The 135,080-nt window shown below is 40.3% G+C and overlaps 2 protein-coding genes across 4 annotated transcripts; both read left to right on the top strand.

Annotated features, from left to right (window-relative positions):
- Positions 1-10,621: 10,621 nt before the first annotated feature.
- Positions 10,622-14,584, top strand: abrab (actin binding Rho activating protein b). The gene is made up of 2 exons (XM_039819390.1): positions 10,622-11,566; positions 12,501-14,584. The coding sequence occupies exons 1-2, from the start codon at positions 10,776-10,778 to the stop codon at positions 12,982-12,984; spliced, it is 1,275 nt and encodes a 424-aa protein (XP_039675324.1). The 5' UTR covers positions 10,622-10,775; the 3' UTR covers positions 12,985-14,584.
- Positions 14,585-17,686: 3,102 nt separating this feature from the next.
- Positions 17,687-125,279, top strand: samd12 (sterile alpha motif domain containing 12). Of its 3 annotated transcripts, none has more exons than XR_005641320.1 (6): positions 17,687-17,868; positions 39,097-39,302; positions 50,598-50,727; positions 62,995-63,135; positions 96,192-96,329; positions 123,706-125,279. XR_005641320.1 is itself a non-coding variant. In XM_039821094.1 (5 exons), exons 1-5 carry the CDS (start codon positions 18,610-18,612, stop codon positions 123,735-123,737), a joined length of 570 nt encoding a protein of 189 aa, XP_039677028.1. In that variant the 5' UTR covers positions 18,285-18,609; the 3' UTR covers positions 123,738-125,279. The 3 variants fall into 3 exon arrangements, 1 of the variants encoding a protein (XP_039677028.1); XR_005641321.1 differs by lacking the exon at positions 17,687-17,868 and adding an exon at positions 17,971-18,037; XM_039821094.1 differs by lacking the exons at positions 17,687-17,868; positions 96,192-96,329 and adding an exon at positions 18,285-18,670.
- Positions 125,280-135,080: the final 9,801 nt, after the last annotated feature.

The following is a 135,080-nucleotide window of genomic DNA, read 5'->3' as shown; positions in this document are numbered from 1 at the left end:
TGGGGGAGGTTTTGTCTCCAGTGGACATTCAGGGTGTCAAAGCAAAGTGCCGTTTCACTTGTCATCTCCACATCTGCACGTACGCACACACACACACACACACACACACACACGACCAGCTCCTCACGTCCACAGCCAGGCTGCTCTGCTGAAAGTGGATCCTTTCCGGTTAACTGAGGAAGAGCAGGGGGCTGGCGAGGCGATGGGACTCCCTGTGGGTCTGAGCTGCAGTCAGGCAAACAGCGTTGGACCTCAACCAAATCAGATATGACAGAAGACAGTACCTGCAGTATGAACACTCAGGGCCATTGGATCCCCCTAGAGAGACCACCTGCTCACATGGAAATGAATAAAAACATTGAGGATACATAGAGAGAGAGGAAGTGATAGTAAAAATGGAACATTTGTCTTTAGATTTAATCATAAAATGCCTTATACGAATGTGCTCGTTATTTCAGTAGTATTAATCCAGTACAAATAGATTTGCACTAGCACAGATTCTTATTATATTACAACTAAGATTGTTGGACTTAAGCAAAGAAGTCACAGAAAGTTTAACCACTAATGATATAATCCTCTTTCATTTGGTAGGCCTTGTGTAGAAATATGGGGTTAAAACATTAAAAGTAAAAGTGATTTAGTTTTAAAACAAGTGAGATTTAAATAGTTAAGCAATGAACTCAAATATAAATAATATTAGAGGCAAATATTTAAGATGAGTGAAAATAAACTGAGAATACAACCTTTAGTGTCAACTTGCTTTCGTTTTTATTGGTCATCTTTAGCGGTGGGAGTAGTTTTCTGGCGTGCTTGCCAGTTAAACCTGACATCTACAGTAAATTATTCAGTATGTCTGCATAGAGACCTGTTCAGTCACACACAGAGGCAGTTGCAACTTTATAGCTAAATCCATTTGCGTACACTCACTGAATTAGTGTAATTAACTTAACCAAAATGCCCGTTGGTGTCTAAGTGAAAATAGATTATCATCAACACTACAGACTAAATAGGTCTGTCAGGCTTTGTCAAAACCAGAATTTTACCATCAGGCTTTAAAAGCAAGAAGTCTGAACGTAACTAAGGCCACAATTCTTAACCCTGTATGGTGCATATGGAATGCTGTGAATGCTCTATTAACCCTTAATGAAAAAATGTCATGACACCCGATCTGCAGCTTTAATTAAAGAAAAGTAGGCTACAGTACAGTAGTACTGCTCCTAAAACAATGTGAATATTTGATACTTTTAAATATTTGCACTCCCTTGCTGCCCAGTCCCTCCCCTCCCAGCGGACCGCCATGGGACCTTAATTTGGAAAAAATATGAACGGTAGTGAACAGGGAAAGACTAATTATTTTTTGATCCCGTTTGAATTGAGCCATGGATTGCACATATGACGTTCGTCAGTTTATTGTTAAACTGTTGAAGTATAAGACTGTGAAAATACGTAATTAGAAAGACTACACGCTTCAAAGTGGCATGGAGGACGTCTCGCTGAAGCTACGATGTCTGTGTGTTTGGTACCGAGATGTAACGTTACTCACATGAGCAGAGGATTTCGCTCATTTTTTCCTTTTCTTTGCTGATAAAACTTCACTGGATAAAACACATCAGGTGCGATAACGTTACATGGGTTGTTTAACAGAGCTAAGCTAGCTAGCTAGCGAGCAGGCCGAGCATTAAGCAAGGTGATGTAAATTGTGGGAGACGAGAGATGTAGTTCACCGAGCGGTTTTACACAAAACTAAGTGGTCATACAATAAACTAAGACTTTCTTCAGTTGAAAAAATATCTTTTAAATTGACGAACATATTTGTAATCCATGGCTCAATTCAAACGGGATAAAAAAATTATTTGTCTCTCCCCGTTCACAACAGTTCATATTTTTTCCAAATTAAGGTCCCATGAGGTCTACCAGAAGGGGAGGGACTTTGCCTCTCTATTTGAAAGTGAAAAAGCTATTCTGCCACCATATTCTGGTTTCATTATGTTGCTTGTAGAAGCCACTACTGACAGGGTTCTATAGACAATGTTACATCCATAGATATAAATATATCTGTTATATGGCTATGGTTACATCCACTATTATGTCAGATCTGTTAGCAAGCAACTATTCACAGGCAACTTTTTATCTTCCCTTGTTGTAGTAGTGTCTGTACAGTAGGTTCTGTTTTTATTTTAGCTGTTCTGTGATGGTTGATTTGTGATTTGTTAATTTAGTTTTTCTGCGAGCAGTGTAACGCTAAGCAAGCTAGCTATTACATGTGTTTCTAATGCATTCTAAGTGACTGTGAATGGGCTAACTGTTATGTATTTTACTCTTGTGGACTCTGGTTTGTTTACTAGATTTAGATTCAATATTTCAATGACCATACTTTGTTCCTTCCTAGCATAATTTAAGATGTTCAGTGTTTGTATGTGGTTCACTGGCTAATGAACCAGATAATCCGAACATTTAAAGCAGCTAAAGTAGCTATTTAAATGGTCTTGGAATAATGTGTGAACAGAATAATAATGTTTTTCTTCCCTTTGAACTAACATTGAGCAAATTAAGCATTATATGCTGGTTTTGTGAATCCAGTTTTCTTGTTATTTGGTTTCATGTTCATTGTATCTCATTTTCTTCTGATTTGTAATCACTTTCATTGAATTTGTTGTGTTTTTCTGATGCTGTTACAGTTTCACAATTGCCTCCAGTAAAGACTTAAAATGCCAACTGCTTCAAACTTTATTGGAAGTGCGTTTGGCTCGCTGCATAGCGTTGTGAGGGAAGAAGAAAGTCCCATATTTTGGCTCTCTGTGACAGTGACATCATTTTGCATGTCTTTAAATCAACGACTGGCTCTTAAATGTTTTCATGTTGTGGGGCAATCACCAACACAAGCAACTAAAGAAATCATCTGTGCAACCACATAACTGGCACAGAATCGACCACCGATAAAGCAAACATTTTAAAAAGCTAACAGGGCACTGGGGAATGAACTCATAAATTCATCAGATGCAAGTCACCTTGAAATCATTATATTGGGTGCAACTCCAAGTCATCCCGCTTTCACCGCAGCAGACTCTATAATTCCAAACCAACTGTGTGGTCTCTGCAGAACTGTTAAGATTTGGCATTAAGTTATACACTGAAAGAATCTTTTTTTTTATATGTGCAGAGCGTTGTATCAATATCCATGTCAACTTAATGCATTTTAGAGATTTCCAAATCTTCAAGAACAAGTTTTCTGATCTCGGATTTCTCGAGACTACCAAAGGTCAACTTTTATCAGCAAGTTTCTTGACTTTTATAACAAGTATAGTTGCCATTTGCACATATTGCTTATCTAAGAAAGAGGTATTCTGTCCAACTGTAGGGAAAGAAGCCATTTTGGATTGTACAATGCTGGTGTGAGTACAAACTCATGTGGTTTTGCAAAATAAATAGAGTAGAATAAAATGTAAACGTGAGTTAAGGTTAGGGACTCCCTCATCTAGAAAAACTCAAAAGGAGCTGGATATGATTGATGATCTGTGGGAGTGAGAATGACACTTGGTGTACACAAAGGGTGTGAAGCAGAGAAAGGCTGCAGGTCCCGGCAGGAGCCATTCAGACTGATAATAGCATGAAGGCTTCTTAGTTGGATGAAAAGAGCTGAAAAGTATATTTCTCTTTCAGATGTGAGTAAAGGCCGAATCGGCTAATATGGATCCCAGAGAGACTTTAAATCATGTTAAGACATCCTGGGAAGTTGAAGTTAAAGAGCATTTACTTGTTTGTGTAACTCATAAAGTGAAGTGTTATTTTATGTGTCCTTTCCTGTGTCATGTTGGGAAAAAACACAAAAATAAATGGGAAACCAGTATGGACGTCAGAAAGTATGATACTTTGAATAAAAGAACAGTGGAAACATAAATGTGCAGGTCCTATTTTGGGCTTTTGATTTCAGAGCTCAGTGTTGGTAACATTATAGAAGTTGATGTAACGAGTGAGAAGTGTGTGGCCAATTATTGCTCCAGAGGCTGCTGCGGTCTAAAGTAATGAAGTGTGATGGCTGACTGATGTGATGAAAGCCAATAGCAACATGTTTTTATAAGATCTCTGGTAACAAGACTATGTCTCCAAACAAATAGGCCAGATATTTTACTAACACATTCAATATCTCTAAAATACAGTAGATGAAGCATGCAAATCATGAGGAATCCTCTAATAATCAGGCTAATTTTCTAATAACCATTTTACCAGGTTCATATCCATATTCATTGGCTCACACTAGAGGCACACTTACCTTTACAGAAGACCCATTTCATTTCAGAAAAGAAAAACTGACTTAAGTAGGCTTTTACCATTTCACACTAAAATATTTGGTAGCTTATAGTTCGTTCCATTTACCTTGGAACTCGGAAGCCAGTCGTGCAACAGAAAACTCAGATTGGACAGATAGTCTAGCTAGCTGTCTGGATTTACCCTGCAGAGATCTGTGGAGCAGTTAACCATAGTCCTCATAAATGCACCGGAGTTTAAAATTCCAACAGAAAGAAAGCGGAAGGTACCAGACATCCGGCCGAAAAGACGGACGTTGGGCGGAATTTCCTGCAGCACCGGAGCAATCCCAGAAGTGGAACGTTGTGGATAAAGACTAGGCTACTAATTAGGATATATTAGCATGCTAACACGCTGAACTAAAATGGTGAGCATGGTAAACATTATAACTGCTAAATGGCCACAGTGGTACTTTGAGCTAAATGCTAACGTCTGCATGCTTACATGCTGACGTTAGCATTTAGCTCAAAGCACCACTGTGGCCATACAGCCTCAAAGAGCTGCTCTTAATGTTATTTAAAGCCAATAGCAGTTATCAGTGACACAGAAAAACATCTTTAACATAAAACAGTGCCATTTTAAAGCCTCTACAACTGTAAACACTCCAAACAACTCCTGTTTTATCTCTTATCGTACTTCATCCACTTCTGCTTCCATCCTCTTCATCATGTAAAACATTGTCATGAAACCTGTCACATAAATCCAAACCAGGGACCTTTAGTTCTCCCTCAGCCTCTAATGACTTCGTCTGGCTCCAGCTGTGCTCTCTGTCATCCTGTCGGCCGCTCTGCAGGGGACCAGGTTTCCTCTTAGCCTCCTGGCTGGCCCTCGCTGTATTGAGCTTGCTTTAATTTACCGTCTTTCCCATCTTTATTTTTCAGGGCTTACGTGGCACGGCCCAACAATAACACGCAGCCTCTTCGGAAGGAAGTATTAGTGGATTACATAGTGGTTTACTGCTGGGCCAGGACAGATTTGTGCGGCTGGCCTCTTTGTTAAGGTCAGCATTGTGGAAAAGCAACAACCCTCTGCAGTTGGATCAAAACTGTACTCCAGTGTAGTATTTCAGATGATTTGTCAAGATCCATGTGTTTGACTGTTTCAGATGTTATTGTTGACTAGCCTGGAAATGAAGAGACATTAAACCATCAAACTCTGCAGACGAGAAGAGATAAAAAACATCCTTTGAATCCTGGTTACAGCTGCTTCATTTAATCATTTTACAAATAAACCAAGTCACTGCTGCAATCAAGATGATCGTTATGAATATCTCCTATACACTAGGATGTTGATTGGATCGTTGCAACAACAACAACAGGATTCCAATTATGTGCAAGATCACCCCAAGCATAACACAAATCAGCATCACATACAGAGGTCAGAGCAACAGCTGAGACCCTCACAGATGCATTCCTGCGCAATTAATGCGCAATAAGACCCGCGGCCAAATAAAACAGCCTCAGAACGAGCAGTGAAAGGTAAACAAAGCAGCAGCAACAGTGCAGATGTTGATAAGCACCAGGAAACACAGGTGCATTCGCTCCACATCAGGACGTCCTGCCTTCAGTGGGGTCGACCACCCGGCATATTAGGCCCAAATCACCCGAGTAGGGAAATGCACTGGCTTCCCACCTGCAGCATACGCCACTTTATAGAGACCGAGACAGAATGAATCATTCTTTAGGGATTAAATACGTTTATACTTCTTCCCACTCTTTTTCGGATATGTTAACAGATCGTCAGGTGTTCACAAGTTGTTATTATTTTATTATCTTGTTGTTTGTTGTTATTGATTTGTTTTGATTTAATTTCTTGTCTGCTGTTCTGTTCTTTACATATTCAAAATAAAATCAATCAATCAATCAATCAATCAATCAATCAATTCCACTGCTGCCATGACTGCTTTGCAAAGTCTAAATTAAAAAATCAGCAGATGCTTGACGGCACTGTAATGGACATGAACTTTACTTTTAGAACCCATGGATCCAGTGTTGTTCGTTTAGTTTTGAGTGTTTGGTACTTTGTGCTGATTTTGTATTCAGCATGTCAGAAAATGCTTCTCAGATCCCATGATTTCTTACTCTAAAAGAGGAATTTTAATTCCAGGCAAATAAATCAAACAGGGAGATAGTGGGATACAATTCATTTCTTTCTCATTTCTTTAATATGATGAACTGTGGTGGTAAAGTGCACATCACTGTGCTCTTAATTCAATATACAGTGTGATTCATTTGTAGAACGGATTACTTGTTTATACTGGGGTTATTGAGTAAAACAGTAAATAGCGAGCTGAGGAGACCTACAGTATGTGTCCTTGTGGAAAAGTACAGTGCTTCAACAATAAAATAATAGCAACCTCTACTGGTGGACTGCAACCCTCACATTATTTAGGATCCCTCAAAAATGAAATCTGACTTTTTGTCTTTTATTTAACAATGTAAATGACTGAAAAGGAAAATATTATTATTATTATTATTATTACTGATTAACAACACCTCTTTAGCTGTGACATAATTGTGCGGGAGGAAAGAAGAACAATCCTCCTTTTGCCACAGTCTGAAGAAGTGATGGTACACTTTGTGCTACAACTGTCATCTAAAGTGTTCCAGGTCCCTGCCCTCTGCTGTCACATAAACATACAAGCAGCCTCCGAGGTAATATCCAGCGCTGCTTGGAAATGGTAAATTTAGGAAAAGCCCCAGGTGGTGCTTTACAAAAAGAAACAGGGTTTGAGGGCTGTCTTGGATGTGACAGATGGACTGTGTGTTTCTAATGTGGCCATTGTTATTATTATAGTATCCAAAACTCTGAATATAAAACATTGTATTTGTCTTCCTTCACTGACACCAAGTCCCAACATGTTAGAAAGACTCATATAGGGGTGGCAGTAGCTCAGTCTGTAGGGAGTTGGGTTGGGAACTGGAGGGGTCGCTCGACCAAAGTATGGTGGTGGACTGGTAGCTGGAGAGGTGTTAGTTCACCTCCTGGGCACTGCCTATGTGCTCTTGAGCAAGGCACCAAACCCCCAACTGCTCAGGGCGCCTGTCCATCAACAGCTGCAGCCCCCTCTCTCTGACATCTCTCCATTAGTGCATGTGTGTGTAATTCAGGCCTGTGTGTAATGTGTATAATAATAACAGAGTGAAAACCATTGTGTATACAGTATATTATACACTCATCTTAAAGATTATTAGGAACACCTGTAAGATTTCTCGTTAATGTGATTATCTAATCAACCAATCACATTGCAGCTGCTTCAATGCATTTAGGATTGTGGTCCAGGTCTAGACAATCTCCTGAACTCCAAACTGAATGTCAGAATGGGAACGAAAGGTGATCTAAGCAACTTTGAGTGTGGCGTGGTTGTTGGTGCCAGACAGGCTGGTCTGAGTATTTCACAATCTGCTCAGTTACTGGGATTTTCACGAACAACCATTTCTAGGGTTTACAAAGAATGGTCTGAAGAAGGAAAAACATCCAGGATGCTGCAGTCCTGGGGGGCCAAAATGCATTGTTGATGTTAGAGGTCAGAGGAGAACGGGCTGACTGATTCCAGCTGATAGAAGATCAACTTTGACTCAAATAACCACTCGTTACAACCGAGGTATGCAGTAAAGCATTTGTGAACCCACAACACGCACAACCTTGAGGCGGATGGGCTACACCAGCAGAAGACCCCACCGGGTACCACTCATCTCCACTAAAAATTGGAAAATGAGGCTACAATTTGCACGAGCTCACCAAAATTGGACACTTGAAGACTGTAAAAATGTTGTCTGGTCTGATGAGTCTCGATTTCTGTTGAGACATTCAGATGGTAGACTCAGAATTTGGCGTAAACAGAATGAGAACATGGATCCGTCATGCTTTGTTACCACTGGGCAGGCTGCTGGTGGTGCATCGTTTAAATGCCACAGCCTACCTGAGCATTGTTTCTGACCATATCCATCCCTTTATGACCACCATGTACCCATCCTCTGATGGCTACTTCCAGCAGGATAATGCACCATGTCACAAAGCTTGAATCATTTCAAATTGGTTTCTTGAACATGACAATGAGTTCACTGTACTAAAATGGCCCCCACAGTCACCAGATCTCAACCCAATAGAACATATTTGGGATGTGGTGGAACGGGAGCTTTGTGCCCTGGATGTGCATCCCACAAATCTCCATCAACTGCAAGATGTTATCCTTTCAATATGGGCCAACATTTCTAAAGAATGCTTCCAGCCCCGTGTTGAATTAATGCCATGAAGAATTAAGGCAGTTCTGAAGGCAAAAGGGGGTCAAACACGGCATTAGTAGGGTGTTCCTAATAATCCTTTATCCTAGGTGAGTGTATACTGTATACACTGTTTTCATTGTAACTAAAAATAACAAAAGGAAGCTTATGAGTTCTTGTGATTTCTATAGTTGTTTGGTGTATGTGTATTATATAAGAGTGTCTTTTGAATAAAATGCTTTGATTTGACTTAAAGACATTAGACCACATCACGTGCAAAAAGAAGTTTAATCCATGTGTATTTTAGTCCCCAACCTGAGAGCGTAATGAGCCTGTTTGTCCTTGTGGTGGAGCACTAACCCTCCTCTCTGAGCAGAATGAGAAATCGCTCTGACTTCTTGTGCTGATGCTCCAAGAGTCACTTCCTTTCTCCATGACAGACTGCCAACAGCTGCAACTTCATGTCTGTGTGCCGAGTTCTATTTATAAATTAGCCTCCTCTGCACACACATAAAATCAATAACTTTTAATTATACATATAAAACAGCATTCAACACCTCTATCAAGGCTCAGTGTAGCAAAGCATAAAGTATTGATGTTGATGGTGCTAATGTCAGGATGCATGCTGTTTGAATTGTGATCTCACTCCCAGCTGCATTGCAAGTTTCAACCCCTTCATGCATAAGCAGGAGATCCACGTCTCCTTAAGGTGTCACATTCTTTCCTGGTCAGAAGCTCCTTCTTTCTTTTCTCCCCTCAGATTAAAAGTGTCTCTTTGTATCTGTGATACTCTCTGTTTAATTCCTGGCCATATCTAGTAGATTCTGATAGTGTTATATGAACTCTGAAATAGCTACAACAGTGTTCTTGTTTTCTCATTTAAGCATACATTGTGAATTATTTCAGTAGTTAAAGTTTCTGAAAATAATAATCAGGGAATATTTTACTGTAAAGCCTTATCCTACTGGTGCTCGGGATGTCCGAAAAATAATATCTGGGATTTTCTTATTTTGTTGTTTTTTCTGCATTGTTGCGGCTCTTGGTAAAAGTTGTGGGCAAATGGTCATCATATAATTTACTCAAATAATTGAAACTTTACTTTCAAACCTGTCAACAGGAAGGACCACTGGTGGAATGTTTAAAGATAATTTCCTCAAGTATTGTACTTAAGTACAGCTGAGGTACTTGTACTCTACCTGAGTATTTCCATTTGAGGCCACTTTATACTTTTTCTCTACTACATTTATCTGACAGCCATATGTACTTGCCAAATTATGATTTTTATTTGAAACACATGACAACAAGCATATGTAATGTGATGCATTGTTTTAGATTAAAGTACCCAAAAAGGATATAAAATAATAAAAAAATGTAAAATGCTAATCACACAAAAAATGCATCTACATCTGCAACACATGCAACATTCGCCACCATAAGCTGGTGGTCATACCAGACCAAGTAAAGCTGTAACAGCAAAGTCCATAACAGTGATGAATTCAAGGGTGTGTTTATTGCTTTTGAGTTCAACCTGTCGCGTGTAAGAGGAGGAATGTGTTATTTCTTTTTTCAGGAGTTACATAGTCTCAATTTAAGATGAGGATCTGAGTACCTCCCCCATCACTGGGAATGACAGCGCTACAGTACACAGAGAGTATGTGGACACAAGATCAGTTCATTATCTCCCAGTATACGTCAACTAAATTTGTGGGGGTGTCCAGAAAAACCACTGAGGTGAATAACTGTCAACAGTAAGATGTTATATGACTTTCTAACAGATATATTTGCATTATGCTTGAAGTTGTATCAGCTGTATCTTAAAAGTGAATAAGGGATTATCCCGGATAATACATATTAAGTGGTGTGTCTTTTATGGTCTTTGTATCTGTGCACTTGCTAATTAAGCTGAGCACGTTGTGGTCTACTGCCCTGTTTACCTCTAGTTAAAAGCTCTGCAATGTGTGATGAAACATGAGTCCGCAGGGGTGACCTGTGTCAGGGAAAGATGATCAGGAGAGTAGCATGGGATGACTCGAATACCTTCCACCTTCATGTCAGAGTTTGCTCTCCCCATTTTAGAGCTGTAGCTGCGAGCGTGAGGGTAGGAAGCAGTAGAGGGAGAAAACGTCACAGAAAACAAAGATTTAAGCAGAGAGGATATGGATCTGTTCAGGCCAACCAGGCAGCTGTTAAGGAAGATCACTTAGCAGGATTAAATGTGCCTAAATTGACACATTAATACTCATAATTATGTCTGACATACAGGCCAACCAAAGGAAACCATCCACCAACAAGAACATCAGGAAGCTGCGCACTATTAGCAAGGTGTGCAGCCTGACGGGCAGCTGGCAGCAGTGGGTGACTGAGAACGAGAGGAAGCAGGCCAGTGAACCCAGCGGCTGGGCTCCATCTTCGCTGGGAGGACCAGTGGGAGAACCCAAAAACACATGGGAACCTAAGAAGCATCCTCCCATTCAGATCCAACCAACAGACGCTTCTCAAAATCACATAATCAGATCTGGAGAGGCTCAAAAGACAGTAGCGCCTCACAAGGAGACCAAAGATGCCACCAAGACTGAGGAGGTCAAGACCCCAGCTGAGCCACCATCTCGCGTCAAGGTAAAGCAAGGGGTAAAGCCGGTGACCGGCGGGGTTCAGGAGAAAAGTGCTGGCATCGGCCTTGTGACTGAGAGGATCAAGAAGAAGTCTCTGCCATCGGATGAGGAGATTGACCGGCTTCTGAAAAAGAAAAGCTCGCCTACACGCCGCAGAAAATGCTCCAACATGGTATCATCTCTGACCAAAAGCTGGAAGCAGGTGGACAAAGAACAGAAGCTTGAAAAAGAGGCAGGAGGACAAGGAGAGGGACGCACCTGTGGTTGTGAGGAAGACGACAGTGGACGCCATGAGGCAGAGAAGGAGAGGCTGGACATAGAGGATGCTGAAACACACAGGACAAGCTTTTTGAAAGAATCCGAGCAAAACGACTCTGAAGGAGAGTCTGAGTCAGCATTGAGGATTAAAAGACCCCCGGTCCCAACGTGAGTATGATCAGTTTGCTTCATTTTGTCGCCGGATGCCGGCCTTTTAAAGTTTTAAAAAAAATAGATGAAATGTAAAGTTAAAGTTTAACCATGTATCCAGCTTATTTAAATAGCTCACTTTACTGTACTGTGTAAACAGTTGACTCCATTTATTATTTTATGTGGAGTTTTCTTTTGCAGGGTCTAAATGTTGCACCAAAACAAGTTCCTTCCCGAGATTATTTTGCAGAGCCACCGTCGCTGGTCCGGAATTTAGCATCGCCCAAGACGATTGTGATTGGTTTAAAGAAATGCAGACAACCCAGAGCGTTTTTTTTCTCCTATCCTAGAATGTATGTGTGGTGTAGACAGACTTTACTCCACAGACCTGTGGAGAGCTGGCAATGTAAGACTAGTTGTGGAGAGAAGGGCAGATTGATTTGACAGGATGGGCAGAAAGCCAGGACTGTTGAAATATTTGAGATGACTTCGTTGAACGTAATTACACTCCCTTAGTGCACCATGAAGTCACATAAGAAAATGGGAATTCTTCCAGGAAGTAGCATTTTCACACAAAGATCGAGTTCCTCTTCCATGACAACCTGAAAAAACACAGTCAAATAAAGATATCAAAGGTTATCTTACAGTATTTGGTTTCCAACCTTAGCATATTTGGAAAGGCAGGCGACATGGTCGCATGAGCGAACAGGGAGGTTTCCTTCTTGTGATAATGAATACTGGTATTACTTTTGTAATTCATGCAGTTTAAAGCACAAAGACAACTTTGATGCAAGATCCATGTGAGTTTTTTTTACCTCATTCTGAAACCCATCAATTAGGTCTGCATTGACCCTCAAAACCAAAAATAAAAGGTTCCAACTTCTCATTTGGTTCAAAACAGATGTGTTGTATATTTTTATTTATTTGTAATGCAATCTGACTTCCCTTCCAGGTACAAAAAGGAAGCTTCAGATGCCAACAAGATCAACGCCCTCTCCAAGAAATACAGCACTGTGGGAAACCTCAAGAGCCGCTGGCAGAACTGGGCCTCAGAGCACAACGTTAACCAGAAACTGAACCCCTTCAGTGAATATTTTGACTATGATTACTCCATGTCCCTACGCCTCCAAAAGGGCGAAGAGGGTTACGGTCGCCCCAAGGAGGGAACCAAAACAGCAGAGAGAGCCAAACGTGCCGAGCAACACATCCACCGTGAGATAGCCGACATGTGTTACGTGATCAGGACTATGGCTGATCCGGATCCAGACGGAGAGATCCGCGTCACGTTTGGACAGCTGTTTGACAGATATGTTCGGATCTCTGATAAGGTGGTGGGCATTCTGATGAGAGCCAGGAAACACGGGAAGGTGGCGTTTGAAGGGGAGATGCTGTGGCAAGGCCAGGATGATGAAGTGATCATTACTCTGCTGGTGTGATGTTAACACCTAGGTCAAAGTTGTAATAGAAATCCTCTTACAACTACTTGTGAATTAACCTCAGTCATTGTCAAGCAGGGCTAAGAGCAGGATTTAAAATACAATTTGACCTAGGTCTACTTAGTGGACACTTGTAGAACAATATCAAAGGAATATGGAGATGGTGTGGAGTGGGATTATCCAAAGACTATTTTGCTGCTATTATTGTACTCTTTATGTGTGGTGGATATTTGAGTTGTAGCTGTCCTGCACATGTTTTGAGAAATCTGCTATCTTTAAAGTTCTAGATATTGGCTGCTTAAGTTTCCATTCAGTGTTGGTTCTCATGCATGTCTGCTTTGCAATTTCTTTATGGTTTATAGTATGTTAATGAGATACTTAATTTGCCTATGTGTTAATGTACCAAATAACCAGCAGCTTTGCAGTACAGTGCAGCACAGTAATTCAAACACAGATTGGGTTTCATTGCCTGAATACCTGCAGCTCAGCAGTCATTATACTGCACCGGGCACAATGCAGAGAAACAGTGCAGACCACAGCACTTTTAAATTACATGGCCTGTTAGACTAATCTGTAATGATTAATGTAAAGGGGGACTATGACTGTCTGGGAAAAAGAAAAACGTTTCTTTTCACATCCAGCTTTTTAGTCTTAAGGGGAGTTTGTTGAATCATACAGAAACAATGTTAGCAGATCATTTTAGTGTTTGACAAATAAGGCAAACTGAAGATGCTATTTGTTTTCATTTTTGAAACAATTTCAGATTTTTCATGTAGGCATTTGCTTGCGCTCCCATTAAAGTGCAGTAAAGCTCTCATAAATCTACAGTATATAGTATAAACTATATCAACATAAGTTAGTAAACTGCAATAACAGATTTTGTTGCCACTTGGGGGCAGCAGAAACGAGTTGTGAGCACAACATTGACATATCACCTTTTAAGTTGACATGGTGAACGTGTTTGTAAACAGTTCCTTATTTGCACATTCAGCAGATATGGTGCAACATTATAATTCTTTGGGTGTTGTGCTTGTGTCCATCTGATTGTCTCTTTTAGCTCTGTTTTTGGTTTCTACCAAATCTTGAACAAAATAGGTGTATGTTTAGCTGCTAAATGCTCCACCATAAGCTAGTCTCTAACTGTGTTGTCTGCTATTCGGTGCTGAGCAGGTAGTGTTGCAGTGGGTTTTTAGAGCTTTTCCTCTGAAAACAGCTCCCTGACGCTATGAGAGAGTTGAGAGTGACAATGAGCTGAAACATACTATAAAGCTCTGTAAAGCTAAGGGGAGCTGCAGATTCAGGTGACAATTGTCTGATTCACTCTGCTCACTGTGATATCATTGTTTTCACATTGCCCTTTGGTATTTGGTCATAAGAATGCTTAAAAAGCATCAATATAGTCACATGTATCTCTACATGTGCAGGGGTGTAAATGTTTTTCTCATGCTTGTGCAGGCACTCCTGTTTCAGGATGTGATTAAAAAAAGTGTGGTGCTTCCTATCTAACCCACATCGATCATGATATTCTGATTTGATCTGATATGAACTGTCTGACATGGCGTTGTGAGTGACCTGTAAGTATAAGTATATACATTTTAAATAAAACAAATGAAACAATATAAAAATGAGCATATGAAATAGAAATGTATCTGAATATTTGTCTGCATACACATCATTTTGTAAAGTGTTCTCAGATTCCATGATCCATAAAATACTTCATTCACATATTAACACATTTACAGTGTTCTGCTGTAACACACAATGAATAACGTTGGATCATCCATCAATGGATCACAATGGATCATAGATTAAAGGGGAATCACCAATCATCTGTGATTAAACAGCTGGTTAAAAATATATTTGATGAATTTCCATCTGAGGAACTGGTTTCCAGGAGTCCTTACAAACACATGCACAAGAGAAGTAAATGCAGAAGAGGTATGCACAGCCCATCGAAAAAATCACACGAACTGGTATTGCCAGTCACACATGTCATGTCAAGATAAAAGCAAAAAGGCAAAACTCATGTCCAGTAGCGATTAGACTGAGCTTTGTCATTTCTCTGTAAGAATACTGAGCACATGAATCGGTCACACAAGAATTAATGATGCATTTGCTTTCTTTAATGGACAGATCGGATCTCATTTTCTGCAGTTGAATCTGATGAATGGGACACCTGTGGGGACGCAGTATGACCTTCCAATTGACCGAACACCCAGACCAAACTGAATAGACAGAGACTACATATTTGGAATTTCTTAAAGAGGAAAGTTAGCACTACTAATTTCCCATAAAGACTCAATAGTTAACTGCATCCAGGAGACAAAGTATGCTTAGTGTAGCAAAACTCATGAAACAGCTTTTTATTTGTCAGTTTCACATGTTAGTTGTCTACACTGGTTTATTGTAACTAGAGTCACACAATTTGATCAACAATGACATAAGCAATCCTTTCTAATATTATGTTTTGGGCTTTTATGGCCTTTAATTTACAGGATAGCTTGATGTCAGGAATGGGGAGAGAGAGAGAGAGTGGCCACGGGTCGGGTTCGGACACGGGCCGCTGCCAAGGACTCAGCCTACATGGGGCGCACACTCTACTGGGTGAACAAATCCTTTTTAATTTAGCTATAATTGTGCAGCTGTAAATATGATGGTTGTTAAGCATCAGAAAATGGCTGTAAGAATTTCTTTAAACAATTACAGCAATTTTGATGGAGAAGAACAGATAAGGCCACAGGTAAATGCAGTTTTCAAAACATTTTAAAAGGGTTTTCAAATGGTTTATGTGGTAGGCAATGCATTTCCATTCATTCTCTGTTATGCTTCAAGGATACACACTATTCACATCCCGTCTGTGGATTATGTTTCTACTTATCAATCATTACTTCCTGTTTTATTTTGAATTCTGACCTATTTCGTTTCAGATGCTTCACTTCCTGCCTTGTGTGTTTTCCCGCTTTTTGTGATCGTCTGTCCTGCCCTGATGTGTTTCATCTGTTGATCAGCCCTCATGTGACCTGCTCCTTGTTACCATCCTTGTTGCCTTATGTATTTAGTCTGTGTGCTCCCTTTGTCTGTTGTCAGTTTGTCAACTCTCCTGTGTAAAACGGAATATGAACACACACACACACACACACACACACACACACACACACACACACACACACACACACACACACACACACACACACACACACACACACACACACACACACACACACACACAAGCAAGCACACATACTTACGTACTGTATGTGATGTTTATCAATCAAAGTCAGAGAAACTCCTCAGACAGGCTGAGCAGATCTTATAACAAAAGAAGACACCAGAACACAGACGTGTATACCGACAGACACGCCTGTTCTGCACAACACAGAAGAATTATGCTGAAAACAACAGACTTCCTCATAGTGTCACTTACAGAAAATTATCTGTTTATCACTCCAGGATATCAGTTATGAAAATGTCACACTCAAATACCATGACACAGGCAGGCATGTAAGTAGGCTTGGCCCTGTGGGACAATTGGTTTTGTGTATCTGTTTACTACCTGCAATACCTGTGCTGCATGTCTCCCATTGGAGATATTTTATCCTTGACTAACTTGCAGATGCTGCACATACTTCCTCCTTGTGCTCTCTTCCACTTTAACTTTAATGTAATGGCCTTATGACAAGGTTACATTGATTTTGTTCTTTGATACACCTCATATGCACGCTCACGTGTCATTATCAGCAATATCACACATAAACATATAACAATAATGTCACACAATAAAGAAGAAATTGACACACAGAGTAGGTGTGTCATATTGAAAGTGCTCAGTTCAATTAGCATACCAACAAGGATTTACAGGTCTTTTCTGTGGCTGTCAAGACCTGATCGGTAAGAACATTTTGACACAGTCATTGACACAGTCATTGTAAAAAAAAAAATAAGCTGTTTTATTGCTTGCACCATGGAGTGCAAAAAGCATAGAGCATCCACAAAGCTGAATCTGTGGATGAGGGGAACCTCCAGTTGATGGCAGACTGGTTGCATGGCTTTACGTTCTGCCCTGTGGACACACAAACCTATGCATTCTTTTTATGTTAGATTATTTTTGGGGGCTTTTCCAGCTTTAATGTCACAGGACAGCTAGGTGAGAAAGGGGAGAGTGAGGAGGAAGACATGCAGGAAATCATCACAGATCGGATTCGAAACCCGTGACCTCTGCATCAAGGTATAAACCTCTCAGTATATGTGCTCCTGCTCTAACCACTGATCCAACCCAGCCACACACCAATGCATTTTTTTCTCTTTGATTTCAACTTTTGTCTTAATTTCAATCCGAACCAAGTGAGGAGTGATTTGAAAGGAGATAAACGTTTTTAATTAGTGAACTTAAGAGGTGCTGGTATGTAGGTATGTAGGCCTACTTGTTGTTGCATGTATTTTATCTTTATTTTGAATGTAAGTGTAATGAAATGAAATGTGCTGTATAAATAAAATGATCATTCCTTAGAATCCTAGGAATATTTGTGTGCTTTATAACAGGGATTTTAGGGCACGCACAAATGCGCGCGCACACACACACACACACACACACACAGAGAGAGAGAGAGAGAGAGAGAGAGAGAGAGAGAGAGAGAGAGAGATGCTGTCAAACTGCCTTCTCTGCAAAACTGATTAAACTTGCTTTTCACTCGTATCCCAGAAAGCGCTGCGCCTACACTTCCCAGAATCCATTGAGGCGCAGCAGCTGTGCGCTCCGGCTTGCCCGCAGCAAAGTGATGATAACACGCCAAACAAGGTACAATGAGAGAGCGCTGACTTTTACATTTCGCCTGCTCCCTTGCGAGTGATGCCCAAATCTGTGGAGTAGCACTATGGCTGTCGAAGGTAAGGCGCTTCACCCTCCTGTGCTGTCCACGATGGCACTTCCGTTTTTGTGTTCGTTTCAAAGATAACCGACAATTGTTGTAGTTCAGTTGCCGTGATAATGGGAGCTGTATGGTGTGCCTGGCTCAACCCAGACACAGTCGAGTCACCTGTGAAAGCCTGTGATTGGGTAATGTTGCAACCTCTGCTTTCTCCGCATTACGCTGTCATCTTGTCTTATTATTACACTGTACAGTTGAAACGATATAGGCTGCCGCTGTGATTCAATGTGATGGTACATGATCTCACACCATAAAGACGCGTGTTAACGCGCAGCCTCTTTCTGCATTTAAATATTGCTACTGTGTGTGCGCGCGCCTGGTCGTAAACTCTGCGATTGGAGACGATCACTGGTTAACAGGTCTGTGACCCAGGAGCGTCCAGTTCTTTTGCATAATCATCTCCGTTGTGCACTCTGTCTTCTCTGGAGGACACTGGAGCCATGCAGTGCTGAGATTAACACCAGGGACTATTTATTGATAATTTGTCTTGTAGATAATATTTACCGGGCTTTTCTGTGTTGTGCGCTAAGCTTGTTCCACAAGACCAGCCCGGGTTCAGGCTGCTCATCTGGCAGCAGGTGGTGCGACATTGTGGACCGGGGAAGTCACGCACATCTCTCCGTGGTTGTCAGTAAATAATTTATATATGGTATAAGGTGCTCGCTCTGGACATTGGAGGTGGTAAAAGTGACTGTCAGGGATGCTCGGCCAATCTCCTCACCTTATCGGGGGCATCTTGTGGATCCAGAATCCAATGAGAGGTATGTTGGAGGAGGGGGTGTCACATGCATGCAGTGGGACTAGCGCTCTCCCCTCAAAGGCTTTTTCAGTCCAGTGTGTTTGTCCATGCAGTTATGATTGGAATGAGGCTGTGGCACTCCTGCATACCTGTCCTAGATCAGGTTATTCATCATTACAGGAAATTTTATACACATTACCCACACATTGTGCTGTTTGACCTGAACCCGTCTCTCCTGTTCCTCTTCTGAGATTTATAAAAGTGGGCTGTAGACTGTCATGTTGTGTTTGCCAGTCAATATACTAGTGCTGGCATAGATAGCACAGATTAAGGCTGTATGCAGGGCATTATTGTTGTTCTGCTCTATGACTTCTCATGTTTTCCCATGTTAAGGACCCACAAGTATGCATGTAAAACAGCTCAAACTCTTGTTTTTGCACATTTTATTCAGGGTCTCTGTCTCCTGATATGTATCACATTTTAGTGCAACATTTCTACTGTGGAAAGGTGCAAATCAGCTGATGTGCACCCTTAGATCAATGTTATACTTGAGGACCACCTGAAAGCCTCACCAGCTCCCCTGGAGGATCCCTAACAGCCTCTCTGTTTGTGCCTGTATGTATGAATGTAATGTACAAGTTGTGCCCTTCGTGCTCTAATGTTGTAGCTTCTTGATTGTGCTGACCTACAGATGTAAAAGTTATTGTCACCTGTTTCAAAACTTAAAATACATCTTTAATGATATACAATGAGCGCAGCAGCTATAATAATGCCATCCTTACAGAAGCATATCCATATAGTTTCATTCATGCATCTCTTGAGATTCGTCCTTTAAAGCAGTGAAGAGGAAGGGAGGGGGTGCTGAAGCTGCCTGCAGATGAACACTTTGTAGCAGAGCTGAATGCTTTATCCGTTATCCAGTTTCATCCATTTCTTCATCTCTTTCTCATCTTTTTTTTTTTGTTCAGGCTAACTCATGAATAAAATCGGTGGGTATGTATTTTAACAGTAGTTATGTAGTAATAGTAATAGTTATGGAGAAACATACTTCATCCTCTCCACAACCATGAAATTCAAAAAATATGATACAACTTAAGCATTTTCATTACAACTTAACTATTTTACATACAGAATAATCTCAAAACTATTACTGTAAGATACCAGCGATAGTGTAATGCACAAATGCCATTTTAGCAGTACAATACAATTATTGAAAGCTTTTTCTTTTTTCTTTTGTCATTTTTGCAGAAATGCACACACTAAGCGTGAAATAAATCAATACAATTTGTGACTTCAGCAGTTTGAGGAGCTACAATATAGGACAACTCCGTGCATTCAATCATGATTCACTGACTTGTGTCATTGAGAGAGATGAGTGATGTCCCTATCCCCTGAAGCCGCTATAACTAATTTGCCTGCCAGAATTGGGGAGAAAAACTGCACTTCTAAACACACAAGGTGATCATATTTGGCTAGAGCAGCCAAAACCTCCTATACAGCCCACTACCGTGGCTGAAATACAATACTTTAAAATGCTTTCTCTTTGAAGACAGTGATGATAGTGCTCATGCCTCTCAGAGAAAAGTAACTCCGATAGGATTCAGTGGTGGAATTTACATTAACGTAATGTCAATCTAGGCTACAAATTGGCAAAAAACTACTTGATAATACACAGCAATCAAATCATTAATCTCTCAATTTACATAATATGAATGTACTTACCAAGTTAGTGGATGTAAATAGTTGAAAATAGATTCCTTCTGAGGGGTCCCAAAACACCAAAGTTTTGAGGCGACTTTATGTGAGCCTCCTTGAGACTGCACTGATGTAGGCTGGCATATCTCAACATTGACAAATGTGAATGGTTCTCAACAAAAACTGATGTGTAATTAAGAACTTGTTAGATTGGATAAAATAATGAGTAGCATAAGACAGCCCCCTCTTTTTTTTAAATTTACTTCAAAGTTGCAAGTGGGCTTAAATGGTGACTGGGCTTAATGGGTACGTTTACCCTAATAATGGACTGTACGTAGAGGTACTTGTACTTGATCGTTTTCATTTTCTGCTACTTTAAACTTCTAGGCCACTACATTTCACATTACTTTCCAGATTTAGATTTTACATGAAAAGCCAACACTACATTAGCATGTTGGCTTGTGATTTTTTTTTTTCCCCCTCGTCATGTATTAGATGTCTGTAAGTTGGTAGCAGCTTCACCAAAGAAACATTTACCGACTAAAATAAAAAAAAACTAAGATTAATCATCTCACGAACAACAGTATTGATTGCCTAATAATGTCATATTTACTAATATTTCAATTACAGGGGCCATTTTTCAGCAAAACCAGCTTTTTTTTACTTTTGACATTTTAAGTATATTTACTGCTAATAGTTATTACTTTACGGAGGATTTTGAATGAAAGACCTTTATGCACCGATCCAATACTGATATTGGATATCGGGCCAATACTGACTCAAATAGCTGAATCAGGTATCGCTAACAATGGGGCCGATCTATTCGGTCAATTCTAATACATTCTATGTTCATATACTATAAACATTATATACTGGAAAGCCCAGGTATCTGTGTCGAGAAAAAGTCATATTGGTGCATTCCTACTTTAAGTTGAATATTTTTACTTTGTTGTATTTGTTGTACTTACTGGAGTAAAGGATTTGAATATTGTTCAAAACTTCTTTATCATCATTTAAATTTATGATTTAGATTTTGTTCTGAAATCGAGTAGTTCATTGAAAGGAAATTAATGACAATTAAATTGGCCTGTATGAGCATGTGAAATATCCTATTTTTGTTGTGTTCCTATCCCCTTCCCCCTATGATGACACTTACTGATTGGTTTCCATTGTGCAAACTAATCTCCATTTCTAAATTTGCTACAATTAGCAAGAAAATCTTGTTTTTTTTTTGTAGTTTGGCTCTAATTAAAACTGGTTGTGTTTATTTCTCTGCGGTGCAAGCAAAGCTCTCCCAGTGGATTGGACCAAGTTCCCTGCAGCACCATCACTTTCATTGGGGAGAGAAATCACAACAACTCTGCAGTGTCACTGTTTTCTGTTCCAGTGCTCTACCAACCCCTCTAAGACAAGAGAATATAGGTCATGAATTTAATAATTTGTAACACATGAGAAGACAATAAGCTCTTAGAGAGTTACTTTGGAAGGCACTTTCACACGCTGTTTGGCAAATTCAGTCTGTTCAAGACATCACAAAACTACGCAAATGTACTGTTAGTCCTTAAATGCTGACAAGTGGTTCGATTGACAATCTAGAGAAAGGCTTAATCAGCTTTTATATAGTGTGAATGTTCATAATAGCTGCTATTAGTTCAGACTCAACTTCATGATCTGTTTATTGCTTCTTTGTTCGAGCATCTTTTAGTTGTTTGCAAAAAATAATAACCCCATTGCATGTTCTTTTAATGTCTAGCCTGGAAATGAAGTGCTTGAAGAATATGTTGTGCTGGAGTGTCAGAAAATGTGTGACTCTCCCTGACACATTTCTTTTACCCGCAAGAGGTGTGAGACAAGAGTCTTGGAGATTGTTACATCATGTCGGGCAGTTATTCTGATGCTTTAATCAGACCTCCTTACGCATTCATGTACCATCACATGTACTTGTGCTTGGAAATCCCAACTCATCACAGATACAAATACAGCTTCATAATTGTGCTAATAAGGCACAGCAGTTGCACTCCATATTGGACAAAAGGCCCCTGGTGACGAAGCTGTAGATCATCCTGCCTCAAGTCCTCAGCACAGTTGGAGACATTATAGTCTCACGTACTGTTGCCTCATAACAGCTGATATGAATGACTTAATGACTGGTGTTATATATATATATATATATATATATATATATATATATATATATATATATATAAAAAATATATATATATATATTATATATATATATATATATATATATATATATATAGACTGAGGGCCAGGTTATACTAGAAAATAACTGGTTACAAAGTCAAAAGTGTTTACAGCTGTTCTGGACGGCCGCACTCGACAGCGGAGTGAAAAGCCGGACATCATACAGTCTCTCCTTAAAAGCATACAGTGTTGTACTCAGTTCTAAACATAAAAAGTGACAGAAATTGTTGTGTAAAAAAGTTGCAGAGAGAAGTTAAAACCCTGGCTCTTTTCTCACCTCCACGCAGCGGCCGTGAAGTGGTTTTGAATGTTGGATTTTCCGTTTTGGAAAGTTACAGAAGTTATTGGACAGTTGGCAGCCTAGAGACAAACAGGACAGAGAAGGGGCTATAACATGCAACAAAGGTCCCTGGTAGAATACGACCAGTAATGTTGTGGTGGCTGTATTTTATTTATTAAATGTTTACTTTTTTGGGACAAGTATGTTGCATAAACCTGTATGTATGGAATGCGTCTTAAACCACCCGGTCACCAGCACACTGTTATTTTCAGTCTGAATGCATGCTTATGTAATTTGTATGTCATATTTGGCTGGTTATAAAACGGCTACATGACCTGAGGGCAATAATGAAGAGCTAGGTTTCTTATAGGCACACATAAGCATGTGACAGAAGCATGTGTATATGGATGTAGATATGCAAACACATAGAAAGAAAGCTAAGAACTGGACCCCATGTTAAACCACAGCAGTGTTTACCCCCGTGGCAGAGGTAGTTCATTTCACTCTGTCCCTCTCTCTCTAGCCTCCTTGATATGTCCTGCCCTGCTCTGCCTGCATGTGCAACCATTCAGAAAACTCATTTCAAATCCATCTCCGGGATCTGGCCCACGAATAGAATTAGTAGAATAAACATGTTTATTTGAGTTGGTGGAATAGGATTACGTCTTAGTCAGGCTGATCAGGAGTTGCTACGGTGAGGTAGCATCTCACCTCCTTACTCAGCAGGATTGGGATTAAGATGACAGAAGATGTAGCAAATGTCATTGGAGAGTGGTGTTGTGTAATCGTCCCTTGGGTGGACCTAAAGCCATCTTTGATGCACCATACTAAAGTGCTGCTGCCTGGAATTTAGACCAAAGGCTAAGCAGATAATAAAAATAGAAAATAAAAAAAGAAAAGTTGTCATGTAGCAATGCCAGCATTCACATATTAGACTTTGACTCTCATCAACATACTTACGGTATTTGCATCTCCTACCTTGTACCTGAAGAGAATCTGTCAGGGGTTTACTCATTACAATTCTATTCGGATCTGTCTCAGGCCTGAGTGCTTCAGCTGGCTCAGCTTGCATCACTGTGTCTGTGAATGTCAGCTGGAGAGAAAAGAAGGGAAGGTTAAGCCAATAGAGTCTGGTACTCTGGTGCATAAACCTGACAGACTATTTGATTTCAAACAACTCAACATAGTTTATTTTCATTATGTGAAAGGCAACATCTATCAACCATTGAACACAAGGCGCCATAAATCTAATGTTGACAGTATAACTTGAGTAGTTTTTGTCACTTCTATTGTCTGAGTTTCTATAAAAGTATCAAAGTAGACGCCTTTTTAAATGTAATTCAATAATTTAAACTGTGCTTTTCATACTGTGACGTGATGTGAAATAAACATATTAGGTAATTGGCAACAATTTTGATTAACAATTGAAATTTATTTTCAAAAATGCAAACAAATTCTCTTGGTTTTAGCTTTTCATATATGAATATTTGCTGATTTTTCCAGGTGTTCTATCACTGGAAATGGAATAACTTTTGGTTTTAGACTTTTGGTGGGACAAAGCAAGACACTTGAAGACTTCACATTGGGCTCTGGGAAATTGTAATATTTATTTTTCGCTATCTAACTACCAGATGATGACTTGCTTAATTGAGTAAAATAATCAGTAGATTAATTATAAATTGAAAATAGTCCGTTGCAGCTCTACAAAGAAGTATTGTTTTAGGCATAAACAAAATTCTGATGTCCTGACAACCCTTGACCTATGGTGTTGCAAGGCAGTGTGACATTTTGTGAACTATGCCTATTCAGGGTCTTTCTGAGAGTTAGATGAGATACCAGTCTCATACAGTATCTGTCTGTTAAACATAAAGCTACAGCTAGCAGCCAGTTAGCTTAGCTTAGCACACAGACTGGAAACAGCTAGCCCCCTTAAAACGTCTTTTTGCCCGTACATTTTTGTGTTTTTCTGCATTTGGGGCCTGAAAAAAATCTTCCGATGACGTAAAATGACGATTTTTGCGTCATCGGAAGATTTTTGGGCCAGAGGCAAGGACTACAGCCAGTAGTAGGATCTACTTCCTTATGTTTTTCCACACACCCAGGGGGTGGACTGCCGAGTCTGGCGAGGTATTCCAATGAAAACGACTGTCAGCCATCTTGAATCTTCGGCTAAACAGGCTCTCGGTTTTCAGCAGAAAACATTTACAACAATTATCTGCATTCAAACTACCGGACGTGTGTACCACCGGGATACATGGGTACAGATCGGAGAATATGGAGGAAACGTTATTACAGACGCAATACTCGGCACACTACGTGAGCTTCGCGCCGACGGAGACCAGCGGTGTCGCTCCAATGCCGTGTAACGCGCTAGGGGACATCCTCATCGGCTAGGTGGAAAGCTAACGCTAGCTGTCCACCTGTCCCATCCATCCTGCTTGCAAGTGTCTGCTCATTAAACAACAAGCTGGACTACATCCTCCTTCAACGAAACTCCCAAGCGTGAGTTCAGTGACTGCTGTGTTTTGTTGTTGTGGAAACATGCCTGAACAACAGTGTCCCGGAACCGGGACTATCCAGCTACCAGGCTGCTCGCCCGCCCATGGAGGTGGGCTGTGTTAAACGGACTGGTGTAGAAATAAAATCCAACTAGCTACTGCTAACTGCTGGTGGAGCTTGAGACTGTTAAATGCCGACCATTCGACATTCCACGCTAATTCACGCCTGTGTTTATACTCCGTGTTTAGCTACACCAATGCTAGTATGCGTTAGCTGAACTTTACGGATCCTGCTTGCAAGTGTCCGCTTATTTAGACCACAAACTGGACTACATCCAACTTTAACGACACTCCCAACGTGAGTTCAGAGACTGCTGTGTTTTTGTTGTTGTGGAAACATGCCTGAATAGTGTACTGGACTGTCCAGCTACCAGGCCTGCTAGCCCTCCGAGCTAGAGATGCTCTGTCGCCAGGTAAAATAGGTGGGCTGTGTTAACACCGAGTGGGCGCAGAAATGTGGTGATTTGTATCCATTTAACTGCTAACTGCTGGTGGAGTTTGTGACTGTTAAATGCCGACCATTCTACATTTAGCACCGCTAATTCACGGCTGTGTTTATGCTCGGTGTTTACGCCGCCAACACGCTAATGCTAGTATGTGTTAGCTGAACTTTACGGAGCCTATAAAGTGTGTGTACTAAATGTAGCCTGTTTCGTATGTCGTTTTTATATAATGTCGTTGAGTCACGATGAAACGTTGTTTCATGTATATGGTTGAAATAAAACACGCTTGAGTTGAGTTGAATGCCTCGGTCTGTGTCAGTACCCGATCCGTTCCACCTGCACAATCCGTTCTGCGCATGTGCAAGATGACACGTATGCCATGACGTAGGCGCAGATGATAATGCTGCGTTCATTCCACCACCACCTTGGAATAACGGGACCGCTTCCACCTGCACGATCCGTTCTGCGCATGCGCAAGATGTTCACACGCTAGCCTCCAGCTAACGTTAGTTAGCTAATAGCTAATTCCGGTGGACCGCTAGGTGATTATAGCGGTCTGCCGTTAGCTCCCCGGGAAGCTAACGTTAGTATAGCTAACGGTTAATTCGGCGGACCGCTAGGTGATTATAGCGGTCTGCCGTTAGCCTCCACCGGGGAAGCTAACGTTAGTTTAGCTAACGGTTAATTTGGCTAACCGCTAGCTGGTTGCGCGGTCTGCCGTTCGCCTCCACAGTTAAGCTAACGTTAGTTTAGCTAACAGCTATTCGGCTAACCGCTAGCTGAGACAGCATGTAAACTTTAAAAGACCCTCAAAATAAAACTTGAAAATAAACGTTAACATATATAACAGCAGTTACGTCAGTTCTACTTTACTTGTGCTCATTTAAAATACAATCACTCAATACTTGTCTTTATTGTTATTACTGTAATGTCTTAATTTAGCTGTAGCCTGCTTTTCCCATTAAGTTTGACTTAACGTTATTTTAGACTGAATCTAGCTGCAGAAACAACGTAACCAGTGGGGCGGTGCCTGTTATTTCGAGGTGGCATGAACGCAGCATTATCATCTGCGCCTACGTCATGGCATACGTGTCATCTTGCACATGCGCAGAACGGATTGTGCAGGTGGAACGGATCGGGTACTGACAGTCTGTCTGTGAAGCGGTAGGCGTGGCTTGGGAGTGGACTCAAAGCAACGAAGCAGGTGCATTCTGGGATTTGGTGTTTTTCATCCATATAAGACCAAAACACATTTTCTGGCTTTTCTCGGCCTAGAAGGCACCAATTTAAAAAAATTTCACATTTCTACTACATAAGTGACCCAATTTAAAGATATATTCAGCTTTCCAGCGGTGAAATATTCCTTTTAAGATATGCTTGTAGGTGGATTTTGTTGCCTTTGGACAAGCAAGGCTAACAGTTTCTAGTCTTTATGCTAAGCTAACTGTGCTGCTAGCTTTAACTTCATTTTAGCCTACAGACACGAGAGAGGTATCAAACTTCTAATCTAACTCTCAACAAGAAAGCAAATAAACTTATTTTCCCAAAATGCCTATTTCAAAACTATTCTATATTCCTCGTTCTTCAATGGAGAACCGTAGTCGTGCTGATACCAGAACTTATTGAAGGGGCCGGTCCAAGTAAGTTTGATGTTATTGGTTTTGGAGGAAAAAAAATTTTGTAGTTTGAGATTGTTAAGATTAAAAAAAATAAAAATAAATAAAATTCACTTCCATAACCACAGCCCAGAATACTGACTACAGCCCAGTGGAGAAGAATAATTCAATTTAAAAGCGCCGGTGTTGCGAATCGTAGTTATTTTCATATTCATGTCACACCTGAACTAAGACTTCTCACTGTATTCAAATGTCACCTGTAGCCTCAGGATGCTTTGTGCTACAGCTCAATCAACTTGAAATATAAGCCACTTGCCATTTTTGCAGTTGGCACATTTGCACATACTGAGGCAGATTCACAGTGATCAAAGAGGGAAAAGGTGCAGATTTTCCACATTTAGATCTGATAAATAAGCAGATGAGTGAAGGCAAAATGATAAGAGGAGTTTAGATTTGTGTTGTCTTTGTTTTATAAAAATCCTCTACAGCGTCCGACCTCTATTTAGGACTATGTTTTAATGCTCTGGAACATTAACCTGGCTGACACTGCGGGTCCTTGTCTGTGTTACCAAACAGGACAGAACAAAATCTTCAGTACACAGTACCGCGACCTTCATGACGTATGAGCAAGATGCAAATGAAACTCTGGGGGAAAGAGATTAATATTGCTGAATACCCCAGGCGTTCATCGATCACATCACCATTGTAAAACCCTTCTAACCTTCCATGCGCATCTCTTCTCCCTCACAAATGTCGACCTTTGTGGTTTTTGTGAAATACTCTGCATCATTTGGCACCCCGTTGTGCCGTGTGCAGAAACTTGGCAGCTTATCAGATCCGGTCCCTGATGACCATGAGGTTCTATGGGCTCTGTTCTCGCTGACTGATTGAAGCTGCAGATCTAAGGCTGTTTATGTGTCACTGATTTGGCACAGATGGAGGGAGTCAATGTCAGGTGAAGACAGTCATTATGTGGCATGGTGTAGCAGGACTGCAGTGTTTATTCTTTTGACATCTTTTAAAGTGCTCATATTATTCTCATTTTCAGGTTCATAATTATATTTAAAGGATGTACCAGAATAGATTTACATGGTTTAACTTTCAAAAAACATATTTTTGTCATACTGCACATTGCTGCAGCTCCTCTTTTCACCCTGTGTGTTGAGCTCTCTGTTTTAGCTACAGAGTGAGGCATCTCACTTCTGTTCCATCTTTGTTGGGAGTCGCGCATGCGCAGTAGCTAGGTAAGGACTACTAGCCAGTCAGAAGCAGAGTATGAGGGCGTTCCACGCTAGCAGCTAGGCGAGCATTATAACGTGTGTTACAAAGTGACGCACATTCGTCACGGAAGTAAAGGCTGGACTACAATAGAGGAGTTTGGAGCAGTTTGTGAACAGTGTTTTCTGTTTGAGATGGTAAGTCCCTTTGGGGTGGACTTTGGTCTTTTTCACTTTGTAAACCTATAACGTGCACAAAAAAGATATATAACACTATAAAGGAAAGGGGGAAAAAGGCAAAAAGCATAAGATTAGCACTTTAAAGGTGGAACACATACAGTATCTGATTCCTGACGCTAATAATGCTTTTTGTTCTGTGAGGAAATGTATGCATATGCTGTAATAGGTGTACAGCTGTGAAGAAAGAACATTTTTAAGTTGTGTTACTCTAAAACGTGCTATGCCAAGATTTTGAAACAATCTGATATGAAGTGTCTTCCACCACTAACAGCAGTAGACAGGTAGCCAGAACAAAAAGGGCAAAGACAGGCAAAAGGTCATATCAAGTGAGACAGAAACAAGACGGCTGGACTGTTGAAGGTCCAGTGTGTAACGTGTTTAGTTGTTCATTATCAAAATCTGTGTTGCCCGTTCACAAACCTGTCCGTTTTCATGAATATTTACCACCATCATCAATTCCAAGTATTCCTTTTGGCTTGAAATTTCACATTTGCATTTGCATGAACTGGGGTAGACGCTCCATATTCATGCGCCATCTTGAAATACATTAGCCGGTAAGGGACATTCAGGACATACTGCTCCGCCTTTTGCGTTTTCGCAGATAGTGCGGGACAGGAAGTCGAGCACAGAAGCAAAATAAGACATCTGGTTAATTTTCAAAATAAAATACACCTTGCTCACGGCGGATCATATTTCCCTGCACTACACCTTTAAAACACAGCACAGAGTTGTTTCCCCTCTAGTCCTCTGGATGGAAACAAACTGTTTTTGGTTTTGTGGTTCTATTCTATACTAATATACTTTATTGATGTAGTGAGGTTTAATAGCGCACATACAGAACATTAATTTGCTGGGTAATCTGGATTTTAGGGTTATAATCTGCAAAGTTAGACGCGGGAAAAATATATGTGGGGACAAACATAGACTTTTATTTTGAACTAAGTTTGTGCTGTGCCTTTGTGCTAAAACTGCAAATCCTTTTCGTCATGCAGTGTTGACACTGAGATACACTGATCATATTTATTCACCCTGCACTGGAAAAAAACAACAGCAATAAACACTGAGATCTAAGAGAGTTTAAAAACATACATTTGTGAAAATAAGTCTGGTTGTTGCGGTTAAAGTTGGTAGTGCAATCTTTGCAGCAGGTTTAAAAGACGAGATAACTGTCCAGAGAACCTGAACTTTCTACTTCATCTGCAATAGCCAAATAGAGGAAGTTTGTGTCTCTTATCAAATATTTATAGATGTTACTCAGCTCTAAATTAAGACAATCTATTTTTGTTGTCCTTTTACTGTCTGCCTTTGAAGCAGAGCATGTTAAAAGCTTTTTGCCTGGAATACATGCTTCACAGTGAACAGTTATATTTAGCTCATACTGTATGTATTTGCGCTGTAAAGTGGGTCATTTCGCTCTGTCCTCTTCTTTTTTTGGATCCGTCTGACAAATTTTTGTCTCTCGTTCTCACTTTCTATCCATCCCTACGACTTTTTCTTTTCATCCTGTCTCACTTCACTTCTCTCCCTCTCTTTTTTTAATCCTCCCTCGCGCTCTGCAGCTGAGAAATGTTCAAAGCTGAGCACATCTGCGCCTGCTTGACACAGGACCAACCAATCCTAGCTGATCAAGCCCCGGGGTTGGAGAGGGCAGTCTGTGGAGTTGGAGCACGGTTAACTTTTGATAGGATGTCAGGGTGAATTAAGAGCCCCACATAGAGTCTATCTGGCCGGATAACTTGTTACATGACTTCACTTTGACAGTTAGCCATGCAGTCAATCCTCTTTGTCTCAACAGCAGGCATATGAACAGATAAGCTAACCTAATGAGCACAAACGAGGAATAATTGAGTATACAACAATTTCAAAATGTGTCTTTTAAGGGTTGTAAGTGAAAACTGGTGCTTGTATGTTTTATTGTTAGTCGTCCAGTAATCGTGCAGGTTTTTCCTGAATTCTCAGTCAGTTCAGACTAGTGAAATTCATCTGTAGGCTTTGTATATGCATTCATGAATGCACTTAAGCCAGTAAGCCTAAAAGGACCTTGACAAGAATTCCTCCCTTGATGTCATGTCTCGTCATTAATGGCTCATTACATGTATATAACCAGGCTACCCTTATGCAACAGTATTGATTTTAACCCTTATTGCACCAACCTGCTGTTAAAATTAAAATGCTCATATTATGATTTTTGGCTATTTCCCCTTTCTTTTATTGTGATATATATCTTTTTTGTGCACGTTATAGGTTTACAAAGTGAAAAAGCCCAAAGTCCACCCCAAAGGCACTTACCATCTCCAACAGAAAACACTGTTCACAAACTGCTCCAAACTCCTCTATTGTAGTCCAGCCTTTACTTCCATGACGAATGTGCGTCACTTTGTAACACACGTTATAATGCTTGCCTAGCTGCTAGCGTGGCACGCCCTTATACTCTGCTTCTGACTGGCTAGTAGTCCTTACCTAGCTACTGCGCATGTATGACTCCCAACAAAGATGGTACAGACGTGTTTTGTCTCACTCTGTAGCTAAAACAGAGAGCTCAACACACAGGGTGAAAAGAGGAGCTGCAGCAATGTGCAGTACAACAAAAATATGGTGTTTTTTTTAAATTAAACCATGTAAACCTATTCTGATATAACCTCTAAATACAATTATGGACCTGAAAATGAGCATAATATGAGCACTTTAAATAATGGTTAAATAAAAACACATGAGCAATGAGCAATTGGCATTTCACTTGCACATAGTTTGAACTTTTTTATTTTTTTCAAATTCATTCACATTCCTGCTTTTAAATCCAGTGACAACAGTGTTAACCCTCTGATTCACTGCTGTGGTCAGCGAATGTTACCTGAAATCACCTGCGCCTCTTGAATCAGACTGAAGAGCCGGCTCATGAATTTTTAAAGCCATAAACGGCAGGTCTATTAATGACTCATGGGTCCACCAGGGTGATAGAATGAAGCCCTACTTATTTCACGGTTTGAAACCGAGACACCCATACCTTGTGAGTCTTTAAGTGGAATACCTTAGTTGGCTTACATAGCCATAGATGCTTGCTTTCCTCCAAAAGCAGCAACACCCATTCTGTCTGACACAAAAAATCCGCTCTAAGTACAGTAAACTGCAGATTGCTGCACATGTTGTTGAAAAGAATCACACAGCATGGAAGCTGATGTGCTCAGAGAGAAAGGCTAAACATAGCCTTTCTCTCTGAGCATAACATTAACTTATTTAATTGTGCAAATTTAAATTTTTGAATTTTATCATTTAGGAATATTTAAACAAGATTTGACCGTAAAGCTTTTGGCACACATTTTTTGATAGTCATTGTTATGTACATATTGAGAAACACATGTATTGAGATTTGATACCCAGCCCTAATGATGCGAGCGTTCTGCCGTTAATTGTCATCTCCAAAGAGTTTAGTAAATAATCCTTAGACTCAAACTAAGACCCCATGAGAGACTTTTGTTGTAAAGAGCTTTGAAAAGCGTATAAACAAAGAAGAGATCATCTATAAGCATCTTTCTCCTGAATTTAATCTTAAACTCTTCCTACAGTCCAAAACTAGTATATTGCAGTTGATGCACTTCTCTTCCCGCCTCTTTTCTACCCTTCAAAGATATTATAATTGGTACTTTTAGTAAGCATGTAACAAGGATCTGACTCTGTCTTCTGTCCCCCACTGATGGAGAAACTCTGCCCAAGGTCCTCAGGGTAGACAGCTGAGCAGACGCACTCTCCTCGCACATTCACACACTCTTTGCACATTTTTTCTAATTTGGAGAGCAGGGAACAGATTCGGTTGACACCCCATGTCGATTTGCTCACTTTCTCAAAGCAGACTGGGTGAGAATCAGCAATGCATGCAGTGTTAGGAAGGCCTTTTCACAGCAGTCTGTACATGCAGGGTTGGGCACAAGTGCATGTAAATCATTGTGGAGGCATGCGCTAGTGTGTGTGAGCTGATTGGAGAGACACGCATTCATTCCCTGAATACTTGTTTATTTCCAGTGTCGGGACTGATTTCTGATTCAGCTCCAAGTTACTGTTAACATATAAAAAAGAGTAACAGCTGCGCGGATGACTGAAATGTCATTTTGCTGAGAGCCTGCCAGTTTTGGTGCCAGACCACCTCTTCAAATCTGTTGGCACGGTTTGGTTTTGGGAATGCATGTGCTCAGGTCCTTCCTGTACTGTATACATGCCTATTAGCAGATTTTGATTAGCTTCACCTTTTTGCCAAATGTCCTGGAAGCAGGCAAAAGAAGAAAGGTCTCATGGCATGCAGTGCAGAGTCATCTGGCCTGGTTTTCCCCTGGCTGCTTTCTCCAGGCTTTGTTTCTGGGTCATACAGTTGATTCTATTCACAAACAATTCATTCTGCTCCATTTTGAGAGTCAGCCAAAGAGAAAGCGATCACTATGAGCCTGAGCGCCCACACAGAGCAAACTTCACTTTTGATTATGGACCCACTACTGGTTTCACTTTGAACCAGCTCGGGCTGTGAAACACAGGCTCTGGCGTAGCACAGAAAAACAGAGCGTTTGGCTTCTCCCATTGCCCCGGTTTTGAAACATTTTGTTTTAGCTGGGTTCCTGCAATTTTACAGGGACATATAGGGAGACATATCAGCCCAGATATATACAGTATAATGCATATAAATACCCCCCCTTTATTACCTCTATTAAGTGTGCAGTTAAAAGATCTGACCTAATGACCTAAATGCAAACCTGAACATCTCAGCAAAGCTAAATAAAGGTTTAAAAAAAACCTCGATATTCAGTATTCTTTGGATGGTAGCTGGCATAGCACAGAAAGTCCTGATGCAGCACTCATCTAGTCCATCACCAAACGGTAACAATACAAGATAAAAATGATAGTAGCACATAGCAGTATATCCTGATTACGTGCTCCTCTCACACGGACATACAGTGTTTGTCGGAAGGTATTTTTCAAATTTGACTTGTTGTAATGGCTTCCTTGTTCGAAACCATGTCCAGTAATTAAGAGAGAAAGAGTTATGTAAGACTAATCCAATTCTTTATTAATCTTCCTCTCAGTAATAGGAATGCATTTGGTTGTGCATGGATGGCGCTACTATTTAACACCTCCATTCATTTTCTCTCCTGTTAGTATTACTGAATGTCACTGAGACAGAAAAGAGCAGGCAGACATCGTCCCTCATCTGTCTCTCTTCCCTTGCAATTCTTGCGCGGCGCATGTCAGGGAGGAGAGAGCGAAGAATGTAATGGTGCTATTTATAGAGACTGTTGCTGTTAAAAAAAAAAAGAAGAAAAAAATAATTTCTGTATCTCATAGCCCCCTATCCACCCACCCTTCTTCCCTTTTTAAAGGATCGAGCGAAATGCAACTCTCCTTTCTCCTCTGTGTGCCTCCACTTTCCTTACCCCTATCATCATCTTGTCGTCCATCTATCCATTTAGTTTGCTGGTTCCATTGTTTAGATGCTTTTAGCAGAGGATATATAATTTATTTCTCTTCCCGAGTTGTTGCACACCAGTCAAGAATTGAGACAGGGCGAGGAGGAGAGGGGAAAGAGTGAGCTGGGAGGAGAAGAGGAAGGAATAAAGAGGCAGTGAGAGGGAGCAATGTTTCGTGCTATGCATCTCAAGTTGGCTTTGTTTAAAACATGGCCCACTCATGTATATTCTCTCTGTGTTTTCTATGGGGACATCTCAAGGCAACTGTTTCTTATCAGGGATCAGACCAGAACAGGTCTGCAGCTCTGCCATGTTTGTGATATTACTATATAATATTGCACTGTGATCCACAATTTGACCTGTTAGTGTTATTCTTCTTAACCCTCTGAGGTCTAAGGGCATTTTCACATACATGTATCTTCTTAAATTTACCTTTTTAGGGTATTTGTATATAACTGATCCCCATGTGTTTCATATCAAAATGTTCAGAACAAACTCATCTTTCCATAAGTGACGCCCCAATTTTTTTCTAGAGCATTGTGTAAAGAGATAATTTCATGCTAAAGCTGAAACATTGATGTTGGCTTTTTGAAATTGAATAAAATCATGTCTTTAAGGTAAAATCTGAAAAGTAACGTATATATCTGTCAAATAAATATAGTGGAGTTTCCTTTTGAAATATATTTGAATAGTAGTATAAAGTACCTCAAATTTTACTTAAAGGTGGAGTCTGTCAAACTCGGCAAATATCTCTTCCCAGTCCGCTAGTTGTCCATTGTGTGTGCTGGAAAAAAAGAAATCTGGTGTTCATACACAGCCCTGGCTCTGTAAATTGGGAAACGAACAAAGTGGCTCGGACCGAGCCACACGACTCTATTCCGTTTGTGCTCCTTCATACGACCGGGCAGGGGAGGCCATGGAGGTATAAGAGAAAAGCAGTGGGAGCGAGAGGGATGGTACATCTGGCACATGCTAACGTTCGGAAGGAGCACTGATGGGAGGGATATATTTGTTTTGATTAGTTAGTTCAAATATCAACAATATTTCTCCAGAATCACAGACTCCAACTTTTTAAGTATTGAATAAATATATGCATTTCTATTTTTTTGGAATTCGGACAGTGCGTGACTTCAGAGGCATAAATTATTCCATCATCTCCAATTTGAGTCATCCAGAGTTCAGTGCTCTATAACAGCAGCAGAGATGGCAAAAGTATTCACTTCCCATACTCAAGTAGAAGTACAGATACTTGTATTAAAAAATACTCTGGTAAAAGTAGAAGTACTGATTTAACTTCTTTACTCAAGTAAAAGTAACAAAGTACAGGCTTGGAAATTTACTTAAAGTATAAAAGTAAAAGTAGCCATGCGAATGACAACCATTTTTTTTTTCTTATGCAAAGCTACCTGGACCACACACTTGTTACTAGAGTGCAAGCTGAGAAACTTCAGTGGACATGGAAAAAAGGCTCTTTATATGCCATTGCCTACATTTTAAATGGATGTCTGCCAATAGGCCTAAAACATCACATATATGAGACTGGGACTTAAGATTCTGAGTAGCAAGATATGAATTCAATTGTGATTCTGTGAGAATTCAAACATGAGTCCTCTAACTTACGTCTGAGAGGTTTGAGACATTAACGTTAACATTAGACCAAAATAAAGTCGATTTTGAGACAAGACCAAGTAACGTTAATGTAAACTTAAATGGTCTCGAAAACAAGAATGGCCTTGAGGAATGTTAACGTTACTACAGATATTGTGTCAGCTAGTATTAGATTATTAACGCTCGCTAACCTTAACGTAACTTGGGTTACTTAACTAAATGCTAGCGAACCAAGGCATCGTCATTGATGGCAGGAGAACAAATGTAACTGACCATTAACGTATATTTAACAAAGTTACTGAAACAAACAACAAATAGCGTTTGATAACAACAAAAAGATGCATTTACCTCTATGCACTTTTTTAAATTCGATGGTAAATTCTTGAAAGCCAGCAGTTTGTGGTGTTTCGGGTGGCACAATTTGCAGCACATTAGAACAACATATATTCCCATCCAATTAGATTGAATTCGGTATTGATTACGCGAAAATTGATAACGGTAACTCCACTGAAATTATTTGAAACTAAAGTAACGAGTCAATTTTGTAAAATGTAAGGAGTAGAAAGTACTGATATTTGTGTTAAAAATGTAAGGAGTAAAAGTAAAAAGTCGGCACAAAATAAATAGTAAAGTAAAAATATCTGAAAAATCTACTCGAGTACAGTAACGAAGTATTTGTACTTTGTTACTTCCCATCTCTGGACAGCAGTAGATAACAAACACTCCCTTGTCCCCAGAATAATCAGTGAAAGTGTAGAATGTACAATCTGACGTGAGAGGACAGCGTGATTTAAGATCCTGGGGAGGACGTATCTCTGAGAGGTTTTGCTTTGAGTAAATGCGGCTTGCAGCGCCTTCGTTCACTAAATCATGTTGAGTTGTTACTTCATTTTCGAAGTGTATGGTGTCGGGCATGTCATCGGAGGGGGACGGGACTACCTACGGTAGTTTTCACCCTCCTGCTGTTGTTATATGAAATGACAGCGCAGATGTTGTTGCTGTTGTTATTGTCTTGTTCCAATCATACTGAACTGTGTCAGAGTTGTTGTAATTGCTCAGTGGCCTGACGGAAGTCCCTAATTGGCTGTTTTCCTGGGCCTGCCAGCAGTTAGACTGAAATTATTTGTTTGGCCGATATTTGGCTGTCATCTTTTTAATCCCAGCCAACACCAATTTGTCCATCAGGGACATTGAATTCATTGCCTGTAATAGCATGTGCCCCTAACTCTTAAGTGTTTCGTTACGGACCATTAATGTCTGTCATTGTGTTTTGATCCGTGTTTGCGTTGATGCTTTTCTTGCAAATCTTCTGTTATGTTTTGAAGTTTATTCTCCCTCTCTTTAGACCATTCAAAAAAGCAGAATGTGCGTCCTTTGAAACCCGTTGCTCCGACCTTTAATCTGCAGCTGCAGCAGCAGCTTTCAGGTGTGATGAAAAGGGTCTTTGGCTCCCATTCCACATAAATGAGTCGTCTGTGTTTTTAGAACAAGTGGGCAGATTGCATGATGACAAACGGCCTATTTCAGTCAGTGACACCTCACAACTCACTGCTAGCTGTCGCTTCTGCGCCTGCACCAGTGGCTGATGAGACTAAAATAATGCCTGAGGCTGACGCCTTCTATCAAAAACTAAACTAAAAATAATCATTTCATGGAGAAAAAGGGCAAAGTAGTGCAATACAAGTTTAATATATAACAAGGAGTCTAAGCCCTCTGCTAATATATGACTTTGGTTCTTCATCTCCTGAAAACTCCAGTCTATAATATACATCGTCCACTGAAACAGTCACCCTACTTGGATAGGAATTAATTTTTGTTTTTGTTTTTAAGTTTTCTGCCTGAGATTTGAAATCGACTGCCAAGTAAAAGTTTTCTATGGATTTAGAGCTGTAAAACCAAGGCCCAGCTTTGTTTTCTTTTTCCTGCAACTCTGCAACTTTTTCTGCAATTTGTTTTATTCTGACAAAACACGAAGGCGATCAATTTTACTGAATAGATGCTTCTTTCTGGCTGAAAGTTAAACCTGCTGTTTCATTGCTCAGTTATCAATTATGGGTTACGATGGCTGAGAAGGTTCTACCTTTTGGGCTTTGAATGGTTAAAATTGCAAACTTCACTTTAGATTAAACATCCACAAAATCTATACAAACAGTGTACTATATTTATGTTTGTGAATTTGATGCATTTGCTATGTATAGTGTGTCTGCGATAAAGTCAAGCTGTTTCCCAATTCCATACTGCATACATGGTAGCATACGTGCTGTTTTTATATAAATACTGTATGTGTTGACACTGAAAAAGTACTCAAAGATGATAGCATGCAAACTAAATTCACTTGATTTTGTGATGTTGGTGGTCACTATTGTCTCATATTGCAATGAAATAGAGGAACTCACGACTTAAAAAACAAACCGTAGACAGTGATGAGACAGCTCCATAAATATCCCTGAAAGTGCATTGCAACTTGTAACACTAAAATGAGGCTTTACAGTAGCACAAGTGTCATAAAGCCAGCAAACTCATTACGTCAATCTTAAGTTTGCTAACATTAGCCTAAGTGTAGGGAAGTGAGCAGGTTTTTTATTGCTCATGAATTCAACTTTTTATTTGCAACAGGAAAAATACACACATTTGCTTTGCTGACAATGAAATACATTGAGTTCTTGTAGCCTATATTATCTGCAAAGACAGTATATTATATTGCAGGCTGTATGGTATTAGTATGTGGTTGAATTGAGACTCTCAATGGCGACTCATCCACCAATGTCTCATTATCTGCTGCCATCTAGTGGAATTGTAGCAGAATAGCATTCAGTGTGAGAGGACCTGATGTGATTCAACATGCTCACAGATGGAAATATCAGTAGACATAGTAACATGAAATCAAAACGCACTTAGAAATCACCTTGAATAAAAAATCCTTCAAAACATATTTGGGATACTATTAAACATGTTATATAGTGCTATTTTGAAAGCCAAATGTACTGAAAAGCATTTATATTTAGGCATTTATGCAGTAAAGTATAAGTAATTTGAGTTTAATGCAATTTTAGTACAATACTTCTGGATACATAAAAGGTTATTCTGCCCTTCATCCATAGCTCATTCAGTCATTTATTCTGCCTTTTTGCCGACACAGCTGTTTACTGCAACCTGAGCCAGAATGGCAGCGACCACCAGATGTGCCCGGATGATATGACGTCACAGCTGGAGGAAGAGGAGGAGTCTGTAGATGGTCCTGTGCTGCTGGACGATGACAGTCCGAGCTACCAGGACGTCAGCCCCCCTATATACCAGCGCCGCCCGCCGCCACACCGCTCTGTCTCGGAGTCTGAGCTGTCACGGGTAAGAGTTGGTCCGAGAGCACCATGCACAGGAACAGTGTTTGCATCAGTGTTAGTTCACTTCAGAGAGCATGGACGTCAGCTTCATGCCAGTGCAGTCCACCCTCATCACAAATAATATGACACCTTTTTGGATTTCCAGTGGAAACCGCTTGACTCTAAATAATTGTCAAAAAAATCTGTCGAAGGCCATGATATGTAAACATTTTAATTTAATATAGCAGCTTCCAGATTAATCTAATTTCAGTATTGTAAAAAAACAATAAATGATAATCAATTTTTTTCTTCAGATTATATAACATAATTATGTAGTCTGATTAAATCAGTATACGATGTGTTTTAGTAACCACTCCAAAGCAAGAATTAGACACCTGCGGTAATAAACCAAGGAATTTGAAATGGGATGTATGAACTATTTATTTTGGCCACTTGGGGGCAGCAGAACAAGCTGTAAAGCAACTGGGAAATATCTGTCTCTTTAGCTGCTAAATGCTCTGCTCTGTTTACCAGCACGTCTCTAACTTTGTCTGGATGTTGTTTGGTGCTATGTAGCATACAATTTGTTTATCAGTATTTTAATGGTAAGAAGGAACCAAAACGGTGAAATTGCTGGCTGTAAAACCAAAACAATTAGCTGAAAGATTTTAAATATCATCAAAATTCTAATTCGTTCAATACTTTGGTTTATGACCAAATACCTGCAAAACTAATCCTACCAATTTTGTACTTTGGTTTAGTGCTAACTAGCACCTGTTAGCATGCTAACGTGAAATTATGATAGTTAACATGGTAAACTGTTTACCTGCTAAATGTTGACATGTTGACGCTAGCATTTAGTTAAAAAAAACGCCATGCCTAACTTAAATACACTTAGATTAATCACACTCATAAAATGAAACCACTACAATGCAACCATGCCCTCAATATGAATTTCTCATCTAACACTATACACTTTACACCTGTACTAAATTGATTGTATTTGTGGTCAGATTACAGTCAAAAATGTCCTGCCACACACAAAACAAATCCACCACATAGAGAATAATATTCCTCTTATGTTCCTTCCTTCCTTATGTATCTACCTCTTCAGTACAAACAAATAATTTAACAGGGAATAAATGAGAAAAGATGAGCTGTGTTTCTGATAAAAACACATAAAACACACACACACACACACACACACACACACACACACACACACACACACACACACACACACACACACACACACACACACATTCTCTTTTATTTTGATAATCACCTGTCAGTCAAAGCAAGTGGAAGAACTTTGAGTCAAAGTCCTCTGTGAAAATCAATATAGCCAGGTCTCAGTTCAATTAGTGCAAACAAACGCATACCACACACACACACACACACACACACACACACACACACACACACACACACACACACATGAGTTGAAATGCTCTGTATTGTGCTTTAAGTTAATAGGTGGTGATTCTGCGGTGACAAAACAAACCCAACATCTGTTACATATTATCTGTGCTGTGTGTTTGTTTTTTCAGGTATCCACAAGTAATGTTATATCACTGCATATTTCTGTTTGTAGCACAATTGCAGTAGCCTCGTGAGACCGTCCTGATCTGGCGAGCTCCAGTTTTCCACTACCAGATCAGTCTGGCATCTTGAGATAGAGAAAATTTGGAGCCGTTCGTCAAACGACCGGGCCAATCAGTGTTGGTTTTGAGGCGGGTTTAGGTGGTGATAGACAGATGGTTTATCCGATCAGCTAACCAGTATTTTCCGGGACCGGGAACCTGAAAGGGTGCCTTTTATTTGTAAATTCTCGTTACACAAACGGCAAATATCCTTTACCGACATGTTGCTGGCTTGCTGAGCTAACGAGCTATGCTTTGCCTGCAGCAGCAGGGGCTTGTGGTTGTATTTTCATACGCTTCGTTGATCTGATTGGTTGATTTGGCCCGTCTATCACCAACACAGGTGATAGACAGATGGTTTATCCAATCAGCTAACCAGTATTTTCGCCCCTTCCCCAAAGTTCTCCAACGAAAAGTTCCCAGATGGATATGCCGAGCAAATGCGTAGCAATCCATCTGGTGGAGTCAGGTTAGAAGTAGAGATCTGGAGGAAGTACTTATAATAACTGAAATAACTTAACTGTGACTAAGCTTTACTTCTCAGCGTTGTTTGTATCTGGATTGAAGTTAAGAATATGTTTTTCTCTTTGGGGGGGAAATGCAATAGATCAAGTGTATAAAGACTATAATAACATAGAATGGCAATCTATTCTATCATGCAACACAGGCATGGGCCCGATATTATTTATTAATATCATATGATATTAATAAGGAGCTAGATGGGAAGTTTGCACCACTGGATTTCACTCTTAACAAAAAGTCACCGTGTAATAGTAGTTAGAGCATCTACAGCTTCAGAATCAGATTCATTGCCAAGCAAGTTTGCACTTGCAGGGAATCTTTCTTGGTGTATTAGGTGCATATGGTAAACAATAAACCTTTTAAAAGGGAATAAACAGTAAAGCAATAAAGTGATGTGATGTATTTCCAAGTGAAAAGGAATATGTGGGCTGGGTATAATTTTGAATTGACACCTGAAATCCTAATGCAAACCACCTCCTGTGATATTGCTTTACTAGCTACCTTATGTAAGGCTAAGGCTTCATGACCTGAAGATGTCAGAACTCTAGCAACGATTGGAATATATAAAATGTTCTTTGTGATGCATTGTATGATGACTCTGAATGAAGGCCACAAGCCAAAACTTGTTGGTTTCACAATAAAACACCTGCACCTTGCCAGTAACGTTGTACCAGAAAGCCCCACTTTCAATCAGGAACTATCTCATCAAACAAACAAAGATATTGAACAAATTTGATGGCAGCTTTCAGAACTTTCCTTGACCTTCTGGTTCTTGTAAGTACTGTTGACTAAGATGAAGGTACTCTTGTTACTATGTCAAGAATATGCTGAGGATTGTTTTGTTATTGGAAAATGAAAAACATGAAAGCTCATTTGTTTGGTTTTCATGTAGAGCAAGATGCCTCAATTAGCTCTGAATAAATCTGTAGACATTATTAATTCAGACCTTAGTACATACCTGTAGAAAAGCAAACTATAGGTAATTTCAGTTCATCACATCAGCAGTGTGCATTTTTAAATGTTAGATTAAAGCTGAATCTTGCACCCGGCTGGATTTAGAATTGAGCAAGGCTTAGCCACATATTACACATAACGCATTAAACAGCCATTTAGACTCGGTGGATGGCTGTAACAGCCATAGCGAATCATCTCATCTCAGTCGTAATCACTATCAAGCCCAAGGTGATTATATCTTGTTTGGTGTTAACACACCCTGCAATGCTTTATGGACCCTGCCGAATCCCAAGGTCGGGCACAGTGAAGGGGTCTTGTGCACTTTCTTTGATGTGCCTGAGTAAAGTTGCCAAACAGAGGCTCCTTATGAAGGCTTATTAATCTATCTATCGTAGCGTGTTATTCTCTGTCCGCCATCCACACCTCTCTGGACACACACATCCACACGCACACATAGACACATCTCATTTTCATTTTCATCCCCATTCCTGTATGTAACAGATTAATTAATGCAGGGGATTTTCATCTCCTGCCAGCTCTGGCCGAGAGAAATAGAGCGAGGCACGGAGAAAGGAAAGTGAGAGAGAGCATGCCAGAGCTGTTAATTAGCTGTGCAGTGGAGATCGGGCAGACGACACTGGGCTCCGTGTCTCAAACAGCCATTCACTCAGTCAACATGACACTAATGGCAGTGGCCCTCCTCCTCCTCTCGGCACTTTTCTGTCCAGTCAAACTCAAAAAGTGGTTGCAGTTTTTAGTTTAGACACTAGAGGGTAGTATGTAACAGTGAATGTTACTGGTGTAATGTCAGTAAGTTCAATAAATAAGGAAAGGTTCACATATTCTCTGGTATTCTCAAAAATTTATCAAATAAATCAGAATAATCACAATAAAATTTCTTCTATTAAATTCTAAATTCTATGCTTTATGAATTTTGCTCTGACCATACTGACAAGTCAGAGAAAAATTCATAATGCAGACAGTGCACGGTGATAATACCATATTCTAGCATTCATAAGCAGTATATAAACATTTAATATACCGGCATATAACACACCGTAATGTAATAATAAACTGATGTAAGGTCTTTTAGATGTAGTTGTCAACGAGTTTAACTGGATTCTGGTATACAAACAGCTGCTGAATATAACAATAAAATAAGATTGTCGTCATAGGAGAAGTAATAATTGTTGGAAAATACTGTACATAATGTCCTTATCAGATGATTTATACATTCTAATTTGATATGAACAATGTATTACATGCTTCTATACTGCTTATAAATGGGATTAAAGTTAAGGTTTACAGTGATACGCTTTATGGTTAAAGCTGAATAGTTAACATTTTGTGTTTTATGTTTATATTTTATCCCTTTATTACAAGTAGAAGTTCCCATTATCCTTCATTTCATTTTTTGATGCAGTCTTTTACGGCAATTTACTAGTCTGGAAACCTCCCCTCCCATCTTGTAATTTAGAATAAAACATGTTATTTGTATATAGTAATATTGCTTTAAAAAGTACATCAGGGAAGTTATGATAGTACATTAGGAGCCTCTAAATAAAAGTTCACTTTCTCACTTGAATAGGCAGCTCTAGAATCACTAAAGTGACTTTTTTTTATTTATTTTTTTAAGATTTAAGTACTAGACCTTATCATGCTCACCTCTCTGTCTCTAGAAATAAATCTGAAAAGTGATGTTTAAAATACTAGAATACTGCCTCATTACAGCTGTAGAAACGGAGCTAATTTTATGTCATATTATGTAGAAACTAAACTTGTCCCCTTTGCCTGATATACTTTCTGAGGTATATACTTTCTGACATCTCATGTTGTTGTTTTGTTCAAAACATGACGTGATTGGACAATGAATTGGGATTGCGTTGTTTTGAACTCATTCGTTTCATCCAACAAACAATATTTCTCCTAATGAAGTCTGCCAGACAGCTGTACTGGTTCTGAACATCATCAGCAGCTCTTGTGCTGTCAAAGAGCTATTTAATATTAGTTTTGCCCTTGTACGCATTTGTTCAATAAATGAACACTGCCCTCGTCTTTTGTCCGGGGAATTATCCAGGGTTGAGGTTCAGTTGTAGTTATCCCTGGGAAGTAAACAAAACTATAAAGTCTATTTGGGTCTTTGTTGCCACTTTAAAGCAACACTAGCCCTACAGGTTGTCTCATTGGAACTACAACTGGCGCTACCTGACGCAAGTTGTAGTTCCAATGAGACAACCTGTAAGGGGACCGTCCCCCTCCAGGTTGTCTCATTGGAACTACAGCTGCAGCTAAAAGTTACATAGTGTTGCTTTAATACAGAATACAGTAAATTGACAAAAAATGTCATGTGCTAATTGCTGCTGTAGTTAACATTTTAATTGAGTGTAAAGCCATTTGACCCTGGAATCAGCCTAAAAATCTTGGAGCCAAAATGAAGAAGGGTTGCAGTTCTCCTTAGAAACAACGACCACTGTATTCTTCACAACTGCCAAATTCACTCTCTCACTCGAATGGGGTTTGTTGCTGGAATGCTTTTCAGTGCTTTTAATTCCCAGCTCCTTTTTGTATTCCAATACTGTCTCCACAAAGGGGCCATGTGATTGCCTCTTGATTAATTTAGCCGAGTACATTCAGATTGGATCTTTAAATGCTTATCAGTGTTAACGCGATTACATGCTTCATTATGTAAGTAATAGTTTTCCACTGTGGTCATTAATGTGTGGATGTTTATTCCGGTCTCTGGTTCATGTTTGGGTTGTGCGTTTTTCCCCAACGGCTTTATTCCTCATCTTTAATTTCTGAGGTTGTCCTTGCTCTGTTGCTAAGATAACGTGAAGAATACTTGGCGCTCTACTGGGCTTTCAGTTATCAATTAAAGCAAGGACAGCAACACTACACACATGGCAATTGGATGGTTCGGTACGTGTGTATATATTGCATTCATGTACAGTATTTTTTTTATTTTTTCAGTTTCTGTGTGTGTGTGTGTGTGTGTGTGTGTGTGTGTGTGTGTGTGTGTGTGTGTGTGTGTGTGTGTGTGTGTGTGTGTGTGTGTGTGTGTGTGTGTGTGTGTGTGTGTGTGTGTGTGTGTGCCCGTTCCCAGATGTATCCCACTTAGAAATAAAACAGGCTTCTCCTCTCACCCCTGTGCTGTCACTCAAATCTCTAATTGGCCCGGAGTCTCTTGAACACAGCTCTTTGAGCATGATTGTACTCCTGTTTTCTTCTCCCTGCTGTTTTCTCTCCGCCCTTTGGCTCTGTTGGCTGGCTGGCAGGCAGAAAGGCACCGGCTTACCTATTGTACCCGGCCCCGGGACCACAGCTATGGGCTAAATCAGTGCAGAATGTAAAACACAGATGGCCATTGACTCACAAATGGGTTCATGGAAAATGAGCGAGTCTCCTATGTCAAATTCTGCCGTGCCCATTCTGGAGCACAATCTTTTTTTCTGCTCTCCCTCTTTATTCCTCTGCCTCATCTGTTAGTCCAGCCATCCTCCACACTCAGCATCCTCTCCTTACCATCCTGCTACTTCTACTCTCCCAAACATCCATTTTCTCGCATGCTTTCAACACACACACTCATCTCCCTCACTCATTCTCCATCTGGGCCTCCCTCTCTCTGTCCTGTCGCCTCAGGCCACTAGTCAGGGTTAATTAAGTTGAGATGTGTTTAATGGTTAATGTGCTTTTTTCCTGTGATACCATTCCCTCCCCTCCCTGCAGATTCATCTATCCACGCAGGTTGCCAAGCAATTGCATTAAGAGCGGTGGCCTCGCCTATCTGCCTACCTGCTTGCTTTGACTGTCTGTCACTTTGCCTATCTGCAGGGGGGTATATACCACATGCCAAAACCAGCATGTACATCTTCCCCAATTTCTCTTTCTGTCTGGGATGCTAGATATAGAGTGAGTGGGAAGGAGCTATGGAGAAACGTAGAGAAGGAGAGAGTGAGGTATTGCCATATAATAAGAAACAGGTGAGAGAGATGGAGATGGGAAAGATGAGAGCTACAGTATGTGGGGAGAGGAAGTAAGAAGAACAATGTGATAGATCTGACAGGGACTGAGCGAGATCGAATACAGGGAAGAGATGAGAGATGGTGGTGGTGGGTGGTGGGTGAGGAGCGGGAAGGCAAAGCAGAGGAAATGCTGGCAGTACCTGTTATTCTGCTCTTTTCTGGGCGGAGACGAGAAGGGCTTCCATTGCTATGCCACACCACACAGCAGCCAGAGAGCAGGCTGAAGTGAAGGGGTGTGGATGTGAAATTTTAATCGCCTCTTTCTGTTTGTAATTTTAGTAGCCCCTCAATCAAAATCAAAAGCATTGCCAGCACTTTCAAGAGTGATCTTTTGGCAGGCTACTGCGCTGCCTGCTGTTGAAGTATTTAAACTAGAATCTTGAAGCCAGAGTACAGTGCAATACAAATATGCATGCACATTACGTATGTGTATGTACTAATACATTTATTCTAATATGACATACAGTATATGAAATTGTGCAGTTGGATTAAAGCTTCACCCTCACAATGGTTACAATTGCATTATTAGAGTTTCACTACTAGGGGTGCAATACTTTCATTAGCTTGCCTGTGTATTGTTTGTATCTAAAGCTCTATTGGCATCTGCATAAGGACACAGTGTAGAAGGACACAATACACTTTTCTGTCAACGGCAAAAGGCAGCGATATATAGCGGCAGAAATCTGGTTTTGTTTATTATTTTTCTATTTCTCCCAAGTCTTTATTTACATAATTGTCGAAGTCAAAAACATTCTCTGGTTCTAGCTTCTTAAATGTGAGGTCTTGCTGATGTTCTCTGATGTCGTATCATTATGAACTGAACTTGGTTTTTGGACTGTTGGTCGGACAAAACAAGACACTTACAGTTGTCACTTCAGGCTCTGCGAAACTGTGATGCTTTTTTCACTATTTTCAGATTTTTATATAAATGACTAATCGAGAAAATAACGACAACAAAACAGAAATAAATCCCACCGAATAAGAGCAATCTACTAGATTTGGCAACCTCTGTATTAAGCATAGCTCTAGTCTTCTCTGATTTTCATGATGTTTTTATGTTGTATGTTTGTAGTTCTTTTGAATTAGTTTAAAAAAAAAAAAAAGATATGTGTTGGTGGTAAAGAGCAGTTAAAGTTAGCAATCTGTCAATAAAATCTGCTATAAATAATGCAGGTTTCAAAACATTCAGACTTTTTTTGAGAAGGAAAAAATAATTCAACATGCTTGTCAGGGTACAACACGGTTTGGGTAGAAAGACTGAAAGTAAACAAAAACAAGTATTTATAATTAAAGCTTCCCGTGGTACCTTAATGCTAGGCAAACACAACTGTTTGGATTACACCACTTTAGGGGTGCATGATATATTGACTAAATATTGTTATCGCGATATCACGTTGCGCAATATTATATTGAAAGTGTCGCAATAAGTGTGCAATGTATTTGTTCATTTTGTGGAGCGCTGCATCCCGTCCATTGGCTGTGTGGCTTAGTTGTGTTTGATTTAGAGCCTGCTTGAAACGCTGTAATGATCCTATTTTATTGGTCAGTTACCGTGCCACTTGCACATGTCAGCGCACGGGTCCACTACGTGACAAACCCTATGTAGTGTACCACGTGTGTGCATATTGGTGACAGTGTAAGTGAAGAAATAGATAGAGACAACAAAACGGAACGAATCAGAGCAGCGAAAGAAAAGCTGTGTCCTGTTGTCTTTATTTATTCATTTTATACTGTACAACCAGTAAAACATGGCCTGTTCTGTAGACATGGTCCTGATTTATTTATTCATGTTGTACCAGTCCAATATGACTGTCAGTTGAAATAAACATTGTGTTGTAAGAAAACGTGTTTTATTTGTTATGAATCTATTTTGTTGCGTTTTCCCGTAACTTTTGTAATTTTACATATGTTTAAAAATATCTAAATTAGTATCGATATCACAATATTCATAATTGATATTGCAATATCACATTTTGTTAATGTCGTGCAACCCTATAGCCCTTATTAACCTACCTAACCTTCTAGCAAAACAGATAATCCATATATACATCTTCCCTGACATTTGCGGGTCCATATCCTTTTTTTGTCCTTCTGAGTTGCCTTTCTTTTATTGTCAACATTTTGAGGACACTGCCTTCTTGTCATTGTTTTAACATAAAAGGTGAATAAATTGTGTAGTGTGATATCACACAACATACAAGATTGAGTTGTGTATCTTCTTTTTACTTTAAAAGTTATTGATCCTTGAGGGAAAATGTCACACAGCAGCCAGTAAATATTATATGACAAAATCAGTCAGGTGGAAGGTGTCACATGACTGCGCTATGAACCATCAGTGAACAGAATTGTATTAATCAGTTTCTGCAGTCCTGGCATCTCCTGCTCTGACTCAAATGTGAAGGTGGTAATCCACTACCAGTAGGGCTGGCTATCAATAAAAAATGACTATACCCGTACCAATACCAGCACTCTCAAAGTGAGAACGAGTACTTCATTTGTTACCTTTTTTTTCTACTTTATTCGATACCCATCGTGTGAATGAAAGCAAATCAACATGCTGAACTGCCAACACCACCAAATACACCGCTCTCGACCTTACCACACCACAGACTGTATGGGTTGTAACTGCTGCAGTAGTGGGCCAATCGCATGTCGCATAAAATCTAAGAACGCTTGTGGTGATTAGCTGCGAGCTAGTCTCGCATTGCCAGACCTTCCTCAACAGCGCTGCGGAAGAGGTTTGGCTTGCCCACACTACATTCTGGGATAGAAGAAAAATATGCTCTGGTATATTGGCATTTCTTTAAACCGATCACATTTGCCTAAGCGCCAGGACAGAGCCACTGTGCCGCTGCAAAATAGCATCGGGGAGGAACTTGTTCAGATTGTTCAGATTGGACACATAGTCTAGCTAGCTGTCTGGATTTAGCCTGCAGAGATCTGAGGAGCAGTTAACCGTAGTCCTCATAAATCTACCAGAGTTTAAAATTCTAACACAAAGAAAGCAGAAGGTAACGGACATCCGGCTGAAAAGAGGGACATCTGGCGGAATTTCCAATCGACACTCTAGCAACCCGGAAGTGGAAAGTCATGGATATAGACTAGCTGTGAGCACAACCATACAAATAATTTTTTTTCTAGATCTGGGTACACAAAGGAATGCAGGTATCATTTGACTGGAGAAGTTTCAGTATTTGTTACTGGGTTATTTCGGTCTATACCTTAAAGGTATCGAGTACCAATACCCAGTCCTAACCAACAGTGCCCCCAGGCTTTAAAGCAACACCAAAGCACTTTTCCTCTTTGGTCCCCCTACAGGTTGGAAGCGGGATTGTCGCATTTGCTCGGCATAGCCATCTGGGAACTTTACGTTGGAGAACTTTTGGGAAGGGGCGAAAATACTGGTTAGCTGATTGGATAAACTATCTGTCTATCACCACCTATGTTGGTGATAGATGGGCCAAATCAACCAATCAGATCAAACTCTTGCCGAAACCAGTCGGGAGAAGATCAAAAACATCTTTTCCTCTGAGAAAAGCCTCCAGTGCCGTTTTTTGCTCTTCTTTCAATGAAGGAATACTTTCTATTCGGAAAATACATTCGGAAAACTTGCGCGATAGCTACGCTCATCTCATCCGCGGAAGCTGCCATATTGTTTAGACTAAGAGTCGCTTCTCGTTGCGTCACACCTAAACCCACCTCAAAACCAACGCTGATTGGTCGGTCATTTGGCGAACAGCTCCAAATTTTCTCTATCTCAAGATGCCAGACTGATTTGCAAGTAGAAAACTGGGGCTCACGAGATCAGGACGGTCTCACGAGGCTACAGATCCCCTACCCAATCTGGCAAACTTGCATTGTGCGGATTTAGCCGATAAAGGGCCGCAAAGTGAATGCAGAAGTGCCGTTCATACTGTTTTACGAGTTGATGAACCACTGAAACGATTTGGGAAACATTATTTTAAGGTACAAAATAATTTTTATGTTGCTTTAATAATACATATTCATACATAAGGGATCTCTTAACAAGAACAATGGAGCCACAGTTCAGCAAGCTTGTAAAAAGATGGAACTTATACAACTGTTTCAGTACTTGTCAAAGTGTGTTGTTACTTAAATAGAAATATAAGCAGTATAACCGATTATGAAATGCATAACATTTTTTTTTTTTTGTCTCAGCCAGGATATGTGAAGCTGTCCAAGCCAGTGGCCTTGTGGACCCAACAGGACGTGTGCAAATGGCTGAAAAAACACTGTCCCAATCAGCACCAGATCTACAGCGACTCCTTCAAACAGCACGACATCACAGGTACCATTTCGCACTTGCACTGACCTGTACAGTTTTTGTCATGGATCATGGTTGCCAGTTATTGGCATTTGTTTTGTAGCTGTTGCTAGGTATTTAGTGATTGATGCTTGCATTTACAGTGTTGGAAATTACCTGACAATCCAAACCACATTCACGACATTGCTATAGAATTATCGGCAATTTGGAACAGTCAAAACCAAAGCGAAACAATGCTTTACAAATCAAGTTTGCAATGAGAACTTGGAGCAGCACCGCTCATCTCTGTCTTAGAACTCTGCTGTATTTGTCATTTCTCATCTTGATGAAGCCAGATCTCATCCATAACATCCCAGGTGCGCTCTGCACCCACTGTCTGCCACCTGCAGCACTGCCACCCGGCCTACCCGTCTGTCCATCCCTTCCTTCCCACTGTCAGCTTTACCACTGACAACAGTTGCCACGTCAATCATTTCCCTAATGAGGCTCCTCAAGGTCACCCCGGCGCAAACGACACTCTGCTCCGCATAGTAACAGACGACCGTTAATTGCCATGCACTCTTCCTCTCAGAGCACGACTGATCACATTAATATGTTTATTTGTTGCTTTCGAGCACCTCCTTGACTCAGTGAATGCTCGATGGGATAAAGCGCTCGGCAGTCATGATGACTCACGGTCCCATTTTACCCTTTGAAGCAATTTGACTTTTATATGCATGGAGGGGTTTGAGATTTAGCATCCTCTGTTTAATGGTCTGAAAATATGAATCTTGCTGCTTCTCAGTTCAAGTTGCACATATACATCAGCAGCACGGAGGTCCAGGAGATAACCCACAGTTCATTGCATGCTGCTACATTTTCAATCCATCTTCAAGCGGAAGCATTTTGGAAGATTTCTTTTTCTTTTTATTAAAGGTACAGTAGAAGCACTGCTGCAATGACTTATGATTTGTGACACACGTGTTGTAGTTTATTAATTTGGGTCCCGAACGAGCCTAATGCATTTAGTTATAGAATGTAAATAAATGATATTTTCTTGTATTAGTCTTACAGTGATTAAAACATTAGAACTTAGCCTCCTAATGGTGTATTAACCTAATGACGTGTGTTATTAAGATGTAATGATTTTTACAGGAGAAGAAAGAGTTAACCAAATATGCATGTGCATGCAGTAAACACACACACACACACACACACACACACACACACACACACACACACACACACACACACACACACACACACACACACACACACACTTTCCTACTAGCACAATTAGGAAATAATGACATGCGCACAACCTGCTAGTAATTCAGTTTGTCTTCACATCGAGCATTAATTAACAGAACCCAATTAAAACAGGCCAAGCCACACCAATTGGGCTCACAAGGCAATTTGCATCCCAATCAATCTTTGAAATATTATGCAGATATTTTTTTTTCTGTTCCTACACCCTATTAGAATAAACAAGAGGGGAACAAATGATGAATGGAATATTGTTGTGGAAAACAATCATGCGTAGACAAACAAACAGTGAGTATGAATACATTTATAAGGGCATGCAGTAGTGCATCTGAGAATATCTATTTGTTCAGTGTGCTTGTCATACACTAGCTATAACCCTTGAAAATTAGGAATGTGTTTGTTTGTGTATCTGCATGGATTGACTTGTAGAACATTGGATTCTCCAGACCATAGCGTCTCTTTACTGTATTTTCTGTCCAATCCATCGACAGAATACTCAACCCTCTTTTCAGCTGCCAGCGGTACTCAAATCTCACTTGTCTTGGCAAAGTAGTCATCCCTTCATAAAGTACCAAATCAACAAACGGTCTCAATACCAGATCAAAATTTAAACAGGCATTTGAGTCCTCCTTCCTTTGACATAAAACAGGGGCGAGGGAAATGCATTTTACTGCGTATTGGGGCTGGTTCAAAATTGTAACGTTGAATGACTTCAGTATGCAGCAGCTGCCTCCCTGCTAGGATCCTGTAACCTCAGCCAAGGAAATCAATGTTTCCCATCCTCCCTCCAGCCTATACTGCCAAGAAACCCTTTCCCTCCCTCAATCTTCACCTCCCACCCCCAACAGAGATGGCGGTGAATTTGACTTTAACACCCAGCTGTCATTAAAAATGCATTGAAGCATATTAAGGCATAATTGGATATTAGTCCCTAATCCGTTGTAATTGCAGGGACGAAGCTCTTTTGGTGGGAGAGTAGCATGGCATAAAAAATGTGTTAAACACACAATTTACGATACCTTAGATGTAATCAGCGCATAAGGTGGGATGACATAGGTAATCAAAAGCAAGAGAGTGGAAGAGGGGAAAAAGGGTGAGTCACTATTAAGTTATATGTTTTGTCAGAGAAGACCATTACATCATATTGTGGAAATTCAGAGTCTCTCTCTAACACAACTTTAAATATTCTAATATGAAATAATTAGTAAATAAATAGCTGCTCTTTGCAACTCGAAATAGCCCACAAACCTGGATAGATTAGATTATTATTTTTACACAGATGTATAAAAAGCCCCCCACTCCTTCTACATAGAAGCAGGACACCCAGACTAAAGAGACACAAAACACAATTTTGGATTCTGTAGCTTCGTTAAAAACAGAGTGCAGTGTGAATTAGGAATACTACTACTTATCCATCGGCTAGAATGTTTTTCCTCACAGAGGAACACTCTGTAATGAATAAATAAATAAATAAATAACCAGCCTCATAATACCCCTGATGTATGGTGTTATAAGGCCCGACTCTGAATAATTAATAGCCTGTAATATTAGTGCTTTAATGAAGGGCGGCCTGTATCCAGCAGCTGACACTATACCACTTCAGTTCTTCTAAAGGATTGTGTTCAAGCCCCTCTGGTTGGCGGATCCATCTTCCCTCCACTTTGAAAATAACAGCAGCCTGTTTAGCTCTGGCCGTGATCTACTCGTCCACTGGAAGTTCTCTCACTGGGTACAAAATGTATATTGATGAGCTGCAGAAAAGGATGAAAGGTGGCAAACGCTATTTTAAAAAACCAGGACGAGGGCACCCAGCAACACAGGCCTAAACAGCACTTGAGTAATGAGACAATGAATTCTGCAGGCGCCACAGACTGCTGTCATAAAAGTGCTGCTGTGTAATAGAGGAACAGATAAATAGTGAACGAGTCCAAGGGACTAGCATGGCTGCATATCTACTCAAGAGACACAAAACAGCTCGACTGGTGGCCATTGTTTTGTGTAATTTCTGAAAGGGAAATTTGAACAGCTCGCTGCTGAGCTGTTTGGGGGACAATTTGATCAGCAGACGGAAGGAATCGTGGTTAATGATGCCATAGGCACGGTGATTATATAGCAATGTGTATTATAAAATGAATTACTGCTATGCCAATTGCATGTTTTGAAAATGTCGTCCTTGCATTTCCATATGGAGAGTTTGGAAATTATTCTTCAGAGACTGTGAATGACGTGCAATAGAGCCGTTTTCTAAACCAAGTGTAGTTAGACTCATTATACTGTACACACTCTTAGTTTCGCTGCTATACTGATCATGTTGATGATGAACAAAGATTCTACAGTCTGCAGAGTAAAAAAGAATTGCTGGTGCAACACAGATGTCTTCTTACTTTTATAGTTTATTTTTTATTTTTTAAGGTGCATAACCGTGACTAACGTTTCGATGTAAGGTTACATCTTCATCAGAGTCCTTGAAGTCCTTAAAAAAAACTACCTATAAAGTAAGAAGACCTCTGTGTTGCACACACTGTTTTGTCCTGCCCTGGTTGCACTGGATTGTTGTGGATTGCAGAAGTGCAGAGAACCCTCTCTTTTTCACTTTATTCTACAGTCTGCCTTTGTAATCGTAAAAAGAAAGAAAGAAAACTGAAAAAGAGAAAAATTGCCTCCTGATATTCAAGTCATTACAGCCAATGCCCCCAGTGAGCCTGCTGTAATGACCATAGCAACAAAAAAGAGATTCACTGTAATCTTCTTCTCACACTGGTCTGGGTACGTCCCACTAGCTTTTCACTAGTATCAGTGGTGGGCTGTGCATATCACACCTGGGCCTTTAGTACTATCCTACAGCAATTAAACCACCTTTGAATAACCTCACCATGACAGTAGGGCATTATCTTGTGGAATAAAGTGATTTAACACAAGGCTCAACACCTAGAGGGTTTCAATACACTATTGTAGAGACATGAAGACTGAGCCCATCACTTTTACGCAGTATGGCAGGGTGCTGCATCACATACAGTATAGTCCAAATTAACGTAATTACCAAAGAAACAAAAACAAACCCACAACAACCAGTCACATTTACTCATATTACGACCAAAAACACACACAAAAAAACACAAATAACACAATAATAATTAGGAATCAACAGGCTTCCCTACTAATTCCAGCCAAGCTGCTGGAGCTCAACACATACCACCACACACATGCATGGGGCTTCTGACACTGCTCAAACCTTTAACACGCCTGTCAAAGAATACGCCCAACAGGGCAAACTTGAAATGTGATTGGCTAAAGAATATCACAATCGACAACGTCATCCGTATTTGCTTGTACAGCAGAGGGATTAACTCGAGAAAGACCTCCGAGTCGATTAACTCGAGAAAGACCTCCGAGTCGATTTTTCTCCCGGAGACAGCACAAGGGGGAAATTTGATTGGATAAAAGCTCAAATTTATGAGATGCACTGGAAGCAGCACCGAGGGGAGAGAGTAGCAATGAAATTACGGTCATAGACGCGTGGGAACGGACTTTGTGAAATACATCTGACAATCTTTTGGCCAGCAGAGAAGGCCTTGCTGGCCCTGACGGCCCAGCTCTGACCAGTGTGATTCAGCAGTTTGCTCCCCAGCTAATAAGGCTAAGACCAGGCAGTGCCTCACTGTAGACCTGCCATGTGGGAGGTTTTGGTGCCATTGCTGCTTGTTACCCAACAGGAAGTGTAAATTAGGCTTGGTGTATCTTTCAAAGCATACAGTATGGCTACCTGCCCGACAATTATCTGTATCCAAATCTCTAGCTGTATGTGTTTTATTATAAGCTTATAGATAGGCTGAGATATGGCGACACTGGTACTGTTTTCACCTTGTGAGTCTGTGTGTGTCTCATCATGGCAAAATGTGGTCCTAATATAGCGGGAACTACCACAGAGGCGGTTTTGAGTACTTTGGCCAGGTGTTTATATGTACTCCGTGCAAGATGCAGTCACATAACTTTACAGGTGTGTAGTTGAGATCAAAAGGAAGGCTGAGTTCGAAGATGGGTGTGGTTACAAACTGCAGATGTGGAGTTTTAATGATTGGCATTTTGCAGGCAGGGAGGGTCTAACAAAATATACTGGCTTTTTGGAGCTTGACCCATTCTCTTTTGATTTTAATCATTGTCTTTTGATCTGTCTTTTTCAAGTCCTTCAATTAAAGTGCAATACTTCATTGCTGGAGGGTCCCTTTCACAAGGATATGTTAACAGGCATCATGATATGGCTAATGTATGCAACATCATAAATAGTCTGACTGAAATGAATTGTGTTCCACTGTTGTATATTACATAAGACTAACATCTTCATATGTGTACAAAGAATAACTTTAATACCATTTGTTTTAGTTTTTCTTACAACTTGCTTAGAAATATATAAGACAAGGCAACTGTATTTGTATAGCAGCTTTCCAATTCTGAGGCAAGTGCCTTACGTAAGGCCAAGAAAGGCATTTCAAAAGCATTTAAAAACACAATAAAAAGGAATAAAACAATAAAATTGGATATAGATTTTTTTTTTTTTTTAATTCAAAATATTACCCCCAATTTCATTAAAGGAAATATAAGCGCAGTAGAGAAATCCATCAATCAAAGGATTTTATATTGATATTGAATGCTCTCCCAGCCATACTTACTTCACTAGTGAGGGCCATGTTATGTTAAGTTATTGAGTCACCAGCAAGTCTGTGGCACACAACAAGTGTGCGTACAGGATGTTAAGCCTCTGAAATCACAGCTTGCAGTCCTAACATAATGACCACAGAAATTCAGGGTGGTCAGTTTAACTCAGGGCAGCTAGTTAGCTCCACAGTCAACCTTACAGTAAATTCACTAATCTACACAGACTCCACAGTCCCAGTGAGTTGTCTGCAGGTTGTTAGCTGTCGCTAACCAACTGAGGTGCAGTATAATGCTCCACCAATTGAAATAGATCAGTAGCGGTGATATCCTCATGAGGCTTCTGCTGCTGTGACAACTGGAGGACTGAGGTGCCTTATTATCTGTGTGTGTGTGTGTGTGTGTGTGTGTTTGTGTGTCTCTGTCTTCCTCTCTGACTGGCTGGACTATAGTTTCATTACTAATGCTGAACCCTGCTGTCTGTAGGATCATAACTGGCCTCCTCTACAGCCAGGAATAGCATTAGGATTGGATCACAGGTGCTCAGTGGCTCAGTAGCCTTTTAGCTGCAGGGCTACAAGCAACTCTGTTACTGAGGCAATCAGTCACCATTTACATAAAGGACTACAAGCTGCTCCATAGTGAATACCAGTGAAGAGTCTGCCAATGACTGCCACAGTCTGTTTTGCTGTCATCAGCTTGTTGAATCCAAAGCTGTTAAATCCAAAGTTGTTATCCCACTTTTATTCTTGAGGGGGATCCTATGGCATGAGGCAGCAGGAAGTATAAGTATATACTTACTAGCCAGCGCTCAACACTCACGCCACTTGTTATTCTGTTCTTGATGGAGTGTAGTGCAGGTTTGGAGTGCAGTTCGCCAGATGCAGCTCAGTGACATTCATCCCCAGAGGACACACATATGGGCACACAGCTGCGTGGGAGATTTGAGAAATAAGTGTGACTCGTTTGGAAGATTTACCTGAGGAGAAGTGGTCGTAGAATTCATTCTTGAAACGTATCAACGGCTTCAAGCACAGCTGCTAAAACATGTTGAAAGAGGGGGTTTAAAAAAGAGGGTTAGGCTGAAGAGTGTGATTTTTTAAAGGAAAAAAAAAGGGGGGTTCTCTTGTATTAGTGTGATTTTTGGAAAAAAAAGGGGGGTTTTTTCCCATTACTTGTGGCCGGCCCACACACAGCCATAATTAGTGTAGAATTTCAAAATCAAGTGCAGGGTTAGTATCTGTTTCTGTATATGTGACCCAGTATATATTTCCCAGTTTGCGCATACTTTTATATCTGATGGGTCTGTATGTGCGTTTTGTGTGTGTGTTTGTTTCTACAGATGTACTTTAAGCTCCCATTCATCAAAGCCCGGGTTGACTGTGCCAGGCTATAGTTGTAGATTAATCTGCTTCAGCACTGCTGCTCAGACACCACTCATTAATCTAACTCCCAGGGACAATGTGTTTGTGAGTTTCTGTAAAGTATGTGTGTATACATGTGTGCACATATTTGGCTTGGTTGTAAAAAGACATTCAGTAGCCAACAATACAGCTGATAGTATTTTTAAGCAGTGTTACAATATAGTTTGTGTCTAATAAAATACAGATTTCTTAGATGTGAATCATTGAGCAATGTGCTATAGGTAACCACCAGAATCAAGGAAATAGGTTGAGGAGAGACATAATTATTATTTATACTTTATTAATCCCACAAGGGGAAATTACAATGTTTTTCACTCTGTTGTTATTACACACAGGCCTGAATTACACACACATGCTCAGTACCTATACATGCACTAATAGAGAAATGTCAGAGTGAGGGGGCTGCCCATGGAAAGGCGCACCGAGCGGTTGGGGGTTCGGTGCCTTGAGGTGAACTGGCACCTCTTCAGCCACCAGTCCACCACCATACTTTGGTCCGTATGGGGACTTGAACCTCGACCCTCCGGTTCCTAACCCAACTCCCTACTGACTCAGCTACTGCCACCCCCAACAAGAGGTTCAGTAATAGCAGCAAGTTAGCTCCCTGTGAGTTTGGCTCCACTCACCCTCTTATGTGTATGTAGATTAGTTTGTTTTTATGCACATTTTCAATTTAAGAGAAGATGTGATAAAAACTGATGGAAACAAGCTAATACAAGCTGACATTGCATGCATCTAATTCTGCCACTTAGAGTTACAGGCTGCCACTCCACCAGAAAGCCAGCAAAATAAATAATAAAAAGAGCCCTTTTTATCACCACAGCCTCATCAAAAACACAACATATACATTAATCAGAAGCGATAATTAATTAATTTAAAAAACACAAATGTAATCATAGCAACAATGAAATGCCATAATATATTAGAGCTACTAGTGTTCAGTTAAGTACTGTAGAGTACAATAGATTAGAATAAAGGTTTGATGTGCCCACAGGGCCAATGTAAGTACAGATGGCAGTCAATAATAAATACTAAAGGGGGGGGGGGGGGCACACCTTGATGCAAACACAGCTGGTAAAAGGCCAAATACCACTTATTCAACATGCCACATCTGGTAAACCTCTGCCCTGATGGAAGAAAATTTAACAAGGGAATTTAAGAGGGTACTCTGAGTCCAGTAAGATGAACTGAGTTTTAGAGGCAAAGCTCATTTAAATTGACACCAGTGACTTTGTGACACACATTCATAATTATCCCCAGAAGGTTTTTGCTTTTCAGACTAAAATCACTAAACCAACGGATCATGTTAGAACTGACCCAATAAGATAATTGTCAATCCTTAAACTTATAAGCTTCCTTAAACATTGTTGTTTTGCCTTTTTTTTTTTAATAAATAAAATCAGTTGGGTCCCTTTTAATGATGGTAGGAGCAAGGGAATTATGTAATCTTGTCACATACAGTACAGTATTTGAACATGGGTTGCACATTTTATTTTGCCCAAATCTAAAAGATTTGCTCAAAACTTGCACAGCATTGGAAAAAGTGGGAGAGAAGACAAGAGACGAGATTCTGTCAGGTGTCGGAGAGGAGAGAGAAATTTGAATCCAATCAATTCTGTCGTAAATAAAAGAAAAAAGGAAAGAAGCTGCAATGACAAGACCAGAGAGTAAGTGGATGGAGTTAAAAAAAAAAAAAATAAAAAAAAAAGTCAAGTGCACATTGCAGTGATTTAACACATGTTTATAGAGGCCTGCCTTAACTTCCCTGCTGTTAAGCGAGGAGTGTGCAACAGTGTCACAGTGTGAGTGTGTGGAATATATGTTTTCGGTCAAGAGTTAGTGATTTTCTGCCATGTCTTGTTTTTGCCATCATCTACTTGTGTTGACCCGCAAAATGACCTGAGGCCCGCGCTCTATCATCGCGCTGTAATCTTGCACAACTAACCATGCGGCAAGCTGACATATTTTGTTTCTAAAGCCCAGTTGTGGTCTTTTAGTCATTTGTGATGCTTTTTATAGCTGATTCGCTAATTGTCTGTCACTTCCAGACATTTAACTTTTCTTCAAGTATCTCTCCCTCTCTTACCTCATTAATTTCCTCTTGACCAATTTCCTCTTCCTCCTCCTTCTCCTCCTCCTCATTGCCATGCTACACTGCTCAGTGTATTAATTGTGGTTTGAAAAATTCCCAGCTGATGCTTGGTGGGATTGTCGAAGCCAATGGCTCAGAGCTGCAGGGCAAGAAAGTGAAAGCTTGGACTCCTTTCAGAAGCTGTTCCACCCTGCTGATACTGCCTTGCCGACTGGAAGGAGCGTTGTGTTGGCACCCACCGCCCGGAACTGGCAGTTTGTTTGCTGTCTTTGGCGAGCTTCTTATATTCCAGTCATCCGCTGTACTCTACCAGCCCACATTAATACACTTCTTGTTTTAAGCTTTTAGTGAAATCAGGTCTGACGTATTAAAATGTCCACAGGAAAAGACATTTGGTGAATAAAATATTCATGCTAAATTCTTTTAATGACCAATTCTAAGTCTTAACTGGAACTAGGTTTCATTAACCCTATAGTATATATCCTTTACGTTCCACTTCCAGGATTGCTCCTTCTCATCTGGCTCCCGGATGTACATTGCTAAAGCATGACATTTGGCGTGTCTCTAACGCCGGTTGTCCCTCCCCTTCTGCTATCTCTGCTATTTATTTTGCAAGTGCCCCGTGGCTGCAACCAGGGCTTAGCGCCACCCAGGATGGTTGCTATTGGTGTAAAGAAATGCAAACGAGCCAGAGCATTTTTTCCCCTATACCAGAATAGATAAGCATTATTAGCCAGACCATACTCCAGAGTGGACACAGCGCTGTGGAGATCTGGCAATGTGAGACTAGTGAACTTTAGAGATGCTGGTAGGTGGATTTTGTCAGCCTTGGACAGAACCAAGCTGTTTCCTTCTGTTTACAGTCTTTATGCTAAGCTAGGCTAACTAGCTGCTAGATTTATTTATATTTAATTTGCTTCATATTAAACAGAGTGGTATTTCTCTTCAAAAATTAACTATTGGAAAGAAAGCAAATAAGTGCAATTTCTCCTTTTAAATACAGTGATTTTTAAGAGGTGCACGGTAGTGTGACTTTTTGTCAAACAAAAGGTATAAAGTGTATATCATAGCCCATATAAGATATAAAACAGGAAATATTTCCTTAATTGGTGTAATAACAATCTGTTATGGTTATATTTGTACTTTGTATTTTGTCAACTTAATGTGCAAGCTCAGGTTATTTCAAAGTGAAGGGTTATTATCACTTCAGTGCTCTTACATATGTGGTTTTATTGAGGTCCGAAGTAAAAAGAAAGGTTGATTTTGCCAATTTCAGCGAAACAGAAGTTTTAAAGGAAACACTGTTTCAATATCAACATGTAAATGCTTCAATAAATAATCCCAAAACCGTTTTTGTTTTCTGTAATACCAAAGATTAGCAAAGATGCAGTGTACTGTGAACCATCTGTGTATGTCCTCGCCAGAAAGCTGTGTTCTATCTCTTGTATCTGCCGTTATTTAAGATAGACATTACTGAAGCAGAGAAAAAGTGAACCTCTGTTGCCATGCCAATCTATCTTTGGTTACAGGATGAGGTGCCAAGTGATGGTTGGTCAATATTTATAGACTCATAACAGATTGTGCACGTCGGTTTTTCTTTGTCAATTTGTACGTCCCCCTCTTCACCCCAACTTTTCAACCTTTGATTTATCAGTCTTTCAACCTCACTAATCTTTTTATTTTCTATCTCCGCATTTAGTATGCTCCTATCACTTCTGAGTCTTTATGACTCTACTTTGCTCCCCAGTGTTCATGTAATGGGTATTATCAGCGCCATTTTACATTGAAGCATCTTAACTGTGTTTGACATTTTACCCCCTTCTGGCTGTAGCACTGAGCAAAGTGCTGCTTTTGTAAAGGCGGGAGAAAATTGGCCTAACACAGTCAAAGTTATACTGCTAACACTTAAGGGTACTTAGTTTCCCCAACTCCCTATTGTGATGTGGTAGCAAAGTGGTAGCGTGGGGCTCGGCATGCTCTAACCATCTACAGTAGATCGTCCAAACAACTTAAGAGACATGAAATTATAGTCTCTTCTCTCTGCCTTTTTTATTTTTTTTTTAAAAGGGTCACTGAATAATAGCAAGAACACCAATTTAAAATGGTAAATGTTGCATCAGAAATGAATGAAGCTTTATATTTGATCTCACCATAAATATAAATAGAGCTGCTGAAAAGAGGAGAGATAAAATGAGGGAGAAAAAGAATGTGTGGCTATCAGGAGTAGCCTTTCCCTTCAGCTGTCAACCAATCGGAGCCAGTTTCTAGCCCAGGGAGTCATCAGGGCAAAGGAACAAAGGGAGCTGTCAGGGGGTCCAACCTAACGCCTATACTTACCCTGAATTATCATCCTATCTGCTTACCATCCCACATGTTACAAAGGCACTCGTAACAAGCGTTAATAATTACGCCATACTCGACTCGGTTTTACTAGCAGCCCAAATCCCCCTCTTCGACACTGATTGGGTGATTAAATTATGGATTTTATACAAGGATTTGCAATTAAGAAAGGATATGTGAGGGATTCTTGCCAAGTATTGATATATATGTAAAGCGTGCTGCGTTTATAAGAATGGGCTTCACATTGAGTTGTGCTGGGCTTAAGACTAATTGACATTCTCATAATAGGAAATGATTCTTAAAAACAATTAGTTTCTATGCAAGTAACATGTTGCAAGCCCTCTTATCAACATGCAATGCACAATTAGTGCGGCTGTAATCGCTGACCACAATTGTTTGTGTGTTTCCTCACTCTGTTCTTCTAATGACATAAATGCTTTATCTGTAACCTTTTACAGTGTCTCCAGCTGTGCATATTGAATTACCACTGGCTTCCTGCTCCTTCTGTCTGTTAACTTTTATTTATTTTGTTGTGCTTAGGGCGGGCTCTGATGAGACTGACAGACAGAAAGCTGGAAAGAATGGGTATCATGCAGGAAGCCCAGAGGCAGCACATCCTTCAGCAGGTCCTGCAGCTTCGCGTTCGGGAGGAAGTCAGGACCCTTCAACTTCTCACACAAGGTAGACTTTTCAAGCACTCATTTTCACCCTTTTGAAACTCAGTCCATAAAATCTATAAAAACACACTGTACAAGTTTCACGATAATGCTATTTGTTTCATTCAGCATAATAACTTGCACACACAAGCTCCAAAATACTACAGGGTTTTAGAGCACATACTGTATCCATTCCTCCTGGGAAATTACTCACAAGGACACAGACTTCTCACATTCTGATAATATTCAAATCATTAACTGTGCAGCATTTATGTGCATGCCATCTGTAGTCATGGCAATCACTGCATGTTTTAAAGCTCTCAGGAAGTGATAAATCAGAATTGATTATGCAACTACAAGAGTCATGCACAGATTTTGTCTTTGGTATCTTTTGGTGTAAAGTGATCACAGAGCGGTCAATACATGCTGATTTCTCTATGTTAAAGTCCACAGTTATGTCTCGCTGTAATTTAGAGATATCCTGCTACATAATTACCTGGTGCCGCTTTAAGGCCTGGACACAACAGGATTTTAAACGCTAAAATTTTGCAGTGAAATCAATTCATCTCATTGGAATCGCTTCAGAAAATGAATCTGTGTATGTATGTGTGTGTGTGTGTGTGTATATATATATATATATATATGCTGAATACATTTTTTTGCTCATAAAATATTTGCAGGGCTGGCATTTAAAGAAATACATTTAAAACCTACATTGTTTAAATCCGTGTCTTTTTCATGCTTGCCTTTGTTGACTCATGACTCATTGCAGCAATTCTTCGCACATCAATGGAATAATGTGAAACCAGCCTTGTGTATCATGTCACACGCATGTAAACAGGTGTGTACAGTATTAGCACCTTCATTAAAAAACATTTTACCATTACGCAACTAGTGGTTGAAAACGTCACAGGGAACCTCTATGATCAACAACTTTACTTACCTGCACAGGTTGGGAAGTGATAACTCAGGCAGTAAAGTTATTTGACATCACATTGAGTCTACCTACTGTATGCAAGACGCTCATCTTAACAATATGTGTAGGGTGTAGGTGCTGTTTCACTCCAACGCTAGCACAAGGATAATCAGTGCTGGCGCGCTGACAGAAGAACAAATACCCTCGCAGTTTTGCAAGCAATGTATAATACTCGAAAAAAGAAAACGCAGACAGTCAGTTTAATCGTAAGCAGAGATTAACCGTTTATCAAACTTGTGAGAAAGATTTGTACTGAAGTTGTGTAGAGTTCTCTGAATTCAGAATACATTCTTAAGAAATGAAGTATTACAGTTTTACGGTTGAAACCACTTCTCTTACACTTACCAAGTTTGTCCAGTAACAGATGAGATTTCCCAGACAGCCTTGCGAAAATATTCAACAGTGTAAAAGACAGGGAGGAAGATATTGCTATATTTGATTAAAAACCTATTAAGAACTATAATATGACAAATAAAATAACAATATAACATTTCTAGAATATGAAGAATGTGTTGAATACTTCTTACCCATTATAGTGATGCGATTAAGTGCCGAGCATAACGCGTACATTTTTTTAATCACATTAATGGAATGCCTTCATTTATTCATTTATTTTACACTTCACTCGGCTTCGAATTGTGCCCAACAACGCCACTTAGCTGTTCTAAAATCACTAGAATCTAGCTAGGCTACTATTTTGACCCTTTGCCACACCTTTACTTATCATCAAGCTGCCATATTTCCTCGTAACACATCATGCTGATGCAGGCTACAGGCATGATGGAGAAATGCAGCAGCAACACAATTCTGAATGGCACTTTTTATTTTCCAAAACACCTGGGCAGCTCAGTAGACAAGTCGAAAGCCATATGCACATTGTGTAAAGCCAAATTAAAATATCACCGAAGCATGTCAAGCTTCAGCTACCACCTATGAGCTAAGCATAGTAGTACAGTTAACGTGACTCAGGTTGATGCTAGCGGGCTCAGGCAAAGCACTATTTTGGAGAGTACTACTTCCAACTATTACCTGTGGATGAAACCAAATCCAAATCCCAAAAAAGTTACTGCACACTATATTGACTCTGGTTGGACTTTGCACTTGTTTGCCTTAACAGTTTGACATACAGAAGAACGACCCTATGCTGAAACATGTGCCGAGCACTTCAGCGAAGTTGCAGAGACATGGGGCATTGCAAATAAAGTGAAGTTAAAAAAATACAAATCTTAAAAGTCAAGTTCATAAAGTAACTTTGCATTCATTTGATTTCCAATCAAGATACATTGGTAATAATTGCTTTCCATTGTTAATATGTACTTAAAAACAGTTCTCGAAATAGAATTTTAATCATGTGATAAAACATGCGATTAATCCCGATTTAACTATAGAAATTCAGCAATTAATCACGATTAAGAAAAAATTAATCGTTTGACAGCCCTAGTAGATTTGTAACGATGCATCGTATTTAAAAAAACTGATCATATTTATTTGTATGTGATATCTTAATTTGAAAGGTAACTAGTGACTTTACCTGTTTAATGAATGTATTGAAGTAGAAAATACAATATTTCCCACTAAAAGTCGAAGTATAAAGTAGCATAAAATGAAAATACTCAAGTACCTTGAGTAAATGTAGTTACTTAGGTTACTTTGTTACTTTCCACCACTGTCAACAAGTATAAATCCAAACCATAATTATTACAAATTATACATTTTTCTTTATATTCACGCAAGATAAAATATAATCATCAAACTGATTTACATTATTAGCTCTATTGAATTTGACCTTTTACCAAAGACATATAATGGGCTCGAACAACATTCATCTTTCCTCATTAACTTTGCTGTATATCATTTACAGAATTAGCATTTCATTATTACACATGTTGTCCGTTACACAAGGGACTACCATCACCCTTCCTTTATCCTATATACAGTGTGGCACCCTGCAATTTCTCACTTTAACCCTGATTTCTTCACTGTCTACACAACACACTTCACACTTTGCACAATGCATCCTCTGTAGCATGTTTCAAAACAACAGCCAGGCGCTCTCCTCACTTTCTCCTCTCACCTCAGGATTCTCAGCTTCCCTTGTCTCTTCCTCAGCAATTCTAGCAGCCCGCGCACCACCACCACCACTACTTTAATCAGCACCCGTCTGCCCACAGACTCTCAAGCAGGGCTTTACTGCAGGGGCTGAAAAACAGATTCTAGGGATCTTTGTCACTCTGCGATATTCTTGGAAAACATTTGGAGTGTAATAAAGCAGCTTCTATCCCTCGCCACTGTTTTGGTCCCCTAGCAAGTGGAAAATAGAAAGAGAAAGGGAATGCAAGGGAGAGTTTAGCTGAGTGATGACACTTTGCTAAGGGCTACGCTCAGCCTCCCATCCCTTTCCTCCTTGTGCTCTCTGTCTCATCTTCGCCACTCTTTTTCTCCTCTGTATTGATGATATGGGAAGCGACAGCCCACCTTGCCTCAGCAGCGATAGGCCGCTGGCCTTAGCAGGAAGCAGCCTGTTAGTAGAGCCCACCTGGGCCTCAGGGAGTAAGGACAGAGGGACAGAAACTGCTGAAATAGTGGTGAAAGTAGGAAATGTGGAAATGTAAACGAGAAGATGTGGAAGAGAAGGAATGAAGTGCATCTATTTTTAATGTTTGAGAAAATTTGGTGTACATGCTGTTTTGCATGACATGAACTATGTAAAAACTCCTAGGAATCATCACAGGAAGTAATAAGAAATTGGTATAGAGCTGAGGATAAGGTCTTGCAAGGAATTACACAAACATAAAAAAATATAATACAATTGTATTTGGTATTGGTGGTTTTTTTTTTTTTTATTATATCTGTGGTGGTCACGGCCACGCAAGTGAAGGTTTAAGTTCTCTTCTTGGAGAAAAAAAAGATAGGGTGGAGCCTGATTTTAAGCAGAGGCCCCAGTCTTGGACCTTTCCAAAAGATCTGACAGCATGGTGGGATCAGGGTTTCTGTCTGCAAGTTTGAGTTAATATCCATGTTGTCCTCCCCTCTGTGTGTTTATTGGTTCGGTCAGTTTGTATATGATGATGCTTTTCCATTACATGGTACCTGCTCAACTTGCCTCGACTCTACTCGCCTTTTTTGGTTTTCCATTACGAAAAAAAGTACCTGGTACCACCTTGGTCGAGGTTCCAAGCGAGCTGAGGTGAGACCAAAAGGTGACGTGAAAGCGAAAGAGAGGGGTGACCTCCATTTTTAAATAGTTTAGCCAGCGGTGTTTGTTTTTTTTTGCTACCTCAAGCTTCATTGGAAACAAAATGTGTCTTCTGGCTGTGGCAACAACAACACACCTTTGTCGTTCTGTGTGTGTGTGTCGCGTTATATGACGATGCTGTGACGATGCTATATGACGACCAGCCGCGCTGAGGCCGTACTAAAATCTGCAATGGAAAACGGACGCACAGTGCGTCGAGTAGAGTCGATGTGAGTTTAGCAGGTACCATGTAATGGAAAAACGCCGTAACTGTCCCTCACATCTCATTTGGAAGGTCTGTTAATTAAGTTAACATCTTGATTTTGTTAGCTTTGCTTTTAGAGTTATGTTTTTTTGACCTTTTTAAGGGCCCTGTAACTCTTTGCCTTATTTACTTGTGAATCTTTGTTTGGGGGGAAATAAACCCAACCTTTTGAACTTTAAACCTGCGTTCCTTGACTCCTTGGTCAACAACAAAATCCATTGTTTGGAGTTTCTTGTCTTTACCAACTGTATCACTGAATGTCATGCATGTGATAGTGAGATTGTGGTACAGTGAGAAAAGGAGGAGAAGGAAACAGAAGTATTTTAAGATTCCTAAGCCGTCGCTTCTGGAGATGCTTTTGGCAGGGAGCGAGAAATTGGAAGAAGAAGAGATGGTGGAGTATTTCCAGGCCCAAGACGCACTTCCTCGAGGTGTTGCTAGAAGGAAATGCCGCTGTAACCAGCAGGAAACCAAGCCAGAGAGAGCGAAGAGCGAGACATAAAGTAAGAAGGTGGCAGGTAGTGGTGATGAGATGATGAAGAGAAAGAAAGAAGCAGGAGAAATGGTGAGAAGAGTGGGGAGAGAGGGAGACAGTGGGTGTCAAGAAGGTAGGATGAGAAAGAAAAGGAGAGAGAGGCGGTGAGAAGATGGACAAAATGGAAAGTGAGGAGTGTGAGAAAGAGAGGAGGTGAGAAAAGGTAACCCTCCTCCCTCTGCGAAATGATGGAAGTGCAACTTTGTGTCTACGAAATATCTATATATAAGTTATATGTGTAAATATCTATATATCCTGCAAATCCTCAAATAGCGGCTGAATTAATAAAGACCAAATGAAAAGCATTACTTTGCTGCTTTTTTCAATTGATGTTGTCAGTTAAACCAAACACTTTAATGCCATTTGAGCCACTGGAAGGCTTTAAGTGGGAAACATCTGGGCAGGACGTGTTCAGTTTTATTGACCGTACCTTAACAGCCATCGAAAAGAAACGAAAAGTATTAGCGACTGAAATTAATTGGTGAGTTAAAACAGTATTTATGTTGAAAAGAAAAACTCCTCAGCAAAGTGTTGAACAGATAGGACTATGCTGTTGTAATGATGCAATTAGTGTTGTGGAAAAGTACAAATATGTCTGTAAAAAGAAAAATTATACCCTTTAAACATGTGCATGAATACAGTGTGCACATTGGCTGTGCATTAGGTGTGCAAAATGGTCCTTACAATGAATGTAATTGTCCAGTTACAGTAAGTCCAGAAGATTGAGATAAATCAATTACGATTTTGGACAATAATTGCACATGACATCAATAGTGCTGTTAACATTGATTGCACGTAGTATCTTGACATAATAACAACACATCAGTCAAAACTGAAGTCATCATGACAAAGCTTAACTTGCCTGCTTGTGTTTAAAAACTGAAGCAAATTTTAGCTTATTTGCACAACAGCAACTCATGTAACGGTGAAAGGAAAAAACATTTGTTCTTGATAATGTGTTTATAAAATAACATTCAACTTAAAGCTATAGCGCGTAGTTTCTGTCTCCCCCATGAGGAATTCTAAGTGTCCACATGATACAAGCCTTCCATGACCGAAGCATCGCCCCCCAGAAGGACCTCAGCAGCCTCTCAGTCCTCTGCGACACAGAGTGGAGATGAGTTAAATAGTTTGATGGTAGGAATGACCTCCTGTGCCGCTCAGTGAAACACCTTGGGGGTATCTGAGTCTTTGGCTAAAGACGCTTCTCTTCTCAACCAGCATGTTGCGGAGGGGGTGGGTGCTGGTGGTGTCTATATTGAGAGACAAACACGATAGAGTTTGGAAGACAGAGAGACATTCACTAACTATAATGAGAGAATGCACAGAGGAGAGCGCTGGAGCAAGCAAGGTACACAATAGAGGAAGAGGTGAGAGAGCGGGCAAGAGGGAGCGAGGTGTTGTAATTACTGCAGTGTACCCAGACAGAATTAGCTAGACGGACACTGATTAACCTTTAAGGCTTGCTGGGCCATGGGAGGGAAATAATTAGATTTTTTTTTTCTCTCTCTCTCTCTCTCTCTCTCTCTCTCTCTCTCTCTCTCTCTCTCTCTCTCTCTCTTTTTCTTTCTTTCTTTGCCACGGGGACGGCAGAGAGTGGAGGCTCATCGCTTATTGCTTACAGTCAACAGAGAAGGGCCGAGGCACTTCAAATAGGAAGTGATACCCAAACAACAGCCTTGAATTGTTGAGTGGATGACCTGATAGTGGCACTTTGGAGTCAGTGCTGGGTGCAACGCAAGGGCACTTAGCTCCACCATTCCCTTCACCACTACACCCTTGCTTAGTCGTGACAGAAGTACTGTATCTGTGTGGAGAGTGTTGTTTAATTGGTATCGATGATGCGTTGCTGTGTAGAGAGGAATCTGCCGACACTGTTTCTTGATTATAAAGGTTTATTCACATTCAAGAAATCAGCATCAAATTACAAGCCCTGCAGAGCTCGGAGAGGACAGCTTCCCAGATTCTCAAAAGTCACTCTGAAGTTCTTTGTGTGTGTGCCACATGTGTATATTCCATGAATTGGGGTGGAATCGATAACTGACCAATGGCTTCATGCCAACTGTCTCTGTCCTGGAGGGCCCCATTGATAATGCTTTTTCCAGATGTGTTTTCTGAAAGTAGCCCAAAGTTCATCTGGGTTTCTTTGTTACTCAAAGCTTAAGTACAAATCATATAGAATATACAGATACAATAAGATGGCCATATACCTCAAGAGTGACATAATAGAGCTTTATAAAGAAGGTCAAACCTTGCTTCCTTTCTCAGATCTGCACAATTAGCCCAATCACTGCTTAAAATGTGCATGCTTGTCGAATTGTCATTTTCGGGAAGTTACAAAAAATATTTGAAGTGGCTACATATAACTTTCAGTTTGTGTTGATTCTAGCGGCCGCTTTGGAAAAAAGCGGTAGTGTTTTTATCACATCTGCTGTCGCAAAGGTCTTTTCTTTACAGCGCTGTATTACTGAGTTAGCTTTACTGGGAGGTCACATAGTTGCAGAGTTCACAGAAAATCATTCATTTACAATAAGAGAATACGTTACAGATGCATCATTGAATTTCAAGTTTGGATGTATCGTGAGCTAAACCAGGTATCACTGTCACTGTGCCACGAGCCAAAGCATTAAGAGTTTGTTGTAGCAACCAACGTAATAATAACTTAGATTGATATAGCGATATTTTATGAAACCCATGGACGCTTTACACGACTACAGAGGGACAAGGGATAGAAAATAGAAGGCCAACACAAACACTGACTGAAACGAAACAAAAAAGCTGGCGCTTAATGGAAGGGGGACGTTATTTAATGTAGGCTAACTGACTTACAGCCACATTACATTACACACCTGAGAGCCAATTCGGGTCGTTTTTGAATCATTTACAATCCGGTAATTGTCTCCATCTGTTGAAAGCCAGACCGTCGTCTGTCACTTTCCCTTTTAGCATTAGTTCTTCTTTTAATTTCCTTTTTTTCTGTGATGGCCCTGCCCCAGTAGCACCTATAACTATATAATTAAAATAGAATTAGGCCTATATAAAGAAATGCTACCTTTTTACCTGGCTGGATACACTAACACAGGCTTTTCCGATGTTAGGATGAAATCTGTGACACGTCAGAATGTGTGCTCTGTAGTGCCGTCTACCTGCCGTAAATTATTTTGTGACTTTGCGGGGAAAAATTGGACCCGGGCAAAAACTACATAAAACAGCGTTCTTTTCACTGTTAGTCTCGTTTGTTGGTTATTTATGATCATCAGATGAGAAATTACACACTTTTAGAAACATTTTAAAGTTCCATATAGCTACTGCAAGGCACCCTCCATAATTCTGAAATCGCAAAGGTGTGGGGGTGGAGGAGGTTTCAGACGCTGTCCGACAATCCAACAATCCTTTTGTTTTAAGGCATACGGACCAGTTAAGGATGACATTATATATGATTATATAGTACGAATTTGGACTTTAATTGCACAGGACATTAATAGTGCTGTTAACATTGATTGCACGTAGTATCGTGACATAATAAATGCACATAGTGAATAAGTTTCATAAATGTACCAAGCAAACACATCAGTCAAAACTGAAGTCATCATGACAAATCCTAACTTGCCTGCTTGTGTTTAAAAACTGAAGCAAATTTTAGCTTGCTTATTCTTATTTGCACAACAGCAACTCATGTAACTGTGAAAGGAAACATTTGTTTTTTGTATTTGTTCTTGATAATGCATATTTATAAAATAACATTCAACTTAAAGCTATAGCGCGTAGTTTCTGTCTCCCCCATGAGGAATTCTAAGTGTCCACATGATACAAGCCTTCCGCGACTGAAGCATCACCCCCCAGAAGGACCTCAGCAGCCTCTCGGTCCACTGATGTCCATTCTGCGACACACAGAGTGGGGATGAGTTAAAAAGTTTGATGTCCACCGGTAGTAATGACCTCCTGTGCCGCTCGGTGAAACACCTTGGGGGTATCCGAGTCTCTAGCAAGTTATTTGGCAATGGCTTGAATGTAACGGACGTTCATTAATATTAAAATGTTACCCCACTAAAGCTTTAACTCTGCTGGGTTCACACATACATATAGAAATGTCCTAGTGCTGGAAGGTGAAAACATTTTTTCTCCTAAATGAAATGACATCAATTGAAAATATATTCAAATGTTAAATTGTTTTCAACAGTGGTGAAATGTGTTTTTCCAACCTTAACTTTCCAATTTCCGAGGAAATCCAAGAAGAATAGCCTTGTATTCTCGGCTGACTACAATTCCTACATCAAAGTGACATCTTAAAAGTTGGCAAATTTCCTAAAGTCATCAGGGAAAGAGCACGTCCTGCTGACGTTATTGTGACAGTCAACAAAACTGGAGTTATACGGTTTTCATTCCAGAACAGTATTGAAAACCTTAAAGTGTCTTATGATGTAAAATAAAGCCTTGTTTTTGACAGTCAATGGGAAGATTTTCTTTTATTGAAAAGCTCTTGCCAAGTACAGTTGTGTTTCAAAAGGGAGGAAATGAAAAGAAAAGATACAGTCAACAGAAAAAAATCTTTTATAAAACATGTTAAAAAAAACAAGTAAAATATGAAAAGGAAGGACATCTAACAAAAGGTCACATAGAAGAAAATGTATTATTTAAAACACAATACAGTTAGGTGTTTTTTCATGTAAATGTCTGTGACTGAGACAGACATTCATTGTTTCATTTATATTTAGCTTTTATGTTATATGTTAGCCAATATGTGTATCCATAGAAACAAATGGAAATCTTTCTGCATGTGAGACAAAAAATGTAGAGGGCAGGGTGTTAAGCAATAGCATCTGTCTCTCTTCTTGCGAATGAAAGTGAGTTATGACTTCATATTAACCCCTCTGACAGCTTAAAAAGTCAGACTTGGAGACAATGGAGAAGGCAAAATGAGAATGTTGTGATTAATTAGGTTGTTTTCCTGATAATGGCATTTAACTGTTCAGATAACTTGAGTGTAAAGGCCTCTAGTGACTGCGCTGAATCTCTCTGAATTAACTCTAATACAAAGATTGGAAGCCGTTAAGCCGTTGCATTTCTCCACTTCTCAGAAAAAAGAAAAATCTAATTTTACTCTTCTTCTGTATTCAATTTCATGCTTATAACCATTTCAGAGTTTTCAATAACACTCCTATGCCAGTAAATATGCTATTACTGGCTTGTGAAATCATCAGTCTTAAAAGAAACTTGAATTACACAGCCGACAGAGTTCTATGAAAGTGGTTTTCTGAGTACATAGCGCTAATCTGTGAATGTAGACACAGGCCCCGCTGTTTATGCTTCATTTACTGTAACAGAGTCTCATTGAGGGGACGAAGACAACTTTGAAAGAAATTAGACATCGATGCTTCACAGTTTCACTTTCCTTCACTTTTGTGAATTTGTGCCTGTTATTGTCCACCAGAAGTTGGTGAGAAGTTTGTTTGCTCTGAGCCATGATTTACCTTTTATGGTACTTTCTAAATGTTAACAAGCAGCTAATATACTACCTTTCTGGTCCTAGTTTTTGATTTAGGACTCCTATAGCGCGGCCCGACGTGATTTACCGCACAAAAAAACTATGTAGATCATCGGGAAACTCTTACCCACTTTCTGCAGCTCCTCCGAAAGCTTGGTTTAGGTTCCTCCTCCCCCTCGCTCCCCCTCCAGCTAAGCCCACTCCGTTGGGATTGGTCATCTTCCAGGTCTTAGCTGGAGCAGCACGACCAAGACAAATACAGGAAATTCAATGAGACCCAATGAGATCCGAGCGTTCAGAGCTGGGCAGAGCTAACCCAAGCTGCCTGCACGGCTCACGTCTAAATGCATTTACCTCATTATTTGACACTTTGGTATCGTTAAACATGACTATACAACATTATAACAAAATGTATAGGTCAGAAAAGACGAAAAAGCATAATGTGTGCTCTTTAAAGAGGTACCATTAATGTCAAATATTGCAGTGCTGCCGCCAATCAATCACAGAATATTTAGAAGCAAACATTAACATTTTTATAAATAATGAAATGTCTTCTTTCAGCACTTGTTTTTTTAGATTTTTTTTTATTATTTTTTATTTACATAGTGTAGGTGTCATTTGTGATTTAAAATGTGCTTCAAGATAACAAGAGCTGCAGTTATTTTTTTAAGCATGAATCTCAGTCACAATAGTCACAATTTTGTAGTCGAGATTTCAAATCCCAGGGTGAAAAAGTTCAAAACAGCTTTTGTAGATAACTGTGGCTCCGGGGCAGTAAATGAAGGAAGCTTTCCTGTTGTGCTTTAGTAGGCCCTGGTTCCCTTGCTCCAGGCACCTTAATGAATTATCTCTGCGCTTCATGGCTTCATAAAGGAAATCTCTACATTCGGAGAGGTTCTCTGAACAGGATGTCCTCCTCTGTCTATTTTTCATGGTTTTTAACTAGTTTACCATGTAGCATTTGCTGGCATGAAGATCTTGAGTGACTAGGGAAACTTGACTGAGCTTAGCACAAATAAAGGAAAGAATTGCACACTCTGGGTTCTACATTTTCCCCAGCTACATGTAGATTAACACTTCATTTTAAAGTCTGATTGTGGGATAACGAGAAGCCAAATCAATAACTGTTTAATACTAACTGGTCTAAAGAGAGAACATCGTTAGCTTCCCTCGGTAGCGCTGTGTGAGCATGTGAGAATTTTTGTGGAACTATCTCACCATGTCTGCCAAAATATCATTTACTCAAATGATACTTAATTAGTACATATAGAAAACATAATTTACTTCCAACATATCCAATAACACATTTACTTTGTAATTCTTGGCTATATACTGTAGTTATGGCTTTTCTGGCAAAAGATTTTTAGTTGTTCCTAGTTAAAGTTGCTCTTCAAAGATTATTTATATGCAATTATTGGCTTTACACTCAAGAAATCACATGCTTAAACTTTAGACTTATGCCTAACCCATGAACACAGCCATATCAGAATTTAAAAGTTAGATTTTTATGGTGGAATAAGGGATTGGAGGTCAAATATTAGGGCATAACGGTTGACAGGGGCAGTGGCAGATACCTGGGCTGAGTTCCAAATTGCATACTTTCTCTTTTTACATACTGCGGCTGCACTTAAAAAGTATGTACAGTACGGTTGCATGCAGTATGCATACAATTGGGACATACTACTTTGTCTTCATAACATTGCGCCCTGAACTATGACTCTGTTGCCATGTATGCTGTGCAGAATAGCCAGAAAATCATGCTGGCTTGCATACTGCAAAATGCAACCAGATGCAGTAGGACATCCTGGTACTTTTGGCATACTGCATTTGACATACTATGTGTTAGGACATACTAAATCTTTTTCTGGCATACTAAATAGTATGGTAGTATGGATATGGCTTGTTCCTATGCAACTGTCCAATTAATTGGAACTTCTGAAACTTCCTTTATTTCTATTAGTCCAAGGCCAAAAACTGCATTTTTGTGCTTTTATCTGACTCCCAAATACTTGTATTTGCTTCAAATATTAATGTAGTGCACTTCTTCTTTTTGAGGGCTATGTGAAAATGAAGAAATACTTAAAGAAAATAATAAAGGTTCATGATAAATTATAGGTAGACTTAAGGTATGCCTAGAAACTGTCTCATACAAAATGCAATTAGTTAAAATTTGGAGAAATTGGCTTTCAACAGCATCAAATGTATTAAATAACATAGGTGAAAATGTATAAGTACAACAACCTTTACTCAGAGTAGTTCATAAAGGTCAAGGTTCAAGATCTGTAATATGAATAATACCAATAAATAACAGGAAATGATATGCAATCCGTGAACTCATTACAGTGTTTTCCCTTATTAAGAAGATTGAAATCAAACTTTGATACACACACTCACATTGCTTGTACCTCTATAAAAACATGTAACGAGGTGTTACAATCAGGACTGATAACCTAGAGTTATTGATATGTTGACTGATGGCGAGAGGCACCACTCACTTCAGGAACAAGCCTTGCATGAACAGTGGGTCTGAAACTGTTTAAACTTTTATAGTTCATGCTGTATCAGATTTGTTGCTCAATAATTGAATAAAAAATTCACAATTCAGTCACTTTGAGCCATGTGGGAGGCCAATGGCAGTGTTTCCTGTCAGCCATCATGGGTGAATAGAGTATCTTTACTCCAAAGTCTTTATTGAAACCATTCACTCTGATGACCAAAGGAGCTGAGGGTGACTACTGTCCTTCCTTTTGGCTTTCCAGTGAATCAGATGTCTTGCCCCAGTGTGTGGGGAACTGAGAGCTCTCATTATCCGAGCTCTCTCCCCACGATCCTGCCCTCTGCAGAGGCACTTCCTCCTTAAACCTCCCTCGACTCCGTCCATCCACCCTCCCCTCAATCCCTGTTCTCTCTTTCTCTCTCCCTCTCTTTTTCTTGCTGCAAGCGAAGGTCAAATTAATTCTTTTTCATAATTTCCTGTCAGCGAGATTCCTCCCTCAGAGACTCCATCTATGGCTCAGTGCCTGAAAGATGTGATTAAGGTGAAGATGAAGTGAATACCTGTGTCTGAAAAAGTAAAATATATATTTTTTTTCTTATCCATATAGATAGATAAGGTGTATGGTAATATCACAGTTAATAAAGTCTCCCACAGTTTGACTTTTACATTTTTAAAATGAATACAATATTGGGCCTTGAGTGACATGCCACATTAGGAGCTAATGTGGGCTCATACCCACAAAGGAAATGTCATTTAGGAGCAAATGGCTTCACTGCTCTGACAACAGTGTGCCCTAACCTTGCTCATTAACACTGTGGGTCTCTGAGGGTTCACAAAGCCTAAACGCAGACATCCACAACATAACTACACACCTCAGATGGTAATAATGTTATGAAATATAGACCATAATAGCATCCCCTGTTGTGAAAGCAAAGGTTCCTTTCATTAAGGTATGAATTGAGACTGGTCGTGGTAATGAAGGTGGAGGAGACACCCCATAGCTGATGTGGCACTCATTCAATCAGTGAATGGGAGTCCGGTTAAGAAGTGAGGGAGAGAGGAAGAAAGGAGAAAGAAAATGAGCATAGCTAATGCGGCATATTGAAAAGCCCCCCTTACCTAAAAATACTTTTTTCATAACCTCAAGCTATAATTCTCCTTGACATGCAGTGAAGACTCCCTGCTCAGGGCCCCCAATTACAGACTTTTTACTCCAAGCGCTTCACACTGGACTGCCAGTCGGCCATTTTCTTTTTTTCTGCCAGAAAAAAAAAGCAGAGAGGGAGTTGAGCAACGTCAAGGTTAGGCGAAGCACATTTCATCTAGTTTTACCCAGGGAGAAGCCAAGGGATGCATGAATACAACAAAACCGCTCTTACCTCCAACTCTGGCTCTCAAGGACACCAGAGCAGGATGCAGCAGAGTATGAACAACATGTGCAGATCTCTTAATGAAGCTGAAGGAAAAAGAGCAAAAAACAAAACGATGTGAGGGAACGGAATAAGGGAGAAAATGTAAAGGAATAAAGAGAGATAATGAGGAAAGATGAGCAGAGAGGCAGAGGGAAAAAAGGAGCACAGGTGGAGTAGCTGGAGGCACAGCACCGGCACTCTAGTCATATGTGATATGTAGTGTGTGTACGCTCAGTGTTCTGGCCTCTGACCCATGGCAGAGGAAAACAGATTGCTTTGACAGGTCCACTGACATCACATGAGCTGTTCTGCTCTTTTGAGTCTCAGGAGAGTCCTTGGCTGCCAGATGCCCAGTAGGGTTTGAGGCATTAACTGAAGCTCGTGCCCTATAATGTGAAATAATAAAGGAAAATTTGCAGAGAGCTTAGCCATCAATACACTGTTTGTATAGATGTGATCTTGTGCCACTAAGGGCAGGTCTCGGCAGAGCCGGCATCCCGTCAGTCATGTAAACTTAATGAAGTTAATGCATCTTGCAGAACTGAACTGTAAAATGGTATGTTGGTGTGAAATCCCATCCTGAATTTTATATAAGAAAATTGACCCCGCTGGTCGATGAAACCCCAGCGCTCAATAGTTTGCTCTTTTGTGCCTTTTTAAAACAGAAGCGGCGGGTCAGGTTTCATTGCGCAGAGCCACATTCATTAGTTTATAGTGATATGAGAAGCCATTAAAAAGTCATTGTATGAGTCGCTGCTGGTTCCACTCAGTCTGCTGCTGTCTCCAGCCTCCCTGACCACCTCCGGACACGCAGGAGCCCAGACAGCATGGACAGACCAGACTCCTGAGCACACCCCTTCCGCTTCCCAGCATTTGCTCACAATCTTACCAACCTGGATCAATAGCCATAGGACACTTACAGTACTCTGAGACTAGCCATTCCCCCATAAACATGCCTGAGCACTGGCTCCAGACTTACTATACGTATGTGTAATGGAGAAGAGAAAAAATGGCACTCAAAGAGTTTTGCTCACTGTTTGTTGCCAGGGGGACCATTATGCAGTTTTGAGGTAATGTGGTGGTGGGCTTATTAGTTAAATGCATTAGAGCAGACACCATAATGTGTTAATATTATACAATACTGTTCCCAGATACTTCACCTGAGATGACTTAAAATGATGCCACAGTTTTGAATGTCCCCAGCCTACTTTATACTTCGAACACAATTACTTGCACACTTACAATTATATTAGTTTTAGTCAATTAGGGATTTGGCACATACAAAGTAAGAGTGTAAGTCATTTACTTTTAAAAAATGTGTTCATACCATTTCTATTTTTCAATTTGGTAAATAAGGACTTTAATTGTGAATATTAATGTTTGTGAAGTTAATTGACTTAAAAAAGGCTTTTATGGAGAAGCAGAATCACAGAGGTTTAATGTATTAATTAGCCTGTATTTAGTTTGCTCAAAAATATCAGGAATAACATTAATGCACCTGGGGCACCAGCAAGACACAGTAGCTGTCCCGTTTTCTGTTGACATTTCAACATAGCATGTGCACTTTACAGTAGCCTATATGCAACCCGGTCTCACGGCAGTTCGTGTAAATGTCCACGTTATTCTTAATCTATTGATACGTGTTCACGGAGACGTTTTTCTCGTTTTTTACGTGTAACTGTCACGTTATTTTTGACCTGTAAATGTCACATTATTTTCTCGGGGAAAGGAAAAGGCCGAAAAGGACGCTCCATAAGCCGGGAGGCGCCCGCGAGACGGCCCGCGAGACGGCCCGCTGGGGACGCCCCACAATAACGGGATGGCGGAGGTTGGGTTTAGGAAAAAACTTACGGGGAAAGGGCGCCTTAAACGACGGGGAAAGGGCGCCTTAAACACCGGAGAAAGGGCGCCTTAAACGACGGGGAAAGGGCGCCTTAAACGCCGGGAGACGCGCCACAGTAACACGCGGGACAAAACGCCACACGCAGGGACGCCATCCCTGGGAAACAAAGCGCCGCAAACGGGATGCGATCCCCGCTCGCCCAGGTGAAAGTCCTGTGTTGTTTGACCCATCCACCACCCCGACCAATCTCCCTACGCGGATTTTCGGCTTTTTATATTACTCCCTACAATTTCGTTCTGTGGCCACGAAATATGCTTCCCATTGAAATACATTACTTCACATTTTCGTGTTGTCCACCACGTAAAAAACGACAAAAACGTCTCCGTGAACACGTATCAATAGATTCAAATAACGTCACATTTACACGAACTTCCATGAGACCGGGCTGCTATATATAGAAAACAATTGATTTTGAGGTTTTCTGTTCTGGGTACTAGTTGTTAAAACATTTAGTCTGAAACCCTCTGTGTTTCATGCACTGGTTTTAGTTTGTCTCTAGTGTGAATGCTTACAATATTTCAACTTCAATGTATTACTCTTTCAAAAGAATCTTTCTTTATACAGTTCAGGCAGACAGTGGGTTTAAAGGTGAGCACTTGTCTACATCTGAAATATTGAAGTTACACTGAAAATCTTTCTACAGGTAAATTTACAATGCAGATGCTCTAATTAAAATTCAATATTTTAGTGCATAACTATTAAAAGACTCATATCCCTTGCGAGTTATTGCTGTATGTTTATGTGAGACAAAGCCAGCTGCCAGGAGCAAGAGTGACCGATATAAAAAGAATATTTATTCACTGCCTCACCTCAGAACGCACGGTACCATAGATGCATTAAGACAGACATAAAAGAGAGTGAGAGAAAGGCGTTAAGTAAAAAGAAAGAGGGATACCAAGGACATTTTCAGAGAAATGGGGTGCAACGATTAGGTACATAAAAGGAAATGATGTATATTATACCAGTCCGGGATCATGGTTTGTGTATCGAGGATTTATGGCAGTGTACTTAGCAACTGCGCAGCACCACACCTGATCATCCATTATTATTGTAACATCTCTCACTTTGGGGTCAGACATGATTGATGGGGAACTGTTAATGACTTTGGGTTGAAATTGTTATCACCACAAAAGTGACGCACAGTATTCGAAAAGGTGGTGTTTGCAATTGGGCATTGTCTGAAAAGAACACAGTCATTCATCAACTGATTACCAATGAAAATGGATCAAGGGAGCATGGAAGATTATTATTTCATAATGGGAATAGAAACATGTAAGCAAATAAAAAACATTCCCTTACATATCTTCTTAAATGTACATTTTCTACCCAAATATTCATGTTAAATTTTACTTGGGAATGTATACAGTGAAAAATACTTTCTTACATTTGTTTTAGGACAAAATGTACTCTGTGTTGTACTCCTATGTTCTATGTGCCCTAATTAGTTTCTACAGGGTCAAAGTATAAGCAAAACTGCCCATTGTTGGGTTGCACCCATGGAGTACTTCTACTCTAATTAATGTCATTGTACTCTTGAACACTCTAATAGCCCTCCCCTCTCACAATCACTGACAAGGCATACATGTCAGCGATCCACTGTAAAACACAATTTAAAAAAAGTTATTTGAAAATCAAAAGCAAACCTTGTATAAGAAACACTGATTAACCCACCCCACATCACTTGTAATTGGTGCCATTAGTCTTTTTATGCTTGATTGCCTGCCAAAATGTCAGCCTATCTATTTCCCTCTTGTCGCATTTCTCTTTTCTTTTTTCCCCCTGAACTGTCAGTAATTAAAAGGGATTGTCTCAGTGCCAAGTGGGAGACCTTAGACATATACAAACTTTGTATTGTTTGTTTTTAACTAGTGGTGAAAGTTTTGGGAAGCGGTGCTTGTTATTGTGAAGCACACCCTTAGCGCAGGTACTTATTCCTGCACATTGCACAGCACAGTGCCCGCTGTGTGTCGGGTCATGATGGAAGCAATTAAACACGACAGAGAAATGACACTATGTCCTGAATGACTCATGCTCAACAGTTTATTGACTGACCTGGTGGAAAATTTGCCTCTCCGTAAAGCAGACAGAGTGGTCTTAAACTAGATATACAGCTATATACACGGCAAATTTGAATTAACTAATGGACAGAGCATGTATAAGTTAAAGAAGATGTTGTTGACCAACAGATGTTTGGTTTATAAATGTGGTCGGTTTGATGGTTATTTGTCATCTCAACAGGTTGGCTGCCATCAAATACACCTTCTATTCCTTTGGCCACTGCTGACCCTGAACTTGACCCGCATTTTAGTAATACGAGCAGTGTAGTTCCAGGGATGTCGGTGATGTAAAAACATTACATCACCAACAGTCCGTGGATATATTATAGGTAAATTGATGCTGCATTTATGGTGCCCCATTCATTCCTATGCAGGTTGCTCACCGGGCGCATAAGCAAAAAAGAGCCTCCACTTGCTTCCTCACGCTTGTGCGTTGCACTACCAAGTATGACAACTACATCAAAATCACCTCCCAGCGGTGCGTGTCAGACGATTGGTCGGTTCAAACTGAAATCTCTCAACAGCTCTTCCATGGATTGCCATGCCATTTTATGCAGACATTCATGTTCACAAGAGGAATAATAATAATTGCTTTAGTGATCCCTCAGCATCTATCCTCATCATCAGGTCACACTTTTGGTTTGTCCTATACTTTGGTTTATGACCACTATACTTGCTAATCTAATGACATTCTCATCAGTCTCAGCTCTATTTTGTGTTTAGTGTTAATTAAAAAGTATTAGCATGCTAACATGCTAAATTAAGATGGTAACCATTATACCTGCAACATAGCCATTTATCGTACCACTGTGCCTGATTATATTCTTACAGAGCAGCAAGCATGGCTCTTAGTTAGTAGTTCTTTGATATACACTATGGTTTAGCTTCAATAGTTCTCTGTCAGGCAAGTGCTTGGCATCTATAAATAAATACATGGGAGCAACACTTGTTTTTGTGGCTAAGTGGTAGAGAGGTTGCCTGCCAATTGGAAGGTTGGTGGTTCGATCCCTGGCCCTGCAGTTCCATGCCGAAGTGTCCTTGGGCAAGACACTGAAACCCGAGTTGCCCCCGATGCTGCGCCATCGGAGTGTAAATGTGTGTGAGTGTTTATCTGATGAGCAGGTGGCACGTTGTACGGCAGCCTCGGCCACGGTGTATGAATGTGTGTGAATGTGAATGGTTCCTGTACTATGTCAAAGCGCTTTGAGTAGTCGTTAAGACTAGAAAAGCGCTATATAAAAACAGTCCATTTACTTTACAGGTTATGATTGTACAGGTAATTTCTGAGGGTAAAGTGCCCTCTAGTAGCAACATTATCAGCTAGTAAAGCATTTGTGTTTCCCATGATAGGTGGCTCATTTTTTGGAGAACTTTACTCCCAAAATGTGTTTGAGACGGCATTGGTTTAAGCTTTGGCTTTTAAACAGAATTAATTGTAATTGAGATGTGCTTTTTATCCACAACACCACCACAGGATCTCAAGCTTCAGAGGCTTTTTAACTTTTATTTTAATTACTTAATAAATATTTAGAGGCAAGGATTGTCATAGGGATGGAATATGAATGAGTTTTTTTTGTAAACAGCTCATGATATAATTCTTGGCACATAGCCATTTTATCTCTGTGTTTTTGATAATTGAGTGAATGTCTGAACGTAAATAGCTGCTGTATATGTGCTGTACATGCACTTGCACACAGCGTCTTCCCGCTAAGCTCTTTTCAGAACGGGTGCTGTTTTCTTTTAACTTTCCCATGCCTCTTACCCATGCGTGCTTTGTGCATGCTACAGGAGAGGGGTTTTTGGCTGAACTTGCCCTCCATTAAAGATTTAGCTTGTTCACAGAGGGGAGTTATTAGAGGCAGGGGCCCCTGCTCCTCAGGAAAAAGTTTCACATCAGGACCAGTTTGTTGCATTGTCAGAAGATGAAAGCCAGTTTGTTGAAAGGTCTTTTTGCTATTCCACATGATTGATCTTCCTCCACCACCCCACCCCCAACCCTCTTTCATACACCAGCTATGAATGCCAAGCTGGTCTCCTCGTCTTGAGTTTTTTTTCACAACTAGTTTGTGCCTGTGTTATCTATTTACATGTCAATGTCTGATGTATTCCATTGTCTCTATCCACGATTGTCACTCTAATCCTCCCACATTGCTGTGTCATTATAGAGCGGTGCTTCTCTCCAGCAGCAGCTCGTCTTTCTTCTGTTTCTCATTGTCTCTATCTATACTGTAAGTCTTCCATGTTCTGTGTCTGATACTGGTCAGAGATCCTTTGCCTTTGCCTGTCACTGTGCTTGAGGGACATTCCTGATATAATTATACCTTTGATTATCCTCCAGACTGACCCCAGGATGCCCTGGGCCTGATGCAGCACCAGTCTGCCAGCCGCTACAACTGCTGCAGCTAATGAGGGAACCCTAGTGTTTCCTACTGCTGGCTGGCTCCTTGATTTATTGTTTTACTCAGGTCATACCTGCGGCTGAATTCCTGTATATTAGGAAACGTTAAATAATGAAGTTTACTCTACAACTGATGTACCTATCATGTGGTCTTTTGCGGAAAGCATGCTGATGCTAAATAGCAGCTTGTGTCCAGCAGTAATGTAGTGGTATGTGTGCAATTCCTCATGTGGAAATTGGTTTTACCGCAGCCCTACATCGCATAAAGGCTGACATGTAGCACATTCTGAAAACAAAAATGAAGACATGGTTACAGTACTCAGAGTTACGCTTAATGATGAGATGCACAGATGGCAACATACACTCCAGAGCACTGTTGTAGGTTGGGAGGGGACGGGGCAGAAGTAACCTACATTTACTGCCTTCTTACTATAGCTTCAAGGACTGTCACTAAGAGTTTTTTTTTTTTGTAGAATCTTTTTTGCAAGGATCTTCTACATCATACTTCTTCAGGTTTCTATCCCATAACTGTGGAACTTAGTTATTTATTTGTCACTTTGGGCTATTTTAAGTAATGCTGCAATTTTCATTATCCTTTTTTTTTTTTTTATAATTTGTTTAATCTACAAAATGTCAGAAAATGGTTTGGTCTGACCAACAGTAGTGAAAAGTAACTAAGTACATTTGCCGTACTTAGGTACAATTTTGTGGTACTTCTACTTCCTTTGAGTATTTGTGTTTTCTGCTACTTTATACTGCTAATGCACTGTTTCAAAGGAAAATGCATTTCACATTTCGCTGTCTTTGTACTTGTACACTGCACAATGACAATAAAGTTGAATTTAATCTAATCTAAAAATATACTTTTTACTCCACTACATGAGTTTTAATTACTAATCGCTAATCTAAATATTCATACAAAATATAATCAACAAATAAATGATGATGTATTGGTATAAAATCACTTTGGTGTCCAATAATATAATAAAATGGGTCATTTTGTATAATGGATACTTTTGATACCCCAAGTATGTTTTGATACGAATACTGATGCTGTATTTTTACTCAAGTAAAATTGTTAATGCAAGTATTACTAATTCTACTGACTACTTCTTCCACCACTGCCAACTAACCATCCAAAATCTTAAGATATTCAATTTACTATGATATAAAGTAGAGAAATGGAACAAAACCTCAACTTTGTTTAATATGATTTTTGATGCTTGGTTTAAAAAGCTAAATTATGACCAACCCAAAAACATATTCATGCCTCAGTCAGCAGAGCCAACAGCCGCTCAATACACCATCCTTTGCTGTCAATCAAAACATTTCTCATTGGAATGATTGACTTTAAGTGTCTAACCAGTGGGCCGTAAAGTTGTCAGTGCAGCGGATGCAAGGAAAAATATGCTCCTACCAATGTAGAGTAGTATTGATATACAGTATACTCCTCTTTTCCCTCCTGTCTTGAGTTATTTACACCTCTATGGACTCTCACTGCTTTGACTGAATCATGTATGTGTGCATGGGTTTGTTTTCTTGAATATATACTGTATGGGTGGTAAACTCTATATTTTTGAATATGTTTGAACCTTTATTCAATCAGAAAAGGTTGATTGCACCCTGCCTCAACATGATTCACCGTCTCAGAGTTGGAGAACGGGTGTATATGCATTATTCTTCACATTCCCCACAGACAATGGATGCATAAATCTTCAAGGCTATAGCTGCCATTCCTTAAAGCATGTGGGTTTTTGCATTGTATTCAGCTTCACAATATCACACATTAACTGATGAGGCAGTAACAGTAAAGCATGTAGTTTCTCAGTATAGCGTAACTGCCTTTTAGAAATATAGGTAACAGCCAGAACAAGAAAGAAACATTTAAGTTTTGTAACAGAGGGGTAAAGACCTTCCACAATTTAGCTAATTGAGGCAGAAGATATAGACTTGACTTCAGTCACAGAATCAGGCTCCAGAGAAGAGTATATCTTGTTCACAGAGCTGATTTTCAGTTGCTACAGAAAATGTTTAAGTTGGTGTTTGTGGTCTATAAGAAATAAGAAAATAAGTAAGAGAATACATTGAAGAATAATAATATAAGCTACATTATAATGATGACAATGATAATACAGCTATAATAATAATAATAACGAATATGGTGTTAATCAACAGTGGCTAATCTAGTCACTAACTTAACAACCACGACGGCCATAACCTTACAATGCACAATATTAGCTTTAACAGACTCAACTGACTGAATGATGAGGCATTCAATTGCAATGAAGTCCACACAGAGAGCACAGAAACGGAGATTCATTACACAATAACCTCCTAGAATATACCATAACATTGAACTTTAACATAGTAACACTCAGAGCAAATCTCAGGCAGTGACATTAACTGAGGTGATAACGTATTAGCGGAGTAATCGATGATTAAGTCAAATTAGATGGTTAACAAGCGAGCCTTGAAAAAACTACACAAAGGGAAAAAAGCCTTGCATGATAGCTCTTGTAACAAGTCTACGATCTGAATCATTAAAACAATAAAGTTAAACTATAAAGTTAAACTAACAGATATATTCGTTCTGCAACCACACATAACAGGCTATACATGTACTGTACTCACAATATCCTCACAAACAGGATAATTATTAAGGAAAAAATCTGTTTTGTCTCTGAACAGTCATTAAAGCGCAGTGTCCCAGTCTACCTGCTGGGGGCGTGGACAGGCTTTCCAACAACTTTGATTATAATCACCACACTCACACAAACACACTGCAGACATGTGCACACACAACAGACACATATTCACCCAGTGACTCTTTAATGAGCCGCCATCTAATGATACAGCCACCTGTGGAGTATTCCCATTTTATGCTACTTTATACTTCCACTCCACTACATTTCAGAGAGATTTTAGTCAACCATACAATGTGTGCGCACACACACACACACACACACACACACACACACACACCTGTGTGTAAGTGAGATTTTAGTCAACCATACAACGCACACACACATTCATAAAATACTGTGTTCAAGGAGTGTGTGTGTGTGTGTGTGTGTGTGTGTGTGTGTGTGTGTGTGTGTGTGTGTGTGTGTGTGTGTGTGTGTGTGTGTGTGTGTGTGTGTGTGTGTGTGTGTGTGTGTGTGTGTGTGTGTGTGTGTGTTGAACGAGGCACCAAATGGTATGGACTGGCTTGTGTAGACATACTGTACAGTACCCGCTCCCCTCCTTTGCTCATCTGTCATGTACACAAGCTCTTTGTAATTAAAACAGCTCATTATTTTTCTGCTGATTATGGTGGGAAACACGGTTGGTGTTTATAACCTTAGCAAATGAAGAGAACCTCTGTGACCTCTGATATTCGGTTGAATGTACACACACACAACTGCTTGGTGTCCTAACTGTAATTATGCAGATGGACAGAAAGTAAGTGGCTAGCAAGCAACACTATAATTTGAATTCCTACTTTCACCCTCCGTGTTTCGCTAATAGTTCCATTTACAGGAATTTGTTCTGCCTCAAGCAATGACTCATAACAAAAGCATTTGGATGTAAAACAAATGTACAACACACATGAATGTATGCACACACCCTTTTTGTCCCCTCCTTGATTCTTTCCACGTTTTACCTCCCGTCCTTCCACTTTTCTCAGTTCCATCTCCACCTCCAGCTTTTCTAGACTATCAATGTTCAGCTTCTGGCAACAGAAAGTGTAGACTTATGGCATGTCAGTGTTTTAAGTGCTGCCACTATAAAATGGGCACAGAGAGACCATAAGAAGTAGAATGAGGCAGACAGGCCATGCTCTGCTATGCCAGCCATTTACTACCCTGACACAGCAATATCATAATACAGTGCACACTTGGGGCACATGGCACCAAATCCACCCAGAAGATATTTATGAGGGATATATTATTTTTCATTATGCACACATTAAATCATCAGTTGAAATATTAGGCGAGTGCTCGCTCTTTGTTTTTTCCATCTGTATGATTCCACCCTAGAGCCTGAAAACATTCGCAAGAACTCCTGTTTTTGCTTCAGAATTTTATTTGCCCATTACCACAGTGGCTTGGAAGTAGTTCACTTTTGAGTGCCTTTAACTCTAACACTGTCTGTTTGACTCTGACAGACACAGTACAGATTGCTACTTAACCGGTTCCCAGTGGAGAACAGACCACTCTTTTGAGGATATAGCCGCTATGCGATCTTTTATGGGGCATTCTGGTTCTTGTGTTTGACAACAGCAGTAATACCTGAGAGGGCACTAGGAACAGGAACAACGTCAGCGTCAACAAAGTACCCGTAATCACAGTAAAGAACATCCAGAAGGATATCATGGCTTTTATCCAACAGTTTCCACATTGCACACTAGCTTTTTGGTTCCCACAATAGATGCCATGTGTTATGGGAATTAACAGCACATTTTGTTTCTCTGCTGGTCTGCTTGTATAAATATCTCCAAACAGTTTGACCTGTGCAAGTTTCATATTGATTGGGATTTGAGATGTACTTTTTGCTAAATGACAAACCTCACTGCTGCATCTCATCTATTTTACGCCCACATCACATTGCTAACCCTTCTGGGGTTAAAGGTTGTTCTGCAGCAGCAGAAGTACCTTGCTTGCTTCCCTGTCACACATGAACGTCTCACAACGAAGGTAACTGAGAAGTAGGTGTGAGTTAGTCACGGTTTGCTCTGTTGAGCACATTGTTGATCCGTGCATACTCATTTGGGCTGTGGACCCACAGGACCTTGCATTCAGTTTCCCAGAATAAGAAATGTTAATCTTGGATCATTGGCCTGGTTTTCTTCAGCAATATAATTCATGCAGTGATATCAAGCCTCTCAGAGGGGGAATAACGATTTACATTATGCCTAAATTTAGCTTTAATTTAAAGGCCCCTTCAGTATTTTTGACTAAATAAATTACAGCTATATTCACCCATTATGTGTGCTTCTCAAACATAATTTAGCACATTGGCCTGTTATACTCAATTGTTTACAAACTATACTATTGCAGAAAACAGTAACTCAGTGGTCTTTGTTATTTGATGGCAGCCCTTCAATTAGAAGACCGGTCGGTCAGTGTTTTGAATTTGCCTTATTGTTTGAACCTTCATTAACAAATGTTTGGCCACATAGGAGCATTTGAAACAAGCAAACACAACACTGATATCATTAGAGTTATGATTATCTCCTTACAAGCTTGATATGGCTAACATGTTAGCAATAGTGACCGGGGCATTTATTTACCTCAACTGCAGAAGGTAGCAGGCCTTTATTTGAAGCAGTCTTGTGTTAGAGGCTGGCCTTTATTTCAAATTTCCTCTGTTTGATAAGTATATTGGTTCATATTTTAGCACGTTTTGATCCGCTCCTATTTGCCCTGTTACAACTGCTGCATTATGCTGTTAATACAAACGGTTTGTGCCAACCATGCCCCTGGCCATTATTTGAGAGCCGGCTTTTATCTGAGGAATTACGGTAATTAAACATTGAGCAGACATGAAGCAACATTAGCATTCTAATGGATTCATGTTTCTGGCTATCTGGCGAATGTAAGTCCAATATTTAATCTCTTTTAGCTCTGTTTTGGTCTCCACCAATTCCTGAGTGAAATATTTGGCTCTTTAGCTGCTAAATGCTCCACTTTGTTGTTTGGTGCTAGGCAGGAAGTGTACAGTCGGATTTAGAGCTTTAAGCTTTGTAGAGCTGAGGGGAGCTGCAGACTCGGTTGATTATTCTCTGTTTGTTTGTTAGTACAAGTGAGCCCTTTCACAATACACATACAGATCATTTGATACATTGTCGGTATGAAAAAAAAAAGGGCAGCTTTAAATTTGGAATGCAGATTGTGCTTTTGAAAGAATAAACCACCATAAAGCTATGTTTTGACGCTTAAAAGATGGCTCTGAAACGTTTCTGCATTAAAAGTGGTTAGTATTGATTCCAAGTAGAAACTCCTTAAACCTCTTTTCCTGAATAACCCACTGTCAATATGATTGCTCAGTGTGTAAACATCTTCTGTTTATCACAAGCATGGTTAGCTGTTAGCAGCGGAGTGCTACCTTTTTCACATCTTTGAAAACACAAGTTTCAAAAGATCCAGAAAATATTACAGAGCCCACGGTATTCTTAAATGACTACATTTTTAATTTGTGACAGATAAAATGTATTTGGATCTTGAGGTTCAGATAAATATTGCGTGGGTGTCATGCATTGCTAAATGGAGACATTTCAAGATTTAAATCAGCACATTTATTGCCTCTGGTTTGCCTCTGCAATGGTGATGCTTCCTCTTCTGAGAATTCCTCATGAATATTATGTTCCTGACAGTAGGCTGTGAATTTATGTATGTGAATATTTAAATGTAATGACATTCACATCTAATAAACTGGGGGCCTACAATCCACTATATTTTACATCACATTCACCGCTGCTATTCTTGGAAACTTCAAACTCACCGGCTGAGTCTTGTCTAGTCATAGGCTTCATTTTGCCTCTCGTGTGTTTGTCCTCTGGGAGTTTCTAACAGATGATGGAAAAGCAAGGCTTGTGTAATTAAGGTCTCGATCTGAGGAGCTGGTTATGATTCTCTGTCATAATTTGCCAGGTTATTAAAAGGTGAGACTTACAGGCTGGTTTATTGTTATTCAAAATTAAAGTGTGCAGTGTCAGTGCAATTGCTTATCTAATGACAGTAGCTGCATGGAATATTATCATTGCCCTGCTGTACACACTTTAGCTGGTCTTATAAGATACTGCAGCTGACTAATAAAGGTGCATTAAAAAAATAATGTTTATGTTAAAGGGAAACCCGATTCAGAAAATACAATGTGTATCGATGTAAGCAGCACTAGCCTGCTAAATCTTTTATTTTTTTTTATTTTTTTATTACATTTCATATAAAATCATTTGAAATGTTTGTCCACTATTTTGCTAACTGCATGGTGATCTACTTATGGGGCAACCAGCTAGCTAAGCAAGCTAGCTGTTAGCCAACTAGTAGTTTCGCATTGCCAGACCTTCTTCCACAGTGCTGTGGAGGTAGCTCTGGCTAGTTCACACAGCATTCCGGGATGGGAGAAAAACGTGCTCTGGTTTATTGGCATTTCTTTAAACCAATCACAATCATCACGGGCGGCGCTAAGTGCTGGACAGATCCACAGTGCCGCTGCCAAATAGCCTCGAGAAGGAACTTGTTTTAGTGGAACGTGTACGTTCAAAAGTTGTTTTAGTTGTGCACAGAAAAGTCAGATTGGACAGATAGTCTAGCTAGCTGTCTGGATTGCGTGCGTGCGTGTGTGACATGGTGTTTACATGCTTTTGAGCAGAAATGGCTTGATGCATTGTACAGTTTTTGTCAATGGTGATGATGAGCAATTGTACAATTTGTACAAAATGTACAATTTTGAGGTACTTGAGTATTCCCATTTTATGCTACTTTATACTCCATTACATTTCAGAGAGCTTTTAGTCAACCATACAATGCACAGACCTCACACACACACCCTGTGTAAGTGAGATTTGAGTCAACCATACAACGCACACACACATGCATAAAATACTGTGTGTTCAAGGACTTACACACAGGTGTGTGTGTGTGTGTGTGTGTGTGTGTGTGTGTGTGTGTGTGAGGCACCAAATGGTAGCTCGTTATTTGTATGCTTATTATGGTGGGAAACACGGTTGCTGTTTAAAACCTTAGTAAATGAAGAGAACCTCTGTGACCTCTGATATTCGGTTGGATGTACACACACACACACACACACACACACACACACACGGAGAGAAAGTTAGTGGCTAGCTCAGATTGGACAGATAGTCTAGCTAGCTGTCTGGATTTAGCAGTTAACCATAGTCCTCATAAATCCACCGGAGTTTAGAATTGAACTGTCCCAGAAGTGGAACGTCGAGGATATAGACTAGCCAACTAGAAAACTGTCCATTTCATAAAAAAAAAAATTGGTCAGGTTACATAACAGTTGTTCTCATAAATACTGTCATTTCCCCTTTAACTGGTCTGTAACTATACATGTGTTTACTAAGAACAGTTCAGTTCAGGGGTGGTGACGGGGGGGAAGGACGAGGAAGAGTAGATGAAACCCCTCAATAATATCAACTGCAACAATCAATTTCAAGACATACAATGATCACAGACAAAGAGGCTGTTACTGATAATTCAAAAAGTCAAAATTTTGTTTGTTTGTATTGTTTGGCAATACAGATACTTGTTACCTATTTAGTTTTCCTGTGTGCAAGTGAATGGATGTTTTTTATAACACAATTATTGTTTGGATTGTGTTATTGGCTGTCATCTTGATTATTTCTATACTTGAATGAATATTTTTAATGAAGCATTCAGCAGTTAATGATATCCCCTCCCTTTCAATTTTGATTAAGTGTCAGCTGTAGACTGTTTACAGAATTTATTTCTTAATTTTTTAGGGTTTTTCTCATTATCGATTAGTTAGACTGAACTCTCTTCAGTGCCCTTCCCCAGAAAGGGAACACAATAGTGTGACATATAACACAACAGGAAGACTCATCTTTCACACAACACCAAGAAAGATGATAGTCATCAGCTGTTATTATGTTCAGCTCTGGATGCTATCCATCCTAATTTACCATCACATGGGAACACAAATGTCAGACACATGTTTCAACGGTCCATTTTATGACAGGAGGTCGTCATTTAAACGTGCATGTACACACACATTACCCTGTGTGCAAAGACCTCAAACTACATCCGCCATACACAACCTTTTATAGATGCCGTTAAGATGCATTAGCTAGATTTCCCTTACTGGCAGCCCTTTGTAAATTAGCCCTTTGTCAGTTGAAACCCGAGGTCCATCAACAAGTGACCTTTTCAAATATCCGGCCTCTGTCAAAATGGAAGTATGCAGCTGCATAGTTTAATTCTGACGAGCAGCCAACGATGCTGACTTATTCATCACCTCCATTTTTACAGCCCTGACTGTATACAGAGAGAGACACTTAAAGCCAATCTGTCTGACTCTCCCATCTTTGCACAACATTTTTCACCTTCTGCAAAAGAACATGAGATGACGTGTCAGACTCCTTCCCACACATTCCCACACATAATCCCTTTTTTCTGTGCTCTCTTCCTCTCACTGTCCTCTCTGTCTTATTCCTCTCCTGTACTTTTGAACTTTTTCCCTTTTAATCCTATTTCCTAAAATGGCCCTGTGTCTCAAGACAGCTTGTCCGGACTACAGCTGGGAGAATTAAGGCCCAGCCGTTCGGTTTCCAGCCAAGTGTATAGACCGGCAGAGAGAGAGAGAGGAGAGCAGTAGGAAGAGAAGAGAACCACCAACCGACAAAGAAAGTGAGATAGGAAGGTGTGAGAAGGGATGGATTAAAGTGGTGACATTATCATCTCTGAACCAGATTACAACACATTCTCACTCCCATTGTGTAAAATATGGACGCTTAGTCAGGTGCCTTTGGCATTGTTATTGGCGCTAAAAGTCTCCTTTAGCGTCAGATCTAAACCAATTTATCTAGGGTGCTTTATACGTTGTAGATTTGACCCGGACAGCTGTAGCCGTAGCCGGCTCACAGTCAACAGATTTTATCGTTCCATGGCACTATAGGCTGTTCACTTGACAGCACTTTACTTAGTTTAAAATACTTCTATTTTTAGTATATAATAGGGTCTATTGGTGAAGTAGCATTGATCACTTTGAGGGGTGGGTGGGAGATACATTTAGTCCCCAGTGGGGATAAGAATTATTCAGCGGAGGCAGGGATATGTAGACTAGAAAGGGGGAAATCCCACGCATCCCCCCCCGGAAAATCACACCCTGAGTGCACAGACATGAGAGTGGTATAAGTTGACAAGAATTAACTTTTACATTGAAGTACTTTTTTCTGTCCTTAACCTAATAGTTTTAGTTGCCTAGGTGGGAGATGAGAACATGATCATGTGTGTCTTTAGGAAGGCACTGGCAAACTTTCTATTCTGTGGTTGTGGAAAAAGGAATGGTTGTGGAATTATTAGAGCACAAATTGGTAAAAATGTTTCCTGTGTGTGTGCCTCTTCAGAAGTGCATGCATTAACACATTCACTTTCTTGTATTCATCTGATGCGGGACTTGTTTTTCTGCAGCGGTGCAGAAGGTGAGACAGCAAGAAAAACAGTCAGAGAGACAGGTGAAGAGCAAGGAGGGTATAGACAGATGTGTGTGTGTGAGAGAGAGAGAGAGAGAGAGAGAGACTACTTACACTGCATCAGGCTCAAGGGAAATCTAACCAGGCAATATCCAAACCAAGACACTCTGCTCCTGCCACCTTAGCCCCACACAATTACAATACTATCTGACAAAGATATTGAGCGCAGATCCCTTGCTATTTCTGTGGATGTGTGCACCCGGCTAGAGCCTGATTTCATATAAAAGCACCAAAAATGGCATTAACACTGACTTATTGAAAAGAGAGGCCATAGAGCCAGGCAGAGCAGGCAAACACAGTAAGAATATGTTGACTCTCCAGAGTCCACAAGAGACAACATAGTACGTGACAGAAGCACTCAACCTCTTTTTTTTTAAAAGGTGACCTTTACCTCTACACACCACCTCTAGAAAGGATCATTGGTGACCTTATACAGGGTGGAGTCTGAGAATAGAAAAGAACAGCTTTTGTGAATGAGGTCTGGATGAGGAGAGAAAGAAAAGACACTGACAAATTGCTGTCTTGTCTTTGCAATAACAACAAAAGTTCAGGACAGGTTCAGGTTAACCTTTAAAGTCAGATGCCCTAAATGTTTCATTTATACATGAGGCCAGAGAGAGTTCTTTTTCGTTGATAGCGATATATGTTTTCTTCTTTAAACAAGATGCACTTAGAAGATCCAGGAAAAACCTATAAAGGGACCTTGAGTTAAGATTGAGTTTCTTCACGGTCCTATCTTGCACCCGGCGCAGTGCAGCGCAAAGTCCGACACAAGTGTCTTTGTTAGTTTAAGACCGACGCAGTTGTCAATTACCCTTCCAGCACACACGTCGTTTAAATAGCAGATGCACCTGCGCCCATCTGTGCGCCCATGGGCGTGCTGGTCTTACAGGGAGGTGTGTTCAGGTGCATTCTTGGCGTATTGCTATCTTGAGGCAGCGGAAAGTGATCGCGCCATTGACCAACAAAAACCTGGTCTAAAGTCAATAGCGCAGCATCTCATTGTTATTTTAACAGCAAATTAGGAAAATAAGCCTAGGCTCGTGCACAGCGCATACGCACTATGCTTGTTCCACACACAAGGACGCGAGGCATCACACAAACGAAATGTTACAATGTGAAATGGTATTATGATATGATCTGCTCGCACACTTTCACTTCAGATCAGTTTCTTCTTCTGAAAATCTCTCCTTTCTGCTTAGCAAATCCAACATTCATAATAGCAATGCGCCAAGGTACAAACGCGCCTGGCTTTTAAAGGGAATGAGAGATGACACTCTGATTGGTTTATTGCATGTGACGCCCATAACACACCTATGAATTAATGAAGACACTAAGTACAACCATTTTGAACCATGCGCCTGGTGCACAGGCCCTTTTTTCCGCCTTTAAACTAGCAAAAGTGGATTTGTACATGCCCAGGCGCTTCACGCTGTGCGCTAACATCGTTAAAATAGGGCACATACTCGGGCCACATACTTTTGTATTAATTAAGACATTTTTTCTTGAGTGTTGTGATTTTCATGGTGTTGATTTTTTTGCTGTTTTTAATCACATCAAAAACTATATTTGGCATTTTTAGTAAAAGGGAAATTAATTTTACTCCAACAGTGTTTAAGTTTGGAGTAACTTTACTTGTATATTCGGAAATTTTCATGATACAACCTCTCACTTAGTAAAGAAACTATCAAAAGAAAAGAGCCTACTGGTTTGAAAAAAAGGTGCTTTTTTAACATTATCTGTTGTTTTGTTGTATTGTTTTGAATTTTTATTGACGCTAATTGGCTTAAAGATGCAATGTTATTGTACTACGAGCAGTCAAAACAGATCTATGCAGCCAAAATCATTTCCACTTGTAGTGCCTCACATTGAAATGACCATTGTTTTGTGCTGTTGGATGAAGGAGGTTCAATTTCCTCATTTTCCTCTGGTTAAAAAGCATTAAGACATAGTAGTGATTACAAAATAAAAATATTTAATGTAGTATGTTATATTAGCTGCAAGATGAAGTTTTTCTCTTGCCTAAGAAGTATCTGTGGGTGATTTCACAAATTCTTTTGGGAAATGGCGAGGCTTACGATTAATATTTTTTGCACCTTAAGGGTTTCACCAGAACACCGATAGACGAAGGTTGTGAAGAAGATGAATCAGGCTCATGAAGCACTTGGGAGAATACCTGCTGAATTAAGGTGGTGTCAGCATTCTTGGTGGCAGTGAGTAAGAATAAAATGCTCAATATGGTGAGTTCAGTCTTTTTGAAATATCATGCCATTTATCTGAGACGCTTGTTCTCGTCTCTTATTGTGCAGTCTGTGTAAGGAATTACTTTTTCTTTTCTTCTTCTTGGAGGGCAAGGAGAGGGATAGATTTTTTTGGACTTCATGTAGACCCGTTTTTCAATACAGTATCATACATTTTTTTCTGACTATTTAGTTTGCTAGACCTTTTCAATTAAACTTTTCCAAATATATCTTTCTTTGTAGCCAACCTTATTCTTTGAAAACAACCTTTGCTGCATGTGAGTAATATCAATTACCACATTCTTTTGACATTGTTGTCATTAATGAATGTCCACAGCCTGTGTTAAATTGAAAAGTCTTACTATTCTCTCATATTCTCCTGAGGGCATCTTGAGGATGTGTACTCTACTGTCTTCCTTACTTTACTTTAGCTTTCACGAAATGCTCTTCCAACTCTGTTTAGTATACTGTTGCTAAGCCCATCAACCTTTCCATTCTCACACAGCACATATTCACTTTACAATGATACTTTACCACCATAAATAGTTTGTTTTTTTTAGTTTTTTTTAAACAATAGGTTCTTGGTTACCAAAACAATCGCTAATGTGTAAGAGTTCTATGTTAATTTTGGATCTCTATTAGCTTTTCAAAGACGTTGCTATATCTTCCCAGAGTATATGTTAAACAATAAAAACTTTTTTTTAATACAAATCACAACAAAACGAACAAAATTAAGGCCGAACATACCACACAACATCGGACAATAAGTGAACTGATAATAATAAATGAATAGCTGCCAGTTTACTTGAGGAAATCCTTGATAATAATGGAAGGGGCAGCTAATCACATTTGTTAAAGTAGAAAGCAGTCAGCTGGGTCAGATCATATATTAATGGCAACAAAAGGACAGAAAGATGTGCCCGGGTTGGCTCAGTGGTAGAGCAGGCGCACATATACTGAGAGGTTTATGCCTCGATACAGAGGTCCTGGGTTCAAATCCGACCTGTGACGATTTCCTGCATGTCTTCCCCCTCTCTCTCCCCTTTCTCACCTAGGTGTCCTGTCAAAAATGAAAGGCGGAAAAGCCCAAAAGATTATCTTAAAAGGACAGAAAAATGTCCACGCTGAAAAGACATAATAATGCCAGATGTCCAGTTGCCCTGAGAAGTTAAAGTAATGTTTTGATATTTTATTGGTTTCCAAGCCACAGGGAGGTGAGGGTGCGGGGTCTCATAGAGAATATCAGCTAAAAGGGATTCACTGTTTTACTCAAGCACACTTCAGCAGAGTGAATGATGCAAACATGGTGCCTGAACCTTCGTCCTCCATTGAAGAGCGGTACTCACACTCGCTGTGCCACCTTCCTCCCAACATGCACACTGTGGATATGAAAGGGATTTTGACATCTCTATTATCTTCTCCTTTCTTAATTCTATCCACCTCTTACTGGAAATGAAAGACCTTAAAAGTAATGGAAAAAAAATGGAAATAAATTCATACAAAAAAAAGGCAGCTATTACATCAATAACAACTATTAAAACTTTGTTCAAATATCTTATTCTTGGGGAAATATTTTATTAACCGCCAGGACACATTTAAAATGATTTAATGTGTGATATAAAAAAAGAAAAGAAATTACTTTATTTTTAATTGCTGTTAGTCTGCCTTACTTTTAACAGTGCAATAAAATGTGAGCTGAGCTGCTTATTAACATGGATATTATAATGATATTTTACAGTGCTACCATCATAACAGTGTTAAAAAGACTATAAGAATCACTCCTACACTGACAAAGTGAACACACTGTCACACAATAAATATGATGTAGGATTTTAGGGTGATGGCTTCAGCATCAGCGCTGGAACTTCATGTTCTCTTAGAGTTAATATTCTCTTTATGGGCCTTATGACTCTACTGCAAGCCTCGGGTCAAATCTTTTCTCACTGGATGAATTCATAATGCAAAGGTACTGCCTGATCAGTAAATGGATTTTGCAAATGGAAGACTAATATAGGATTTAGGGCAAGGATGTTCTATAAATTCAAAATCAATCATTTACTGATGTACATGCAGTGGCGATGTGCTTCATTTGGATATATCTTGGTTTTAGTGTGCGTGTGTGTGTGTGTGTGTGTGCGCGCTCAGTGACAGTGTATTTTTGCATGTGTATATATCCTCTTTTGTCACACACTCAATTATATAGGTTAGCGTGACCACATGTGTCCTTTTGCCACCACTGCAACTTGACACACCATCATCTTCACTCCTCCAATCCCCCCCCACCTTCCTAACCCCATCAGAGAGCCAGGGCAGTCTCAGGTGAGCAGATCAATGGAGGGGTTTGTATCTGGGGGCACACCTTCCTCTGGCCTCTAAGAAACTCACTGGGAACAGGGTAGGGAGCTCAGGGTGTGTTAAAGTGAAAGTCCTGTTAACCCCCATTACCCTCTGCAGCACTGTACTGGAGGATTAGCAGAATACAAATAGCCCCTCTTGCTCCCACTATCCTCGACACTGCAACTCCCACACCATCCGCTGGAAGAGTTGCTGACGACGAAAAAGAGCGAAATATGATTTGGTGCCCAAGCAGGTGTTTACTGCATGCTTAACCATGCCCTGCTGCTCATTATGCAAGCCTTAATGTTGGGAATACATTAGTGAAGCATGTGAATTTTTAAATCGGGGGAGGGTGATGAAGCACCCTATATGGAAATGTTACTACTGCTTGGTATGTGCCCTTGGCTTGCAGAAGCTCAGATCATGGTGTACAACAAGGGAAATGCCAGAGGGTTTGGAGGCTAATTAATAATTAATAATTCCATGCTTCTTTGTATTGCATTTGGCAGTGTGAAATCAAAAGGCATTACAAATCAACAGGAGCTGATCTGCTATCAGCCAAAAAATGGCCACACTGTTAAACCTTCGGAAACCTTTCTAGATATCGTTTATATCAGTTAATAACAATGAAGTGAGCTTTGTTTTGTTAAATAAAGGAACCATTTAATGTATATCAAATGGCATTTTTCATCCACATTGTCTTGATTAAATCAAGGGATAACAATATGATTTAGGGCAACAATTAATATTCCCTTTTATTTTATAATTGATTAATCATTTAGTCCAGATGTCAAATCAGAAGATTGTTTAGAATGCTAATCACAATTTCCCAGAGCCCAACATGGCGTCTTCAAACAGCTTGTTTAGTTCGACCAACACTTCATAATCCAAAAATATTCAATTTACAATCCTATAAAAAGAGAGAAAAGCAGCACATCATCACATTTGAGCAAGCTTTAACCAGAGAATGGTTGGCATTTTTGCTTAATATATGACTTAAATAAGTAAGTAAGGTTCCTCTCTCTTTAAATATGATCAAATACTATCAATGTCTCAAAAATGATATTAGTTAAGGACCCTGTTGCCACATTAGAGCACCTGATTATTTTGCTGCATAGCTGTGCAACTACATGCATGTTGTGGGCAGAAAAGTCATTGTGAGAAGCTGATTAAGAAATAGTTTTTGTATTGCTGTTAAGTGAAAAACTAGTCCACCAATGTATGAAGTAGAAGTTCTGCCTTGACAGGAACTTGCAGATCTGATTTAAGCTTCTTCCTGAGAGTAGACAGGTTTATTTATACAACCATTTATACTGTGTATGAAATCATCATGCTTTCAGCCTTAAACAATGATTAGCTCTTAACCTTCAGCCTTAACCCGGTTTGAACACGGAGGTAGAGTGAAAACCACAAAGGGGGTAACTATTAATTTTCTGTCCACACACCCGCCCTCTGCTCCTTTTCTCTTCATCTCTACCATCCTCGACATGCCTATCCTTGTCTTCTCCCAAACGCTTTTTTTTCTCTCCTCCATTCCTGCTCTCTTCTCCCAGTTTCATCACTCGCTCTGCTTCCATTGATCCTCACATTTTCAATCCTCTTCTCCTCTCACGCCCTCTGTCTTTTTCTCTCCTTTGCAGTAGCTCGGGACAATATAAAGCAGACCAATATGAGATTTCTTGGTTGATGGAGAGCCACAGCCACTCTTGTCACACTGTCTTTTTGTGTGCTTGTGTTTGTGTTTGTGCTAGCACTCGTGTGTGTGTGTGTGTGTGTGTGTGTGTGTGTGTGTGTGTGTGTGTGTGTGTGTGTGTGTGTGTGTGTGTGTGTGTGTGTGTGTGTGTGTGTGTGTGTATGTGTGTGTGTATGTGCTGTTTTATGTGTGTGTATTTATTTGTTTGGAAGAGAGTTTTTTAATAATTCTGCGTGTGTGCATCTCTTTCTTTTGTGTGTGTTTGTCACACTGCAGCGCTGCAGGCCGGTGGCTGTCAGTCTAATTCCTTTTTTATGGGAGACAGAGATGCTGGAGATAACCGTGTTGTGTGAGCTACTGTACTGCCCGCGCTTGTGTTTCAGTGGAGCTTCAATTAAAGTGAACTGGCTCCTGGGAGAGGAGTGGTGGCTGTCCTCCATTCTGCAGACACACACTCTATTCCCTGTGACTGATCGAATGGTTCTACGCCATACAACACCGCTTGACAGCACACAGCCTGATAGAAAATAGTGAAGGAGGCAGACACACACACACACACACACATGCCTGCAAATAGATGCACGCACACACACAAACACTGACTCACAAGTACACATTTCTGAATCCACTCTGATTGCAATTGTGTTTTTGAAGAAGTTCTGCATGATTAGTGGGACTCTAGAAATACCTATACACTGTACGCTCCTACTGAAAATTACATTTCATAGAAAATGGCCACACCAAGATGCGCATGGCCGCACCTTCGGAACAGAAATTACTAAACTTTGTCAATGTTCGCTTCACGGCATCCATATTGTTGTCACCTCAAGTCGACTGTGTGCATATATCTTTTATGGTTATTAATCATAGTGGCATCTCATTTTTGCTGGCGAATTCCTCAGAGAGTGTACAGAATGTCGCTGTCGTGCAACATCAGCTCACCTCCTCCTGGGGAATAAATGTACTTAGGTTGAGAGCTTGTATGACTCTTACATGGCAGCAGCACTAAGTCTTATTTCCCTCCTGAGGTCATAAACTAAATCTAAATGTTTACAGCCATGCACCAAGACATAAGTGGAATAAGTCTCAGTGGGCTTCAAAAGAGGGTTTTCTTTAAAGGGTAAGAGATCATCAGCTGTTGTTAGGGTTTATCAAAGTAATATTATCATTTAAATACATATATGTATTTCTGTCACTGTACTGACGAGCAATACAGCAGAGATATGCTAAATGATTTATTTCCAGTGATAATAAATGTTAACATAATACAAGAACAACAGCACAAAGGCACACATCTTCTATAATATTAAAGTGAATATAATCAATGTTTTTTATAATAATGGATCAAATGAGTCATAGTGATGAACACACAAAGAATCACCACCCAGCTCCGCAGGGGCCCTCACCTGAACGGAGCTTTATAGTATATTTCAGCTCATTTGATTTTCCGATTCGCAACTGTTTTTTTTTATTTTTCTAGCCAAAGCAGGCAGCTGTTTACAGTGAAAAAGCTCTACAAAAAAAAACAGCTGTACAATACCTGCTCTGCACCAAACAGCAGACTGACACATTTAGCGACTAGCTGGTGAATATAGTGGAGCGTTTAGCAGCCAGATATTTCACTCAGAAGTTATTGAAGACCGAAAACGGAGCTACAAGAAGAGTGAATATTGGACTTCTTCAGGTGGCCTGAAACACAACTCCATGCTAATATTGCGCCGTATCTCCACTCTTGGATGTGTTAATAGGGAGCGGTTTGCTAACATCAACTTGTGATGAGGTGATAATATGTCAATGTTGTGTTCACAGCTTGTTTCCACACCCCAGCTGTCCTAAGAAATCAGCTGTTACAGGTTTAATTAGAGGCCTTGTTGTTGGTTTGAGAACAACAATTACAGAGTAAAGTACTTTACACAGCAAGAATGAAGAGAAATGGAGAGAAAACAGACAATGATATTTTTTTTTTTAGTTTGGGAAACGCCACTGGGTACTTTGAGGTGAGATAGTTTTGTCAACTGATGTTTCCAAGGTCAAGAATGAACTCGAGGGAAAGTAGGTTGCACAAGGCACATTAATCACTTAAAATGCTTATACTACTGTGCAATATGCATTTAGTAATCTGGCACAATTTGCTACCAGTTATACAGCACATACAGTTGGATTGCAGTTACAAGTAAACAGGGGATGTGACAGTCCAGGAGTAGAGTGGAACATTGCACTTTTCAGTGCTGAGAAGGGATGAAGAGCAAGACAAAAATGCAAAGCATTGTTAAATCAACTGCAGTTTAATGGCTTCATACGTTGCAACTAAGCGGAAAACATTTTACAGCACTTGCTTGATGTGTGTGGCAGTGCTGTTTGTAATGCCTCTCGGGTGATGTACAGCTGAACATGCACTAATCCGCAGTTTGTCTGGTCTCGTTTTCCACACACTGCACAGAGAAGTTGCTAACTTGCTTTTCCCTCTGTTGTCTCTTTGCTGAGCTGTGATATAAAACAAACCCAATCCTGTAGCTTTTACAGCAGCTAAGTATTCCCCTACTTCACCTGTTCACACATGGTAACGTGCCGTAAAGAAGGGCTCCATCAGTATCACATGAAAAGACAGTTTACTCAAGTCAGCGCTCCTTAATCTTGACATGTGACGAACGACGCTAATTTCCTCACTTCTTTTCTCCTGCGAGTGCAGCGTCGTTTTGATGAGGTAAACACCTTAGTTATCTCAGTTGCTTTCAAATTGCCTGAAGTGGCTGCTTCTGTAATTGCGGGTTTGAGCAGCGTGCACATGATTTGTATGTGTACTTTTTTTTTGGTACACACACAGTTTTTAACACATACATACACATTTGTACATAATCTAACAAGTGTGGTGCAGTGAGAATTGTGCCATAAATAATCCTTAAACGGTCACCGAGTCTTCTACATCTTGATTAAGATCTTTAGGCTGTGACAGTAATTACCTGCCAGGTACTCGTCTTAACCACAATGCAAGACCCCCGGGGAGGAAAAGGGGAAAGCTTGAAGAGGAAACAAGAGACAACAGAGAGAGGAGGGAAAGGAAGTATAATGAAAACATAGAACTTGGAGTTTTAGTAAAAACCAGAGCTGGGGAAGTTAGGATTTTTAAGAGGGAATGAAGGACTCAGAGGGAAGATGGCAACTGATGACATTGAACAAGGTAGTTATAAGCCAAACTAGGAGTTTCCTCTGACAAGTGCATTTCTCCAATTTAGAGTTAGGATTTGTATCTCCTACAGCAGTGACACTTGTTTCATCTGTGGCAGGGAAAAAAAACCTAAAATGCCTCAAAAGAAAATAGAAAGTTTCCAAACCTTCACTGGGGATGTCTCCTTGCAAATACAAACTATTCCTCTTCTATTCTGTTCTATTCTTCTTCACACACACTATACATGTACAAAACCTGGACAACATATATGCATACTTGAATACAAGACTCTGAGAGTAAAGACAAAATGTCTATCAGCCCAGAAACAATCTTAAACAATGAAAGGAAGCATCTGATCACTATGGCGAACGAATTAAGCATTGAAGCATCTGAGCATTTGGGCCAGCCCTAACTGTAAACTGTGTTCCTTTTTAAATATCAGCTGCTCTTGACAGACTGTAAAATGATCAAAATGAGTAACTTTGCATTGCAAGATTGCCACTGAGTAAGCTGTACAAACACCATATATGTCCTGTTGTGTTTAACCAGGCATCCGTGATCTGATACACCAACAAATGTCAGCCTATCTCTGCCGAGGAATAACAATGGATCGTCACATATCCTCCTCTCTTCTATCTATATCTCCTCTTCCTTTTGTTCATGTTTTGTCAGGCATTGTAGCTCCCGTCTTTTCACCTCCTACGAATTAAGACTAGCGTTCAGCCATCAATCACACGAGTGCAGTCTTAAACAGAACAAGGGACGAGGGCTGTAAAACTTATTTGTCCATCAACTCCCACTAACAGGCTGATTCACAGTTATCTTGCCAGTCTTGGGCTGTGTGGGATATTATTTGGTTTGATTTCTGCAGCCGTTCTGGTTTATTTGGTTGTCAGAGAGAGGTGCGAAGGTAGTGTGCACGCTACCTGCTTGCCTTGTGACCACTGATCCATGAAGACAAACTCATTTTCACCCCCGTTGGTAATGAAGAATCAAATCCTTTTGTTTAACGGCAGTGGGTTTAGCACACAATTGTCTTTACTTCTGCCTGCGCCTAGAGCAGGCCAAGTGGATTTTGCTTAAGTGCTTTGTGCTCTCTCACTGAGACAGATGATTCATTTAAAGAGTCATTCAAGCATATGTTGTTAGCTTGCTGCCTTTCATACACTGCCTCATGGCTCCCGGTCACACACACATGCACACATGCACAAACATTCAAACTCACACACATGCACGTGGATAGTTGCACGGATGTATATGCATAGGTCCGCTACTGCTACCTACTTCAACTTTTCTGTTTCTGGTAATTATCAATGCAAATTCCAAGGAGTGATTGCATAACGCCACAGCATTAAAGCACCTTGTAACATTCAAATCAGATTTGCTTGCTTGTGCTTTTGAATCATAATTCCTCAACCCACAAATACAAATTCTCAAGGTAATTTATTGTTTATTTGTGTTTGTGAATGTTGGACTTACATTCATCTGGGGTCCGTTTCAGAAGTTTGTTAACCCTGAGATGAGGGAAACTCGGGGTTTTCTGTTTCAGAAAGGGAGGTTATTTAAACATGAGAGAGAGGGGGAACTCCAGCCCGTTTCAGAAAGAGAGGTAACTTAACCTTAGAGTCAGTTACTATGGTAACTGAGTCTGTGAACCTAACCTGGTCGGGAGCAGGTTTTCTTCTCCTCCCTCTGATACGGCGCTCTCATTTCCTTATTCATTCATTCAGTCTGTATCAGGCGCATTTTAGCGCAGTTTATCTGCATGAATACAAATACAGTGTTGGTTCATTAATTATGTTAGGCAGACTATAAAACATTTTTTTTTTTCTCTCAAAACATGGCATTTCTTTTTCCCATCGCAGGGTAAATCAACTCAGAGTTCAGGATTAGACTCCTTCCTGAAATGGGCCCCAGGTGGCCAGAAACATGACATTAGGCAACACTTGGTAGGTGATTATATGTCAATATTGTGTTCATTGCTTGTTCCGCTGCTCGCTCCAAAGTCGCAAAATAGATCAGTTAATGGTTTAAAGTGCATAGGAATAAAATAGAATAACCAATAGCTTCTTTCACTGTGTAAACAGTAACAGTGTTTAATTTCTGTCTCTTTGCACACTTATGCTACTGGTCACTGTAATTTAGTTCTCAGGTTAGGAATTAAGCCTCCTCAGGTTTTCTAAAATCACCTAATTTCTTGTCGAGAAAGCGATTATCATACAGTGGGTGCTTGAATAAAAAATGTATTTGAATTTCTGTCAGTACTTCAGTCAGCTTTCTCCACACTCGCCCTTACACTTGAAGAAGCAGAGAGCCAGGCTTGTTAAAAGAAGGATACATAATAGCCCTTCATTAGTGTACTGACTCATATGCAGCGTATCTGAGTTTCATCCGATCCAATTGATATAGCTTACTCTCCTGCAAACCTGGGTCAAATAGCACTTGTAAATTATTCAGTGTTTATTTTAACCTACATAGAGTACTAGATGGGTTGGGTGTTACTACAACAAGACAAACACAAAAAAACTAAAATGCTGAAACACTTTTCTTTGACTCTCTTTACTTCTTTGGTGTTCTGTTTGTTGTTTAATTTTACCCTAACCATCTGGCAAATACATTACAGTAGCTAAACTCATTTTCAAATGCTATACTGCTCTCTTCTTGTATTGCTTTTTATGAGGCATTATCCTGTACTACTTTGTTCTATCCATTTTTTCTTTCACATTCCCACCCTCTCCATGTCACTCAGTCCTTCCTTCCTACCTTGCTTCCATCTGTAGCAATGTTTTGCACTGTTTCTTTGTCCTGATGTTGTTTTTCTCTCCAAAGCCCCCTCTTTTTTTGTTCCTCCTCCTCTTTCTACTTGGCAAACAGTTAGTACATTATTTGTGCTCATAGCAGGTATTGCCGGAAGGGCTTGTACATGACATGTTACTACAATTACATTCACAGTAAAGCAAGGAAGACTACTTGGGGTAATGTTGGTTATCTTGCATTTTAATACAATGAAATGAAGAAGGATAGATCATACTTATCTCAGGAATCAGATGCTAAGATACACTACACAATTGTTTGCACAAAAAGCTTTCTGCAACATCTGATGCTTCCTGTGGTGTTAAAGGGGTCAGTCCTAATCCCTCAGTACTTCCTGTGGCGTGAGTTCCTCCCTCCCAATTGGCTGGGATGGATGTAGAAGGAAACGCTGCCATCCAGTAACATGGCAGATGTCTCTCACTGTGTGCTTACTCAGTGTCAAGTAGGCGGTGAAAACAGGTGACACGTTTATTTGCGGGGCGTTTGCGAAGAAAGCTTTGACGATTAGTCATCATTTGTGCAAATGTTCCCTCTCTTCACTTTCACTTCCCGAAGAGACTGATCTTGATTTTAAAATGGATAAATAAAAAACTGTTGGCACACATGGCATTCAAGTACTTTGGCAAAAGGGCTCTGCTTTACTCCTACACTAGTAGACTTCACCATACAACTTGACTGCAGTTATCTATTTAGACAAAAAGCCTACCTGTTGCATGGAGAACAGATGATGATTATGAACTATGAACTATCTCACTCTATGCCTGGCTCTTCAATGCACACATTTTTTCATTTTCTGGCATTTTATAGACTAAACGATCATCAAAATAATCGATAATACTTGTAATAATTGTTTTGTAATATGAACAACTTCGTGATCTAATCCACTTGTTGCCATTTTTGTTGCATTTCTTCTGTAGCCATTTTTCTGACTGCTGCAGAAAGATGAATCTTAATGGAACCAGGTCAACCCTGGTCAATTGGTCCAACACCAGGCCTATGTAGGCAGCAATTCACAGTTTTGGAACAGGCTAAGAATGAAGAGTGATTAAGATTCAGGAATAACTACTCTATGATTTGTGTTTTGTGGTTGATAAAACATTTAAGGTTTTTAAACCCCCCCCCAAAAAACACACCCCCCCCCCCCCCAAACCCCAATAATCAGATGTCAATCTGGAAACAACTAATTGATTGCAGTTGATTACACTATCTTGCTAACCTCCTCTCGTTCCCAACGTCTGTTGACCCAGACATATTAAAAACCTACAGGTAGGCACCTGAGAGCGTGTTATCGAGAGAGGAGTGTGCCCCGCAAAGACACACACCAGAGAGCATTGCTATCCTGTCGCACAGTAGGAACACTGTTGTCACCGGCGGTGTAATGTGCGTATAATTTGAACACTCATGCACTCACATAAAGCTCTGACTGCTGTGCTGTGACTGGAGGGCATGCCGGGACATGGCGCCCTGTTGCAGCAGCAGCAGGAGCAGATATGGCAGTATTGATATGGCTAATGAATGTATACTGTAGACTCCCCCTAAGTAATACTTGACTACAATCTCCAGAGTCTCTCCCCAGATCTACAGCACATATGATGTTTAACATTCATCATATGTATCCTCCTTTGCCTGCTGATGCCCCCTTTGTATCCGCAGGGACCTACACACCCTGACACTAACAATATATCCATTTACACAGAACGGGCTTGATGCGATGCGTACTCTCGACTGTGTGCTGTGCTAAGGTTAAGGTAGGTGTCTAGCTCAAGGGCGATGCGGTGTAGCGGTGCCAGGTATGGTCCCGCTGGGAATCCAGGAGCCTCGTCATGTATTCAGACCCCCAGCTGGTAAATACACGTTTAATGCTACGGAGTCAGCAGGGGAGAGCGGTGTGCACAGAATACACGATCACTACAAGTGATTTACTTTGAAGCAGCAAGGGTGTGAGAGACTGGAAGGAAGATTTTCAGTGTCAGCACATGAAAACTGAACACTGCCTTACACTATATGAAAGAATACGGAGTAAAAAGTTTCAGATTCTGCAGTAGTTTTTTGGCAGATGTTACAGAAATATAATACCTATACACATACATTATGTATGGAGGGATGCGAGGATGGCGCCCCGAGCAGTTGGGGGTACGGTGCTTTGCTTAAAGTGCTCATATTATGCTCATTTTTCAGGTTCATAATTATATTTAGAGGTTGTACCAGAATAGGTTTATGTGGTTTAATTTTCAGAAAACACCATATATTTGTTGTACTGCACATTGCATCTCACTTCTGTACCATCTTTGTTAGGAGTCGCACATGTGCAGTAAGCACTGCTAGCTAGTCAGTTGCAGAGTATGAGGGATTGCCACGCTAGCAGCTAGGCGAGCATTATAACATGTATAACAAAGTGACACACATTCGTCACGGAAGTAAAGGCTGGACTACAATAGAGCGTTTGGAGCAGTTTGTGAAGTGTTTTCTCTGGAAGATGGTAAGTCCCTTTGGGGTGGACTTTGGGCTTTTTCACTTTGTAAACCTATAACAAAAAGCACAAAAAGATATATAACACAATAAAGGAAAGGGGAATAGCCAAAAAGCATAATATGAGCACTTTAAGGGCACTTCATCAGTTCCCAGGACACCACTCTACCAGTCCACTCTCTGTACACTCTTCCATACAGGGACTTTAACCAGTGATCCTCCAGTTCCCAAGCCACACCCCCACGGATTGAGCTACCGGCAACCTGAAAATGTATATAATTAGTTGTTAAATGCTCCACTGTGTTCACCAGCTAGTCGCTAACTTTGTTTGTATGTTTCATGCTGAGCTGGAGGTGTACATACAGTGGGTTTTTAGAGCTTTTTTACTGAAGACTGCTGCCTGGAGATGACACCGATGAGAGCTGTGAGAGTGAACCGAAACAGTGAGCTGAAAGATGCTAAAACGCTGCTTCCGGCTGAGGGAAACTGCAGAGTCAGATGATAATTCTCTGTTGGTGTGTCACTACAAATACTGCTTTCACATTACACATAATATGTTTTTTATTATTCATATATAGAATATTGATTTGTGCAGTTTTAAGGGCAAAAGCACTTTTGGTGACTGAGCATTTTCTCCTCACATTCAACACTAGTGTAGGGGGAACTCTACAAGGTACTAATTTTCCCACCAACAAAAACATGTCTCGTGGCACAGCAGCCACAAAACATCATGTCTATTGAGTAAAGGAAATAATGCTCCCCTTTTTGTGCCTTGGGATACTCACTCTATTGCAGTTACGCTGTTCATTATCTGTATTGCACTCTCCTCCCACAAAAATTTAATGCAACAAGTTCACTCATGTTCTCTGTGGGGTTGTTCAAATGCATTGTGGTAAATCTATGGAAAAGCCAAAGCTGAGTTAGAGAAGTCGATTTGAGTGAGAGTGGGTACGCCAAAATGTACTTTGCTCATAATAAGTGACAGAAAGCGTTGGACATCACAGACCGTAAGTTTATCCAAGTTAAGACGTTTCCATCAACCCCAAATATTTTCGATTTTACATCCAATGATTTTTATCTGTTTCAAATTTATCAAATGCACTTTCATCTCAAGAAAAGTAAACTCAAAGAGAAAACTCTTTAGCATATTCACGAATATTTAATTTACAGAGAAACTCAAGACTGCCTGCTTGATGACATTGCAGATTCAGGTCGCCTGCTTTCTTGCTTTATGAGATGTGAGTTATTTTGTAAATCATGTTTAAGCAGCAAACATTGTGAGTAACATCAATTTCTAACGAAACTGAGTAGTGTCTACAACGACTACCTTCGAAGTCACTGTTCCATTATCTTTAGTGTGACTATTATCGCCACTGTTCATCACACCCCCAACAGCCCCCTTCAGACACTGCCTACCAAGAGTCTGGGTCTGCTGAGGTTTCTTCCTAAAAGGGAGTTTTTCCTCGCCACTGTCGCAATAGCTACTGCTAATGCTTGCTCTTGAGGGAATTACTGTAATTGTTGGGGCTTTGTAAATTATAGAGTGTGGTCTGGACCTACTCTATCTGTAAAGTGTCTCGAGATAACTCTTGTTATGATTTGATACTATAAATAAAATTGAATTGAATTGAATTGTTTAACAGCTTTAGGTACTACTTTAGGTCTTCAGCGGTCTTCAGTACCTCAGAAGCTCAATTTAGTTGGTCATTTATGTAATTATTAACCCATGTTTCTGCATTATTTCTACTTTATGTAAGACATACTTTGTAACTGTGCTTTGGACCACAATGTGTTCAGGTGTGAGGAAAGAAAACTAAAACTTTGCAATCAATCTAAAAAAAAAGTGATCCTTCTCACAACACGCACACAACAAACACTCCAAAATGTTCCTGAGCACATGCACATACTTTATGCATACACAGGAGCACTTACACACTCAAAGTCACACTCTCAAACACATGAGCAAGTACTACTAGCCTGCATGCACCGGCGGAACCAATTGTTTGTAGAATTGATTTCTTATTTAATTACCAGAAAAGCAAATTACTTTAAACTCAAAATCCCAGAGCCACTCAAGGGGAATTAAAGTGTTTTCAAAACTTTTCAGTAGAGAGGAAAATTAAATTTTCTTTTCATGGTGATTGTTTATGTCGCTGAAAGGACAGCTTTGCACTTCCACCCAGGTTTACGAGCTGAGTATACACAGCGTCTCCCCAAAGAGAACTGTGAGGGCTTCATCACTGCTTTAATGCATCCCCTACACTGCGAGAATATATATTGTTGAATACTGCACACTTAGGAAACTGCATCAAATGCTGAAAGCTGCTTCTTTAAGTTGTCACTGTGTGAAAAAGGATAATGATGCCATCAGTGGCAATGGTGCCTACAGAACAAACGTGTGCGTTAGATTAAATGGAAATTGAGGAAAACACAAAGAAAATGTCTTGGGTTTTCTTTTTCATCAGTTTGCTTATGATGATTCTGCACGTCATTTTATTGTTTTGTATACTTGACACAGTGCTTGTAGTGTAAAAGTTTGCAATCACATTGAATAAAGATGGTTAAACTACAAAATACATTTTAAATTTGCAGTAAAGGATTTTTCCAGGCGGTTATTTTTCCCCTCGCTTCAAAACAACTCAGATAAGTTCTCAAGATTGAATGTAAGTACATACCAACATAGTGATAATACAAAGAAAAAATTGTTTAGAATGAGCAACTTTTGCATCACACCCTTTGTCTATTTTCAGAACTTTCCCTCACGAGAAGGCAATGCCCACCCATTTCCAGCCATCCTTATTCTCCAAGTTTAACATTTAATTTGTACTATACTTTGCTATTCTATACGATAGTCCGTAGGCAATTTGAGGGGGGGTGCCATCTCCCTATTCAGCAAGATGACCAAAATGCATGCCCCTTGTTGTTAATAATAATAACTTGGATTTATATAGTGCCTTTCAAGGTACCCAAGGTCACTTAACAAATAGGAGGGGAGGGGGGTTAGGGGTCAAAGGACTTAGTGAAAAGAAATGTTTTGAGGTGCTTTTTGAACATGGGCAGGGGTGGGGCAGAGCACACATGGAGTGGTAGACTGTTCCAGAGTGTGGGAGCATTGGTAGAGAAAGCCCTGTCCCCAAAAGTTCACAACCTGGTGCGGGGGGTATCCAGCAGGTCCTTGTCAGAGGACTGCAGGGAACGTGACTGAGTGTAGGGGTGGAGGAGATCTGTGAGGTATTGTGGTGAGAGTCCATGGAGAGATTTGTATGTGAGCAGGCGGATCTTGTAGGTGATGCGTGACTTGACTGGCAACCAGTGGAGCTGTTGGAGGATGGGAGTGATATACTGCCAGGGCTTGGTGTGGGTTAGAACCCTGGCAGCAGAGTTCTGGACATGCTGGAGTCTGCTAAGGGCCTTGGTGGGCAGTCCAGACAGGACACCATTGCAGTAGTCCAGACGGGAGGTGATGAAGGCATGGATGAGTGTCTCAGTTACTGAATGTGTGAGTGAAGGCCGGAGTCTTGAAATGTTTCTGAGGTTGTTAACCTGGCCACCCCCCTCTCCATCCTTTAGTAGCAGAGAGAGTACAGGGGCAGAGGGGTTGTTTAGTTTAATATGTTAGTATAGTCTGCCTGACTCCTTGATCCTTTATCTGACTCAGGTATGTGCAAGTTTAGTCTCGCTTTGCCAGACCTTCCTCCACAGCGCTGCGGAGGAGGGTCTGGCTCTGGCTAGTCCACACAGCATTCCGGGATGGAAGAAAAACATGCTGTGGTTTATTGGCATTTCTTTAAACCAATCTTCTTTGGCGACGCTAAGCGCCGGGCAGATCAACGGTGCCTCTGCAAAATAGCCTCTGGAACTTGTTTTGGTGGAACATGTTTACATTCAAAAGTTGTTTTGGTCGTGCAACAGAAAACTCAGATTGTAGATAGTCTAGCTAGCTGTCTCGATTTACCCTGCAGAGATCTGAGGAGCAGTTAACCATAAAGGTGAAAGCGGAAGGCGACACGCAGCGCCGCCTTCCAACCACAGAATTGATTACAGTTGGCAGAAGAGCAGAAACCTGATAGAGAAAAATAAGATCCCATTACTACACACACAAAGGGAAATTAGAGTTGCCAGTGTTTCTGAGCCAATGGCTCCATGTGAGGTCATCATTATTCACAAACACCTCTCAGGGTAACTGTTGTGAGAGACATGGAAAGTAAGACAGGAAGACAGATGCAAAAGCGAAAACACAGAGTGGAAAACATCGCGAACCCTTCCTTATTGTGAGCCCCACTTCCCTGCTACATCACTGCTGTCCTCCCTGCTGTCGAGTCATCACATTTCTGCAGAAAATGAGATTCGCTGTGCCACAAAGACTGATGATACCCTTTAACCTCAGCTACTGAAGCAGTCCGTTCCAAAATAGAAATTGAGGCTTTTTTCTCTGCTCTTTGAAGGCCTCTCATATCTTATGTTTAAGTGCTGTTGACTTTGAACATGCCCTGTTCGAGTCTTGATAGGCCGCTGTATCAGCTGAGCGACTTGAGGGGGATTGTTTCCTTCAAGTATGCTCGAAGTACACTCAACAAGCATATCCCAAGGGCAAATTGGATAGCACTGTGGTAATCGACTTGCTTTCTTCACTTCAGCGGTATATCATTGGCTTAGGAGCTTGTCCTAGAATCAGGAATGTTGTTGTAATTTCACTCATGTCTCTGTCTTTGGTTACATTGTATGGAGAATTTACAAGTAATTGTCATACTGAGATACCAGGGGCCAAATGTATATCATTACCCCGCACATAAATAGCTATTTATAAAGGAAGAATGTGTACACATAACGCCTACTTCATTCTACACTGAGCTGATATAATGTAGTGGAGACTTTATTTATTTAGGTTATTAGCTAATGTAACGGATTGGACTTTTTTGCAGTCTAGACAGCAATCTAAAATATGAAAATATAAGAACAGTGCAGACTTTATTTTATTGTCCTGTGTTTGGTATTTTCATTTTATCCTTAATTGTGAAGTCTGTTTTCTGCTATGAACTGTTCTGGTAATTGATATTACTGCCGATCGTGGTTTACAGGGACGTGTGATAACTTCATGATAATACAGGAGCTAAAATAGCCACAGCTATGCATAATGACAGCTGCTCTGGCTTTGTTTGAGGACTTCGGCAAGACAACAGACAGCTATTGTGCTTCCTCTTTAGTTTTTCTTTTCATTTCTGCTCACAGTCCAGAGACTGGTGCAGCACAAAGGTATTGATAAGAAACAGATGGTTATTTTCATATCAATGGCTAACTGCGGTAGTGAATCCTACAAGCAAAGGTAATCTTTGCATACCTGTATTTAGACAGGTGTGGAGGAGAATAAGTGATCAGTCCAAGTAAAACAAAATCTGCTCCCAAGTTTAATAAGCTTATTGATTAGCTATGGTTCATTCAAGCAACCATTATCATGCTTTTTACACGGATGCATATATACACAGATACTGTTTGTATGTGTGTGTGTATATATATATACAGATACTGTATGTATGTGTGTATTTATATATATATATATGTGTGTGTGTGTGTGTGTGTGTGTGTGTGTGTGTGTATATATCCGATGAAGGTTCTTTGCCAAAATGTAGTTAACTGTGGTAGTGGAGATCAGGCTCACGCACTGTGCCCAGTTTCACATTTACTGAGATTCATAAAAGAACCAAGCATACAAATAGGCTCATAAATATGACGAAAAAGAGGGATGCTTATTTTTCTTTGAGCATTTGGTGTGAATTGTAAACATACACAGAGTTTAATGCAACATCTTGCTATTCACTTTTGTTATTTGCTGTCTGCGCAAATTACGACAGAATATTTAAGTTATGGGCTATTTTTGCTGTTTCAATAACCACACAAGGGTATCAGAGGTTCACGTAACCAGTTTAGCTGCACAAATTACTGTATGACTGTAGGAATATAACCAGCAGCCAGGTTTGTGCAGGTAAACAAAGCCACTTGTTTATTTGTGTTTTTTTAGAGAAGGCAAGTTTCTTAGGAAGTGGAAGATTAAGAGAAAGGGATACGAAGAGGAAAAGAATATCACGGTTAGCACACAGGGAGAGAAAGTGAGAGAGTGGAAGAATCTCATAGAGACTCAGACACGGGGAGGGGGGGGAAACTATTCTCTGAGAACACAATGCCAGTGTGCCGTGCTCCAGCTAAATAAATTATCACGGGGGCTATTTTTAAGCTGAAGTGTAAATGCAGTAATCCTTGGAGCAGGAGCTGCGAAGAGCCAACACACAGAAGCCACATCAGGGAATACAGCTCTGCCTTTATCTTCCCCTCCCGCCCGCCCCTGTCTCTCTTCCCTCTCTCTCTTTTTTTCTCTCACACACACATCCACCACTCCCAGCACTTCTATCTTTTTTCGCTTTATCCGTTTCCAGTTTCCCTCTTCGTTTTTCTCTTTCTTTTCTCCTCTGCCTTTCATATGGTAAAAGCCTCCTTTCTGTGTCGGAGTATTTTGCTTATCACTGAGCCCTCTATGGGGACTCCACTGGGTTCTATTGTAACAAACAATAACAGACTTTTGAACAAGACAGGGAGGGGAAACATGTAAGTGGCACGCAAAGAAGCAGCAGTCAGAGCATATTAGGCCACAGTGGGTCATTCTGTAACTTGCAAACAAATCTTTCTTAGCAGATGTGTTATAATGTTATGGATTTTGTTTGTGCTCTAGTCCCTGTGGGAGAATGTTGTCACGCTAAGGGAAAGTTTCTCTTAGAAATCATAGTTCCTTGGCTGTTTTGGTATAGGGGAGGGAGAACCTCCTCGGCTGCTGTTTAATAGCACATAATGGGGTGTCGTTAATCACCAGCGCATGCTGTGGTTTCACAAGGTTAATGGCAACGTAGCCATGCTCTCGACTGTGTCCCATTCCTCAGGTATTTATCAGAGTCAGCAGGAACCTGAGAGCTTGGGGCAGTTCCTAGTTCTCTTACTCACCGTGTCCACTGTGTTGTCTCTCTTACCTCTTTCTCACTCCACCTCTCCCTTTCTCACTCTGTTCCTCAATGTGTAATACACTTAAAGTAATAATCTTGAATATTTCTATTTAAATACATGTCTGTTCAGTTAGTATCTATCGCCGAATGAGTTAACACTATGGTGACTGAGCCTGTGGCCCACTGATGAAAGCCCTTTGCCATTTGCAGTAATACGAACTAGATGTCTGTAGCGACATTCCTAGGAAAACCCTCACTACTGTTTGGATCTCTGGGAAGTGAGATCCATGCATGTAATATGAAGCTACAGTCAGCGGCCTGTTAGCTTAGCTTAGCACAAAGACTGGAAACATTGGGAAACAGCTGGCCTGGTTCTGTCTAAAGGTAACAAATCCACCTACCAGCACCTCTAAAGCTCACTATTAACATGTTAACCTTAGTGTAAAACGACATGTTGTGGGTTTTTGTGTCAGAATATTTCTTGGCTTCCAGGAGTGGTATCAATCATCTAACTTCTCAGTAAGAAAGCAAATAAGTGCATTTCCCAAAATATTAACCTATTTTCTAAGATCTCAATTATTATTTCTACAGCAGGCTAAATGCTGTTTAGTGTTGCTATTCAGTCAACAGGAACTATTTTAGGAACTGGAATATAAAATGCAGTATCATAGCTATTCCTTGTGATTCATCATGATGAAATACTTCTAACCTCGGCCATGTTTTCAAACCATTAACCACCAAAGATGTTGCTATAGCCTTGGGGTAATCACACCACTAATGTGAGCATAGTAAGACTAGGGTTTTCCAGTTAACACCATGAGTCATCTAAAGGCATATCTACAGACATTTTTACACGTACAGTACAGCCGTGCTTTCACCAACATAGACGTGCAAATATAGATACATGCAGACATCAGCATACATGCGCTAAAATAAATGATGGCTTGTTTTAGCTGTTCCACTTTTTGCTCCTTTGCATCGCCATCTTCAAGCCCTGAAGGCCATGACAGCTCTGTGTCAGGAGAGATATCCTGCATGATAGAGCAGCACAGTAAAGAAATGGTACTGAGCTCAGTTTGACAGTCCCCTGCTGAGCAACTAAAGGAAGCTAAAGCATGGAGGCAAGGTGTGTGTGTGTGTGTGTGTGTGTGTGTGTGTGTGTGTGTGTGTGTGTGTGTGTGTGTGTGTGTGTGTGTGTGTGTGTGTGTGTGTGTGTGTGTGTGTGTGTGTGTGTGTGTGTGTGTGTGTGTGTGTGTGTAGGCACAATTGTAAACAAATCCAACTTGACACACAACTAGAATACCGAAATACAAGCACTTTGAGAACTACCATTCCTCTGTCTCTTGCTCTGCATAAAATAGACTTATTTACTCAACCTCACTGGGTTACGCTGATGAGGAGCGCTGCTTTAAAGAGATAGACGAAGAGAAGGAGAGGGGGAAAACTTCCTGTCAGTTGTTTATGTTGTTGAAATCAGGGCAGGAAAAGAAGCAGGCGTGCTCGCTCGAAGTCGCAGAATAAGATGACCTATTTTAAACACACGCTTCAAGACAGGGCTCTCACAATTCTCCATATATGTAATCTATTGCCATGTATGCGCCTGTGTGTGCATATACTGGATGTGTCAGTGGCCTTACCTAAGTAATCTGAGTTTTCACTTGGATTAGCGACCCAAACCTGTGGGAAGATGTGATGTGGCTGGACTCAATGACCCCTCAGTTTCAACAACCTTCCTACCTTCTGCTTGAGTCAGACGGACAGTTTATCTCACCGCCATCTTCATTTTGGTCTGTTGGTGAGTCAACATAGTCCAGAACACAGCCGTGTTGACAGTACTTTTAAAGGTGTGAAGAAGACTAATTATTACTTATTACCACCACAGTGATGATTGGTCAGATTTTTATGCAAGTTAATCTTCAGCAACCAGGTTGATAATTAACAAACCAGATTGTGTCATGTAATGGTTTGGATTTATGTTCTCATTTTTGCTTATTATTGCTGCTTGAGGTTAATGCCAACTTATTTTTGTACCTTGACTGCCTTTGCGTCTTCACATCCAGCCCAGTATCTCTATGTATATATTGGATGATTCCACATCTCACAAACTACGTCCAATGCCAATATTCAGTGCATGAAATAGCATAGGTTTGTGTCCTGTCACTGACCTGCAGTCATCTTTTTTTATTTTAGTAGTTTAGTGGTTGCCTTGTGCCCACATTATAGAAAGCAAAAATGTATTTAAAAAATAAATTGTTCTTGTAGATGAATTTGCAGAATCGTACAATACTAACAGTATTGTTTGGCAACAGGGCTGTTACATTATTGTGATGACGATAGTAGTCTGTGCCCTCATGTACTGTACATAAACTGTGACACCCTTAAAGGTGTCAAATGAAATCAACCATTATTTTTTTTATTTCTCTTGTGAAAACATGTACCTCTTTAGGCCTCTGAAAATCCTTAAAAAAAACAATCTGAGAAGGAAAAATATAATAATATCTTTCTTTGAACTGCTCACACATCATCTCCTCGCCAAGGCCATAACCTATGATGAACGGTCTTATGCTTCATTTGAAAGGGTCACAAGCCAAAAAGTTTGGAAACCGCTGCTCTAAAGAAGTGTTGGCTGAGTTACTTTTTCTTCTGGTCATCTATTTTGTACATTTCTGACTTGGTGGTGATTAATGGTAGCCTGACATGGTCATACTCAAATTCTAGTGAGAACCTCGAATAATGTGTGCGGGGCTAAGTTCGGCTGGCATCCAGGCTAGATTAATAGTAGTGAGACCTGTCATATGGTGCAGTGTGTGTGACCTGTGTTTCTGGCATCTAGAACTGACAGACTCCATTCTTAACAGGGTATCACTTTCTACTATATAAAAAGAACTTGCTATAACTCACAAAGAAGAGTGAGTCTTGTCCAGCCATATCCTTCTTTCATAACTGATGTGTTGACTCTTCTCTCGTAGTCTCCCATATTTCCTTTAATACAGTAAATGAAGGTATCCAATCAAATTTCTTATTGTCAATAAATCCCCCCAAAAAAGACAAAAACCCACATGTGTTAGCCCATCTCACAACAACCTCATTCCCTTGTCTGTTGCTCTCAGGCCCAAGCCTTTATTCTAATGAAGATGTAAATCTTTAGGTAAAAAGGGTATTGTTTAAAAAGACGCTCAATCATTTTCTAATACAGCAGTAATTTAAGCAAAAGTTACTCAAACCAGCATTTTTTGGACTATTTTCAACTGCAGAAAAATAGACATTCATTTGACTAGTGAGTATTTAGGAGGATGGTCTATGTGCCACCAACTCAAGATAGATTTCATATACATTATAATGACGAACACCAAGTGCAAACGGCAAAGAGGAATAAGGCTTACCAGGCTTTGGCTGCACAAGCAATACTTGTTAGCAGCATGCTGGTTTGGCATTTGTTGACAATAAGAAAAAAAGTAATTTATTGCTGGCCTTATCCTTTATAATCATCTAAAGGTTTCCATCAGCCAAGCTGTCAGGGTTCCCCCCTGGCAGGTACAGTAAAGCCTGGATCCAGCCTATAGAGCAGATGCCTCAAAGCCGGATGGACAGAATCAGTGCAAATACGCCTTCGTTCACATTTTTACTACGAGACATGGTGGCAGACACGGCTGCACACTGAGGTGTGCTCTGATTAAACAAGCAAGACAGGTCTGATTACAAATGCATGGAAAGAGAGAAGGGGGAGAAATAGATATAAAGAAAGGAGTGAAGCATAGCAGGAGAGATTTTGATGATCCAGACTACCTGTCTCTGAAAAGCTGCTCGTTCGTTAATACTGGCAAATCACGTCCTCATTCGTACGGTGGCACAGGAGACTGAGCCACTGCAGGCTGCTGGAGCACTGTTTGTGTGTGTGTGTACGATGTGCGTGCAAGCATTCATGTGTGAACGTATGGGTATGAAACCGAATCCGTGTGTGAATTACACTGCGGAAGAAGTACATTAATAGATCAACTCTCCCTTTGTTTGGGACGTAAACGTGATGAGTGGGCCTTTTAATTGGTTAGTTTAATAACTGGAGACAAACCGATTGTTCTCTGACATACACACACACACACACACACACACGCAATTACACACCACAGAAACATGCCAAAATTGTAATTCTCTGTCAGGCGCTAGAACACATACACACTCCACACTCATGTCAGGGAGGCATTCACACGCTGGTCTGTTTAATTTAGGTTTGGCAGATTATAGTAATTGTGTTAAAGAAAAGATTTTCCTGAGTAATTTGTCCTTTTCTGTCCTTGAAAACTGAAACAGTGCGGGCTGGAAGATGATCGTTCTCCTTTCTTCTCTTTTTTACACTGCTTTTCAACTGTTTAACCAGATTGGAAAATATGTTCGCATAAAGGTTGTTAAAGCTTCCAGGCTTTTGTTTTGCATGGTTTTATGATAACAATATCTCTTTGATCATACGAAAATGTTTTCCAGGCGATGTAACCACAGCCATAACGGCAAAATGTTCTTTATATTAAGGTGCAGTGTGTGTGTGTGTGTGTGTGTGTGTGTGTGTGTGTGTGTGTGTGTGTGTGTGTGTGTGTGTGTGATGGAGAGAGTCAATGTAAACTACCCATGAAATTAAGATTCAGAACAGAGTTTTCTGTGTTTGTATGATGGTGTAAATGTAGCCGTTTGTGTCTGAATGTGACAATGCAAACTGTCCTTGAAATTAGGATGTAGACCAGGAGGAGCTCTAAATATTCTCACCATTCTCCGGAGGGGGAGGGGGATTTGAAGAATCTTTCGAATGTGCTGACAGCTTGTCAAGGCCCTCCTACAACTGTAATGAATTTCAGCCTTTTGTGGTGTGTGGTCCCGCTGCACTGATAAGCCCTGGCACTAATACAGTTAACAAGTGTGTGTGTGTGTGTGTGTGTGTGTGTGTGTGGGGGGGGCTGACATGGTGTTCATATGCTTTTGAGCAGAAATGGCTTGATGCATTGCAGTGTTTGTCAATGGTGATGATGAACAATTGTACAATTTGTACAAAAATTCCCATTTTATGCTAGTTTATAACTAACTTTACTCCACTACATTTATCAGAAAGCTATAGCTACTAGATTTTACATTAAAGGGCAACTATCATATAGCATTTTCAGGATTATATTTGCATTTTGTGTTTGTACTAGAACATGTTAACATGCTTTAATGTACACTTTATTTTTCATATTGCCCATGGCTGCTACACCTGTATTCACCCTCTGTATGAGTCTGTCTCTTTAAGCCCTCCTCCCAAAAAAGCCCAGTCTGCTCTGATTGGCCAGCGCGCTTCCTGGAATGTCCAGAGCCTCCGCTCCGTGTTTCACCAGCTAGCTAGTTGAAGCTGGAGCTACTGCAACGGAGTAGCTAGCTATATAGCAGGACTTTGTATTGTGAAAAATCTCCAGTAAAGGCTTCTAAACCAAATATTACACAACCGGACATGTCCTAGCAGTAAAGTGACCAGAATTTGGGGAGAAATTACCACCACTGGCTGAGATTAAAGCTATGTCACCTATGTCAGCTACTTAATAGTTAGCAGTATGCTAACGTTAGAGTGTAGTGAAACGAAGTAGCACTTTCTACAGTAGATAAATGCTTTTAAACCAAATACTACTAGCAGAAAATGTTTCAGGAGAAATTGGGGAGAATTTCACGACACTGGCAGCCAAGGTGACATTGTTTACTGCTGTTAGCATGTAGTTACATGGGACAATGTTAACACCAAAGAAGAAAAAAAACACTCCAGTCCTGCCTACTTGGAGCAGATGACCAATCACAGAAGGCCGGCTTAGATTTGCGTAAACTGAGAGTAGAAAAAAAATTTGGAACCGGAGTGTTCAGAACAGTTGGAAATCTGAACGTTTTAGCTCACAGGGATAGGTCTAAAATATGTTTACCTCATTATTTGAAGTTTTGGCAATATTTAACATTAAAATACAACATTATAACATTGTAGATATGACAGAAAACATGGAAAAGCATATGTGACCTTTAAAACAAGAAATGAGTGCCCCAAAAGTCTGCATAGAGAAGTGGTCAGGTTAGATGGATGGATCATCAAAACATCAGACATGGAGAGCACGTTTGTTTCCTGTTTTTTTTTTACCATGATCACAATCGTTACCAAACCTCAATGACATGTATATTATTGTAACCATGACAATGAAGCTCCCCTAACCTTAGTGAAGTAGTAATTCTAACCAAAATCATGCTTTCCTGAAACTTAACCAAACCTTAACCATTATTGTTGACAAATAATATTTTCCACCATCAGTTTAGAAATTGCCAGAAAATTTGTCGTTCTAGAGGGCATGGACAAACAATGTATTTTATTGTTAATGTGGAGACCTTTTTGACGTGCAGTGTCTAGTTGGGGCCTCTTGTCATTTCAAATGTCTAAGTAATGTTAGCAGTTAAACCAAAGAGCAATATCCCCATTAAACTTCTCATATGGTTTCATTTAAATAACCATTTAATGCCCAAAGAGGTAAAACATGCCAATAATTCACAAAAAGCAAAGATTAGTGAATAGTCTTAAAAAAAAAAAATTAATATGAAATGAATACACATTTGTGTAGCAGTACACAACCCCCTTCAAGTTTATCTTGTGACCCTTTGGAGGGGGCTTGACCCCAGGTTTGGAACCACTATGCTATTTTACTGTATATAAAGTAGTCCAAACTAGCTACAACAGTAAAATGCTTCTTACACATGGATGCAACATTTTTATGAATCCGATAATGTAATATATAATAATGTATCTTCTTTTTACATCATGGTATTGGCACTTTTACTTAAGTGAAGAATCTGAATACTTCTACTACTTGAAATCTACTTGAAAGGTCTATCCTCAGACTTTTTCTTACTACACTTCTTTTTCTGTAGCTCCAAGTTTTAAAATATTAACATGACTTCTCAGCACTGTGTTGGATCTCTCTTCTCACCTCTCACAGTTAAATATAGTAATATATAAATCACAATTGGTTTCCTTCCACCGAGCTCTGCATCCACACACACACACACACACACACACACACACACACACACACACACACACACACACACACACACACACACACACACACACACACACACACATCGCACAAGCTGTTGTCAGAGTCGGGCTGGGATGTATCTTTGTGCCTTGTCATCACATGCACCGACTGCGCTTTAAATGTCACTTGTCTCTCTCCGCTTCATCTGCCTGACTCATCCTCCTTGTCTTCACTCTGCATTTGAAGTGTGTGTGTGTGTGTGTGTGTGGGACACACTGACATGTGCTAGTGTTTGCGTTTGATGGACACACCACTGCTCTCCACCTCCCTTTGTACGGCGCCTGCAAGCACAATGACGCTCACTGCATTGATTTTCTCGTGCCATTTTATAATTATGTCTCCTCTCTTTTTCTTCGTCCGCTCTCTCTCTCTTTCTCTCTCTCTCTTTATCTCTTTTATCCTGTCTCTCTTATCTCCCCCCTCTCTCTTATATTTTTCTAATTCCATCCCCCTGATCCATTTTTATGCCCCACTGTGCCCATGCTTGTTATCTCGGCCCTTTCTTTTCCTGTTTGATCTCAACTTCTTCATTTCCTCTCTCATCTACGTCACAAAGCTCGGTTCGGTTTTGCACCCCTCCCCTCTCTTTTTGTGATCGTCGTCATTGTTTCTCTTTTTACTCTTCTGTTTTTGTCTTTTACTTGCCATTTCAGGTTTTTCTCAACCCTTTCTTTCCAACAGGAGCATTGTTTCTTTCCGTTTATCACACACACACACACACACACACACACACACACACACACACACACACACACACACACACACACACAACCCTTCTGTTATTTCCTCTCATTCATTTTCTGTGTTCTGTTTTCTTCCCCTGCAGCCTCTCTGGAGTGCACTCCATCTTCACCATAGCCTGATCTTAAAGGAGGACTACCCAGTCACAAAAGGACGTGGACGCCCACCGCCTTGCCAACCTCCACCCAATATGTGGTGCCCAGACTTCTTTGTGGAACAATCTCCGTCTCACACCTTTGGTCTCCATCCTCATCCGATCTGGAAAAAAAAACTCATGCCTTCTTCCCAGCCACTCCTGAGAAGCTCCCACGACTTCTGATTTGCTGTTTCCTCGCAGTCCAAACAATCTCTCACAGTGTCCTGGAATCCGACCACTAGTTTCCATTACAGGCGTCCCATCTCCAGTCATTTCTGACCTTTGCAGCCAAACCTCCGCTAGACCTCTCACGCTATAACTCTCACACTCCTCTCAGAATCACTTCGCCCCCTCTCCCTCAAGATCCACGGCCACAGCCAAGCCCTTCCCACAATTAATCTACCAAAAATGCAACACTTGCCTTGGCTGAGATTCCTAAAAGCATTCAAACATAAAACATCATTGCCTTGTGATCGGATGATAGTTTCATCTGTGTTTGCTGATTTGCTTCTAGGGAAACCTACCCTACCCTTACAGTAAATAAATGATGCCTACAATCCACTTCTCCATTCCAACTCAAACACAGTCTCTTGGTCTGTTTGTGAAATGTTAGCGCCTTCATTATAGCACCTTAATGTGTATTTTCTTCCATGAGTACTTAGTACTGCTGAGCCTGGCTCTGCCCTACTAAGGACTTTCAGTAGTGGCAACATATAGACTATCTCCAAAACCAGTACTATACACCTCTTCTTCCCTTATTCTTCCTCTTTATCACCTCACAGACTATTTCCACAACTCCAATGGGGTGACACATTTTACACAACCATGCGTGTGTTTTTGTGCTCTCATTCTGTGCATAGATCCTGTAAACGGTGTTTAAAACGTCTTTCATATCTCTTCACTTTTTGCCCTCTCCGTATTGTGGATCACTCTCTTAGGGTAGACAGTAAGCCTGAGAAAGCCTCACTGTGAAAAGACAACCAACAGTTCGTATAGGGAATAAACACTGAACCTGGCATCACACTAGGTACGGATAAGTTGGCTCCTCTGAAAAGAACGACATTGTTGTGAAAAGCAATCTGAAGCAGAACCTGGGGGGAAAAAAGGGATAAACTGCGAGAAGGAAATTCCCTCAGTGTCCCGAAAAACACCGTAAAAATGGGAAAGGGAGTGGCTGAAAGAAAAGAAAAAGGAGCAGGCACAGCAAAAGGGCTTCGTAAAACAAGAGATGCTTCGACTTGAAACTTTACCGCTGATGAGGAGAGAAAAGGAAGAAAATACATCACAGATAACAAGAATAAGAAGAGGCTTTTTCATATCCTCCCCTATGTATCGCTGACTCTTTTATTGTTTTGTCTGCTTTCCATCTCACAGCTTTAAACTATTTTTAGATGAGATGTATTGAAAATAGTGTAGAAGGAGATGTGCTGTGTGCAAAAGCTCATTATGGAAATGTTGTCTGTCAGTCTGTTAGGAAGATGCACTGTATTCTTTTTATCTCTGATAAAAAAAAACTCAATCTCTGCTGTCCATGTGAATAATGGCCACTCACTGTTGATATTATAGGTATTTTAACTGCACTTAAAGCACGTGTCTGTCAAGAAACAAGAAACAAAACAGCTGTTACTCAGACCATCGTCATCTTCTTCCCTATATGTCTATGAGTGTAAATACATTATAAAGTCCTGTAGCCATTATAATGACCTCTCAATATCAGATGCTGATTTCAGTGTAGTGATATTAATCAAACGCTTGTATCCACGCCGGTGTAGCATGAGCTGTTGTCATGGTAACAACATCTTTTTCCTTCCTGGATGGGAGCTGTCAGTCAGAGGAGCACAAAATAGCTGCTGCGTATGGAGCAAGGGGGGAAAAGGGGGTCAGCGTCGGCCCCAAGAGCCATTGCGTTTTAATGGGATTCCATTTGTACACGGTTCCCTCTCTCACACACGCGGTGTCCAGCCATTCATTGTTTGGATAGCAGCTGTAGCCTAATGCAGCAATGACCCGTGAGCAGATTGAATAGTATTGATCAGTTCTTTTCTACAGTCGGTCCTCCAGGACTACTGTACAAAAGCGTGTGTGTGTGTGTGTGTGTGTGTGTGTGTGTGTGTGTTTTGTTTTTTTGTGTTTTGTGTGTGTGTGTGTTTGTGTGTGTGTGTTTGTGTGTGTGTGTGTGTGTGTGTGTGTGTGTGTGTGTGTGTGTGTGTGTGTGTGTGTGTGTGTGTGTGTGTGTGTGTGTGTGTGTGTGTGTGTGTGTGTGTGTGTGTGTGTGTGGACAGTCACATAGGAATGAAGTTGTTCGGATTAAAACACAAGTGGCTATTTCACGGTCGGTTGGAGATGCCGTGTCCATGTCTGTCAAGGCCACAGGAGGAAGGGGAAGGGCTGAAGCTTCCGTTAAGTTTGGAATTTCTTTAGAAAGTGTAAACATGTGAACTGGGAGAAATGGTTTGCAGTGGTTCGTTGGTGAGTTTGAGACCTGATGTGATTTATGCAAACTGACTCTATAACTATTTTCATCAGTATAATGAATTGATATTGATGATATTGTTTAAAGGATATGAGCGTTAAAGAAACTTATACGTTGTGATGAGAAGATTGACTCCACTCCCATGTCAGTACACTATATATCAAGCTACCGCCAGAAACCTAGCTTAGCATAAAAACTAGAAATATCTGGAGGAAACATCTAGCCTTACTCGTGTCCAAAGGCAATAAAATCCACCTACCAGCTCCGCTAAAGCTCACTAATTAATAAGTTATATCCCATTTGTTTAAAAGTCATTTATGCCTTTCAGTTTTATTTGTGCTCAAATATTTCTGAGGATATCCAAACAAAAGTTAAAAGTTGACTTAAAAATCTGTTTATTCGCTTTGTTGCAAAGAGTTAGATTCTAAAATCAAAAGTCTATATCCACCACGTTCCACTTCCGGGATTGCTCTGTGCCCTCGGAAATTCTGTCGGATTTTACTCTTTTCTTTTTTGTCTGTTACCTTCCGCTTTCTTTGTGTTGGAATTTTAAACTCTGGTGGATTTATGAGGACTACGGTTTATTGCTCCTCAGATCTCTGCAGGGTAAATCCAGACAGCTAGCTAGACTATCTGTCCAATCTGAGTTTTCTGTTGCACGACTAAAACTACTTTTGAACGTACACGTTCCACTAAAACAAGTTCCTTCCAGAGGCTATTTTGCAGCGGCACCGTGGCTCTGCCCGGCACTTAGTGGCGCCCATGACGATTGTGATTGGTTTAAAGAAATGCCAATAAACCAGAGCATGTTTTTCTCCCATCCCGGAATGCTGTGTGGACTAGCCAGACCCTCCTCCGCAGCGCTGTGGAGGAAGGTCTGGCAAAGCGAGACCATAAGATCAATAACGTTCTTATATTTGTGCATTAAATATAAAGTCACATCCAGCAGCTTAGCTTAGACTAACATACAGACTGACTCTGTCCAAAAGTAACTAACTGCCTTCCAGCACCTCTAAAGATGTTAATATGTCAGAGATGGGGACTGAAGTCTGAGACTCAGATTCAAGTCGCACTTAAGTCGCACAAACAGCTGACTTCAGACTTTTCATGCAATTATTGCTTTTTAAATATAAGTTCATTCATGTATTTCTATTTTCTTTTATTGGCGCATATACGTATGACGAGCTGCATGTCCCCTGCCCTTTGCCATAATGTGCAACGTAACGCATGCTTAACATGCTTCATGCAAGTTGCACAAGTTACATGCATAACTTCGTAAACAGTGGCAGTAAGCGAAGAGCTACATGCAAGGTGTGTGGCACCAAGATAAATGATGCCGGATCAACAACGTCAAACTTCATCAGGCATCTCAAAACACACCCAGATAGGTCATTCACTTGCTAATGTGAAAGAGATGTTAAATTTAGCATATATTGTCACAGGTAACAAGCTAACCATTGTGTGTGTTGCACAAGTGTTGTGCTAATGCTGGGAACAGGCAAATTGTGTCTTTATAGTTGTATCCATATGATGTGACAGACTTAGGTTAATATTTCACCAGGTTGTTGTTAAATAGCAATACGGAAAGTATCAGTTCTCACATGTTTGCACCACCGTTGGTGTATTAACTTTCAATGCAAATGTTTCCCTCAAACTTTGAACACTGAACAATGTAATAGTAAAAAGACTTGAGACTCGACTTGAACTTGCCCCTCAAAGACTTGAGACTCGACTTGGACTTCCAAAAAATTACTTGTGAACATCTCTGTAATATGTACAAGGACCGAAGTGGAAGTTGCATTTTGAACCAGGCTAGTTGTTTTCCTGTTTCCAGTCTTTATGCTAAGCTAAGCTAACCTGCTGCTGACTGTAGCTTCATATTTAGCAGACAAACATGAGAGTGGTATCGATCGTCTCATCTAAGTCATGGCAAGAAAGAATATATTCCCAAAATGTCAAACTATTTATTCAAGTTAAACTCAAAATTTTGCTCAGATATGGTCAGACTCATTCAAATTTGCAAATAGGAGGCTGACAAAACCAAGGTCCGTGCATTTCCAAAATCTCTGGGGAAAAGAATACAAGGCTGACTTCTTGTGATCTTACAGTATATCAAGCACTTGCATTGAATTTCATCATATTTTTGATAGTGGCCCTGTAAAGAAAGTACTGTGTCTGTGTTCTGACTTAATTGCAACTTTGCACGTCTTGTGGCTGTAAAGGATTATTGAAAGCGATTGTGTCAAAATGTATTTTCTCAAGGCAAAAAATAATTTTTTACAAATTTAATGATTCATTTGCTTGCAGGCTCTCCAAAACATAACATATGTAGCAGTGTGTTTGTAGTTGGTGATCCTTATCCCAGACTGAAGTACTGTAATAACCCTGGGTGTATGTAGTGAAATATTGATTCTTACAGTACAGTACATGCAGGGGGGAAGTGAGGCAATAGATTTTCTTCCAGAGGCATGAGGGAAACTTTCTACAGTGTTCCTGGCTCTGATATCCAGGTAAAACCGGCTCAAGATCTGGCAACTGTGCCAAGGTGTCCGAGGACTTGTCTGAACTGGCTCAGCCCATAGTCTCCCAGTACCTGTAAGAGGTTTGGCACGCACTCGTAGACCATAATACACAGTGCACTGTTACACAAGGGAACGCCAAACTAAACCTCATACGTTATTGCACAACAACTTTCACACAAGCTGGCACGCATGTGAAAAGTACAAAAACCCAGACTTGCATACACAAACACACACACACACACACAGTGACACTATATACACACATTTCTCCACAAATTCGCAGTAAAATCAGTCACAGCCACATTAGTTTTGCATAAACAAGTGTAGAAGCAAACATGTAAGCGACGCCTCAAACACAATCTAAACGGAAATCTAAGATTTTCTTTCCTGCCGTGTTGACAGCATGTTTCGATTCAGTGTTTTTGTAACCAACAGGCATGCAGACCAAGTCTCCAATCTATCTACATACTGTATAAGGTGCCTAATGATGGATATTAATGATGATATTGATATCATGATGAGTAAATACAATAAACCGATTAATCTTCATGTATATTATGTTCTCTGTTTATTCTGTGTGTGATTCGCCGACTAGAGCTCTTTCTAAATCTGATCACACTGTGTGTGTGTGTGTGTGTGTGTGTGTGTGTGTGTGTGTGTGTGTGTGTGTGTGTGTGTGTGTGTGTGTGTGAGAGACACTGACATGTGCTAGTGTTTGCGTTTGATGGACACACCGCTGCTCTCCACCTCCCTTTGTACGGCGCGCGCTTGTTCAAGCTAAAACACAAGTGGGTATGCATAGTGAACACATCATTTTCAAAGCTGAAATATATACAACCATAGTTATGGTTATAGTTATCGTTCTTGGTGTGGATGGCCCTTTAGTCAAAGTCAGTAGGGGTCTGTGGTCTTAATGAGGTTAATGAGGCTAACTGCAGAGGAGAAGAAACAGTTTTTGTGAAATTATGTTAAAGGAACCATTCAAAATTTTAAGAAAACACTTGTCTGTGAACCTTTAATAATTAATTTACGAATACTTTATAGATCAGTAATGAGACAAGAGCTAGCTAAATGTTAGAGGCAGATGTGCATGAGTCAAAAGGGATTTGTCACACCCTAGAACACCAAAAGCTGTTGTCATAGACAGCTTATTACTGTTTTGAGCTTTAATAAATGATGTATTAACAATTAATAAAAGCATTAATTAGGCTATGTAGCATAACTAAATGTACTAAAAACCACAGTAGGTTACATTTTGTGGACAATCTGCTTGTTTGCTTTTTGGTTCAAAGAAAATACTCAGACTTTTTTGCAATAACAGAAGAGACATGCTTTCAACATCTTTTTATGATGGGAAGGAACAGGTTGCACTAGAAACTAATTACACCAAGGTATCACGATTAATCCCACAATGAAATTGATGCCTACAAATGCTACACACGCTGTAGTACTTTTGCTACACATGCTGCAGGGAGGGGTGAGGTAGGAGGAGGAGGATAACAGGCGTGAGGGATGAAGAGAAAGAGAGATATGACAGAAAATCGCTAGCACTCAGTCCCATGCCTGCCTCTCCTGAGACCTGCAACACACACCCTCAGCACTCTGGGCTCTTACCGCCTGCCTGCATGAGATCTCCAGAGTTTTTTTATGTGTCTGCAAAATTTCCCTCCACTGTTTTCTCACTTTTTCCTGTCCCTCTTTTCTGTTTTTCACTTTTGCTGCTCTACTTCTATCCATCACTGATTGTGTGTGAGCTGGCTTTTGTATCTCAAACGTGCTCTCTTACCTTGTCATTTCTCTCTCTCTCTCTCTCTGGTCTCATTTTATTGCTTCACACCTTTCAGCCGCGTCTATTTCTATAACCTTGTTTTCTTCGTCACTGTGGATACTCCTACATCTCTTTCTTCTTTTTCATTCATTGGCATTTTCTCTCTCTATTCTTCTCTATTTATGTAGCCTCCCTCTCTTGTGTCTCTGCATCATCCTCAGGCCCGGCTGTTGTGCATAACACTCTGCATTCCCATCCTCCTCCGTCACACATTCATGTTGAGCACAAGCAGGCGGCTGTATGAATTAAACATCTTAGACTGTGCACACGCTGAGCCCCTTTGGAGTGTCAGGATGAGCACTGGTACTCAGATAGGGGGCTTTGTGTGTGTGTGTGTGTGTGTGTGTGTGTGGTACTCGGTATACTTGACACCATATCACATGAGCAGCGAGGGTTACCACTTCTGTTTGCCTGCATTTTCTTATTGTTGGAGGGGAGAAGGAGCAAGAAGCTGTCTTTAGTGCTAAAGCTTTGCCCCTTTGACAAAGAAAAGTTTCTCACACTCTTTCTTAGGCTTTCCTTGTCTCTCCCAGTGTCTTATCTCTCCCCGTCTCTTATCTTGTTTGATTTCTCAGTACGTGTTGTTTTCAACTAGTGGTTTGTGTCAAAATAGTGTTTTGCTTTTACCCCCACCCCCTCGTCTACTCCCCCTGTTTTATTCTCTATCCGCTTTTATTCAACTTTTTTCTTTTGTTTTTGATCTTTGTTTTTCGTCCTTCTGTTGTCTTTCATCTACATCCCACCCACTCCTCCCCCTACATCTCCTCTCCCTCTCTCTCTCTCTCTCTTCCACTTCATCCTGTTCTCCCTGATCCTGTCAATATGACTGATATGAAAACCTTTCAAAGCAATTGATGTTGCCTATGTTGGCGGGGATCGTCCCCGATCTCAGTGGGCTGTGTTCATCTCATCTCTGTCTTTGTGTGTATCATCTCTATGTGTCATTATCTGCAAGAGGAAGCGTCAATTTCCCCGTTATGTACATATCGTATCTTTGCAAAAGTGTCCACACATGTAAGTGGGCATCAGGAGAGTTTCTTCACCAGCTGTGGAGCTTAAGCCTTCTTATCAACCTTCGCTGTATGTTGATTCAGTATAGATCAAGCTGACATCCATCCGGTTGTGAACTCCCAGTCCCCACTCTGTGCCGCCTATGCTCTCATCTCCAACAGCCACTTTTTATGGGGTTTTATCTTGTCAGCTTTGCCACGACCAGTGTCAGCACTGCAGAGGATAATGCGCACTTATGTTGCACTGATTTACTGTGGAAACATTTCAAAGTTTAAGGGGGCTTTTTCAGGTCACACAAGAAGGCTGTAAAATCTATTCAATTGGACAACCACAGTGGGAAATAATGGATCAGAAAAATGGGAAGTTTCCATCAAAGACCTTTACATTTGGTCCAGCTTTCTCCTAAAGCAATGCTTGAACCTTAACCCTTGTGTTGTCCTTCGGGTCCCAGTGACCCGAAGGACAACACAAGGATTATGTACTTCCGTTTACTTTGTTGAGAATTGCTCTCTAAACCCTGTTTCTTTTAAAGTAAGTAAGTAAAGTTTATTTCTAGAACACATTTAAACACAGTTTAAGCTGACCAAAATGCTGTACAAACAAGAACTAAGGTGCTGTATTAACCCTTGTTTAGAGAGCAATTCTCAACAAAGTAAACGGAAGTACATAATCCTTGTGTTGTCCTTCGGGTCACTGGGACCCGAAGGACAACACAAGGGTTAAAGCTGCATAAATCAATATTTTAATATAAACTTAGGGTGACATTGCATATTTTACAGGGTCAATGTGTACTGTCAAAGGATTCACTTGTAGTGACATCCCTATAGATAATGAATAGGCCTACAAGTACAGCTGAAATGATTAGCCGATTAAACACTTTTGACTTTTGATTGATTTTTCTGTATTGAGTACATTTTCCTGATGATAATTACATACTTTTACTTAAGTAACATTTTCAATGCAGGACTTTTACTTGTAACAGAGTATTTTTACAGTGTGGTATTAGTACTTTTACTTAAGTAAAGTATCTGCATACTTCTTCCACCACTGGCATTCTGCAGTTGCCTCTTAACTTGTGGAGTCTTCTTTCTTCGGTGGGATTCAAATTATTTAGGGAGCATGCATGCGTCATTTCCTGTGAATCCCTTGCATGATTTTATTTGAATCTCATTGGGGAGAGGAGGACTTTATACAGAATACTAAAGCTGGTGGCTGCATGCATTTCATGTAATATGGAGGACAACATCCAGAATGTTAAAAATCTTAAGAATTATCTTACCCCACACTTTGTCGACAGACCACGGATGTATTACATATAAGAACAGAGACAAGTGTCACCAAAAGTAGCCAGGACTTTTAATGTTCTATTATCCTGTAAGGCACTTTCCCTGCATTTGTGTGAAAGTTCCCTGTGCTTCTACCATGAAGAGATAAACAATTTGTTAGTCCGTCTCTCAATACTTTCCAACATCCCTACTGGCATTTAGCCCCAAGTCCATTCATTCTTATTAAAGATCCAAATCTGTAAAGACGAGGCACAAATATCTAGTTTCATTTTTTTTAAAACAGGTTTAGTAATTTCCTAATCTGGACACTGTAGTTTTAAGCAAATGTTACTCAAACATGAGTTAATTGTTAATGATTTGTTGGAAACTATTTTCAACTGTGAATTTGGTGCCCTAGTATTTAAAATAAATCAAAATAAACTACAGTGTCAAAGAACATGTCAGCCAGTGCAAAGTGGGGCTGTTGTGTTTCTGTTATGTGTTTTAATTGTTTTTAGTAAACAGCACAATGAATAAGATATATCAAGGGTTGGATACACAGATCACACTTCATAGTTGTTTTTGGTTTTTTAAATTGATTTGTTGATGACTAGAAAAATATATACAATCACAAGATCTATTCTTTAAAATCATATTTTATAATAGCACAGTGCAGTTGCATTTCATTGCAACGACAGATAGGACACAGCTTAATAGGGAGATAATATGAAGTGCTATTCTTATCAGAGCAACCAATTAAAGTAGGTGTCACTTTTTTGTAAAGCATCATATGTATTTATGTCTATTCTGTGGCGCATAGCCAAGAGATGCGCAAACGTGGCTTTTTAATTTATCTTAACAGCTACAATTCCCTTCTCTTTCTTTTTGCCTGTGTCACTGGTGAAAATCTCACATAACCTCTCAGGCTTGTGACTTTAATCTTTCTCCCCTCCTTTAACTGATTTATTCAAATAAGAAATTACTCTTCTTCAGGGAAATGTTTTCTGGTCAGCCTCCCGTAGCGGCACCACAGTCACACTGTTTAACAGGCGATGGCAGGGATGCAACAAGCCAGCAGATGCCTGGTGCCCTGTGACTTTTCCCAGCACCTCGCACAGCTGTGTGCTCCACCGATCGACATCAAGGGGAAGCCGGGGTTATTACCACTATGTTTATGTGTCAGGCAGAGTCAATTATACCTCTGACTGGAGAGAAAAAAAGAGAGAGCACATGCAGTAAACCTTTCTTCCCTCAGGCTGCGTCTGTATGTGAGTGCGATCCTGAGTGGATGTTTCTTAGGTTTTTTTGAGCCTGTGTGTGTCTGCAATAGGGATAGACCGATTATCGGGACATTTTTTTGATAGTTTGCAGATTATCTCTATCAGCGTTTTATTTGACTGATAACCGATAAAGTTAACTATTAAAAAGGACGCTACTTTGGCTCCGCTACAGCTCTGTGTCTGTCCTCCTGCTTCGGTTTCACTAACCACAGAGCCTGACTTAATGTCCCACCTACAACACTATCTGACTATCTTTTACTGTGTATTATGTTGAAAGTTTCTAATTTATTAAATGATTGCTTAAAGCATTTAAACAAAGTTTAGTGTTAGGGCTGGTAACATTCCAAATATCGGTTATCGGTTTCATCAACTACTAATAATCGGTATTGGTATCAGCCTTGAAAATACAGTATTGGTTGACCCCTAATCTGCAAATATGCGGGTTGCTTCACAGGTAGTGAGAGAAAATAAATCTTCCCACTCTGCTCCCCCCACTACGTTCGGCAGTGATGGAACCGGCGGCAGCCCCTACTGGGGAGCCAGAAAACTAGGGGCCTCTAGCCAGCAGGCGCCACTGAGGATGAAGGGGTGCTGTGAGCTCGCTCGTTAAACAGCCCTGTGCCCGGCCCTAATGATATCCGCCGGCACGTTTCCTCACTCCCCTGCCCTCTCTCGCGTTGTATCTTTCCCTCGCTCCCATCTCTTCTCTCTTTTCACTTTCACTCTCCCTCCTGCTCCTGCTTTCTCTCCTCTTTCTTTCGCCATCTGCCCCCCCCCCTGCTCTCCCCCTTACTCTGTTTGGGTGAGGAAGTCAAACCCGTCTGGTGGATGAAGGAGAAAGCTCTGTCACACTTGCCTTCTAATGAGCAGTTGCTCTGTGTGTCACCAGCTCTGACAGAGCCAAAATGGCCGACACATTTCACACTGCTGGGCCTTGATCTGTCA

This window comes from Perca fluviatilis, chromosome 13, assembly GCF_010015445.1.
Source record: "Perca fluviatilis chromosome 13, GENO_Pfluv_1.0, whole genome shotgun sequence".
Lineage (NCBI taxonomy): Eukaryota > Metazoa > Chordata > Actinopteri > Perciformes > Percidae > Perca > Perca fluviatilis.
This window is presented reverse-complemented; position numbering and strand designations above follow the sequence as displayed.

Excerpts from the sequence above, each read along its gene's own strand:
- samd12 (XM_039821094.1), top strand. The coding sequence starts at position 18,610 with ATGCTCGGCCAATCTCCTCACCTTATCGGGGGCATCTTGTGGATCCAG. Across the intron at positions 18,671-39,096 it reads GATCCAGAATCCAATGAGAG|CTGTTTACTGCAACCTGAGC; the intron begins GTATGTTGGAGG and ends TTGCCGACACAG. Across the intron at positions 50,728-62,994 it reads CAAACAGCACGACATCACAG|GGCGGGCTCTGATGAGACTG; the intron begins GTACCATTTCGC and ends TGTTGTGCTTAG.
- abrab (XM_039819390.1), top strand. The coding sequence starts at position 10,776 with ATGTCTGACATACAGGCCAACCAAAGGAAACCATCCACCAACAAGAAC. Across the intron at positions 11,567-12,500 it reads AAAAGACCCCCGGTCCCAAC|GTACAAAAAGGAAGCTTCAG; the intron begins GTGAGTATGATC and ends CTTCCCTTCCAG.